This window comes from Bufo bufo, chromosome 11, assembly GCF_905171765.1.
Source record: "Bufo bufo chromosome 11, aBufBuf1.1, whole genome shotgun sequence".
Taxonomy (NCBI): domain Eukaryota; kingdom Metazoa; phylum Chordata; class Amphibia; order Anura; family Bufonidae; genus Bufo; species Bufo bufo.
Window position 1 is genome coordinate 36,668,278 of NC_053399.1, and position 129,153 is coordinate 36,797,430.

The following is a 129,153-nucleotide window of genomic DNA, read 5'->3' on the forward strand; positions in this document are numbered from 1 at the left end:
ATACTGTTTTTTACAAAGAAAAAATGTGGGAGATTCAGTCAGCGCAACCCTGTATGCAGGTGCACATCGCTATGGCGAAATACATATACAAACGCAAAATACAAATGCAATAGCACTCTGCAACCAGCACTCTGCCCTGCCTCTATGCTGGATGTTGAATGAGGCATTGGTGTACATTTTGGCCAAAGCGTAATAAGCCACTCACCACGTCAAGGTCGCCTCTATGAGTGGTCCCTAACACTAGTTCCTACCTGTTCATGGGCCATGATAGCCATACAAAGTCCAGGGAGCGCAGGTACAGCATGCAAGCCAAGCACACTCTGCTTTTAACCCCGTCCGGTGCCGTGACAGCTTTCATCGGATCCAGGGATGCAAGTACCAACATGCATGCTGAGCCCACTATATACTTCTCCTGGAGCCAAATGGCTACTGGTAGGCCCTGTAGAAGTAGACTCAGTTTTATACTGACTTTAAAACCAAATACTGTTTTTTGAAAAAGAAAAGTGTGTTTTTCAAGCCCCAAAAAATGATGGGTGTATTTCTAGATTAAATGGCACACTGACTAATACAGATGTTGTAGATTGCCCAAAAAGTCTTTTTTTGCTAACAGAATATGAATGCTGTATATATTAAACTTGAATTTAACACTTGCAGATCTGGCAAATACTGTTTTTTGAAAAGAAAAAAGTGTGTTTTTCAAACCCCAGAAAATGATGGGTGTATTTCTAGATTAAATTGCACACTGACTAATACAGATGTTGTAGATTGCCCAAAAAGTCTTTTTTTGCTAACAGAATATGAATGCTGTATATATTAAACTTGAATTTAACACTTGCAGATCTGGCAAATACTGTTTTTTGGAGAAAAAAAAATTGTTTTTAAACCCCAGAAAATGATGGGTGTATTTCTACCTTAAATTGCACACTGACTAATCCAGATGTTGTAGTTTGCCCCCAAAAAATGGTGATTTGTGTCACGGAACCATGAACCAGACGTACAACAAGAGATAAGTGAAAATGAGAAGGCTTTATTGAAAATAAAGCTGTAAAGCAAAAGTCCAAACGGATGGTGAAACCGAGCAGAGTCTTTGCGAAGCCAGAGGTCAGGAACCAGAAGGGTAGTCAGACGAAGCCAGGATCAGGAACCAGCAGGGTAGTCAGACGAAGCCAGGATCAGGAACCAGCAGGGTAGTCAGACGAAGCCAGGATCAGGAACCAGCAGGGTAGTCAGACGAAGCCAGGATCAGGAACCAGCAGGGTAGTCAGACGAAGCCAGGATCAGGAACCAGAAGGGTAGTCAGACGAAGCCAGGATCAGGAACCAGAAGCAGCAGCAGTCTTAGAAGCATGTGAACACAAGAGGACCAAGCAAGGAACTGAAGCCACAGACCTCCTATATATATGAGCTAGGCATCCAGCTCCTCCCAGGGGAAGGAGGAGCCGCAGGGTGGAAGGCTACAAGAAACCCAGAATCCAAGATGGCCGCCAGCACATGTCAAACGAAGGAGAGCAGCAAGCAGGTAAGACCATGACAGTACCTCCCCCTCAAGGACCCCTCCTCCGCGGAGCACAAAACGGTTTCTGAGGGAAGCGTGCGTGGAAGGCTCGGAGCAAGGCAGGAGCATGGACATCTGCGGAGGGAACCCAGGAACGCTCCTCTGGACCATAACCACGCCAATGGACCAAAAACTGCAACCGACCGCGGACCAGGCGTGAGTCCAGGATATTGCTCACCTCATATTCCTCACGATTGCCCACTTGGACCGGACGAGGCCGAGGAACCGAGGAAGTGAAACGATTACACACCAGTGGCTTCAACAGGGAGACATGAAACACGTTGGAGATCCGCATGCCAGGAGGAAGCGCAAGGGCATAGGCTACCGGGTTTACCCTGCGAAGCACTCGGAAGGGACCAACAAAGCGAGGCGCCAGCTTGGGAGTGGGCACTCGAAGGTTGAGGTTGCGGGTGGACAACCATACACGGTCTCCGACCTGGTAGGAAGGAGCAGGCGCTCGTCTGCGATCAGCCTGGAGTCTCTGGCGCTGCGCAGAGACCTCAAGGGACTTCTGGATCTGTACCCAAGAAGCACGTAGGACGGAAAGGTGATCCTCCACAGCCGGAATATCCTGGGGAGAGAATACCTCCGGTAACACGGCAGGTTGGAACCCATAATTGGCCATGAAGGGAGATGTCCCAGAGGAAGAGTTCACCGCCGTGTTCCTAGCAAACTCAGCCCAAGGCAGGAGGTCAACCCAATTGTCTTGGTGATCGGAGACATAGCAACGAAGGAATTGCTCCAAGGCCTGATTGGATCGTTCTGCGGCCCCATTGGACTGAGGGTGGTAGGCCGAGGAGAAGGAGAGATTAATCCCCAACTGGGAGCAAAAGGCGCGCCAGAACCTGGACACAAACTGACTCCCCCGATCCGACACAATCTCCTTAGGCAAACCGTGCAACCGGAAGACCTCCCTGGCAAAAATCGTGGCCAACTCTTGTGCAGAGGGTAACTTCTTGAGAGGAACACAGTGGCACATTTTGGAAAACCGATCCACAATCATGAGAATGACCGTATGGCCTCGGGATGCAGGGAGGTCCACAATGAAATCCATCCCCAGGTGTGACCATGGACGCTCCCCGGTGGCTATGGGTTGCAGAAGGCCCAACGGAAGGTGCCGAGGGGACTTACTCTGGGCACAAACGGAGCATGCCGCTACATATGCGGCGATGTCGGAACGTAGGGAAGGCCACCAGAACAGACGTGAAACAGCCCAGGACAGCTGATTCTTTCCAGGATGCCCCGCGGTCTTGGAGTTATGGTAGGTTCGCAACAACCGAGTGCGCAACTCCTCAGGCACAAAACATCTGCCGTTGGGTCTCCCAGAGGGAGCACCAGATTGAGCCGCCAAAATCTGCTCACCCAGGGGAGAGGTCAGGCTGGTGCGAATGGCGGCCAGGATCTGATTCGGAGGTATGACCGAAGTCGGAATCGACTCCTCCCTGGACAGCTCGGAGTACTGCCGTGATAAGGCATCCGCCCTGATGTTCTTGGAACCGGGTAGGTAGGAGACCACGTAATTAAAACGTGACAAAAACAGAGCCCATCTGGCCTGACGTGGTGTCAATCTCTTGGCCTCAGAAAGGTAGGTCAGATTCTTGTGGTCCGTCAGGATGAGAACCGGAACCACCGAACCCTCGAGCAAGTGCCTCCATTCTTTAAGGGCCTGCACGATGGCCAATAACTCCCTGTCACCAATCTGATAGTTGCACTCCGCGGAAGACAGTTTCCGGGAGTAAAACCCACAAGGAAGCAGAGGACCCTCTGGTGTTCTACGCTGAGACAGAAGGGCGCCTACTCCCGTCTCAGACGCGTCCACCTCGAGGACAAAGGGCAACCCAGGGTTGGGATGCGACAGAATCGGAGCCGACACAAAGGCGGACTTTAGGGCCTCAAAAGCTCGGATGGCCTCGAGCGGCCAGACCTGGGAATTACTGCCCTTCCTGGTCAGATCCGTGAGAGGCTTGGCCAGCATGGAAAAGTCCCTGATGAGCTTCCGATAATAATTGGCGAAGCCCAAAAAGCGCTGCAGGGAACGAAGACCACTGGGCTGGGGCCACTGTAAGACAGCCGAAACCTTCTCAGGATCCATGGAGAACCCCTCAGCGGAAATGATGTAACCTAAGAAGGTTACCTGGGATCGGTGAAATTCGCATTTCTCAAGCTTACCGAACAGCTTGTTCTCTCGTAACCGTTGCAACACTCGTCTGACATCCAGAATGTGGGCCTCCATGGATTCAGAATATACCAAGATGTCATCCAAATAGACTACCACACACTGCTGCAACAGGTCACGGAAAACATCGTTGATGAATTCCTGAAAGACTGCGGGCGCATTGCACAACCCAAAGGGCATAACCAAGGATTCGTAATGACCGGTCCTGGTGTTAAACGCGGTCTTCCACTCATCGCCCGCCTTGATCCTTACCAGGTTATATGCCGCCCTCAGGTCGAGTTTGGTAAAGACCGTGGCCCCTTTAAGGCGATCGAACAGCTCGGAAATCAAGGGTATCGGGTAAGCGTTCTTGATCGTGATGCGATTGAGACCCCTGTAATCGATGCAAGGCCTCAACTCACCGCCCTTCTTTTTCACAAAGAAAAATCCAGCCCCTGCCGGGGACGAAGATTTGCGAATGTGTCCGCGTGAAAGCGCCTCCCTCACGTACTCCTCCATGGCCTCATTCTCCGCTACCGACAGTGGATAGACTTTGCCACGAGGAGGAACGGCACCAGATTGTAACTCTATGGCACAATCATATGGGCGGTGCGGAGGTAGGGCAACCGCGCGCACCTTATCGAATACATCCCGGTACTCCTCATATTCAGGAGGCAACAGAGAGTCCGAGGAAGTACACAGCAACTTGACAGACCCATGGATGCAACTAGCCCCACACTGCGGTGACCACGAGAGGATCTCGACCGATCTCCAATCGAAAGTCGGATTATGCTTCTGGAGCCAGGGGTACCCCAAGACCACCGAGTAGTGTGGAGACGAAATAACCTGGAGGCAGACTGACTCTCTGTGAACGGCACCAATGGCTATCCCCACTGGAAGGGTCTCATGAGTCACGTGTGGCGGCAGAAGGGGTCTGCCGTCTATCGCCTCAAGAGCCAGTGGGGAACCTCGAGCCTGCAGAGGAATGGAATTGGCGGCAGCGAACACACTATCAATGAACAAACCACCAGCACCAGAGTCCACCAACGCCTGGGTCGTCACCGAGCCCCCGACCCAGGAGAGGACAACAGTGATCAGTGGTTTGTCAACACGGGAAACCGGGGACGAGGAGACTCCACCCAAGATCTGCCTCTGACAGGATCTCAGGGTACGAGCGTTTCCCGGACGGTTCGGACATGCCAACCGAAAATGCCCACCGAGACCACAGTACATGCATCGGCCCTCACGTCTCCGGAGTGCCCTCTCCCCCTCGGACAGGCGAGCAAACCCCAGCTGCATGGGTTCACCCCCAGACAAGTCATCCCCAGGAGGCGTGGGAGGAGAGGGAGGCACGGGTGGGACAGCAAACGTAGGCACCAATCTGTTAGAAGACCTCCGCAGGTTCTCCTTAAAGGAAGGTCTCTCCCTGAGTCTGGTGTCAATCAAAATCAGGAAAGAAATAAGAGACTCGAGCTCAACTGGTAGGTCCTTAGCTGCAACCTCATCCTTCAAGGCATCCGAGAGACCATGAGAGAAAGCAGCGACCAGAGCCTCATTATTCCAGCCCACCTCTGCTGCCAGGGTACGAAACTCAATGGCGTATTCAGCTACGGATCCTGAACCCTGTCTGATGGACATAAGGAGCTTCGCAGCAGAGGCAGCACGAGCCGGCACATCGAATACCTTCCGAAGAGAAGCAACAAAACCGGAAAACTCGGCAACCACCGGATTGTTGTTCTCCCATAAAGGGCTGGCCCAGGCCAAGGCCTTGTCCGAGAGCAGCGAGATCAAGAAGCCCACCTTTGATCTCTCAGTAGGAAAGGCATGTGGCAGCAACTCGAAATAAATGCCCACCTGGTTAAGGAAACCTCGGCACTGAGTTGGCTCTCCCCCAAAGCGCTGTGGAAGAGGGGCAGAACCGGTCATACCCCGAAACACCGCAGGCGCAACAACAGGTGTCGGGGTAGACTCTGGCGCAACAACAGGAGCGGCAGTAGGAGCGAGCCCAGGAGCGACAACCGACCCATCGGCAACGGGAGCGAAATGAGCTGTGCGTTCAAGCAGGGTTTGCAACGCCACAGCGAACCGACCCAACAGGTGATCCTGCTGATCAAGTCTGGCAACCAGCGTGGGTAGCGAGGATGGCCCTGTACCGTCAGAATTCATGGCTTGGTCCTAATGTCACGGAACCATGAACCAGACGTACAACAAGAGATAAGTGAAAATGAGAAGGCTTTATTGAAAATAAAGCTGTAAAGCAAAAGTCCAAACGGATGGTGAAACCGAGCAGAGTCTTTGCGAAGCCAGAGGTCAGGAACCAGAAGGGTAGTCAGACGAAGCCAGGATCAGGAACCAGCAGGGTAGTCAGACGAAGCCAGGATCAGGAACCAGCAGGGTAGTCAGACGAAGCCAGGATCAGGAACCAGCAGGGTAGTCAGACGAAGCCAGGATCAGGAACCAGCAGGGTAGTCAGACGAAGCCAGGATCAGGAACCAGAAGGGTAGTCAGACGAAGCCAGGATCAGGAACCAGAAGCAGCAGCAGTCTTAGAAGCATGTGAACACAAGAGGACCAAGCAAGGAACTGAAGCCACAGACCTCCTATATATATGAGCTAGGCATCCAGCTCCTCCCAGGGGAAGGAGGAGCCGCAGGGTGGAAGGCTACAAGAAACCCAGAATCCAAGATGGCCGCCAGCACATGTCAAACGAAGGAGAGCAGCAAGCAGGTAAGACCATGACAATTTGCAATGTCCCAAAAGCTCAGATGCAGTGATGGTGCACTGAGCATGCATAAAATGGCCCCCGCCGCCGCCACCCAGCTAACTAACAGAATTCTAAAAGTTTGTATTTTTGGTCAATGGCCTCAGGGCAGGGTAAAACGATTGTGCCCTGCACCCACACAACTATTTGTCTGTAGATCGCTGAGTTAGATTCTCTCCTATGCTCTCCCTGAAATCACAAGTCCAGGAACATCCTCTCCCTACACTTGTAACAGCAGAGTGACTTTACAGTTCGGGTTCGCTCAACCCTAATTATAATGTATTTTGCTGTTTTACTTCTGGCCGTAGCTACCAGCAAAGAATGGTTGGTAAAGGTTGGCAAGGAAGCCAGTACGAACTAAGGGGTCATTTACAGCCTGAGGGAGTACACCGTGACACCACACTTTAGGGCCACACATCAGGGCCACTACCACTCCTATCCTCTACACTGGTGTCACGGTCCCTCCCATGACAGAGGTGAGAAGATCTGAGAGACTGGCGGCACGTGAGGTTATCTGACAGTCTCTCTGTTCTCACCTTGCAGTGTTGTTGTTTAGTTATGACCACACCTCTCATCAGGTGCAGCTCGTGGTAATTTCTGAGGCTCTTTTTAGTCCTTTCTCACACTGCTTACCATGCGGTTGATATTTCCTGCTTGGTGTTGGTTGAGCTGAAATGTTGTTCTTTTGGATCTCCTGCTCCTCCATTCTTCTTTAAAGATAAGTGCATTCTGTTTAGCATTTTGCTGCTGGCTTGTGTTTGTTGTTTTCTAGGCCTCAGGGAGACGCTAGTTCCTTCATCGGGGAAGTAACCAGTAGTCTCATTCCCTGCCACCGTTCCTAGGGCTTCCAGGGCTAGGCTCCGGTGTATGAGTATTTCCACCATCTGGGTCTACTCATACTGGCAGGAGTGAGGGAGAGATCTAGGGATTCCTAGGAGGTCACCATCCCTCTTCCTTAGCTTTGAGGCCTAGACTCTGGTCTATTCTATGTGTATTCTGGTGTTTCCCTCCCCATTACGTGTGACATTATCAACCGCCCAAAACCGTAATTTTGTTTGTGTCAGTACTGCGATGGATACTGTTTCTGCACTGGTCGATTGTATGCAGGGACTGTCTTTGGAGGTGGCTGACCTCCGCACGGCCGTCTCGCAGTTTTAGAGAGCACAGGTGGCGGGTTCCGGTAGCGGGAACCAGGCCTGCTCTGAACCTAAAGTCGCTCTCCCGGGGGAAGTGATAACTTTATTGGGTTCAGGGAGTCGTGCAAACTATATTTTAGACTACGTCCTAACTCTTCTGGAGACGAGAGTCAAAGAGTGGGGATTATTATTTTGTTACTGAACGCTTAGTCTTGGGCTTTTTCTTTGCCGATCGGATCACAATCCCTCCAGTCGGTAGATGAATTCTTCAGAGCTCTGGGGCTTATCTACGATGAACCAGATCGGATCTCCCTGGCTGAGACTAAGTTGTGCGGCTTACGCCAGGGAGAGCGTTCTCCGGAGTCCTATTGCTGTGAATGTAGGAGATGGGCAACTGATACTGAGTGGAATGACCCAACCCTCCGTAGTAAATACTGTCAAGGGTTATCCGAGAACCCGAAGGACGCGTTGGCATTTCACAAGTATCCAAAGTCATTGGAGGAGGCCATGTATCTAGCTGTACGTATTGGTAGATGCCTGAGGGAGAGATCTAAGGTTCCTCTCGCTCAGGATGCACCATCATATGGAGAAGTGGCCTCTTCCGACACTTTGGGTAGGGAGGCACTTGATCTCATATCTGATGATGAGCCAATGCAGTTGGGGGGGTCACTCCTGGACCTGGTGATAAGAACTTTAGGGTTAAGAAAAGACTCTGCTTTTACTGTGGTAAAGGGGGACATTTTGTTAACAAATGTCCTTATGTTAAACGTTAAGGTGAAAAAGAAAGAAAAAAGACAAATGTGTTTAGTCCTCATCTCACTCTTGGTAGTGTGGGTGGGGAATCTGAGAATGTACTTTTTTCATTTACCGGTAGTACCCTATCTCTTCTGCCTGCCAAGGTGGCGCTAGACTCCAAAACTGTGGGAATTGAAGTATTTATTGACAGTGGGGCAGGGGTTAACCTAGTGGATGGCCAGTTCGTCCGTATGCATGGTTTGTCAATGAGCGCATTAGACAAAAATATTTCTGTGTTTGCGATTGATTCCGCTCCACTCTCACAAAAGTGTTTATCATAAATGGTGCAGGACATTCACTTAAATGTGGGAGATTCTCATCAAGAATCTATTTCGTGTTTTGTGCTGGAGGGTCTGCCTGCTCCTCTGGGGCTGGGTTTGCCGTGGTTCACCAAGCAGAACCCTAATATCGATTGGTAAGTGAGACAGATTCTTGGAGTGATTGTTGCATAGACAACTGTCTTAGCACGTCGCTTTCTGTTGTAACCACTAAAATAATACCTTCTTTTATTTCGGATTTTGTTGATGTATTCTCTGAGAGTGGAGTCCAAGAGTTGCCTCCGCATTGGGAGTATGATTGCCCTGTCAACCTTATTCCCGGAGCTAGGTTGCCCAAGTCTTGGTTGCATAATCTTTCTGAACCCGAAAGAGTAGCCATGCGAGAGTATAATCACCGAGAGTTTGGCTAAAGGTCATATTAGACCATCCAAATCCCCAGTAGATGCAGGGTTCTTCTTTGTAAAAAAAAAAAGACGGAACTCATAGGCCATGTTTGGACTTCCGTGAGTTTAACCGCATTACTATCCCCTTCCTTTGATCCCAGATTTATTCGATCAAATTGTCGGTGCCAAGGTGTTCTCTAAGTTGGATTTTAGGGGGGCATATAATCTGGTAAGGATCAAGGAGGGGGACGAATGGAAAAAGGCCTTTAATACCCCTGAAGGTCATTTTGAGAATTTGGTCATGGCTTTTGGCTTGACCAATGCTCCGGCTGTTTTTGAACATTTCATGAATGACATCTTTCCTCATCTGGTGTGCAGGTTTGTGGTGGTGTATCTGGATGATATTATAATTTTTTCCCCTGACATGGAGACGCATCAGGATCACGTGAGACAGGTTTTACAGATCCTAAGGGAGAATAAATTGTATGCTAAGATGGAGATATGTGTATTTGCGGTACCGGAAGTGCAATTCCTGGGTTTTCTACTCTCTTCTCGTATGGATCCGGAAAAAGTCTGTGCTGTGTTGGACTTTGATCGACCCGAAAATCTGAAAGCGATAATGCTATTTTGGGGGTTCACCAACTACTAAATTTATCTTGAATTACTCGACTGTTGTTAAACCATTAACTGATATGACTTAGAAAGTCGCAGATTTCTCAGTCTGGTCTGAAGAAGCATTGCATGCCTTTTCAGCAGTAAAGGAATGTTTTGCTTCGGCTCCTATACTGGTGCAATCTAATGTGTCGCAGCCATTCATTGTGGAAGTTGATGCATCTGAGGTGGGGGTTGGAGCAGTCTTGTCGCAGGGCCCTTCTCTTAGCAAATGTCGCCCATGTGCTTATTACTCTAAAAAACTCTCTACTACCGAAAGAAATTATGATGTAAGTAATAGAAATTTGCTGGCCATCAATTTGGCTTTTGTTGAATGGCGTCATTGGTTGGAAGGAGCGATTCATCCCATTACGGTAATTACTGATCACAAAAATCTGGCTTATGTGGAGTCAGCTAAATGTCCCAAGGCAGGTCATATGGTCGCTGTTTTTTACCTGATTTAATTTAGTTGTCACCTATCGCCCTGGGGTTCAGAACGTCAAAGCGGATGCTTTGTCGCATAGCTTTTCCAGAGGGGGGGGGGGAGTGATTCGGAGGATCCTGGCCCAATATTAGCTGATGGGGTGGTTGTATCCTTATCCTGAACTTGAGGCAGAGGTGTTGAAGGCCCAGGGAGAAGCACCTGATTCTTGTCCCCCAGGGAAGTTTTTAGTTCCTTCGGAACTACGGCACAAGGTTTGAGGAACATCACAGTACTGTTTTTACGGGACACCCTGGGAGCAGATCCACAGTTGATCTCATCTCCCGGAGATTCTGGTGGCCAGGGTTGCGTAAATGTGTTGAGGGCTATGTGTCAGCTTGTGAGACTTGTGCGCGTGCCAAGATGACACATACTCGGCATTCAGGATCTCTACTTCCCTTGTCTATCCCGTCCCGACCATGGACTCTTTTGTCCATGGACTTTATCACAGATTTGCCTAATTCCTCAGGGAAAACTGGGATTCTGGTGGTTGTTGATCGTTTCAGCAAGATGTCGCACTTTATACCATTATCAGGTCTACCTAATGCTAAAACTCTCGCACAAGTGTTTGTCGATAACATCGCGAAACTACACAGTATCCCCTCTGATGTGGTGTCTGATAGGGGGACTCAGTTTGTTTCCAGATTCTGGAAGACGTTCTGTACTCGCCTGGGAGTTCAGTTGTCCTTCTCTTCGGCCTTTCATCCTCAGTCGAACGGACAGACTGAACGCACTAACCAGAATCTGGATGTTTTGCTTTGGAGAATCAGGAGGAGTGGTCTTCATTTTTGTCGTTGGACGAGTGTGCCATAAATAACCGTAGGCAGGAGTCCACTGATAAGTCGCCGTTTTTGGAGCATATGGGTTTCATCCGCAATTTGGCACATTTTCTGGTACTGAGACTTCTGGTATACTAGAAGAGAAAAGATTTTCCTCTTCGTTCTCATCTATTTGGCAAAAAATTCAAAACAATTTAAAAAAGATGGACAAAAAGTATGAACGGATGGCTGACAAGAGATGTATGAGTGGTCTGGGCCTGAGAGTGGGTGATTCTGTGTGGCTGTCCACAAGAAACATTAAGTTGAAGGTACCTTCTTGGAAGTTGGGACCAAGGTTTATTGGGCCATATAAGATCTCTGCCATTATCTGGTTGCCTTTCGTCTTGAACTTCTGCAGGCTTTAAAAATTTATGTTTTTCACAAATCATTGCTGAAAAGATATGTCGAACCTGCTAAACCGTCCTCCTTGCCTCCCGCTCCTGTCTTGTTAGATGGTAACCTTGAATTTCAGATTGCCAGGATAGTGAACTCACGAATTCTCCATAGATCTCACTACCTCGTGCACTGGAAAGGCTACGGTCCTGAGGAAAAAATGTGGGTTCCTGCTACCGACGTTAATGCCAGTCGCCTTGTGAAGGCCTTTCACAGGGCGCATCCTGATAAAGTCCGGAGGTCACCCGTAGAGGAGGGGTACTGTCACGGTCCCTCCCATGACAGAGGTGAGAAGATCTGAGAGACTGGCGGCACGCGAGGTTATCTGACAGTCTCTCTTTTCTCACCTTGCAGTGTTGTTGTTCAGTTATGACCACACCTCTCGTCAGGTGCAGCTCGTGGTCATTACTGAGGCTCAATTTAGTCCTTTCTCACACTGCTTGCCATGCGGTTGATATTTCCTGCTTGGTGTTGGTTGAGCTGGAGTGTTGTTCCTTTGGATCTCCTGCTCCTCCATTCTTCTTTAAAAATAAGTGCATTCTGTTTAGCATTTTGTTGTTGGCTTGTGTTTGTTGTTTTCTAGGCCTCAGGGAGACGCTGGTTCCTTCATCTGGGAAGGAACCAGTAGTCTCATTCCCTGCCACCGTTCCTAGGGCTTCCAGGGCTAGGCTCCGGTGTATGAGTATTTCCACCATCTGGGTCTACTCATACTAGTAGGAGTCAGGGAGAGGTCTAGGGATTCATAGGAGGTCACCATCCCTCTTCCTTAGCTTTGAGGCCTAGACTCTGGTCTATTCCCTTCTGTGTGTATTCTGGTGTTTCCCCTTTCAATTAGGTGTGACAACTGACTCCTCAGGGAGTCGCTGTAGAAGCAGCTGCTGTGACCCTCCCTGTCAGTAATGGCAGCTGAGACCACTACTCCACAGCGCAACACAATCCAACACATAGTAAGGTGGCCGCTGCGTCTGTATCACCTGACAGGTGCATGAGACATCCTGCGGTGCAGAAACCATTGCCAATAAATTGGAATCACACAAGGTTTTGTAGACCAATAGGTTTATAGTACAACAGAGACCACTGACATGCTAGTAACAGTAAACAGTGGCCCAGAGTTACTAATGTGTGTGCACCTAGAATATGTTTAAAAAGTGAGGCAATTGGCACCAATTTTTTCTGAAACTTGTTTGAAAATGGGGTAGGGCTAAACAGGAAGGGGCATGGTTTCACTGGAAGGGGCATGGCCTGAAATGTGACATTTTGCTCCAAATCTGCACCACAATTCTAGCATAAATGTTGTCTCATAGAAAGCCAAGCAATAGTTGGTATAGGGTCAGAGAAAATTGTCTGTCCCTGTCCCAGCCTGAGCCTGTCACGACTGTGACTGATCCAGACAGGTCTGGGAGGAGAAGGTCGCAGCGACTTGCTACTCGCGATAGCTTGTGAGTTTGCTCCGTGGTTCAGGGTATGTCATCCGGGTTTTGCCTTGTGAACCTTTTTGTCCTGACTGGGAGTTTGTAGGCATCCTTCTCAGGTGAGTCCTGTCTGCCACTCCCAGATACTATATTAGTTTCAGTTTCACTTGCAGTCATTGCCAGATATAGTCCTTACTTCCAGTGCTATTCTGACCTTTGAAGGAGATCGTTTGACGGTGTTGCTGTGGAGCTCTTGTCCGGCGTGGACTGTCGTGTTTGGGATCGCCTTCTCTGCTCGGGACTGGATAAGTCTATCTCTGCTGTTGATTGTTTGTTTGTTGCTGTCTTCCCCTGTTGTTCTCCTAGACGTGAGTGATGGTGACTAGTGCTCCCATCGGCCTTTCCCCAGTCTAGTCTTGTTAGGGTGACTGAGGGTTTACGCATCCTGCTCGCCGCACGGGTTCACACCCCGTCTAGGGTATCAGGGCAGACAGGTGCCAGCTTAGGGTTAGTCAGGGGTTGCCATTCTATTTCCCATCCGTAGATAAGGGTCCCCCTTCCCCTCCGTCTGGTGCGACACGAATGCTGCTGGGATAGCGGTCGTGACAGAGCCCCTGTGATAAACCTGGTCCAGGTCTAGACACCTGTCTAAGCTTACGCCATCTACAGGATTAGTAAATCTGCACCAGTGTTTCACAACAGAAAATGGGCACAGTATATGACATATATGCCATGTTAATTGCCCCTATAACAATTAATTTCTCATTCAACAGCAGCAAATACACAATCAGTATATGTTATTATTTATTATCAATTACTTAAATATACACATTAATAAGTACATTGAATATGAATATCTATACTTCATTTTCTTCCTACGTTCAGGATATATATACTACTATACAATTGTTGATTATTGAGGCTGGATATTGACTGTTTTCAGCTTCTAGATGCAGAGATCTTCACTGCTGTAACATATCCTGCAGTAGTCTGGCTGAGGGAGTGATCAGCTATGCCAAGCCCTTTGCCAAAATGCACATTTATCCTGATTATTTAACTATAAAGTAGGGGATATTGGATATTTTATTTTTATTTTACTTTGTGTGATGCAGAGCTTTATTGAAAAAGAAGGACCATAATGCGACTGATACATAAATTGAAATCAGTGAAATCTGAAACTTGTCTTGCTAATCTTGACAATTGATAATTTAGGGGTCATGGACCAGAACCGGCAGTGCCATGAGAACATCCGTCTTACTATACTAGTATAAAATTATGCTCTTTGTCATAGAAATGTTTAATGTGATCAACAGCATCGGCAATTAAACAAATGTGGTAACATCAAATAGATATGAGGACTTGTTTTTGACACTGAAGTGTGTAGTTATAGCTCTTTAGGGCAGGCCATCAATATTAGATGGATGGGGGTCCGCCTCTTGGCAGCCCCACCAATCAGCTGTTTACATAGGTCCGTAAGCTGTCCATATATTCAGAACACCATATTTTTAGTAGTGATGATTGTTCTAGGTATTTAAGCTTTGCCAAATTCAGTTACCAACTTTAGGAGAATTTGCTAGTAGTTTACAGAATTATTTGTCTGACTAGTGAGTCCTGACTACAAACAGTCTCCTCTGTAGTCAGGTTCTACCAGTAGATGATCTCCTTCACATGTTGCAGATTATGTTGCAGAAATTTCAGCCACTGAAAATCAGTTCCATTCATTTTAATGCACATGGATTTCTGCAAGCCCCATTTTGGTGAATGGAACCGAGTTTCAGTCGTGGAAATATCTGCAACAAATTCTGCAGCGTGTGAAGGCACGATTAGGCTCCTGGCAAGCAGACTGTTCTCTCTAGTCATTGATCCTGCAGTTTCATCCTTTCTCAGTTGTTGCACAGTGAACTACGGTGTCAACTGCACTTGTTCTGCTGAGAGTTTAGTGCACGTGCTGTGTGTTTAAATAGAGGAGGCATCACATGGAGGTGATCTGCCTGGTCACATGACCCTCCATCAGCGGCCATCTTATGGACAGGACCTCTGTGTGGACATCACAACAGACTTAGTATTCAAAGTGGTGTACCTTATGAAATATAAAAGTGGTGCAGAATTTCAACAAAGACTATATTAGTAAGTGCCATATAATCATCTCACAAACACATTGGTCAACGGTAAACAGAAAGTGGCCGACCCCTTTAAGGCTTGGCGCAACCCATGAGAAGTCATTTTCAAGCTTGAAAATGGCTAGAAATGGTCTTCAATGAAGAGCTGAGATGTTGCCTTGTAACGCTGGGTGAATGAACTTCCACTTGCATTGGATCCTGGGTAGTGTTGCTTCTTTCTTCTAGAGCCAATTTCCATGGAGGGTTTGGGGTTCTACCCTCTGAAACTTAGCACCCACATGGTTCAGCTTCAATAGTGCTGCTCCACCCTACCTGCTTTATATACCACACAGAAATGTTCACATGAGTTGACTATATTTTGTAAGATTTAAATATGTATTTCCAACAGAGTCCCGTGAAAATGCTGCTACGAGCTTCCAATTGTTGGAATCCAGGTGTTAAGTTTTCTTTTGAACTTGATGAATTTCATGCGAAAGATTCCTCGCTTTTCTGCTCTGTACTGCAATGTGCAGAGCATCTAGGATTAACTCTCTGTTGTTTGAGAGGTTGTACTGGGTTAGTTTCATCAATCTGTCAAAGTCCTGCTCACTGTAAGAAAAGTTTGTTAGAAAATAGGGGGAAAAGGCTCCCGTAACATCCACATTCCCATCTGACATTTCTTCTGGAGATCTTAATACACCTGAAAGAAAAAAGAAACAAATTGTAGCATGGTATAGAACTTGCAGTGAGGTTGCCGCATGTCCCAAAGTAGCGGGGCGGAGAATGGGAGTGGTAGTGACTCTAGCTGCAACAGATATTCACAGTGGCAGTTCTAACACCGATTCTCCCTAGGGCCGAACAGTGACAGGAGGGCATCGCCTTTCTTTCCTCGGGGCAAACCATAAAGTTGGCGCTCCTGCTGGAAGGTAGTTAGGGTGCCCTTGGTGTTTTGAGTTTTGTACATGTGCAAGGGCAGGAGGTGTAGGTGCTGTGGCCAGCAAAGGGTGCTGGAGTCAGGACCCAGGCCAGTTGTAGAAAATAGACAAGTCTCTCTTTACTAAAGTGCATAATGGGAGTTGTAGTACATCCAGTGGTATCAAAAACTGTTTCAGACAATTCTCAGTGCAAATCTTCCCTGAAAGTGTTGTATGGATATAGGCAAGCAGGGGGGTTGTAGTACTCCTTTCCTCTATCTCTCCATAGTCTCTCTCTGCAGAATCTAAGGCTGGTAAGAAGGTTCTTGCAAATCGTATCCTTATTTCCAAGGATGATGGGTACAGGATTAAGATACAACTGGCCAGGATTGTGTCAAAGTATGAAAGTTGTGGTATTCTTAACAGCCTTAAACAGTGAATACCTTACTGATTGACTACAATGCTCAGCCTTGCAGATTCTGACCTTCTTGGTTCTTTCTTTCCTCTGTCGAGTACTGGAAAGTAGAGAGGCTTTCTTGATGCGAAGCTTCAAGAAGTGAGCACATGTAGCTCCTCTTACCTCCTCAGCTATAACAGAACTAGGGGTGGGCCTAAGTCCACCTCCTTGCCTCCTACAATGGAAGAATCAGGATTGTTAACCCTGACTGATCCATACAGAGCCATACTGGGTTATACACTACATCAGAACATTATATAACAAGAAACAATTTGCAAGTACCCTATTCTGGGGCAATGCCAGTAGTGCAATACTGATATTTGATAGGAATTATTTTGCACCCTCCCTCTTGAACGGTTACCATGGCCCATGGTAATGCATGCATGTACATATTAAGAAATCATTAGTGTCTATAAGCTGTTAAAAAAAAAAAATCACAGACAAGAGGTACAATAGGGGCCCATAGAATTGTATAGTTGCACCATATAGATCCGTAAATGATGATTTTATCTAAGAGCTCAAAGAGAGGAGACCCAGCGACAAGGTCGAATCTTCTGTGGATAACCCATGTTTACTCCCCCTCCCTATGACACAAATTGGTCCTGCTTGTAATGTTAGTAATTGGGTAATTTCTTAAGAAATTCATAATAATGCTGCAAAGTAAATTCAGATTAAATACCAGCACTTTGTGATCATACCTGGTTCCTTAAATTTTTTGAAAGTGTCATTCACAAGGGGGAAGTGAAGTATAATAGGACACGCATTATTATCTTTTTCATTGAAAACATAGCACTCCTTGTGTGTCTTCCTCTCCTCCTCACTCAGCGATACCTTAGGGAATACAATCCCTTGTGTCGTGCAGTAATTACACGTCTGTTCCACAGACTGAAAACAGATAAGAGCGTGTGAATAAATAACTTGCAATACAATTACTTACGTATTCATAAGTACTACCCACCAAAAAAAAATACTATATACACACAAACATACTAGGACACACCTCTGCAATCATTGGGTTTAGGTGTTTTATTCAGTCCCATTGCCACAGGTGTATAAAATCCAGCCACTAGCCATGCAGTCTGCCTCTACAACAACATTAGTGAAAGCCCAGCTCATCCAGTCTTTGTGTGATTTCTTTCCTAAAATTAACTGTGAGTGGTATTTTTGCAAAGTGGAAGCGTTGAGGAACCACAGCAACTCCTAGGAAGTGGAGGCCACATAAAGTTACAGAGTGGGGTTGCCAAGTGCTGAAGTTCATAGTGCATAAAAGCCACCAACGCTCTGCTGACTTTAAAACTGCAGAGTCCAAACCTCCTCTGGTATTAACATCAGCAAAAAACTGTGCTGTAGGGAGCTTCGTGGCATAAGACGCAAGCCATGTATGGAAGCCACTGGACTCTGGAGCAGCGGAAATCTGTCCATGCTTCTCTACTTCAGAGTCTGATGGACGAGTCTGAGTTCCGCAAATGCCAGGAGATCGTTACCTGCCCAACTGCATTGTGCCAACTGGAAAGTTTGGTGGAGGAGGAATTTATTTTTATTTTTTTTAACTAATGACCTATCCTCTGGATAGGTCATGAGTATATTCTTGGTAAGGGTCCGACTCTTGCGACCCCGGCCATTCACCTGTTTGAGAAACACTGCAGCTCACGTTAGTGCCAAAGCATTTTCTAGGCCATGTGACATCACGTTCATCGGTAAAATGGCCTAAGTACAGCTCAGCTCCATTAAAGTGAATTGGTCTGAGCTGCAATACCAAGCATAGACACTATACAATTTACAGCGCTGTACTTGGTCAGCAGAGAGAAGCCCGTGGGGGGACTGTGAACGCCGGTGCCTTCTCAAACAGCTGATTGGTGGGGGTCCCCGGTGTCTGACCCCCACCAATCAGATACTGATGACCCATCCAGAGGATAGTTCATCAGTTAAAAAATCCCAGAAAACTAATTTAACGCTTCAGCTTACCAAGAAATTATGGACAATTGTATGCTTTCAATTTTGTGGGAATAGTTTGAAGAAGACCCTTTTCTGTTCCAGCATGACTGCGCCCGACTGCACAAAGCAAGCTCCATCTGGGTATGGTTGGGGGAGTTTGGTATTGAAGAACTTGACTGGGTGCACAGAGCCCTGATCTCAACCCCATCCAACACATTTGGGATGAACTAGAATGGGGATTGTGACCCTGACCCACAGAATATAATGGGTGTGTTTGGGCCGCATCATGGACCAAAGTAGTGCATGTCTCCATGATTTTTTCATCGGCCCACAGTCAGTAAAAAAAATATTGATATGTGAACAGACATATTAAAATGAACGGGTACATGTTCTGTGCACGGAAAATGCGGACAGCACACATCAGTGAAAAACGGAAATGTGAACAAGGCCTCAATTAGGGGCTGATTAAAGTTTTTTTTCTTCCTTTCCCCCTTTCACTTTCTTCTTCTCCATTCCTTTTCTTTACCCCCCCTCCTTTATCTATAACTTTATATTTACTTCTTATATAAGTTGTATAAATAAATGTCACATTCATTGTGTTTACGTAGTCGTAATGAGAAATTGTCTCATTTTGTACATTCATTTTTTAATTAATTTCTTGATTGATGTCAGTAAAAGATTTTGATCATAAAATAGCCATGTCAGGATGTGAGGAAGCCGCCACCCCTTTTAAAGGGGTTATCCGGGCACTCCTATATTGATGACCTATCAGGATAGGTCATCAATATCAGATTGGCGGAGGTCCGACACCCAGCATCCAAGTCGATCAGCTGTATGAGGAGACGGCACGCGCAGTGTGCACATGCCGTCTCCCGTCTCTCTTCCTGCTGCTGCTATGTCTACGGCAAAGCAGCAGCGAACAGGAAGAGAGACGGGGGACGGCACATGTACTCTGTGTGCGTCATCTCTTCATACAGCTGATCAACGGGGGTGCCGGGTGTCTGACCCCGCCGATCTGATATCGATGACTTATCCTGAGGACAGGTCATCAATATAGGAGAGCCCGGACAACCCCTTTAAGCATAGCTAGATAATACCTTCTGCTACAGTTAGAGAAAATGACCTACCTGAAGGGGGGTGTCTAGCGTATAATCAAAAGATATTATGACGTCGACTTTCCTCTCTGTTCGGAGTAAAGGCGGAAAACTGGCATTAATGAAATAACCAGCGTCCACAAGACACAGATTGTCAGCAAGTGGTGTGAGCTTATTAGGAAAGTTGTCTAAATCAGAATCTGTAAGACAATAAAAATAATAATAACAATAACATAATAGTAATAATAATATAATATTAATAAAAATAATAATGAAATAATAATAATAATAGTAGTAATAATAATAGCATTAACTCCTTAATGCACAGTGATGTACAGGTACGTCATTTGCATTAAGGGTATGTATAGAGCAGGCTCACGAGCTGAGTTTGCTCCATATGAGGGGGGTGCAAGCTGTATAATACAGCAGACACCTGGTCACAAGGACCTGCGAGGGGTCGCCCAGCCATTAATATTGATGACACCCCTGCCGATCTTCTGTTTGAAGAGGAGGCAGCGCACCATGCGAGCGCCGCTTCCGATTCATTACACTGCACTTCGTCTTGGAAATATAAAAATATTTTTCTTACGTTGTGAATGCTGTAACGGGAAAAAATAAATAAACATATATACTGGTATACACTCGCCTAAAGAATTATTAGGAACACCATACTAATACGGTGTTGGACCTCCTTTTGCCTTCAGAACTGCTTTAATTCTACGTGGCATTGATTCCACAAGGTGCTGATAGCATTCTTTAGAAATGTTGGCCCATATTGATAGGATAGCATCTTGCAGTTGATGGAGATTTGAGGGATGCACATCCAGGGCACGAAGCTCCCGTTCCACCACATCCCAAAGATGCTATATTGGGTTGAGATCTGGTGACTGTGGGGGCCATTTTAGTACAGTGAACTCATTGTCATGTTCAAGAAACCAATTTGAAATGATTCGAGCTTTGTGACATGGTGCATTATCCTGCTGGAAGTAGCCATCAGAGGATGGGTACATGGTGGTCATGAAGGGATGGACATGGTCAGAAACAATGCTCAGATAGCCTGTGGCATTTAAACGATGCCCAATTGGCACTAAGGGGCCTAAAGTGTGCCCAGAAAACATCCCCCACACCATTAAACCACCACCACCAGCCTGCACAGTGGTAACAAGGCATGATGGATACATGTTCTCATTCTGTTTACGCCAAATTCGGACTCTACTATTTGAATGTCTCAACAGAAATCGAGACTCATCAGACCAGGCAACATTTTTCCAGTTTTCAACAGTCCAATTTTGGTGAGCTCGTGCAAATTGTAGCCTCTTTTTCCTATTTGTAGTGGAGATGAGTGGTACCCGGTAGGGTCTTCTGCTGTTCTATTTTTCAATTTCAACCAACAATGATTTTTTTTTTTCCGTTTTCCAAAACAATATATGTTAATTAAATGGTGACATGAAAAATACAACTTGTTCGGCAAAAAAAAAGCAATCATATGGCTATGTAAGCGGAAAATTCAAACATCACGGCGCACTCTCCATTCACTTCTGTATTGTCAGGGTATTTTTTAAGTACTGATTGGTTCTGTCCCTTTAATTCTGTTTTCTTTTATTATTGCCATTCTGTGTAATGATTTGCCTTGTAATGTAGTACCCATCCCCCATTGTGCTGATAAGACCACATTCCTGAGGGATCTCGGAGACATGCGTGCTACAGACTGGAAGAGGGGCCTAAAGGTTTAAACTCTGTGACTCACATTCATTTGGGGGGACTCCACCTAGAAATTCATCCTAGGTAAGATGTAAATATTGATCTGCCCTATCTCTTGTAAACCCTGGGGTGTCGGTCATGCATTATAACGTGGTAGACAGCCTTATTGAAGGAGTCTCACCTCATAATATTGCATATTTAGGCTGGTGATGTATTTACTTTTTATTCAGTATATGATTTGTCTGTGTTACATTATACTTAATCACACTTAGTAAATACACTGCTCAAAAAAATAAAGGGAACACTTAAACAGCACAATGTAACTCCAAGTCAATCACACTTCTGTGAAATCAAACTGTCCACTTAGGAAGCAACACTGAGTGACAATCAATTTCACATGCTGTTGTGCAAATGGGATAGACAACAGGTGGAAATTATAGGCAATTAGCAAGACACCCCCAATAAAGGAGTGGTTCTGCAGGTAGTGACCACAGACCACTTCTCAGTTCCTATGCTTCCTGGCTGATGTTTTGGTCACTTTTGAATGCTGGCGGTGATTTCACTCTAGTGGTAGCATGAGACGGAGTCTACAACCCACACAAGTGGCTCAGGTAGTGCAGCCTATGCAGGATGGCACATCAATGCGAGCTGTGGCAAGAAGGTTTGCTGTGTCTGTCAGCGTAGTGTCCAGAGCATGGAGGCGCTACCAGGAGACAGGCCAGTACATCAGGAGACATGGAGGAGGCCGTAGGAGGGCAACAACCCAGCAGCAGGACCGATACCTCCGCCTTTGTGCAAGGAGGAACAGGAGGAGCACTGCCAGAGCCCTGCAAAATGACCTCCAGCAGGCCACAAATGTGCATGTGTCTGCTCAAACGGTCAGAAACAGACTCCATGAGGGTGATATGAGGGCCCGACGTCCACAGGTGGGGGTTGTGCTTACAGCCCAACACCGTGCAGGACGTTTGGCATTTGCCAGAGAACACCAAGATTGGCAAACTCGCCACTGGCGCCCTGTGCTCTTCACAGATGAAAGCAGGTTCACACTGAGCACATGTGACAGACGTGACAGAGTCTTGAGACGCCATGGAGAACGTTCTGCTGCCTGCAACATCCTCCAGCATGACCGGTTTGGCATTGGGTCAGTAATGGTGTGGGGTGGCATTTCTTTGGAGGGCCGCACAGCCCTCCATGTGCTCGCCAGAGGTAGCCTGACTGCCATTAGGTACCGAGATGAGATCCTCAGACCCCTTGTGAGACCATATGCTGGTGCGGTTGGCCCTGGGTTCCTCCTAATGCAAGACAATGCTAGACCTCATGTGGCTGGAGTGTGTCAGCAGTTCCTGCAAGATAAAGGCATTGATGCTATGGACTGGCAATGTCACATTGCACCACAGACTGTCCAGGAGTTGGCAGATGCTTTAGTCCAGGTCTGGGAGGAGATCCCACCAGAGACCGTCCACCACCTCATCCGGAACATACACAGGCGTTGTAGGGAGGTCATACAGGCACGTGGAGGCCACACACACTACTGAGCCTCATTTTGACTTGTTTTAAGGACATTACATCAAAGCTGGATCAGCCTGTAGTGTGTTTTTCCACTTTAATTTTTAGTGTGACTCCAAATCCAGACCTCCATGGGTTGAAAAATTTGATTTCCATTTTTTTTTTTTGTGTGATTTTGTTGTCAGCACATTCAACTATGTAAAGAACAAAGTATTTCAGAAGAATATTTAATTATTCAGATCTAGGATGTGTTATTTTTGTGTTCCCTTTATTTTTTTGAGCAGTGTATATTTATTCACTTAGCCTGCATAAGCCTATTCATTCTCAAATCTTTTGAATTCATATTTTGAAACAACTTCTATGGGAGTTCTGAAAAGAGCCAAGCGAGCTAGCTCATTTATTTCTGGAACTCCCATAGAAGCAAACGGAGGGCAGCCACCTCTCCATTAACTATTATGGCAGTTCAGGAAATAGCCAAACCAGCATTCAGCTATTTTCCGCGCTACCATAGAAGTGAATAAATGGTGGCTGCGCTTGCACAGTGCGCTTATTTACTTTGGAGGCCCAGTTTTAGAGATAGGCTATATGCCACCGATGTGTGAAATGGGCCAACCCCTTTAAGGGGTTAAAATAGTAATATTAAAAATAATAATAGTAGTAATAATAATCATACTAACAATGATTCAGATAGTATAAAGCAGAGATCAGCAAGTTGCAGCATTCCAGCGGTTCTTAACCCCTTAAGGACGCAGGGCGTACTGGTACGCCCTATTTCCCGAGTCCTTAAGGACCAAGGGCGTACAGGTACGTCCTGACTTAAATTCGGAATTCCGGCGCCGCAGGGGTTAATCGGAACGGGACGCCGGCTGAAATCATTCAGCCGGCATCCCGTAACAACGCAGGGGGGGGTCATTTGACCCCCCCGTATCGGCGATCGCAGAAAACCGCAGGTCAATTCAGACCTGCGGTTTTCTGCGTTTCCGGTCCATTCGGGTGTCCTGTGACCCGATGAACCGGAAAAAGACTGCGATCGGTGGCGTAATTTTACACCACCTATCGCAGTCCGAGGATTTGGAGAGGCGGTGCTGGCCCTGGTGCTGAACGCCGCTGTCCAGGGTGCTGATTGGTGCAGGGGAGAGAGGCGCGAGATTCAAACTTCCTGCGCTCCTCTCTCCCCTCCTCTTCCTGTCCAGCACCCTGACCGTGCAGCACCGTCCAGAACGAGCTCCTGTGTCCCCCTAATCGCCATCCATCACCCTCCTGCACCCATCGCCACCCAGGTAGGTTAGGGTCAGTGAGGGAGAGGCACCGTTAGGCAGGGAAAGAAGGGAAAAGTTAGTTAGGAAAAAAAAAAAAAAAAAAAACTTTTATTCCAAACTTCCATCTATCCATCTAACCCTAACCCAGACCCCCCCTGCCACTTGTCCCCCCCCCAGACCCCCCCTGCCACTTGTCCCCCCCCTGGGGTTCGTACTGGTTTCCCGGCCCACCAAATAAGTCCACCGGAGCCCCCTGCCGATGAACTTAGCTGGTGTCCCCCAGTGGACTTTGAGCCTGAGATTCCGGATTTTGCTGGCAATCCTGGAATCCAGATTCCCACAGTGGGGTTTACTGAAATAGACTATTTTAGTTTTTTTTTCAGTAACCCACTGGTGAATTTGATGGTGGAGCAGACGAATCTGTACGCCCAACAGTTCGTCGCTCAAAACCCAGGCTCAGTTTTGGCTAGACCCGGTGGCTGGACGCCGGTCAGTGCAGCCGAGATGAGGACATTTTGGGGCCTCGTGCTGCATATGGGTCTAGTCCAAAAACCCAGTGTCAGGCAATACTGGAGTGGGGACGTCCTATACCAGACCCCACTGTACAGTATGGTCATGACACGTACACGGTTTGAGGCCATCCGGAAATGTCTGCATTATTCCGATAATGCAGCATGTCCACCCCGAGGTGATCCTGCCTATGACCGGCTGTATAAGATACGGCCGGTCATCGATCACTTTGGGGCCAAATTCATGGAGGCCTACGTACCTGGAAGGGAGGTCGCGGTTGATGAGTCTCTCGTTGCGTTCAAGGGGAGACTCAGTTTCCGCCAATACATTCCCACAAAGCGGGCGAGGTATGGCGTGAAGCTATACAAAATTTGTGAGAGTGCCTCAGGGTACACTTACAAATTTCGTGTGTACGAGGGGCGAGATTCCCGTATTCAACCCCCAGAATGTCCCCCCACTCTGGGTGTTAGCGGGAAACTCGTGTGGGACCTTATGTACCCACTGCTGGATAATGGTTACCACTTGTACGTGGATAACTTTTATACCAGCATTCCCTTGTTCAGGTCCCTTGCCGCCAGATCCACGTTCGCTTGTGGGACCGTGCGGAAAAATCAACGCGGCCTCCCTGCCTACCCCCTCCAGGTACCTATCCCCAGGGGTGAGACCCGTGCCCTTACCAGTGGAAACCTGTTGCTGGTCAGGTATAAGGACAAGAGGGATGTCCTTATGCTGTCCACAATCCACGGTAACGGCACCACCCCTGTCCCTGTGCGAGGTACCGCGGCAACGGTCCTCAAGCCCGATTGTATCGTCGACTACAATCGGTATATGGGAGGAGTTGATCTCTCTGATCAAGTCCTCACGCCATATAACGCCATGCGCAAAACCCGGGCATGGTACAAAAAAGTTGCGGTCTACTTGGTACAGGTTGCCATGTACAACTCTTTTGTACTATCCCGAAGCGCTGGCAGCACAGGGACATTCCTCCAGTTCTATGAGGCAGTCCTCAAAGACCTGATCTTTTCGGACCGGGAAAGAGCAGGCCGGAGTACCTCGGGAATTGGAGGCGCCCGGATCGTCCCTGGCCAACACTTTCTAGGTGTGGTCCCCCATACTGGAAAGAAGGGACGAACCCAAAAAAAGTGCAGAGTGTGTCGCAGGAGGGGGATACGGAAGGACACCACTACTCAATGTGACACTTGCCCCGATCATCCGGGCCTCTGCATTGACGGTTGCTTCAGGGAGTATCACACTTCCATGGAGTACTAAATTTTTATAATCCTCAACAGTCCACTAGAGAACATAAAACACTATGGCTCTCAGACTTTGGAGACACGGAAACAATTTTTCTTTCCCCAAAAAATATTAGTTTTAGAGCAGGCATCCTCAAACTGCGGCCCTCCAGATGTTGTAAAACTATAACTCCCAGCATGCCCAGACAACCTACAGCCATCAGCAGGGCATGGTGGGAATTGTAGTTTTACAATATCTGGAGGGCCGCAGTTTTAGGATGCCTGCTTAGTGTCTCCAAAGTCTGAGAGCCATACATATTGGGCATCGTCGCGTGCGTAAAAGTCGTCGCTATAAAAATAACTTTTGACCAAACGCCTCGGATGAACGGTGTTAAAAATATAAAATAAAAACTGTGCCAAAACACCAATTTTTGGGCAAAATTTCAATTTGAATCCATTTTGCCGGTAATAAAGCAAGGGTTAACAGCCAAACAAAACTAAATATTTATTGCCCCGATTCTGTAGTTTGCAGAAACACCCCATATGTGGTCGTAAATGGTTATATAGCCGCACGGCAGGGCATAGAACGAAGGGAACTCCATATGGTTTCTGGAAGGCAGATTTTGATGGACAGTTTTTTTTTTGACACCATGTCCCATTAGAAGCCCCCCCTGATGTAGCCTAGACTAGAAACTCCAAAAAAGTGACCCCATCTAAGAAACTACACCCCTCAAGGTATTCAAAAGTTACTTTACAAACTATGTTAACCCTTTAGGTGTTCCACAAAACCAAATAGTGAATGTAGAAACAATTTTAGAATTACATTTTTTTGTTACATTGCCTCAAAAAAGAGTAATATAGAGCAACCAAAAATCAAATTTACCCCCAAAATAGTCCCAAAACAACAACCACCTTATCCCGTAGTTTCCTAGATGGGGTCACTTTTATGGAGTTTCTACTCTAGGGGTGCATCAGGGGGCTTGAAAGGGTACATGGTGTCAATAAACCAGTCCAGCAAAATCTGCCTTCCAAAAATGACGTTCCCCTTCTTCTATGTCCTGCCGTTTAGCCAAATAGTAGTTTACGACCACATATGGGGTGTTTTTGCAAACTACAGAATCAGGGCAACCCATTTTGAGTGTTGTTTGGCAGTTAACCCTTGTTTTACTCCTGGGAAAAATTGATTATATTGGAAAATTTTCCAAAAAATATAAATTTCAAAATTGTTTCTCCATCTGCCATTAACTCTTGTGGAACACCTAAAGGGTTAACAAAGTTTGTAAACCCAGTTTTGAATACCTTGAGGGGTGTACTTTCTTAGATGGAGTCACTTTTTTGAAATTTCTATTCTAGGGGTGCAACAGGGGGCTTCAAATGGGACATGGTATAAACAAAACCAGTCCTGCCAAATCTGCCTTCCAAAACCCATATGGTGTTCCCCTCCTTCTATGTGCTACCGTTCGGCCAAACAGTAGTTTACAACCACATATGGGGTGTTTTTGCAAACTACAGAATCAGGGCAACCCATTTTGAGTGTTGTTTGGCAGTTAACCCTTGTTTTACTCCTGGAAAAAATTGATTATATTGGAAAATTTTCCAAAAAATATAAATTTCAAAATTGTTTCTCCATCTGCCATTAACTCTTGTGGAACACCTAAAGGGTTAACAAAGTTTGTAAACCCAGTTTTGAATACCTTGAGGGGTGTACTTTCTTAGATGGAGTCACTTTTTTGAAATTTCTATTCTAGGGGTGCAACAGGGGGCTTCAAATGGGACATGGTATAAACAAAACCAGTCCTACCAAATCTGCCTTCCAAAACCCATATGGTGTTCCCCTCCTTCTATGTGCTACCGTTCGGCCAAACAGTAGTTTACGACCACATATGGGGTGTTTTTGCAAACTACAGAATCAGGGCAACCCATTTTGAGTGTTGTTTGGCAGTTAACCCTTGTTTTACTCCTGGAAAAAATTGATTATATTGGAAAGTTTTCCAAAAAATATAAATTTCAAAATTGTTTCTCCATCTGCCATTAACTCTTGTGGAACACCTAAAGGGTTAACAAAGTTTGTAAACCCAGTTTTGAATACCTTGAGGGGTGTACTTTCTTAGATGGAGTCACTTTTTTGAAATTTCTATTCTAGGGGTGCAACAGGGGGCTTCAAATGGGACATGGTATAAACAAAACCAGTCCTACCAAATCTGCCTTCCAAAACCCATATGGTGTTCCCCTCCTTCTATGTGCTACCGTTCGGCCAAACAGTAGTTTACGACCACATATGGGGTGTTTTTGCAAACTACAGAATCAGGGCAACCCATTTTGAGTGTTGTTTGGCAGTTAACCCTTGTTTTACTCCTGGAAAAAATTGATTATATTGGAAAGTTTTCCAAAAAATATAAATTTCAAAATTGTTTCTCCATCTGCCATTAACTCTTGTGGAACACCTAAAGGGTTAACAAAGTTTGTAAACCCAGTTTTGAATACCTTGAGGGGTGTACTTTCTTAGATGGAGTCACTTTTTTGAAATTTCTATTCTAGGGGTGCAACAGGGGGCTTCAAATGGGACATGGTATAAACAAAACCAGTCCTACCAAATCTGCCTTCCAAAACCCATATGGTGTTCCCCTCCTTCTATGTGCTACCGTTCGGCCAAACAGTAGTTTACGACCACATATGGGGTGTTTTTGCAAACTACAGAATCAGGGCAACCCATTTTGAGTGTTGTTTGGCAGTTAACCCTTGTTTTACTCCTGGAAAAAATTGATTATATTGGAAAATTTTCCAAAAAATAGAAATTTCAAAATTGTTTCTCCATCTGCTATTAACTCTTGTGGAACACCTAAAGGGTTAACAAAGTTTGTAAACCCAGTTTTGAATACCTTGAGGGGTGTACTTTCTTAGATGGAGTCACTTTTTTGAAATTTCTATTCTAGGGGTGCAACAGGGGGCTTCAAATGGGACATGGTATAAACAAAACCAGTCCTGCCAAATCTGCCTTCCAAAACCCATATGGTGTTCCCCTCCTTCTATGTGCTACCGTTCGGCCAAACAGTAGTTTACGACCACATATGGGGTGTTTTTGCAAACTACAGAATCAGGGCAACCCATTTTGAGTGTTGTTTGGCAGTTAACCCTTGTTTTACTCCTGGAAAAAATTGATTATATTGGAAAATTTTCCAAAAAATATAAATTTCAAAATTGTTTCTCCATCTGCCATTAACTCTTGTGGAACACCTAAAGGGTTAACAAAGTTTGAAAAAACAGTTTTGAATACCTTGAGGGGTGTAGTTTCTAGAATGGGGTCATTTTTGGGAGGTTTCTATTATCTAAGCCTCACAATATGACTTCAAACCTGAACTGGTCCATAAAAAGTGGGATTTTGAAGATTTCTGAAAATTTCAAAATTTGCTTCTAAACTTCTAAGCCTTGTAACATCCCCAAAAAATAAAATATCATTCCCAAAACAATTCAAGCATGAAGTAGACATATGGGGAATGTAAAGTCATCACAATTTTTGGGGGTATTACTATGTATTACAGAGGTAGAGAAACTGAAAATTTGAAATTTGCTAATTTTTCAAAATTTACGGTAAAAATTGTATTTTTTATGCAAAAAAATTAACTTTTTTGACCCAATTTTAGCAGTGTCATGAAGTACAATATGTGACGAAAAAACAATCTCAGAACGGCCTGGGTAAGTCAAAGTGTTTTAAAGTTATGAGCACTTAAAGTGACACTGGTCAGATTTGCAAAAAATGGCCTGGTCCTTAAGGTGAAAATGAGCCCGGTCCTTAAGGGGTTAAACTACATAACCCAGAATGTCCCATTCACTTCTTTGGAGAGGTACAAGAACAGCCAAGCAAGTATGCATGCTGGGACTTGTAGTTTTACAAAAGCCAGAGTGCCTGCTGACCCTTGGATTAATGCAACAGCTGAGCTATATTACCAGAATGCGTGAATTACCTTTCCATGTGTTGAACTGTGGCTGCTGATGATAATCTTTGTGTAAGTAAAGTCCCCGCAAGAAATTGTATTGCTCCCCATCTATGGGCCTGTTGGTCAATAACCCCTTCCAAATGCGACTGAAAGTACCAGCAGGGGTAAACAGATGGGTTTTTGTCTGCGCAGATTCTCTCCTCACCAGGATATCTTCTTTGTCTAAAGGCAAAGCAACATTTAAAAAAAACATACTATTGCAGCTTACATTTTTCATTATGTCTGTAAAGTGCGGCGGAATATAGCAACGCTGTATAAGTGCATAAAATAATTGAAAAAAAATACTATAAATATGCGAAGAAAGTAGATGTGAATACTGAAAGTAATTTACCAATATCCTTAATTCTGTCTTTAACCCACGTCTCCCAGAAGGTATCCAGTTGTGTTGTTAAATACCAAGTGTCCACTAAATTCAAGGAGAAGACGTTTCCCCATAAACCTATATGAGAGGAACAGCAAAACACATTAGTCAGTTATGGATCCCTTCATCACATTTTGCAGAGGATAGTAAAAGAAGAGAAGACAGCGGCTATGGACGGTCAAAGCTTAAAGGCGTTGTGTACTGCTAAGATGCTGAAGACCTACAGCATCCTCCGCATTGGTCATCAATATCAGATTGGCAGGGGTCCGACTCCCGTTATTCCTGGCGTTAAGCTGTGTGAAGAGGTAGCGACAATTGTGCAAATTAAGCTTCCGCTTCAGAATTACCTCTGCACCGTCTCCTTTGCAGCGGCTGCACAGTGTACCGTAATTACACATGAATGGGACAAGCACCACCGCTACAAGAGAGACGGCGTGCAGTTAAGTTTTAAGAAGAAGCAGTGCTTGCACATAGGCCGCTACCTCTTCAAACCGCTGATCGTTGGCCGTGGTGGCAGTCGGACCCCCGATAATCGGATATTGATAACCTATATTTCAGATAGATGATCAATATATGGGCACAATCCCTTTAAACTTTAGTGGAATGTAGAATGTCATTATGGACAAATTTTTATTCAGCGTTTATAATCTACATGGGGAAATACTTCTGAAGACCAATCCTCCAGCTATAGAGAACATGTGCAGGTCAATGTCAAAAATAAGCTATCTCTGCCTATGCAGGTGATGTCATGTGTAAGAACTAAAAGGGGTTATCCACAGGTTGTCCTCAGGATAGTTTGTCAATATCTGATCGGTGGGAGTCTGACACTCCACACCCCAGCCAATCAGCTGTTTCTAAGTAGTTGGCACCAGTACTCAGGGACCCTGGACAAGAATTTACTTGGGCCCCCTGGATCCCGCTTTCCCACACTCGCATGCAATCACGCCCTCCACCACAACACACACGCGACCGCAATTTTAGTCAGTTTTGTATGCGATTGCATTTCGTTGTTCAGTTTTTTCCGCGCGAGTGCAAAGTGTTTTGCGCATGCGTGATAAAAAACTGAATGTTGGTACCCAGACCTGAACTCGGACTTCTTCACTGAAGTTGGGGTTTGGGTTTGGTGTTCTGTAGTGTTCTATATATACGAAATTCTATACGATTGATTAACTGCCTGAATAAATAGAACTCTTAATATACCATTTTAAATACTACTTATTAAAAACTTGTGGCCCTCCACTAGATTTACAAAAACAGGCTCAATGTGAGAGGGAGGTGTTTGTCCACAAATTATAAGGACACAGCAACCATTTCACTGTTATCTCTCACACATTAGTATATAGTTGTCCACTGTGGGAGATGTGTGCCAATAAGGTTTATTTACAGTGTCAGTGCAGATCAACACACAATGTATCACTTTCCCTTTAAAGTGTTGTCTATAAGATAGAAGGGGATGTTGTCCCAGGATCACTAATTCATATGCAGGCGCTATTGTTTTATGTGCCAAATCTGGCCACCAGCACCATACATTAGATCCCTGGTCACATCCTGGAGGCACCCGTATGTCTTCCCTATCCGTTCCGTTTTCTGCGGAACCATCTATTGAAAATGTTATGCCCAGCCCAATTTGTTCTATGTAATTACTGTATACTGTATATGCCATACGGAAAAACGGAGCGGAAAAACGGAACCGAAACGGAAACACAATGGAAACAAAAAAACGGAACAACGGATCTGTGAAAAACGGACTTCAAAACACTGAAATAGCCATACGGTAGTGTAAAAGAGGCCTGAGGCTGTTTTTGTAAATCTAGTGGAGAGCCACACGTTTTTAATAAGTAGTATTTAATAAAATGGTATTTTAAGTGTTCTATTTATTCAGGCAGTTAATAAATGGTATTAAAAAATAATAAAATAATTACTCACCTCATCCGCTTAATCGCGCAGCCGTTAACGTCTTCTTTCTTCTTATTGCAGGACCTGCAAAAGGACCTTCAAAGACGTCATCGCGCTCACCACGTGGTGAGTGCGGTGATGTCAGCGCAGGTCCTGCTGAATGAAGATACAAGATCCTTCTATCTTCATTCAGCAGGACCTGCGCTGACATCACCGCACTCACCACGTGGTGAGCGCGATGAAGTCATCGAAGGTCCTTTTGCCGGTCCTGCAAGAAGAAGAAAGAAGACGATAACGGCTGCGCGATTAAGTGGATGAGGTGAGTAATTATTTTATTTTATTATTTTTTATTCAATGGACATTTTCCTTAGCATTTTGTATTAAAGAATGCTATTAAACGATGTCATTGAATTTGTGGGCAGTGGCCAGCGGGGTTCAAGAGGTAGCTGCCTTGGGCCCGCTAGGAGCAACTGGGCCCAGGGCAGCTGCCCCTTTTGCCCCGCGTTAAAGACGGCCCTGCCAGAATGGCACAGTTTTCTCAGTGCATTCACTTTAGGGCTCATGCACACGGCCGTTGCTCGGCCATGCCCGTATTGTGGCCTGCAAACAGCGGGTCTGCAATATACAGGCATCGGCTGTGTGCACCCCACATCACGGATTTGGACCTTAAAAATAGAACATGTTATATTTTTTTACAGTGCGCACTGATCACGGACCCATTCAAGTTGAATGGGTCTGGACCGTCTGCGGAATCCGCACAGATGTTGCCAGTGAAATGGGGAACACAAATTACGGTCCTTAACGCACGGAACGGCTGTGTGCATGAGCCCTTAATGGGAGCAGTGCTGCAGTATCTAGCTACACCCACTGCACAAAGGATGGAGGAGTGTAGTTCAAGCCCTGGAGCTACTGCAGAACAGCTAATCAGCAGAGCTGCAGGGTGTTGGACCCCAGGAGAACTGATATTGATGGCCTATCCTGAAGATAAATAAAAGAGTAGAAAATCTCTTTAAAGGTTTGGAAACATCCCTAAAAAGTTTCTTATTTTTCAGATTTATCTCCCTACTTATATTATGTGGTCTAATTCTAAGCATTAGGCTCCAAGCACATGGTAGAACCCCTGAAAATCCCTGAGGCTACCTCTACGGGCACCCCTTTTATCACTGTGCAGCATTTTATTACAAGATTAACCCTCTAGGTGAGAGGACCTTCATAATTCAATAGAGCATAACAGCATGTGATACAAACATCTGAATGACTCCTTATTTAATTAGCGGTATACGGAGGTAGTGACTATGCCATAGGGCCCGGCTTTAAAAGGGGTTGTCCTACGAAAAATGTTCAGTTTTCAAACCAGCACCTGAATTCTTTTGTAATTGCATGTAATAAAAAATTTAACATAACCACTGAGTCATTCAATAAAATGTATCTGTATAGCGCCACCTGCTGTTTGTTTCTTTTCTTATTTCTTTGTCTGTCTCACTGAGATGGCCGCACATGCTCAGTTTCATTCTTCAAATGCCTCCTGAGCTGTGATAGGGTGAGAGCTGTAGCGGAATGGACATGCCCCCTGAGCTGCAGCAGAAAAGACACTCCCCCTGAGCTGTAATAGGGAGAGCTGAGACACGCCCCCTGAGCTGTGATTGGGAGAGCATGGACACGCCCCCTGAGCTGCAGCAGAAAAGACACTCCCTGTCACAGCCAGACAGCTGAGAAGCGCTCACAGGAGCTTCTCAGATCCTCCTCCTTGAATTTCTTTGTTTTGGTTTAGTTTCTCATCTCGTTAGTCTATCTCAGCTGTCATGCAGTTGGACTGATCGCTACCCTTTAAGTTCCTCCCCATAATGCAGTAGTGTGCGGCTGATACAACTTCCTGGAGTGTGTGTGCATGCTGTTCCCAGTTCCCAGTTCCCTGTTCCCAGTCGTCAGTCGTCATTCGTCTGCAAGATAAGTGCTGTTTATGTATTTATGATTTTGTCTTTTCTGGATCCAGGTGACCCTGACTCCCTCCGTGTCAGTGTAGGGAGCCGGTGGTCGTGTCCCTTCACTATTGTAGGGTCTTCAGGTAATAGATAGCCGAGGAACGTGGATATGCGGCCATCCACCTTTGGGGTTTTCGCATAGGCTGAGCAGTGAGGGAGAGCGGCAGGTCTATTGCAGGGGTCTCCCTTTGTTCCTTAGTTGTGGATCCAGAGAGACATTGTTTATATGGTATTGTCTTGTTTCCTGTACACCATCCGTGACATTATCAGCCGCCAAAACCGTCTCAAGCATGGATCCGGTTTCACTTTTGGCTGAACACTTTCAGGGTCTTTCTTTGGAGGTAGCTGATCTCCGTAAGACTTTTTCTCAGTTTCAAGTGACCGGTTCAGCTTGCGTTCATGGAGTTTGTGCTGAGCCTAAGATCTCGCTCCCGGATACGTTCTCCGGGGGTAGTGAGAATTTTGTGCGTTTTAGAGAGGCTTGCAAACTCCATTTTCGCCTTCTTCCCCATTCTTCTGGTGATGAAGAACGGAGGGTGTGGATCATTATATCGCTGCTCAGGGGTAACGCTCAGTCCTGGGCCTTTTCGCTGCCGGAGGGGGCACGGCCCCTTCGTTCAGTGGATGAATTCTTTTTAGCCCTGGGTCAGATATATGATGATCCGGATCGTATTGCTCTGGCTGAGTCTAGACTACGTCTGTTATGCCAGGGTAAACAATCCGCAGAGATATACTGTTCAGAATTTCGGAGATGGGCAGCAGATACGGGTTGGAATGATGCTGCACTCCGAAGTCAATTTTGCTATGGTCTTTCAGAGGGATTGAAAGATGCATTTGCCTTTCATGAAAGACCTACCTCCTTGGATTCTGCTATGTCTCAGGCTGTTCGTATTGACAGGCGTCTTAGAGAGAGAGGAGAGATCTCTCCTTCCTGTCATACTCAGTCCCGGGACAGTGCAGCGGTCTCATTCTGTGCACAGGGGTCTCAGTCGCTGTCAGCCCCTTCTGAGCAGGAGTCCATGCAGCTGGGGTTGATTGCCTCTGACAATAGAAGATTCAGCCCGCAGGGGAGGGTTTGTTTTTGTTGTGGAGGTATAAATCATCTGGCAAATGTTTGTCCCTCTAGGAGATTCAGGCAGTTTTCTGGGAGTAATAAAGAGACAAAAAGGAAAAAATCGTTTAAAAATGTTCCGTCTGTTACTATTGGCAGGGTTGAGGCGGAAATTGAAGGTTTTCCGTTTGCTTGTAGTTCCCGTTTTGTCCTGCCTGCTAGGGTGGCGCTAGAGAGCAAGAGCATTTTTTGTGAGATTTTTGTGGATAGTGGAGCAGCTGTCAACCTCATTGATAGTCAATTTGCGGTAACTCATGGTTTCCAGGTATGCACTTTGGGAAAGGATATTCCTGTTTTTGCTATTGATTCAGCTCCACTTTCTCAGAAATCATTAAAGGGCATAGTTCACAATATCCGTTTAATTGTGAGTGATGCTCATGTTGAGGATGTGTCATGTTTCGTCCTTAGCGGTTTGCCTACTCCTCTAGTGTTGGGGCTACCCTGGCTCACTAAACATAACCCCACCATTGATTGGCAAGCGAGGCAAATAAATGGTTGGAGTAACTTTTGCAGAGAGAATTGCCTCATAACATCTGTTTCTGAGGTTTCTACTAAGACTGTACCACCTTTCCTCTCTGAATTTTTGGATGTCTTCTCTGAGAGTGGAGTTCAGGGTTTACCTCCGCACAGGGAGTATGATTGCCCTATTAATCTCATCCCAGGCGCCAAGCTGCCTAAATCTCGTTTATACAATCTCTCCCAACCCGAGAGGGTCGCTATGCGGGCTTATATCTCTGAGAGTCTGAGAAAAGGACACATACGACCCTCGAAGTCACCTGTTGCCGCTGGTTTTTTCTTTGTTAAGAAAAAAGATGGTTCTTTAAGACCTTGTCTGGATTTCAGGGAGCTGAACAGTATCACTATTCGTGATCCTTATCCGCTTCCTCTAATCCCGGACCTGTTTAACCAGGTTGTTGGGGCTAAAGTCTTTTCCAAATTAGACCTAAGAGGGGCATACAACCTGGTTAGGGTCAGAGAAGGAGACGAATGGAAGACGGCTTTCAATACCCCTGAGGGCCATTTTGAGAATTTGGTTATGCCTTTTGGTTTGATGAATGCCCCAGCCGTTTTTCAGCATTTCGTCAACAGCATTTTTTATCATTTAATGGGAAAATTTGTATTAGTGTATTTGGATGCCATTTTGATTTTTTCTCCTGATTTCAAGACTCATAAGGAACACTTACGTCAGGTCTTGCTCATCCTGCGGGAGAATAAATTATACGCGAAACTGGAAAAATGTGTGTTTGCGGTTCCAGAAATCCAATTTCTGGGGTTTCTTGTATCCGCTTCTGGTTTTCGCATGGACCCCGAGAAGGTCCGCGCTGTGCTTGAGTGGGAGCTTCCTGAGAATCAGAAGGCGCTGATGCGTTTTTTGGGCTTTGCCAATTATTACAGGAAATTTATTTTGAATTATTCCTCCGTTGTTAAACCACTCACTGATATGACCAGAAAGGGGGTAGATTTTTCTTCCTGGTCGGTAGAGGCGCGTAAGGCCTTTTCTAATATCAAGGAGAGTTTTGCTTCCGCTCCCATCCTAGTACAACCTGATATTTCGTTACCCTTCATAGTTGAGGTTGATGCTTCTGAGGTAGGGGTGGGTGCGGTCTTGTCTCAGGGTTCCTCTCCTGCCAAATGGCAACCGTGTGCCTTTTTCTCAAAGAAACTCTCCTCCGCAGAGAGAAATTATGATGTGGGAGATAGGGAATTGTTGGCCATCAAGTTGGCTTTTGAGGAATGGCGCCATTGGCTAGAGGGAGCCAGACACCCTATTACCGTGTTTACTGACCATAAAAATCTGGCCTACTTGGAGTCAGCCAAGCGTCTGAACCCGAGACAGGCCAGATGGTCTTTGTTCTTTTCAAGGTTTAATTTTGTTGTTACGTTCCGCCCTGGGGTTAAGAATGTGAAGGCAGATGCCCTGTCACGTTGTTTTCCGGGAGGTGGGAATTTTGAAGACCCGGGTCCCATTTTGGCTGAAGGTGTGGTGGTCTCTGCTCTTTTTCCTGAATTGGAGGCAGAGGTGCAGGCAGCCCAGTCAGAAGCTCCTGATCTTTGTCCTCCTGGGAGGTTGTTTGTGCCTCTCGCTTTGAGACACAAGATTTTTAAAGAACACCACGACACGGTCCTTGCTGGGCACCCGGGGGCAAGAGCCACACTGGATCTCATCGCTCGGAGATTCTGGTGGCCTGCGCTTCGTAAGTCGGTTGAGGGTTTTGTGGCAGCTTGCGAGACTTGCGCTCGTGCCAAGGTCCCTCATTCACGGCCATCAGGTCCTCTCCTTCCTTTGCCCATTCCTTCCCGTCCTTGGACACATCTGTCCATGGACTTCATAACGGACTTGCCTCGTTCCTCGGGGAAGTCTGTGATTCTGGTGGTGGTGGTGGACCGTTTTAGCAAAATGGTGCATTTTATCCCTTTTCCTGGTTTGCCCAATGCTAAGACGCTGGCGCAGGCATTTATTGACCACATTGTCAAATTGCATGGGATTCCTTCAGACATAGTCTCTGATAGGGGCACGCAGTTTGTTTCCAGATTCTGGAAGGCTTTCTGTTCTCGCTTGGGGGTTCGGTTGTCATTCTCTTCTGCTTTCCATCCGCAGTCGAATGGCCAGACAGAGCGCGTCAATCAGAATCTGGAGACATATCTGCGCTGTTTTGTGGCGGAGAATCAGGAGGATTGGTGTTCTTTTTAGTCCCTTGCTGAGTTTGCTTTAAATAACCGTCGTCAGGAGTCCTCTGATAAGTCACCATTTTTTGGTGCATATGGGTTCCATCCGCAGTTTGGGACTTTCTCGGGAGAGGGCTCTTCTGGTTTGCCTGATGAGGACAGATTCTCCTCGTCTTTGTCATCTATTTGGCAAAAGATTCAGGATAATCTAAAGAGCATGAGTGAGAGATATAAGCGTGTGGCGGATAAGAGACGTGTGCCTGGTCCGGACCTGAATGTTGGTGATCTGGTGTGGTTGTCTACCAAGAATATCAAATTGAAGGTTCCCTCCTGGAAGTTGGGTCCTAGGTTTATTGGGCCTTACAAGATCCTGTCTGTCATCAATCCTGTTGCCTACCGTCTTGATCTTCCTCAGACTTGGAAGATCCATAATGTTTTTCATAAGTCCTTATTGAAACCTTATGTTCAACCTATTGTACCCTCGCCTTTGCCTCCTCCTCCGATTATGGTTGATGGAAATCTTGAATTTCAGGTCTCTAGGATTGTGGATTCTCGTCTTGTCCGCGGTTCCCTCCAGTACCTCGTTCATTGGGAGGGTTATGGTCCTGAGGAGAGGATGTGGGTCCCAGTGACGGACATTAAGGCCTCTCGTCTCATCAGGGCTTTCCATAGGTCCCATCCTGAGAAGGTGGGCCCTGAGTGTCCGGAGTCCACTCCTAGAGGGAGGGGTACTGTCACAGCCAGACAGCTGAGAAGCGCTCACAGGAGCTTCTCAGATCCTCCTCCTTGAATTTCTTTGTTTTGGTTTAGTTTCTCATCTCGTTAGTCTATCTCAGCTGTCATGCAGTTGGACTGATCGCTACCCTTTAAGTTCCTCCCCATAATGCAGTAGTGTGCGGCTGATACAACTTCCTGGAGTGTGTGTGCATGCTGTTCCCAGTTCCCAGTTCCCTGTTCCCAGTCGTCAGTCGTCATTCGTCTGCAAGATAAGTGCTGTTTATGTATTTATGATTTTGTCTTTTCTGGATCCAGGTGACCCTGACTCCCTCCGTGTCAGTGTAGGGAGCCGGTGGTCGTGTCCCTTCACTATTGTAGGGTCTTCAGGTAATAGATAGCCGAGGAACGTGGATATGCGGCCATCCACCTTTGGGGTGTTCGCACAGGCTGAGCAGTGAGGGAGAGCGGCAGGTCTATTGCAGGGGTCTCCCTTTGTTCCTTAGTTGTGGATCCAGAGAGACATTGTTTATATGGTATTGTCTTGTTTCCTGTACACCATCCGTGACACTCCCCTTGAGCTGTCAGCTTGATATAAATCTAGCAGAGCAATGAATGGGGAGATCTCTGGATCCATGTGAGGTACAGGGCTGGTTCTAGCTTTGTTATAAAGAGATTGTCATGTATTGTATGATGTCTGATTTGCAATTTTTACATTAATCATGGGATAACCCCTTTAAAGTATCATAAAAAGTCAAAGGTTGTACAGAGCCATAATACGGTCACATGCATGAGACCTTACCTTGTAGAAAGCAAATACGTTGTTCTGGGTGTTTCTTCATCAAGTGCCCCATGTAGAATTCACTACCAAAATCCTCTGTTCGGATAAAGGCGCCATATTTGAGGAGTCCTACTTCATAAGGGGTAAATTCACAAAACTCTGAAATGACACACAATATTTAATAAACGGATCTATGAGTGAATTCATATTAATGTCATCAGAGTAACAAAACCTTCTGTGCTTCAGTGCGGTGCAGATGGTTGGCACTGCGAGGAGATGTTGAATGGAGGGTACTGTTGTATGGGCACGAGGACTGAATGGCCGGGGATGCACACAGCTGGCTGGCTCTTTGAAGGGGACATTGTGGTTAGCATTGTGACTGGATGGCCCCATTGTGGGGTCCTGTGACAAGTTATAGGAGCACTATAGCTGGCACTGCTAGAACTGTTGCTGGTTGCGATATGGGACTTTTCTGACTGGTGCTTTATGGCACTGTGTTGTCACTCGTTACACTGTGGAGCCACTAAAATCCAGGACACACTTCAGAATTTCTACCTCTTAGATTGCGGTCATACATATCACATTATTAGAGGGTGGAGAACGTTTACTAATGGTATTTGTAGCACCAAAATAAATTACTGTCACTGACAAAACATATTAAAGTGCCACTAAAGCATACATTTTAAAGGGGTCGGCCACTTTCTGGTTACTGTTGACCAATGTGTTTGTGAGATGCTTATATGGCAATTACTAATATAGTTTTTATTGAAATTCTGCACCATTTTCTATATTTCATAAGGTGTTCTCTCTTGTTTACAAAATCTTCTTGCTGTCCACACAGAGGTCATGTCCACAAGATGGCTGCTGATGGAGGGTCATGTGACCAGGCAAATCACCTCCATGTGATGTCTCCTCCATTCAAACGCACTGCGCCTGCACTAAACCTCCAACAGAACAGGTAGAGATGGCAGGGGCAGTATATTTGAATGGAGGAGACATCACATGGAGGTGATTTGCCTGGTCACATGACCCTCCATCAGCAGCCATCTTGTGGATATGAACTCTGTATGGACAGCACAAATAACTTTGTAAACGAGGGAGAATACCTTATGAAATATAAAAAATGGTGCAGAATTTTAACGAAGACTCACATTGATCAACAGTAACCACTTTAATGACCATTATTAAAAAACATTAAAAGATTGTAAAAATGAGGCGTGGTATAGTAGAGGTGTAGAAATTGGAAGAGCACTCCTAATACATGCAGTGGTGAGGTGCCACTGGAAGAGGAGCTCTTCAACCACATCCGATAATGTAAAGAGTTCAGGGCACACTCAAAAAAGTACATCAAATCAAGTCTTTGTCATATATTTGTCTTCTTATAAACCAAAAATTTATTTGTCTCCTGTATAAATATTGCAGTTATTTTTACATACATGAGTCCAGATTTGGTAAGTGACGACGTTTCAGTCAGAGTGACACATTTATGTAAAAATAGCTGGAATATTTATACAGGAGACAAAATCATTTTTCGTTTATAAGAAGACAAATATATAAAAAAGACTTGATTTCTTGTAGATTTTTGAATGTGCCCCCGGAATTCTTTACGGTATTAGCATAGGTGGTAGACCATATTTCTTCTGGTTGCTGTGTACAAAGGAGTACAGATTGCAGACACCAGCCGATTGCCATGGGTCCTGTACCAATATCTTGTCTCAGCAGCATGGCTTCCATCTATAATGGAATGGAGACACTTCCACAAGGTGGCGCTAATGAGATGTTTTTTCTTTCCTTGGGAGATACCTCTTTGCATATTGTTTTCCCATGGAGCATTGCCAATATGTCTTCATACCAAGGAGTACTTCCAGTAAGTTTCCACACAGGACTGGTCTCTTTAAAGGGGTTTTGCCATCACATACAAGGGTGGAATATCGTTAGGATATGCCCCCATTGTCTGTTGGTGCGGGTCCCATCTCTGGGACCCGCACCTACAAGGAGAACGGAGCAGGGAGAGCTTTGGCTGGAGGACGCCGGGTTTCCCGAGGTCCGGCCACCACCAAGCGCTGGTCCCCACTGCTCCCATACAAGAAATGGGAGCGCACTGCGCACGCGCGGCCCTGGCTCCCATTCATTTTTATGGGGCAGACGGAAATAGCTGAGCCATATCTTGCCACTACTTTCAAGTGAAATACATTGTAGTTCGAAATATTTCACGTATGACAGATGTGGTACATTGTAGATACCTTTAAAATCCACTGTGCTGATGGTGTTTTGTTTTACATTCATAGCAAGGTAAATGGGTAATGGGTTTTGACCATTGTCCAAGGCTGGTTGTTGTTCGGAAAGCTTGGTCTCATTTCTCTGTAGGGACAAAATAAGGAAACGGGAAAATGGAGTTGAGAAATAATTACAAAAATACACTTATTGCACAATAGGTTAACGTTATTGTTTTTCTGTCCCCCCCATACATCTAACCCCCATGCATCACCCGCTCTGAGTTAGCTTATGTTTCCACAAGGCAGATGCATTGCAGACATTTTTGCAAATTCCCTATTTATCTGAATGGGGCTTGCAGAAATCCATGCACATGCTGCAGAAACAAACCCTTTCAGAGGAATGGAACAGATTTGCAGTCACACATTTCAGCAACATGTGGATATTGCCCTTAACAAAGTTTTTAAAGGGGTTGTCACACTTCAGCAAATGGTATCACATTTACACTGCCTGTTTCCAGAGGTTACAGGCACCCCCCAGCAGCCCCGATATACGAGATAGCATATGTGCGCCTATGCCTGCTCCAATGGTCCCGGCCACTAGAGAGGCTGGTGCTTTTCCTATAGTGTGTAAGCACAACCACTGATGGATTACAGGGTGGTCGTAATTCCTGGATAGAAGCCATATATATATAATGTGATGGATAAATAAATCAAGACAGCAAAGAAGGCAATATGGACAATCACAATACATTAGTAAGTGCCTTATAGTAACTTTCTCCGAATGATAAATGCCATTTGCTGTAGTAAGTCAACCCCTTTAAAGGGAGTTTGTCACCGCTCCTGACTTGCCTATTTTAATAACTTCATACATTCCCCATGTAATAACAGTTCTGGATCATCTATTCTTATGACGCCATGCTGTGTCATTTGTTTACTATTTCTATTAGAAGTTATGAATTAATTACTGGAAGTCTGCAGTAAAGGTACAGAGGGGAGGTAACCAGTTGGGGGTGTGTCCCTGCACAGACTCACTCTGTCCAATCAGGGCAGCCATTGTCAGACTGTGCAGGTACACCCCCCCAACTGGTTACCTCCCCTCTGTACCCTTACTGCAGACTGCTAGCAATTCATTCATAACTTCTAGTAGAAATAATAAAGGAACAGCACAACATAGAGACATAAGAATAGATGCTACAGAATTGTTATTACATGGGGCATGCATGAAGCTACTAAAACAGACATGTCAGGACTGGTGACAGGTCCTCTTTAAGGAGTAGATTTATCATAGATTTTATGCCACTTTTATGGCATAAAAAAGCTGAATATTCATTTGCGACCGTTCCATTTCTCTACTGATGCCTGTCAATCAAGTGAATAGGGCAAGTGTATACTTTTAATCACCAGGGATGAAAAGTTATGTCAGATCATATTTTCTTTATTTTGTATAGAATAAATAATCCAAGAAAAGTCCATCTGGTTCATAAAATTCCTATTTCTTACCCCATTGTTGAACATTGATTCAATCATTAGTCCCCAAAGGTCAGTGAATGAGGGTTTCAGGCCATCTTTGCTCGCCTGCTGGAGCTCATTGCGATAGTATTTAAGACGGCTCAGTGAGAAGGTGTTCATCTTATTTTTGGTCACGTGCTTCTTTACATTTTTTATGGCCTCCGACAGATCCTTTTGCGACCAGTTAGGATCCTCATACAGTTTGCTTGTGGTCCTAATTGAAGAATAAATCAATGTTAATAAATTGGCCACGTAGCAAAATTAGTAGCAGTTAGTTGGCGATAAAATTGAAGGGAAAGTATATATGGGAATGTTCAATAACATACATTAAAGAGAATCTGTCACCCCGATGTGTAGTACTGCACATACAGTATAAGTCCAGATCACTATTATTTATTTTCCTACTGCCCCTGTTCCCCCGCTGTCAGTGCTCAGAGCTGCACTGAAATACATTGTCAGGACTGCTGTGCTGTTCTAACATAATGGAGAGGACTTGTTTGCAGGCACAGAAGTCCTGACAATGTACAGGGTGGGACATTTATATGGATACACCTTAATAAAATGGGAATAGTTGGTGATATTAACTTCCTGTTTGTGGCACATTAGTATATGTGAGGGGGGAAACTTTTCAAGATGGGTGGAGACCATGGCGGCCATTTTGAAGTCGGCCATTTTGAATCCAACTTTAGTTTTTTCAATAGGAAGAGGGTCATGTGACACATCAAACCTATTGGGAATTTCACACGAAAAACAATGTTGTGCTTGGTTTTAACGTAACTTTATTCTTTCAAGAGTTATTTACAAGTTTCTGACCACTTACAAAATGTGTTCAATGTGCTGCCCATTGTGTTGGATTGTCAATGCAACCCTCTTCTCCCACTCTTCACACACTGATAGCAACACGGCAGGAGAAATGCTAGCACAGACTTCCAGTATCCGTAGTTTCAGGTGCTGCACATCTTGTATCATCTGAAGGCAATCGTCTATGCTGTGAAGATACGAGATGTGCAGCACCTGAAACTACGGATACTGGAAGCCTGTGCTAGCATTTCTCCTGCGGTGTTGCTATCAGTGTGTGAAGAGTGTGAGAAGAGGGTTGCATTGACAATCCAACACAACGGGCTGCACATTGAACACATTTTATAAGTGGTCAGAAACTTGTAAATAACTCATGAAATAATAAAGTTACGTTAAAACCAAGCACACCATTGTTTTTCTTGTGAAATTCCCAATAAGTTTGATGTGTCAAATGACCCTCTTCCTATTGAAAAAACAAAAGTTGGATTCAAAATGGCCGACTTCAAAATGGCCGCCATGGTCACCACCCACCTTGAAAAGTTTCCCCCCTCACATATACTAATGTGCCTGCCACAAACAGGAAGTTAATATTACCAACCATTCCCATTTTATTAAGGCGTATCCATATAAATGGCCCACCCTGTATTTCAACACAGCTTTGAGGGCTGACAGCGGGGGAACAGTAGGAAAATAATGGACTCCTTATCTGCAGTACTACTCGTGTATTACTGAAGATAATGGTCCAAAATCGTTTTTTTTTTTTTACTAAACCAGCCATTTAAGAATAAAAGGGCAGGTTTACTAAAAGAGTCCAATACTAGACCGAGTAAACTGAGACTAGACAGTGTAAACATGCACCCGATTTATCTATCCTTACACCAGAAACTTGCTGACTCTTTGGCAAAATCGTGTGGCTCTGCATTTTAGTCAACACTTCCTTTCCAACGAGACCATACGTCTTTCTCACAAATCTAAGCTGTTTTGTCGTTGGCAGGTCACCGCATGTGCCCCAGCATTTTGGCTCAATATGAAACAGAATTCTGGCACATTTATATTAGTAAAGCTTCCCCAATGTGTTTCTTCACTGTACATCTAATTTGAGCCAAAATGCTCCTTAATAAAATGTACCAGATTTGTTCCAATAAATAAAAATAGTCCTGATAAGGCAACCATAGCCGAAAACCCAGCTGTGTGTACTCCATGCACTGTTATATAGGCTTGGTGCCCATAACTCTGCCAGGTGCAGGCGCCCCAAGACTGGATCCACAGATTTGTGGTCCTGACATACTATACATCTGTATCACTCACATGTGTCATGGCCTGACTCGGGGTTTAACTGACCCAAACTTACAGCACCATGGATCCCTAAATCCATGAGTTGATGGGGTTTTCCCAGAATTTTCATATTGATGGCCTGTCCTCAGGATAGGTCATCAATATGAGATTTGCAGGGGTCCGACTCCTGGCACCCCACCAATCATCTCACTGGAGCACAGTGGCCTCCTCACAGCTTACCAAGCACAGCGCTACCCATTGCTTACTATCGCAGCAGCCTAAAAAACCTCTGTAATTGCACATAGGTTTATGTTGTGTGCTGCTGACCATCCTGTGTATCCTCATTACTCCATATCTTTTTTCTTTAATTTGGCATTTTTTTAAATACACCCTCAAAGTTTGGTCCAAGGTACAGCATTTCTATTTATTTATTTTTCTAATTTTTTCTGATAGTTGAAAAAGAGAACCTTACAAGCTCTCTACTTCCAGTGTTCTGGAGGTCCTATATACCCCTGATACCAGCTGATGCACCAAGTTGGGGCCCATGACTGTAAATCCTAGCAAACATATACAAATGAAAACTGTCCAAATCATGCAACTTTTACATTAAAACAATCTATTTAAGAACATTTTACCATGTGGAACCAGATGCACTTGCTATGTATGTAACACAGTCCAGCAGACCCATCTTCTGAAGTCCATGCAAATGACTGTACAAAGAGGTCATAGCGCGGGCTCCTCCACCTGTTGCCATGATTGCCACAACTGGAATCTGCAAAACAAAGCCAACATCAGTCAGCAGATTACCCAGCCAGTGAAAGTATATAATGCAATTTCTTAACCTGCTAGCCTCGTCAGACATACCAACTGTGCATCTTCACATGGGCTAAAAAAAGCAAGGAAGTCACTTTCTGTACTGACAGTATATTACAAACCGGATTCCAAAAAAGTTGGAACACTATACAAATCGTGAATAAAAACTGAATGCAATGATGTGGAGGTGCCAACTTCTAATATTTTATTCAGAATAGAACATAAATCATGGAACAAAAGTTTAAACTGAGAAAATGTACCATTTTAAGGGAAAAATATGTTGAATCAGAATTTCATGGTGTCAACAAATCCCCAAAAAGTTGGGACAAGGCCATTTTCAGCACTGTGTGGCATCTCCCTTTCTTCTTACAACACTCAACAGACGTCTGGGGACCGAGGAGACCAGTTTCTCAAGTTTAGAAATAGGAATGCTCTCCCATTCTTGTCTAATACAGGCCTCTAACTGTTCAATCGTCTTGGGCCTTCTTTGTTGCACCTTCCTCTTTATGATGCGCCAAATGTTCTCTATAGGTGAAAGATCTGGACTGCAGACTGGCCATTTCAGTACCCGGATCCTTCTCCTACGCAGCCATGATGTTGTGATTGATGCAGAATGTGGTCTGGCATTATCTTGTTGAAAAATGCAGGGTCTTCCCTGAAAGAGATGACGTCTGGATGGGAGCAGATGTTGTTCTAGAACCTGAATATATTTTTCTGCATTGATGGTGCCTTTCCAGACATGCAAGCTGCCCATGCCACACACACTCATGCAACCCCATACCATCAGAGATGCAGGCTTCTGAACTGAGCGTTGATAACAACTTGGGTTGTCCTTGTCCTCTTTGGTCCGGATGACATGGCGTCTCAGATTTCCAAAAAGAACTTTGAATCGTGACTCGTCTGACCACAGAACAGTCTTCCATTTTGCCACACTCCATTTTAAATGATCCCTGGCCCAGTGAAAACGCCTGAGCTTGTGGATCTTGCTTAGAAATGGCTTCTTCTTTGCACTGTAGAGTTTCAGCTGGCAACGGCGGATGGCACGGTGGATTGTGTTCACTGACAATGGTTTCTGGAAGTATTCCTGAGCATTCCTGTTTGTGGTGCAATGTCGTTTAAGGGCCCGGAGATCACGGGCATCCGGTATGGTTTTACGGCCTTGACCCTTACGCACAGAGATTGTTCCAGATTCTCTGAATCTTCGGATGATGTTATGCACAGTTGATGATGATAGATGCAAAGTCTTTGCAATTTTTTCGCTGGGTAACACCTTTCTGATATTGCTCCACTATCTTTCTGCGCAACATTGTGGGAATTGGTGATCCTCTACCCATCTTGGCTTCTGAGAGATACTGCCACTCTGAGAAGCTCTTTTTATACCCAATCATGTTGCCAATTGACCTAATTAGTGTTAATTGGTCTTCCAGCTCTTCGTTATGCTCAAATTTACTTTTTCCAGCCTCTTATTGCTACTTGTCCCAACTTTTTTCTTGCAAAGTCATTCAAAGAGTGACACATAGCTTGCAGTGAGTTTTCTCTATACGAAACACACTGGTCTAGCTTGCTAAGCTGCAGGAAATGTAAAGGCTATGGACACCTTGGGGGGCATTTTTTTTTGTATTATTACATTGTGCTCATTTTGAGCTAAAAATATTTTTTACAGTTCTTTATTAAAAACTTTGAGCCCCTTTCTCTGTACAGCCTTGAGATTCTCTAGTAGCATGCTCTGCTTATCTTTGATGTCTGCCCTTATAAACACTCATTACAGCTCAATTCTTTTCTTACTAATAAGAATGTGGCTTAAGGCGCATTTACACTAGCCAAGAAGCAATAGATTGTCGGGAAGGAAGTATTCTTTCCTGACAGTTGGCTGCTCATTCAGTGAAGGAGACAGCTGCTATTACATGTATCAATCACAAGCGTTATTGCATTATGAAAAAAATTGTGTTATTCTTATTACTAGCAGCTGGATTGCAAGGTGCCGCCCTAGGCACTAGTCCTCCAGCGCCTAGTGGAAAATACAGTCCTGCCAGGTGCAAAATAATTATATGAACAAAAAATGAAGGAGTGTCTCACTTTCAATTGATAATGGTGAGGTGCTACTAGCTAAAATTGAGGACACCCTGCCTCAATCAACAATAATACAGTACTAGAGTAAGGCAAGCGAGCACTCACACTATGGCATCAAATATATAAAATTTATTGGTATAATTATATGTATATAGATGGATTAAATATTTAAAATGTACAAAATAGATTAAAATAATAGCAGCATATATATTAGAAGCAGCAGCATAAATTGATAGCAGCAATGTGATGTCACAGAAGTCTGGATATAGGTCAGTGGCAATAGATATGCAGGTGGTGACAACGATGAAAAAATATAGTGAAAAACTGTAGCAGAGAAGTGGTGATGCAAAAATAATCAAAAAATAAATAAACAGTGTGTGAAAGTCACCAATAATTTCAAAAATGTAAAAAAAATTCCAAAAACCAGTGTAAAAAATCTCCAACACAATCCCAATAGGCAGTGTATATTTCTCTCAATAGTTAATGTCCAAAGTAATTGGTCACATGTGATTGGTGAAAAAAAACTCCAAAGATAGAACAGCAAATACGTATTGACCTTCCAATTCACTATATGGCTCTTAATTATTAGCTTTGAATCATAAGCCGATATATGTGATTAATCTTGCCTCCTTCTGTATATACCACATTCGGCTGCTTACAAGTTGTCCCAATAAGTAATAGGTGCGATGCACTTGTATGTATTAGTGTGTATAATAAACACAGCGATTGCGACCTGGTGTTCCAGTTGACTTGAATATATCTTGGATAGTAAGCCAGAAAATAGGGTAACTCTTACCTCCTATTATATGTTTCAGAGGGGGCTGCTATTAAAATGTCCCGGGAGGCGAGCTGTGCAAGTAGAGCAGGAGATGCCGCCGCGTCTGGCTCCTCGTGTCTTCCACTGGCCGCATCCAAGTGTCGCGGTGTTTCAGGTGAGACCTCCGCTTTCTCTTGGTTAGCGTGATCCAGGGACATAGCTAACGGCTCAGGGGCCCTGGTGCAAGAGTTCAGCTTGGGCCCCCCTTCCCTCAGTGCGTTGTGTGTCTTCTTATGTGGCACAAGGGTCTTTGGGCCCCCTCAGGCTCCTGGGCCCGGTAGCGACTGCTACCTCTGCACCCCCTATAGCTACGCCCATGGCGTGATCCCATTGATAGTAAGTAATGAAGATCGAAACTGACTTTCACACACTATTTATTTTTTGATTATTTTTGCATCACCACTTCTCTGCTACAGTCTGTCACTATAATTTTTCATCGTTGTCACCACCTGCATATCTATTGCCACTGACCTATATCCAGACTTCTGTGACATCACATTGCTGCTTTCAATTTATGCTGCTGCTTCTAATATATATGCTGCTATTATTTTAATCTATTTTCTACATTTTAAATATTTAATCCATCTATATACATATAATTATACCAATAAATGTTATATATTTGATGCCATAGTGTGAGTGCTCGCTTACCCTACTCTAGTACTGCAAAATAATTATAGTTTACAGACAAATACACCAAATGTAAAAAAAAATAGGATTATCCAGAGACTACAAGACATATCCTAGGCAAAAGTAATCCTCAGCATGGATGCTTTGGTCTTACAAGTTTCTTACCTCTTCACCGACCAAATCCTCTTCCAGCTGCAGTACTTTTTTCAACGTGTCCGCTACCAGTCTTTGGCGTTTTTCAAGAAATATTTTCTCTTTATCACATAAATCAAACCCCAGCCTCATATCAAGCTTTTCTGGGCTGAAAATACATACATTTTTGTGAGCAAATATCAACTGTAAGTGAACTGTAAATGTCTACCGTCTTTAAATTAGTATAATGTATAATCCTAGCTATGCATTATGCTGTTTGGGATCCTCTCCACTGAGGACCTGTGGGATGTGGTAAGAGTGTCATATAAGATTTGCTTGGGTGCCACATATAACCAGCAATGCACAATATTACTGGAACACCCTCCCAAGAGCATTTACAAGTTTAACCTCGTATTAGTATATATATATATATATATATATATATATATATACCGTATACCGTATATCGTAATATGTTTGCACTTCCCTAATGATCTTAGAAGAGGGACCTATCCTGTAAGGTTTATATTTTGTAGTCTAGTGTAGTGTATATTTTGTATAAAGTCTTTAAAAGATGCCAGCAGATGGTGCTCTAATATCTACTAGGTATGATTACCTATGTTTACCATGGTGAAATGCTATAATTAATAGGCGTACTAAAATTGGACAACATAAAAAGTTGTTCTGAAGTATAAAACCTAAAAATGTTGATTTGGTATAGTTGTTTTTCCTAACATTACTCATCAGCCCTCCATGGAAAAAATACTATCTAGAACTGCAAAATTCAACATTCCTTAGGTAGTAGGGCCCATGGCGAAACACAGATTCCAAAACAGGCAACTAGTCACTTAGAAAAATTAAACTAATCCCACGAAGTTCAGATCTAAGACCTCTTTCACGCATCCGTGTCCATGATGACACCTGTGACGAGATGGTCCATGAAGATGTCTGAAGGATCCGTGTTTGGTCCGTGTGTGCATTTTTTGCTCCATGTGCGTCATCCATATTCCACAAACACTGCTCAGCTGAATATTCAATTTCAGAGCGTATTCTTGTAACAATCCTCAAAAAGAACAGACAAAACGCTGGTGGCATCTGTGTTGTGTCCATGGTTTTCACGCCCCCAGACTATAACGTGGTGAGGGATCCGTCATCGTGGACAACAATAGGGCATGCCTCCGTGGTGTCACTGTGGAACACTACTGATGTGTGATGGATATGTGTGGTGTCTGTCATTCACTTATGTGTGAAAAAGGCCTAACACTTTCTAACAAGTACACAAGCCCAGCAAGTGTCCAAACTTAGAGCATTTTTACATGGTATTTAAAGGGTTTTTGTGAGACTTTTATACCAGCCTGCGTAAAGCTGCGAGAAGGCAGCAGCGCTACTGCGAGTGCCAGTGCCTTCTCAAACAGCTGATCGGTGGGGTCCCAGGTATCGGACCCACATCGATCAGATACTGATGATAGGTCATCATTTAAAAAAAAATCTCGGAAAACCAATCTAAGGTTGTGCCAGGTTTAAGGACTTATTCACACGGCCGTTACTAGGCCACTCCGTGCATTGGGGGCCGCAATTTGCGGTCCCCAGTGCACGGGCAACATCCGTGCAGATTCTGCAGATGGATACAGACCCATTCAACTTGAATAAGTCCGTGACCTTTCCACACTGTAAAAAAAATGTTCTATTTTTTTTATATTATATATATTTTTTTATATTCAATTTTTTTTGCGGTGCAGAGGCATGGAGAGAGACCCCACGGAAGCACTCCATAGTGCTTCCGTGAGGTTTGTGTGACCGTTCCGCACCGGATCTTCCAGATTGCAGACCCATTCAAGTGAATGGGTCTTCATCTGTGATGCAGTGCAAAAATGGCCGGAGACCTTATATTGCGGACCCGTTGTTTGCGGGCCGCAATACAGGCCTGATCGGCAAACGGTCGTGTGCATGAACCCTAAAAGTGATCCCCTATTCACAGGATGGGGAATACCTATGGGCATCTGACCATGGCTGGAGGTCTATCGTTTTGCAGCTTAGCATATTTAATTTTTTACAAAGAAAATACTTTACCATTCATTTAATCTGATTTGCATGTCCAAAGGCTTTCCCTGAAAGAGGAGCAAAGATACATTGGTAAGTTGGGCACTGATATTATTAAAAACAAATAAAAGAATAAGGGGGGAAATTTATCACAGACCATTGTTTCACGCCCAGTTTAGGATTTCCCTTGAACTGCTGGAGAATGCACCTAATTCATGACGAGGCACAGGCTTCATCATATATTAGGCGCATCCAGCAGCAGTCTGTGGGCCTAGAGTGAAATCTAGATTTCTGTCTATATTTACACCAGAAAACTGACCGGCTGGCCCTGCCCCCTCCCAATCCTTGCCAAACCTATTTTTAAAAAAAGGGTGAGAAAATTGAAGTTTTACTAAATACAAATGAGTCTCTAGGAGCAACGGGGGCATTACCATTACATCTATAGGCTCTGCTCTCTCTGCAACTGCCACTCTGCACAAGTACGGGCGTGATGACGCTTGCACTGCCTGGTCCTGTCAATCAAAGTGGAGAGGACGCGGCAGTTGCAGAGAGAGCAGAGCCTCTGAGGGCTCATACACACGGCCGTATGAACGGATCTGCACCCGTTCTGCAATTTTGCGGAAGGTCTGCTGATCCATTCATTTTTATGGGCCCTCAAAAGATGCGGACAGCACACCGTGTGCTGTCTGCATCCGTTATTCCGTACCGCGGCTCCGCAGAAAAAATAGAACATGTCCTATTCTTGTCCGCAATCGCAGACAAGAATAGGCATTTTCTATTATGGTTGCGGCCACGTGCGGTCCGCAAATTGCGGAACGCACATGGCCGGTATCCGTGTATTGCCGATCCGCAAATTGCAAAGCACTATGGCTGTCTGAATGGACCCTTAGAGTAATGGCAATGCCCTCGTTGCTCCCAGAACCTCATTTGCATACAATAAAACATCATTTTTCTCAGCAGTGCGGGCACACATGACCATGGGACCAGCACAGATGTCTTCAGCTGCCGAGCGCACATGTAACAGGTCAGCCAGTGTCATAGGGACAAAACTGCTGACAGATGCCCTTTAATTATTTGGCCAGAGAGTCTGGTTATCATGCAAAATAAAAATCGACAGTTTCCACCCACAGTGTTACTTACTTCCAATGCAGGTACTTGGACATCAATGTAATTCTCCATAGGAGATATTAAACTGAGTGGTACGGTGGTTTGGTTTGAACCATCATTTTCTGTTTCATTGGTCTGACGGGAAAGTAAAATACACACAAGGGTTAGTTCTGGGACCAATTCTTAGAACTGCTTCTTTAAACAATTGGTCTCCTCATATAAAACAGAGATTTTTTTGGACCCCCTCCAGCTCCATCCAGGCATGGGTGTGACACCAACCTTCCCACCTCCCATAGTTACACCCCTGTTGTGGTATTACAGGAATCAAAGTGGAGATGACTTGATAATTGAGGCTCGGTTCTGACCTTTTGATATAGGCTTGTCTATACTTAAAACAGCAGTTACCCAAAATAACCTATCACTACTGGTTTAACTGGTAATATGTGATGGGATGTTTTTGCTTAAAAAGTGATTGTTAAACATTTTCATCCATTGGCTTCTGCAGCTTCTATATATCACAGTACATAGCAAGCTGCAGAATGCTGTTCACAGTCAAATCCATCACATTCTACACTGCTCATCTGCAAATCTGTCACCCTCGCCAGGACGTCTTCTTTGATTTGATCATGACTGAGTTTAGATGATTGTTCCGGAGAAGGCTGAAGGCTGAGCTGTCAGACATGTATGTAGAGAAAAAAGGCTCCAGCACTCGTAGCAAAAGTTTTCCGGTCCCGGTCTTTATTCCACCAAAAATATCATGTACAAACACAGTGCCACCTTCTCCCGCTCTCCCCCGATTTACGCGTTTCGAACACTTCTGTTCTTACTCATAATGAGTAAGAACAGAAGTGTTCGAAAATCGGGGGAGAGCGGGAGAAGGTGCCACTGTGTTTGTACATTATATTTTTGGTGGAATAAAGACCGGGACCAGAAAACTTTTACTACGAGTGCTGGAGCCTTTTTTCTCTACATACACGTGATTTCTGGACTTGCTTGGGTCTGTTCCGTGCACCTATCCACAGGATCGACACGGGTGAGCTGGATAATATCCAATTTCTATGTCAGACATGTACTCTGACCGATTTGACTGCGAATTGATTATTGTCAAACTCCAAAAGAGACATCCCATAATGCACATGCATCAGTCACCTAAACTTATTGTCTATGACATCCTGTCAAAGTTGACAGATTAGCTGATGAACATAAGGAAAGTGATATTTCTGACTGGGTTGTACACATCATAGGGCCCCCAAAAAACTCCAGCACCACTCCTCCGTGAGAATCTCCACCATATGCATCAGGCCTCAAACCAATTAAGAAACAACCTATTTTGATACTTAAGGGATGTGCTAGGATATGGCATCTAAGTCAAATAGATGCGGTTCCACCTCTGGGACCCGCACCTATCTTCAGAATGGGCCCCACAAAGTAAAAGGGGGTGCTCTCCGTTAACTGCTATGGGAATTCTGACATGGCGCAGGCGCTGTCTATTCACTGCTATGAGAATTCTGCTATGGCGCAGGTGCTGTCCATTCACTGCTATGGGAATTCGGAAAATACCCGAGTGGGGCACTTGGCTGTTTTAGGATGAGACAACCCTTTAATATGTCTCAATGGGGGGGGGGCTCCATTTCTCTGACTACATAAATTGATTGTGCTGTGATTGATTTTGGCTGTATTATGCAACCACTAGGGGGAGCTATCTCTATATGGCTTCATACAGCTAGAATTGAAATACTATCATACTAAGTAGGGGAAACAGTTCAGTACTAGACCTGGTGACAGGTAGGTACTAGCCCACTGCCCTGCACCTGCGTTTTAAAAGGTGAACCTACTTTAAATAAAAAAAAGTGATTAAGACAAACCATAAATCATATAAACCACACTATTTCCTGGCCTGGTATATAATAGTGCCCTATTGGAAATTTGCAGGGAAACTTACAAAGGTTACGTCGAAAGAGGAGTAAACTCTGCTCAGGTTGGCTGTCATTTCTGTTCCCAGGTCTCGTGGAAAATGGAAATATGCAGTCTCACATGAATTGAGCTCATGACCGGAGTTTGACTTCAGTAATATCCTGTGTGAATCTTCGAAGGAGCCTTGTACAGAGAGAGCAAGCTCCGTTTTCTCTGTGGACGTACAGTATAAGCATAAAATATAAGTCACTGTATCAGGGAATTTATAGCATGACACTGTATTGTAAAATCTAACCGCCTGTCCGTCTCCTCCAGTGCACTTTTTTGGCTACTGGCTGACTCTGTGAAATGACTACGCCTTTGTCTTGTTACCCATTTAGACTTCATCAGCAGCATATTGGCCTCGAAGGTATTTTGGGCAAGGGTTTTACTGACAGAATTTGCAACAGAGCCTCCAACGCAAATGTGAACGTGAAGGCAACCTTATCAAAAGTAAACTGTTTTCAGAGCTGACCACTGATGTGAGATGCATGCTGGCAGATCCTAACAACATAAGTTGGCCAATTTTAGTAGTATGGCCAACTGTGATAGATGATAGTTGTTGGAAATGGTAGATTTTGGGTAATATTTGTTCGAAAATTTTACTTGATTTCTTTCGGCAGATTGTTGGCTGAAAATATATATGGTGCGATTGACCGATAGGACCATTACTTGTTCCTTTATGGACACAAAGTAGTGGGTCCAGCACTTGGGTCTTGAATAAAACCATGAATCTTTTATTTCAAATATTTAAAAAAGTCCAAAAGAATATATATTCACCTACGTATATTTAAGTCAATTGGAGTGCCATAGATTCTTCATAATTGACATTTCTAAAACATGACATTATTCTGAAAAAAAAGTCCTGCAACACCTACTTACTTTTAAAGGGTTCTCTCCTTTGTTTGTGCACTTCTACTTCCAGAGCCACCATCTCAGGACACTGAAAGAAACGTGCACCATCATGATCATTCATTTTATGAATTTCAAGAGAAACAAGAGATGCTGTCTGCTCCATTTTGTATCATAGATTGTTATATTACATCATTATAAAAACCATACACTGTCCTTCTATTGTCCCTAAGGCAGTGTTCGCACTTAGGAAATAAACATTAATAAGGAAGGTGCACTACTGTGGATGCCCACAAACAAGTCTGACTAAACCCTCAAACTCGTGTTAAAATTGAGAATTTAGCCGATGAGACTGCATATTTCCATTTTCCACTAAATGCATATAGTGGAGGATGCCCGCAGCGGACCACAAGTGCAGGATCTGCTCCCCCCGGGTATAGATGCACAACTGTGTAACGGATCACCTGGTACACCGACCGGGTACCTCCGTTGAATGAATGCTCCTAGTGCTTTCCGAGGACTCCAAGCACTCCACTTGACGCCGTACGCACTGCAGACCCCACGAACCGCCGAAGCTTGGTTGAGGTCTCACCGTCTCCTACCCACCCTGGACCTACGACAAGGCTCCAGGCTCCAGTGGGTGGACCTCTCCTAAAACCAGAGATCAGGAACAGCCCTTAAAAGAGCTAGTAGTTATAGCCAGGGGAGTATACACGTATAGCAATCCCCACACACATGAGACGAGGCTCTATGTTGAAGGTGAAACAGGAACTGACTGTACTTCACGTACAGCCTCTTTTATTCACAAACCAAAAACATAGTACTGCCCACAGGGGTTTGAAATACAACCAATCAGTAATTAACAACACATACAATGCAACTACAGCAACCAATCGTTCACGCCCCCAGAGGACCAGAATGAAGACTGGGACATAGGACAACATATCCCCACAATGCATCATGGTCTCCTCCCCTCTGTCTGGAGACAACCTGAGGAGCAATCCAATTATCTCTCAGAACAAAGGGAGATCGCCAATACACATGTAGATACAACAGGACAGACATCACCATTTAAACACACAATGGGACAATGGCACAATAGAAACACACCCAGCATTTTCCTCCCAAGCTGACAAGTTACAATTATTATAGATTGTTACAACTTTGTGAGTTTACATTGGCCATACATATAACTTACATTAATTCAAACAGTATAACGTGGGGACAAACCTATCCAAAATTCACTTGAATCGGTTCAGGGGTTTAAAAGTTAGTATATGGCCCATAATCCTGGGGCAAGAGGCCAGCAGCCAGTCCTCTCCAAAACCCAGTGGCGAGGTCGGTTTCGCCACACAGCATTCATGCAATTGTATTGTATGTTATGTGAGGGGACCCAGATAGCTAATTGTATTGTATTTGTGTATTCTGAGCGGCATCCACCTAATGATATGCACTCAGACTTGAGCTGTCTGGGAATGTGTTAAATGTCTATGTGTATTGTAAAGGGTGGGGCATTGTATGTTTGAGTCATCAACCCAGTGTGAGGTAATTCTATCACGGACAGAGGGGAGGATTTTGTGTGGGAGTGTCTGAGTGTATTGTATGTGGTTATTGGCTGTTTTTACAAAACCCTGGGGCGGTAACTTTGTTGGAAGATGTGTATAAAATGCTTGTGTGTTAAAATAAAGAGAGTTCCTGTTTTACATTCAACATAGAGCCTCGTCTCATGTGTGGGGGATTGCTATACGCTGTATACTCCCCTGGCTATAACTCCTAGCTCTTGTAAGAGCTGTTCCTGGTTCCTGTCTCTGGATTTGGGAGAGGTTCACCCACTGGAGCCTTGTCATAGGTCCAGGGTGGGTAGGAGACGGCGAGACCTCCACCAAGCTTCGGCGGTTCGTGGGGTCTGCAGTGCTGACGGGGTCAAGTGGAGTGCTTGGAGTCCTCTGGAAGCACTTGGAGCAACTATCGACGGAGGTACCCGGTCGGGGTGCTAGGCGTTCCGTTACAGTTCTTGGGAGGGAAGGATTGTATGCTGTACCGGCCTATTTGGATCATTGCCTGCTTTTCCTGTCTACCAGCGGAGACCTTGTGGATCGTGCTACCCCTCCGCTACAATTGGTGGCAAGCAACGGGATTTCGACTACCCAGCAAAGCAACTTTCGGCAGAATTCTAGCGAATAGAAGAAAGGAAGCAGCAATTCGTGAGTTTACTCATTCGGTTGAAAACGGAACCCGGGAACACGTGGAAACTCACGAACGGCCGGTGAATGGGCACGAATTATGCACTTTTGAAACGAAGTACTTTGAAAGAGTTACTGGAGGCAAGGGGAACAGTAGCCAGCAACAAGACAAAGGTTATATTAATCACAGAGCTAATGGAAGGAGACAGAGCCGCGGCTGCTGCAGCACCTCCAAGGGAGGAGGAGCCAACAGAATTTGAGAAGGAATACAGGAGCAGGATGGCTCTACTTCCACCAGCGCTATATGACCAGATGGCTGACCGAGTTTTTGGAGATGTGCAGGAATACATCATGCTTCGGAGGTCGCAGATGAACCAGCAGACTGGAGAAAGAGCCACGACGCCTGTTAACATCCTGCCAGGGAAAGCTAAAATTCCCTACCAAGCTTTTAAGAGCTATTCGGAAGCGGAAGGTGAGGTAGATGACTACCTGCAGGATTTTGAACGGTTATGCCAGTTGCACAATATAAGTGCGGAGGATCGGGTACCCCTACTGGCAGGGAGACTATCTGGTCGCGCCGCAGAGGCATATCGTGCCGTACCTGACGAGGACAGTACAAACTATGCCAAAGTAAAACAGGCCATTTTAGCTAGGTATGCGATTACCTCCGAGGCCTACCGACTAAAGTTCAGAGACATTAAAAAGCTCACCAGAGACACTCACACAGAATGGGCACACCGCCTACAACGAGCGGCAAAGGGGTGGTTGGAGGCCACCCAAGTTAACACCCTGGAAGACCTGTTCCAACTCATGGTAATGGAGCAGTTCTTTGACGGGATACCCGCGCACCTGCAGAATTGGGTGCGGGATCGGAAGCCACGCACCCTACAAGACGCAGCCAAGCTAGCAGATGAGTTCCAGGATACCAGGAGGGAACAGCGCACTCAATCGAAACCAATCTATGGATCTACCACACCAGTACCAACCGTAAACACAGCCGTTCCAGCACGCCCGGGGGTAAGCAATAACACCTACACCCCCAGGTATCAAGCTCGCCCCCCGATACGATGCCACACCTGTAACCAACAGGGACATATGCAGCGGGACTGTCCCCGCAACCGACCACGGCCCAGCTGGAACCCCCCGGTACCCAACAACCGGGCAGCGGTTCATTGTGCCCAAGCGGAACCCTACAGAGTACCCGAGGTCCTAGCTTCCACCGAGGAACCCCTGGGCACACTACATGAGGTGAACCCTATCCAAGCCGCCTCTGACAACCGCCAAGGGCACCGACAAGAGGTACAGGTGGAGGGGAGAAAGGTACAGGGGTTACGAGACTCTGGGGCTACTATAACGCTGGTCCGCAACCACCTAGTACCCAAAGGCAACCTCACGGGGGAGGGCGTGGCAGTGCGTGTAGCAGGGGGAGCGATCTACAAGATCCCCACGGCCAAAGTCCACCTGAATTGGGGAGCGGGGAATGGGAATGTGGAGGTGGGCCTGATGCAGGACTTACCCGCAGACGTTATTTTGGGCAACGACCTGGGGGAGCTGACTTCAGCTTTTGTTCCCCAGTCCATCAGCCATGAAGCTTATCCGGTTGAGACACGGCAACAGGCTCGCACCACAGCACCACCTAACCACTCTGAGTACTCCTCCGGACATCCCCAAGCCGATCCGTTAGGATCAAACTGGGTATGCCGGCTTGGTTCTGGGGGAGCATTGTGGCAAACCCAGCCACTGTATATTGTCATTCCTGTATGTACAATGTTATTGCATATGTGTATGCCACTTTAAAGAACCAAGCGTATATATGTTTTGTGTAATATGGTTCAGGTGGGCTGTAACGTTCCTATACTGGCTGCATGAAAACCGCCAGCATTCATGCAATTGTATTGTATGTTATGTGAGGGGACCCAGATAGCTAATTGTATTGTATTTGTGTATTCTGAGCGGCATCCACCTAATGATATGCACTCAGACTTGAGCTGTCTGGGAATGTGTTAAATGTCTATGTGTATTGTAAAGGGTGGGGCATTGTATGTTTGAGTCATCAACCCAGTGTGAGGTAATTCTATCACGGACAGAGGGGAGGATTTTGTGTGGGAGTGTCTGAGTGTATTGTATGTGGTTATTGGCTGTTTTTACAAAACCCTGGGGCGGTAACTTTGTTGGAAGATGTGTATAAAATGCTTGTGTGTTAAAATAAAGAGAGTTCCTGTTTTACATTCAACATAGAGCCTCGTCTCATGTGTGGGGGATTGCTATACGCTGTATACTCCCCTGGCTATAACTCCTAGCTCTTGTAAGAGCTGTTCCTGGTTCCTGTCTCTGGATTTGGGAGAGGTTCACCCACTGGAGCCTTGTCATAGGTCCAGGGTGGGTAGGAGACGGCGAGACCTCCACCAAGCTTCGGCGGTTCGTGGGGTCTGCAGTGCTGACGGGGTCAAGTGGAGTGCTTGGAGTCCTCTGGAAGCACTTGGAGCAACTATCGACGGAGGTACCCGGTCGGGGTGCTAGGCGTTCCGTTACAGTTCTTGGGAGGGAAGGATTGTATGCTGTACCGGCCTATTTGGATCATTGCCTGCTTTTCCTGTCTACCAGCGGAGACCTTGTGGATCGTGCTACCCCTCCGCTACAAACTGCATATGGGGTTGAGCACTTCCAGCCTTTTAACACCACGCCATTTTTTGTAGTTTGTATATAGATATGTTTGGAGGTGTATAAACTCCAAATTTAAATGTGCCTGATTCTCACCCACAGGCAACATTTAGGTGCAGCTACTTGAATTACCTTGGCGCAGTGCTCGGGCTCAGACATCTCCTTCATATAAGGATATATTGGCTAAATTCTCAATTTTAACACCAGTTTGAGGGTTTAGTCAGGCTTGTTTGTTTGCATCCACAGTAGTGCACCTTCCTTATTGATGCTTATTTCATATAGCTATTTACATCCACACATTTTTCTATCTTGTGTAGAATGTATTTTTGTGGTACTTGTGGTCTGCTGCGGGCATTCTCCACTGTATGCATTTTTGCTGGGGATCGCCATTAGCAACGGGCCACAAGTGCAGGATCTGCTCCCCTGGGTATAGATGCACAACTGCATATGGGATTGAGAACTTTCTGCCTTTTAACACCACGCCATTTTTTGTAGTTTGTGTTCACACTTAATTCTTCCATTTATCATTTTACCATTTTGGCATAAAAAAGCAAAGTATATACACAGTCCAACAGCTGTAAGGTGGTTGCATGCACTTTAATTGTGTATTTTACATCAGTTTATAAAATTTCTGCTTGCAACAGTAGCAACCGTTCTGAATACCAAAACTGGGGTCAGACAGAGAGCCAGAAAATATAGAGGTTGGTGCAGAGACCCAGGAGACTGGAACAGAGGATGAGAGTGGTAGTTTTGACCCTGAGGGTGGTGGCAGTAGGCACATTGACTGACTCCAATGCCTGCCTTGTAGATTCTAGACCAGGGCTGGCCAACCTGCGGCCCTCCAGCTGTTGTAAAACTACAATTCCCACCATGCCCTGCTGTAGGCTGATAGCTGTAGGCTGTCTGGGCATGCTGGGAGTTGTAGTTTTGCAACAGCTGGAGAGCCGCAGGTTGGCCATCCCTGTTCTAAACCTTCTGATTGCCTTCTCCTTGGCTGTAGAAGTCTCAGTGATGAAGGTTCTCTGAGCTCCTATTTCCAAGGAGCTTGCACATGTAGCACAGCAAAGACTCAACTCCACTGACTAACCATGGGGTGGACTCAGGTCCATCTACTGGCAATCTAAGATGATGAGTTTATTGTAAGGGTATTTTTTTAAGTACTGATTGGTTCTGTCCCTTTAATTTGGTTCCTTTTTATTATTACCATTATGTATAATGATATGCCTTGTAATGTAGTACCCATCCCCCATTGTACTGATAAGACCACATTCCTGAATGATCTCAGAGACATGCATGCTGCACACTGCCGGAGGGGCTAACAGGTTTAAACTCTGTGACATACATACATTCTCTTTTATATCTTATATTTAATCAAACATATTAAATATATTTATTCATTTAGCCAGCGTAAGCTTATTCATTCTCAAATCCTTTGAATTCATGTTACGTTACAATGAGCGAAGATGTTAACCCTTAATCGTCCATACAATGCTATTAGGTACACCAACATAGCAAATCACAACATTTAACTTTGCAAAATAACATGACATCAATCACTCTGCACTAGCTGTATGTGTGCTTGCACACATTATCTTGACATTTTTACTACTTACCACCAGGACTCCATTAGTGGTGACCTTTTTATGTGATTCTGGGCTGTAAAATCAAAATATATATTAGCCATCTTCTTAAACTGTTCCTCAAAGCTTAACCAACATATTAGCTAATAAAATAGGACATTATCCAGATGCTGAATGTATTCGCTAGGCACTAAAGAACTGGACTCCTCACTGCATGCCATCTCATACACCCCTCCTCCTCTTGTCTTCTTAACATATTACTGTAAATAATAGATGGCCTACCTGTCACGGACGTTCCCTTGACAGGTGGCAGGAGATCGGTGAGAATGGCAACACGTGGTTTGATCTGACATATTTTCCGTTTGGATTAAATGACATCTGTGTTGTTTCTGGTGCTTGCCACACCTTCTTTCCCCAGGTGTGACCATTAGGGTTATATTAACCTTCTCTATTTATAGCTGATTCTCCTACAATGCTGTGCGGTTTATAGCTTCTGTTTGGACCTTTGAAAAGATTGTGGTTGGATCTCGGCTGAGTTCCTGGTTCTTGCCTTGCTCCTTTGAAGTTATGTCTTTCCTTTCCCTTTTGTATTTTGTTTGGGTTCTGTGTGTTGCATTTCCCTATTGTTTGTATTAGGCCTGAAGGAGACTCCTGTTCGTCCTTCATTTTGAAGGAACAGGTAGTCTTGTCCCTGCCATTAGTACCAGGGTCCTATAGGGCTTGATAGGACTCTAGATATTGCTGCGTATGAACTCACCTACCTTTGGGGTCTGTTCATACTGGTAGTCAGTCAGAATTTTGGTTAGGGTTTTCACTAGGAGGTGTCCATCTTCCTTCCCTAGTTCTCAGACCTGATTCCCTGTTCCCCCCTTCCCTCCTATGCTCGGTGTGGTGTCATACTTTTACTTTTTAAGTTTCTCTGCACTTTATCGCTGGATTTACTATAACTTTCACCAGAAAGTGGCGTAAGTTTTAGCTGAAGTGTATGCCAGCCTGTGAGAGTTCACATCACCTTTTAGCTTTCCGTTCTTCTGATCCGTCAGAAGGAGAGAGAGAGAGAAAAAAAATAAAACAGGATCCTGTTGTATCAGTTGTCATCCGTTTGAGCCATTTCCGTCTGAGTTCCGTTTTTTCTTACGGAAAAAGTTCTGCATGCAGTACTTTTTTCCCCATCTAAAAGAACAGATCTCAGACGGAAATGGCTTAAATGGATGACAACTGTGTGCATTCCGTATTTTGTGGAACAGCTGGTCCCTAACAGAACAGTCCTATCCTTGTCCGTAATGCGGACAATAATAGGACATGTTCAATTTTTTTGCGGAACGGACATACAGACATACGGAAACGGAATGCACAGAGAGTAACTTCTGATTTTTTTTTTTTGCAGACCCATTGAAATGAATGGTTCCCCATACGGTCCGCAAAAAAAAAACGGAACAGACACAGAAAGAAAATACGTTTGTGTGCATTAGCCCTAACTGATGCAACAGGATCAATTTTTTTTACAGGATCCTGGAGTTGTTTTTTTCTCTTCTTCTGACGGATCAGAAGAACGGAAAGTTAAACAGTCGTGTAAACTCAGCCTAATTTATTTAGAGGCATCTGCTTCTTATTAAATTAGGCACATCTCACACCAGGGCAGGGAGATGAAGACCGGAGTGTGGGTACGCCAGTGTTGATAAATGTCTCTCAGAGTGTCTATCTGTATCCTCGGCTTAGGCTCATCTAATAAACCTGTTCTAACATTCTCACGCACTTACATTTATGGTATATAAACATCATTTTAGGTTCATTTTCATACTCACATTACAACGAGATTAAATTCCACTTGAAGCTCGACCTGAAACAAATAAGCATTGATTTACAAACTTGTACATGGTTCTTCCCCACAGGACAACCCTCCTTTAAGATATACCGCTTGCCTGGAAAGCTGCAGGCAACCCCAAATGTTGTATTGCACACCACCCATACAAACTTATGGGCACCAATGTAACACGTGGCTGTGTCGAGTCCTTCACTGCTCTGCTACGACTCTCCATACTGGATAATAAAGGCGGTACACAAAGCAGGCCCTTATTGTTTTGACAAGGGGTTGTCCTGATGAACCCCATTAACCTTAAAGTATCACATTCGATTATAATGTACAGTTCCCAAAAATACAGTATTTTGGATGTTGCACAAATAATTGACATTATACACTCACCTAAAGAATTATTAGGAACACCATACTAATACAGTGTTGGACCCCCTTTTGCCTTCAGAACTGCCTTAATTCTATGTGGCATTGATTCAACAAGGTGCTGATAGCATTCTTTAGAAATGTTGGCCCATATTGATAGGCTAGCATCTTGTAGTTGATGGAGATTTGAGGGATGCACATCCAGGGCACGAAGCTCCCGTTCCACCACATCCCAAAGATGCTCTATTGGGTTGAGATCTGGTGACTGTGGGGGTCATTTTAGTACGGTGAACTCATTGTCATGTTCAAGAAACCAATTTAAAATGATTCGAGCTTTGTGACATGGTGCATTATCCTGCTGGAAGTAGCCATTAGAGGATGGGTACATGGTGGTCATGAAGGGATGGACATGGTCAGAAACAATGCTCAGATAGCCTGTGGCATTTAAACGATGCCTAATTGGCACTAAAGGGCCTAAAGTGTGCCAAGAAAACATCCCCCACACCATTACACCACCACCACCAGCCTGCACAGTGGTAACAAAGCATGATGGATACATGTTCTCATTTTGTTTTCGCCAAATTCGGACTCTACCATTTAAATTTCTCAACAGAAATCGATACTCATCAGACTAGGCAACATTTTTCCAGTCTTCAACAGTCCAATTTTGGTGAGCTTGTGCAAATTATAGCCTCCTTTTCCTATTTGTAGTGGAGATGAGTGGTACCCGGTGGGGTCTTCTGCTGTTGTAGACCATCCGCCTCAAGGTTGTGTGTGTTGTGGCTTCACAAATGCTTTGCTGCATACCTCGGTTGCAACGAGTGGTTATTTCAGTCAACGTTGCTCTTCTATCAGCTTGAATCAGTCGGCCCATTCTCCTCTGACCTCTAGCATCCACACGGCATTTTTGCCCACAGGACTGCCGCATACTGGATGTTTTTCCCTTTTCACACCATTCTTTGTAAACCCTAGAAATGGTTGTGCGTGAAAATCCCAGTCACTGAGCAGATTGTGAAATACTCAGACCGGCCCGTCTGGCACCAACAACCATGCCACCCTCAAAATTGCTTAAATCACCTTTCTTTCCCATTCGGACATTTAGTTTGGAGTTCAGGAGATTGTCTTGACCAGGACCACCCCCCTAAATGCATTGAAGCAACTGCCATGTGATTGGTTGACTAGATAATTGCATTAATGAGAAATAGAACAGGTGTTCCTAATAATTCTTTAGGTGAGTGTATATACACTCTAGTGCACAATATAGTTTTATTATATATGGCTGACTGATATAATAAAGCAATGTGCTACGTGTGCAATACTTGCCATATGTCAAGCACGTTTAACCACTTGCTGACTGGGTCAATGCTGGCCTTGCAGACATTCATAATTTTTTTCAAAGGGTTAAAAGGCGGAGATTAGATGCTTCCCATATTTCCACATTTAGGGCTGTTATAGTCACACATATGCCCCACTGTCGATTGCATGGCCATTTCGGCAGCGTCCAAGGATACAACTACCTGCCGCTAAATTACACCTGTGGGTTAAAAGGAGTTGTCCAGCCTAGGAGCCGGATAGCTAGCAGAGATGTGCCATTTTAGCACATGAGAGTGCTGAGGCCAGAGATTGGATGCAGGGGTTATGGGACCGAGTCACTTCTGGACCAGCAGGGACTAGAAGGGGTCCAGAAAGGAGTTTGGTGGGTTGGAACAGCAGTACTGTGGACAGGTGAGTGTATATTTATATATATACATTATATATATATATATATATATATATTTGGAACGTTACGAGCAGAGGTTAAGTGGGCTCCTAGGCCAGACAACCCATTTAAGGTCCAACTTGACTTTCTTGGGCCCCAGCAGGGATCACAGCTTTTGTAAATGAGTACTGTTATAGTATCATTTTTTGTTGATTTGCTGATGTATTTAGCATGCAAAGGTAAAAGACTGCCATCACTGCAATTACCTCTTTATTGAGAGTAAAGTTTTCCACCACGTTTTCATTGAGTGGAAGACTTGCAAGGTCATAGCTCACGGTGAACAGATGGTCATCTACTGTCCCTACGTCTGCATCATGCACAGACAATTCCAGGATGTTCTGTGGATACAAGGAAATATTCATAACTTTTATTCTGGACATAAATGTAGACATATCAAACTCCTATTACAGGGAAGACTTCATAATTATCTGAATTAACTGAATATGAATATAGTTTCCACTTATTGACTTTTATAATACTTTATTAACGTGAAATGAAGTGAGGGATCAGCAACTCGGACCTTAACCCATCTTGAGAATGAGTGGTTCATGGTCTCTACCTCATCTCTTGTTTCACTGCAGTGGTGATCACAGAAACAGAAGCAGCAGGTCTCTTAGACACCCAAAGTCTTTTCTATCATAACCCTATTAGAAATCCTAAGAAATATTTTATTCAATTATCCCAACACAGCCTGTTTTATTTTAACTAAACATATTTTAACAGTATTATTGTGAATAGTAACATTTTCTTAAACGTGTATATTCCCATCTGGGGCATTGATGGCATATTTCTAGTATATGCCATCAATGTCAACTAGGAGCTGGTCCCAGAGCTCCCGCACCTATCTCCAGAACGGGCCCCCCAAAGTGAAGGAGAGCATGCATGGTGTGCTCTTCATTCACTGCTACGGATGTTCAAAAAATAGCTGAGCGAGCGTACTCGGCTATATTCGGAAGTCCCATAAGGATGAATGGAGAGCGCACCGCACATGTACGGCCGCTTTTCCAGAGAGAAGGTGAGCCTTTTTTTCTTCCTGGCTGTGACGCTCTTTGCTGTGATTGGAACGCGGCACAGCCAGGGAGAAGGAGACGTCCATTGAGAAACCCTGGAGTCTCCTCCTTCCTGTACCGATGCTCAGGATTAACATACTAAGCGCAAAAACTGCAGGGGGGCACAGCGGGTCGTACGAGCGGTATATTAAAAAAGTGTTTATGACCTCTCAGTAGTTTAGAGATAAGGTTTATTAGATGAGCAGCACAAAGTGAAAGTGTCACACAGCTAGAAAAACTGTTAACCCTTTGTGACAGAACAGCTCAATATTTTTAATAAAGGCCAATTGAAATTATTTTTTTTAAGCCAAAAATGAGTAACATGCAATCATTAAAAAAAAAATGCCTCCTAAGGTATACATAGCCTTTAAATACTGTTAGTTAGCATCTTAAAATGTTGGGAATTTTCATCATATGGATTTTACCTCAGTCATGTTTCTTACCTTAACCTGGCTGTGGATTCTGAAGTGAAATGTTTCATCCCAGACTGGGTTTACATTATTCCAAATGGTCTTGGTTCTCTTCTTATCCGCCAAGGATGTTGGAAGCCACAAGCATATGTAGCAGTCCGGTTTGCTCACTGCATGCAAGTAGAGATCATTTTAAGCAAGATGAACGTGGTGATCACAGTACAAAAACAACATAAAGCCTACATTAAGGCTTAGGGTCCAAGCTAAACTTAGGCTATTTTCACACTTGTGGTAGCCTTTTCCAGCAGGCTGTTCTGCCGAGAGGCGGTCGGAGAAAAATTACAGCACGCTGCGTTTTTTGTCCGTCCACCTCTTGGAAAAACAAAAATTTTGCATTAGCATAAATATTAAGGCCCTTTACTCAGGACTTAGTTGAAGCCCCTTTTTGAAGCAATTACAGCCTCAAATCTTCTAGGGTACGGTGCCGCAAGGTTTGCATATCGGTATTTGGTTATTTTTGCCCATTCTTCTCTGCAGATCCTCTCAAGCTCTGTCAGGTTGGATTGGGTACGTCAGGGGACAGCCATTTTCAGGTCTCTCCAGAGATATGCAATTGGGTTCAAGTCCGGACTCTGGCTGGGCCACTCAGGGACATTTACAGACCTGTCCCTAAGCCATCCCTGTGTTGTCTTGGCAGTGTGTCTTGTTGGAAGGTGAACCTTCAGCCCAGTCTGAGGTCCAGAGCATTCTGGATCAGGATTTCATTATAAATATATCTGTACTTTGCTCCATTCAGTTTTCCTTCAACCCTGACCAGTCTTCCTGTCCCAGCCGCAGAAAAACACCCCTACAGCATGATGCTGCCACCACCATGCTTCACTGTAGGGATGGTATTGGGCAGATGATGAGTAGTGCCTGGTTTCCTCCAGACATGACGTTTAGAACTGAGGCCAAAAAGTTCAATCTTGGTTTCATCACACCAGAGAATCTTGTTTCTCACAATCTGAGTCCTTTGGTCCTTTCTTGCAAACTCCAGGTGGGCTTTCATGTTTCTTTTACTGAGGAGAGGCTTCTTTCTGGACACTCTGCCATAAAGCCTAGACTGGTGAAATGCTGCAGTGATGGTCAACCCTCTGGAGATTTCTCCTATCTGCACACAGGATCTTTGGAGCTCAACCAGAGTCACCATTAGTCTCTTGGTCACCTTTCTTACAAAGGCCCTTCTTCCCTGATTACTTAGTATGGTGGGGAGGCCAGCTCTAGGAAGAGCCCTGGTTGTTTCAAACTTCTTCAATTTAAGAATTATGGAGGCCACTGTGCTCTTGGGAAAATTTTAGTGAAGCAGAAATTTTGTCCCCTTTTCCAAATCTGTGCCTCCACACAATCCTGTCTTCTTTCCTCCTCATGACTTGTTTTTTGCTTGATATGCATTTTCAGCTGTTATACCTTATAGAAACAGGATTGTATCTTTTCAAATCATGTCCAATCAACTGAATTTACCACAGGTGGACTCCAATCAAGGTGTAGAAACATCTCAAAGATGATCAAGAGATATGGGAGGCCCCAGAACACACTTATGTCCACATAAACTTTTAGCTTTTCTTTTTTAATAAATTTACAAAATTTTCTAAAATTCTGCTTTCACTTATTATTATGGGGTATTGAGTGCCGAGTTACGGAGAAAACTTGATTTATTTTTTTTTTTCATTTTAGCACAAGGCCGTAACATAAAAAAATTTGAAAAAAATGAAAGGGTCTAAAGACTTTCCGAATGCATATTACATATGCATCAGCTATAACAGGGAGAATTCCACAGAGGGAACTTACACAAGCACGATTAGGTGTCTCAACATTTTACAACATACACCTAACGAGTCTGTTTAACGTAATAATTCATGTCAAAAAGTTCCAAAATTATTTTTAGTAAATAATTAATAGACGATTTGTAATTAGGTCATGTATTATGAAAGATTTCTAACTAATATGATGACTTACTGCAGCATTCATCTCTCAACTCCAGCTAAATTAACGATGATCTCTTAACTCATTCATACACTTATTATATAAGACATTATAATGGGGAAAACTTTTTACTTTGTGCTATATAGGATGCTACAGGGTTAGCTAGCAAGTCAGTTCAACTCCAAAATACAAAACCATCTCCACTAAAAGATCCTTGCAAAATTCATGGCTGTAACTCTTTATTTTAATTTGACATTTTTGTGTATGATTTTTAAAAGGTTTGATCATTGAAAAAGTTTGCATCCAGAAGAGTGTGGAACAACACCTATCTGGCATCAACGGTTTCTACACTCGCCTGCATCCTGTCTGTGTACCCCAAAATGACAGTAGCAAATTAGGCCACAGACAGGCTTCTTCATACTACTTGTAAGTTGCAGAGCATGAGTAAGTATGTATAAAAGCTGGGGTGTAGCTATAGGGGGTGCAGAAGCAGCATTCGCTGTAGGGCACAGGAGCCTGAGGGGGCCCAAAGACCCTTGTGCCACATAAGAAGACACTGGTATTATAGAAGGTGCATGCTGGTCAAGTTACACCTCTGGCTAGAGGGAAGGGGTTAGGTCAAGAATTTGGCATGGGGGTGCCATTTAAATTTTTGCCTCAGGCAACAGGAAGGCTCTGTGTTCCTCTGCCCCTGGCCACAAAGCACTGAGGGAAGGGAGGCCCAAGCTGAACTCTTGCACCAGGGCCCATGATCCTTTAGCTACGCCCCTGCATGAAAGTAATATTGTAGGCATTGTGTGAATATATTTTTTGTGTCACTGTGAGCCCCCCCCCCCTCTTTGACACAATACGTATGCTGCAAAAAAAAATACCATTACATTTGGTGATAGGGAATATCTTACCAATATCTGCTCCATGGATGTTCTGAGCTTTTATGATCTTCACAGTTAATTCATAGTTTGATGCCTTCTCCTGCAAATGGTAAGGTCAGATTAATTTATTGACTATATAAAAGGTTTAAGAAAATCTATAGTACATTTATACAACTCTCAAAAAGCATTTTATGATCTCAAACTTGATACAAAGTACAACAGGGTATCACGGCTAAGTGATGGGAGCCAAGATGCCAGTAGTATGGCACATGACCACTAAGGCCAGTTTTGGGCTGCAGCGTACATGTTCTGGCCTCTTGTGAATAAAGACCACAGGGACCGCTGTGAAATCAGTGCTGGTTGGGGGAATAAAAAAGTAAGTTTTTTTTTTTCTGCAGTTTATAATTTTTTTTTTAAACTGGACAACCCCATTAAAAAGCATTTTCCCTTAAAAAAAAACAAATACCATCTTACTATAAATCAGTGAGGTGGATGTTGATTGTATCATTTAGCCCTAATTTTCATATGGTATCTCCAGGAAAGCTGGGTGAAAACCAATACTTCTGTTCAGGGGCGTAGCTAATGGCTCATGGGCTCTTGTGCAAGAGTTCAGCTTGGGGCCCCCCTTCCCTCAGTGCTTTGTGGCCAAGGCCAGGAAGCGCATAGCCTTCGTGGTGCCAGAGGCTAAAATTGAAACGTCACCCCTGCCCCCTTCCCTTGAGCCAGAGATCTAACTTGACCAGCATGGACTTTCTATAATAATGGTGTCTTCTTATGCACCACAAGGGTCTTTGGGCCCCCTCAGGCTCCTGGGCCCGGTAGCGACTGCTACCTCTGCACCCCCTATAGCTACGCCCCTGCTTCTGTTGTCACATCTCCCCTAAAGTTCAGCTCAATCCAACCCAGGTCATTTGGCAGAATCGGTGGACAATCGAACATGTACAGAGGCAGCCCGATGTCACAGAAAGAAGAGTCAGACATGTTGGTTTCAATATGCCTGATTCTTTGTTCCTACAGGAGATAGGGCCCATGGCTAAAATTCTTGAGAATGGTCAATGTCCTGATACGAGATACTACTTCTGGCCCCTCTGAACAGGTATTCCAGTCCAGGACGATTAAACTACTTTCCACAGTTTAGCATTTTTGGGTTTTGCCTCATAAACCGTATTTTTTATGTCACCTTACAAGTTCTCTATGGGATTGAGGACAGATGATTGGGCTGGCCACTCCATTACCTCGATCCTGTTTGTAACCAAGATTTTGTTCGCTTATTGGTGTTTTTTGGGTCATTGTCATGTTAAAGCACCCATTTCAAAGGCATTTCTTTTTCAGCATATGGCAACATGATCCCCTCAAGTATTTTACTATATTCAAACTGATCCATGATCCCTCGTATGTGATAAACAGGCCCAACACCATGGTATGACAAACATCCCCATATCATGACTTTTGCACTTGCGGATATATATGATACGGAATGCACACTGAGTCATTTCAGGTTTTTTTGCAAAAAAAAAAGTAACGGACATGGACAAAAAATGCATTTGTGTCTGAGCCCTAACAGTGATTTATCAGGTTAATGATGTTACACTGCTATTTTTTAACTAATACAGTTAGTAACATCTGTACTCAATGTTAAATAATTTTGTGACAATCACAGTATTATAACATTTTTAAGCCTGGGGTGCTATTGTTCTCAAACAGGCATCTAAAATAATGGAAGAGACATTACTCAGAATTGTGTGAGCTAAAAGGAAAGTAGTTTTCTATCTACTAACACAATGAATGTATCTCAATCAGATGAGTGCAATGTATCATCTGTGCATGGGCTTTCCTGTGTTCTGAAAGTAGTTGAGAATTCAGGCTACTTTCACACTGGCGTTTTGGCTTTCCATTTGTGAGATCCGTCATGGGCTCTCACAGGCGGTCCAGAACGGATCAGTTTTGCCCTAATGCATTCTGAATGGAAAAGGATCCGCTCGGAATTCATCAGATTGCCTCCGTTTGCCTCTATTCCGCACTGGAGGCTGCTTGCAGCGTTTTGGTGTCTGCCTGACGATACGGAGCCAAACGTATCCGCCCTGACACACAATGTAAGTCAATGGGGACGGATCCGTTTTCACTGACACAATCTGGCACAATAGAAAACTGATCCGTCCTCCATTGACTTTCAATAGCGTTCAAGACGGATCCGTCTTGGCTATGTTACAGATAATACAAACGGATCTGTTCTGAACGGATGCAGACGGTTGTATTATCTGAACAGATCCATCTGTACAGATCCAAGATGGATCCGCACCAAACGCGAGTGTGAAAGTAGCCTCACACAGTCGGCGGACAACGTCCAGGGACATCAAGAGGTTTCTACTGCAAATGTGTTTCTCTTAGTTAAATATTTCATAGAGAAAAATTACACCAATCAGTCATAACATTAAAAGCCTAATAACATGTATTTTTCCCATCGTGCTGCTAAAATCGCTCAGACCTTTTGAGGCATGAGCTATATAGGACCTCTGAAGGAGTCCTGTGATATGTGGCACCACGACTCTACAGATCCTAAAGTTGTGATGTGGGGCCTCCATTCATCAGTCTTGTTACCAGCACATCGTACAGATGCTCAATGAGATTGGAATTTGGAGAATTTGGAGGCCAAGTCAACTCCTTGAACTCTTTGTCACGTTCTTTAAATCATTCCCGAACATTTTTTTTTACAGTGTGACAGGTGCATTATCCTTCGGCCATTACGGAATACCGGTGCCAGGAAGGGCTGTGCTTGTGTACTGTCAAAGTAATATCCACATGAATGCCAAGACCCAAGATTTTCCAGCAGAACTTTGCACAAGGCACCATCTTTTTCCTATGGTGCATCTTGGTGCCATCTCTTCCCCATGTAAGTAATGCACACGGCCATGCACATGATATACAGAAAAACATAATTTATTAGACTAGACCAGTGTTTCCCAACCAGCGTGCCTCCAGCTGTTGCAAAACTACAACTCCCAGCATGCCCGGACTGCATTTGGCTCTGCGGGCATGCTGGGAGGTGTAGTTTTGCAACAGCTGGAGGCACACTGGTTGGGAAACACTGGACTAGACCACCTTCTTCTACCACTCCATGGTCCAGTTTAGAATAGCACATGTCCACTGTAGGCACTTTCAGCAGTTGACAATCAGAAAGCATTAGCCTTGGCTACCAGTTGTCCTTCTTTAGACCACTTTTGATAGGTGATATGCCACCAATGTTTCACACAAGACAACCCCTTTAATGAATATGAATAACAGAATACATATTTAAAGAGAACCGATAATATTTTAGAAAGCTCGGGTGTTGAAATGCACCCCTCCTCCACATTTAAATAAAATTTACAAAACTTTGTTATGTTTCTGGGCTACTTGTGTGTTTTTGAGCCCCTTCTGCTATGGCCATCATATTTTTTCTTCAGTCCTTCCTCATTTCAATGGGGAGAACAACAAAAACAAAACCACTGCACATAGGATTTTTTATCTGCAACACCCCTCTTTTTATTCATAAATCTACCATTAGGCGGTATGACAGTGACCAGAGATACAGGTTTGTGACTCATACATGGAGTCTGGTCTTGTAAAACAATTATTCTTAATGTATACTATGATTATAAGCAGAAAATAATATTACAACAGTCCCTTATATTCTTTTATGGGCAGGTGACAAGAGAAGTGAGGAATACATTATGGCACATGTCTACGCTGCAGATGACACTAAATACACAGATATACAGTACAGACCAAATGTTTGGACACACCTTCTCATGACTATGAAGGCATCAAAACTATGAATTAACACATGTGGAATTATATACATAACAAACAAGTGTGAAAAACTGAAAATATGTCATATTCTAGGTTCTTCAAAGTAGCCACCTTTTGCTTTGATTACTGCTTTGCACACTCTTGGCATTCTCTTGATGAGCTTCAAGAGGTAGTCCCCTGAAATGGTCTTCCAACAGTCTTGAAGGAGTTCCCAGAGATGCTTAGCACTTGTTGGCCCTTTTGCCTTCACTCTGCGGTCCAGCTCACCCCAAACCATCTCGATTGGGTTCAGGTCCGGTGACTGTGGAGGCCAGGTCATCTGGCGCAGCACCCCATCACTCTCCTTCATGGTCAAATAGCCCTTACTTTCAAAGTTTTCCCAATTTTTCGGCTGACTGACTGACCTTCATTTCTTAAAGTAATGATGGCCACTCGTTTTTCTTTACTTAGCTGCTTTTTTCTTGCCATAATACAAATTCTAACAGTCTATTCAGTAGGACTATCAGCTGTGTATCCACCTGACTTCTCCTCAACGCAACTGATGGTCCCAACCCCATTTATAAGGCAAGAAATCCCACTTATTAAACCTGACAGGGCACACCTGTGAAGTGAAAACCATTTCAGCGGTCTACCTCTTGAAGCTCATCAAGAGAATGCCAAGAGTGTGCAAAGCAGTAATCAAAGCAAAAGGTGGCTACTTTGAAGAACCTAGAATATGACATATTTTCAGTTGTTTCATACTTGTTTGTTATGTATTTAATTCCACATGTGTTAATTCATAGTTTTGATGCCTTCAGTGTGAATCTACAATTTTCATAGTCATGAAAATAAAGAAAACTCTTTGAATGAGAAGGTGTGTCCAAACTTTTGGTCTGTACTGTAAGTGATCAGTACACATGTAATCTATGTCTGAAATGGGAACAATGGTTGTAACAAATTATTCATCGTTACAGTTTACAACAGGAAAAGAATACAAGTTTACATCACCGAGTCATTGTTGCAGTTATCACACAGCTCTGTTCACACTGCCATCAGAAGCTCTGTTTGGAGCCTCCATTGGAAGTTTCAGGAAATTTGAAGAGAAAGTATAATGTCACTATCTTACAAATGCTGTGTCTTCTCACAGACAAGACCTTCGGTGCAGGAGTCCGTGAAACCATAGACAGCCATTTTCCCTGGCTGCTTGTTAGCGGCTCTCCTCTCTGACTCAAAGAAGGGGCTTCTGAGCAAGGAGACATCACATCTATATCTTTTCTCCTATCTGTTAAAATAAGAGTTCTACCCACCCCCCAATTCAAACAAGACCTTTGGTGAAATCTGTCTTGAGGTTGGGTTATAGAAGGCCTGACTCTCAATCATGGTTCTGATTAAAGCAGTCATGGTGAGAGTTCTGTGAAGGTGAGTCAGGTTTTTCTACACCAACATGCACCATCCTTTGCACGCTACACATTTGGCTCAAAATATTTCCCCTAGCACCTGCCAAATCCAGACACATCCATCATACTGTCAGATTGCACAACCTGATTCAGCACTGGAACAGGACAGGTTTCCGCTGATCCAGAGTTGGCATCGTGCACATCCCATAGACTTGAGTGCATGAACTTGACTATGGAGACCCAATCCATAAAGTTCTTGATGAAGAATTCTAGTGCTGATGAACATATGACTGTGAAGTGCTATTGGTCTTAGCTGTCTATTCCAGGGATCAGCAACCTTCGGGCATTCCAGCTGCTGTGAAACTACAACTCCCAGCATGCAAACATGCTCGGCTGTTCTAACTCCCACAGAACTGAATAAAGAATTCTGGGAGTTGTAGTTTCTGAACAGCTGGAGTGCTGGAGGTTGCTGATCCCCGGTCTATTCTATATGCATATGTCTGGACTATTGCTTCACAAGGTAGGAGGTTCGTACTCCATGCAGTTACTAGTTCTAAATAGCATCATTAACAGATGAGAAATTGACATTGACAAATTGACACGCGGAATATAAGTCACAAACTATGACAGAACCACATTGCAAGCAGCCAAGCTTTCAGGGCCATCTATCTGCTAAAGTTTGTGATATAATAGCACGCTACAGTTTACACACCTTCTATTAGCAATCAGAGTGACTAAAATGAGCAAACCTACTAATTACAAGGGCTGTAAAATACTTTTGGTCACGTAAATACTTCCACTAACACACTCATATATACAGTAGACACCATTAGTAATGGAAACAGGATCATATGATATAAAGCATAACTAAATGGAAAATCATGTAAAACATTTTAAAATAAAACTGTACGCATGTTAGGCCTCATGCACACGTCCGTATTTTTTTATTGCATCCGATCCACATTTTTTGCGGATTAGATGTGGACCCATTCATCTCAATCCATATGCCTGCCCTGCAAAAAAAAAAGGAGAACATGTCCTGTTCTTGTCCGTTTTGTGGACAAGGATAGACAGTTTGGCAATGGGGCCTGTGGAAAATGTAGGAAGAACACGGACGGTATCCGTCTTTTGCAGACTCGCAGTTTGCAGGCCGCAAAACAAATACAGTTGTGTGTACGAAGCCTTAAAGAGGTTCTTCCAACTAGACAACCACTACTTAGAAAGAAGCCATCATGGCAATCGCATAGTCGCCAAGATAAGCGGCTATGATTGGTGAAGTTTATGGTCACTTCAGGTTCAAGAGCGGGGTCCGCTCTTTCTACCCGTTCTCCACTGCAGCTCATAGAGTGGGTCCTTAGTATGACGATCCCCTCGATGATATCCTTATGCCATGATATAGTATATTCATGGAGGTTGTCCAGATTTGACAACCACATAAGGCTATGGAGACATCTAGGTGACACATCTACCAGTATACACACTGCCTATGCACCATGTCGTCTCGCGACATCCTATATGCCACACACTATTAGCAAGCATAGCCCAATATCAGGCGTCTCAAATACTATAACTGCAGCATTAACAATGACCTGCTTCATCCTACTGTACTACGGTATTTACACTAATTTTACTTTTTTCTCCATTGTGTACCCCCACTATTCACATAGTCCTTCATTTCCGTCTTATACAGTCACCTGTATTATTTAAAGTCAATGTTCATATATTTATTAAGAATTTACATAGTGAAATACTAGATATGAAGGGCAATGGTGACATTTTATATCCCGTTCAAATATTAAATCACTGAGCTGAGAGTCCAAAAAAACCTGAAAATACATGCAAACTTTACACCGAGGGGATATGATTTCTAAGATGTAAAGGGAAGGAATTCTCTAACACTGTATTTTTTTAAAATTTGGAAATCTGGACACATGGACCCCCTACTAATGGGGTAACACAATGGGTATGGACCTTCTGTGTCAATAAACAGAGTTGGCTCAGGGCTAATCATAAGGGTGTTATCCAAGTGGCCGCCCTGGTCTTCACACTTTCACCCCTATACATGATCTGGTTTCTGCTGCAGGGGAACCACCAGGCTGATATCTCCTGGAGTAGTCTCTGTTCCAGTGACAGGTAAGCCAGGCAGATCAGGAGACACCAATGCATAGTACCAAGAGGACAGATTAAGCCATGTGTGTGTGCCTGCCCTTTAAGAGCAGGATAAAGTACACACACTTACCCCTAGGAACAGCAGACAGAGGATGAAGAGGTTGGAAGGAGTGGAGATACACCATCAGGCATGGACCACCGGTATAAGAGTTGACATCTCCCAAGTTGTATCTGAGACAGACTATAACATATAGTAAGCTGAATATTTAGAATTTAACCCATATAGTTCATCATGTCACAGAGGCTAAGAACGAGGTATACATTTTGCTCACCTTGTAGAATGTAGAAGGAGATACTGTATTCATCCTAACGAGGGTTCACGTCCCATACACGTCAGGAACCTCAGTAAGCTCCTCTGTCTTGATGTCTCCTAACTGAATGTCATTTTACACAAGAAATCCCTCCCATCGTAATTGTTTTACTTTGTCCCATCTTCCTCGTGTCAGTGATGACACCCAAGCCATTCCAAACCTGTGACACCACACAGGGAAGGAACACTCAAGCCTGTATTGGGTACATGTAACTAACATATGTAAGGGTGGAGGCATTGTGTGGGCGTATAAGTGGCCTCCAGCCCAACCTTCATGAGAGATAGCAAAGACATTTGAACAAGTAAATCTGTAAAATATTATGTATCAAACTGACTTGCCTTAAATTGATCAAAGTGGCACATTACTTGATAAATTTGGCGTTTCTTCATCCCGTACTAGAGTAGGATTTCACCTTTTTTGTGACTTAAAAAAAAAAATCACAGTTGACAAATGCAGCATAATTAATTAGCGCAGCTAAAACCATGCCCACTTTTGGCAAGAGTGCCATAAAATCACAAAAGTGGTGAGTGGCGTAAAAAAGTTTTGCGCCAAAAAAGGCTATGCTAATATTTTCCGACAGAATTCTAGCACAAATTAAATAATACAATTCCTCCATAATATGATAATTAGATTTTAGCAGCATTTTCATATTGAAAATTGAAAATATTGAATTCCGATTAATTTTCCAAATCGCAGACATAGTGATAAATGATAAAATTCAGGAAGCACTAGGAGCTCAATGTATAAGCACCATGCAGGAAGCTCCAATAAGTTGTGGCTGCACTCTGCAGGCAGGTTGAATTTAAAGGAGCTCTCCGGGATTTTGATATTGATGACCTATCATCAGGTTAGGTCATCAATATCATATTGGCATGTGCCCAACCCCGCCGATCGGCTGTATGAGGAGGCCGTGGTGCACCGTGAGAGCTTAGGCCTCTTCCTAGGCCATGTCAAGTTCTAAGGCTAAGTGGCTAAGGTGCAGCTCAGTCCCATTTAAGTGAACAGGGCTAAGCTGCAATACCAGGCACAGCCACTATCCATTGAATGGTGCTGGGCTTGGTAAGCTGTAAGGAGGCCGCATGGCGCTTACTGAGGCTTTGGAGAGCTTCCTCAAACAGCAGATCAGCAGAACACACCAGGTCACCATGCAGCCAATCACTGGTCTCAGCAGTATACCAGACATGACTGCTGAGGCCAGTGATTGGCAGCAGAGGTGATGTGGTATGTAAGGAACATCATTGCTGCAGCCAGGAAAACAAACACCGGCGGGAAGGACTAGAGCACAAAGCTGGAAGCAACGGGTGTTAAAAGGGGGAGTATGGGTTTTTATTTTGTTCTTTTATCACATTTACTTCTGCTGCCTAGGTTTTTATTTAACTCTGTCAACACTTTTAACTCTATACAGAAGATTTAGAGAGCTCTGCGTCAGAAAAATGTAGCTCCTACCACCACTTCTAATTCTTTTTTACTAGTAAGCCGAGCAGTTTTGGATCTAGGCACTTCTCACTCTAGGACATTGACCGGGTTAATATCAGTATTCCTAGTTGGTTTTGGGTAGTGAAGGGTTGATGTAACTACCCCTGGTGGTCTAGAAAGGTGAAGGGGCTAATGTCTGTATGCATGATGGTCTATAACAGTGAGAGAGATAATTACCATATTCCTGGTGGTCTAGGGCAGTGAAGGGACAGGTGCAGGTCCCAGAGGTGAGATCTGCATCATTTAGAGATATATGGCATATCCTGGGGATATGCCAGCTAAATGGGAACTCCCATTTGTTGAGGCCAGTGACTGTCCTCACAGTCATTGGTTATCGACATGACAGCATTGCTTCAACCGAGTTAACAAAGAACCAGGGCAGTGGTGCTGTAATGGCAGGGGTATTCACCAGGTGAGTACTGTGTCTTTTATTATGCTATCCCATTTTCCTCCTTGGGCAAATCTTGCCTAATCCTAGAAAACCCCATAAGGGTACTGTCACGGCCATGGCTATGACCGTGACTCCTGAACCGCATGCGGTTGTCAGCGGTTGTCATTGGTCTTCAATCACAGGTGAGGGCTGTGGTATTGGCCTCACCTGTGGTTGCCGCTGGCAACAGTATGTATGTGGCAGCGTAGCAGGCTGAGCTGTGCCATGCAGCTCGCTACGCTGCGCATGCGGTTTTGTGTGTGATGTGTGGATGTGTGCACTGTATTTTATGTTATTGTGTGCACGTCTCCTTTAAGTGGTGTTTTCCCTTCCCTGGTGTTGGAAGGGTTAATCCCCTTCCTAGTGTGTGTGATCACTGGGTGTGTCCGACTGTGGGGTGTGGCTTCTTGGCCTATAAAGCCTCATTGCGTTTGCAGGCCTTGAGGTTGCTTCAGCCATGCTTAGCTGAGAGCAGCCTCATGTATTTGTTACCTGCCAGTAAGAGCCACCCCTGTGGTCATAAACCTTTATGTCTAAACTTTAATGTCATAACCATAATGTCGCTTTAAGTTATTTCTAGTTATGTGTGATGTCCGTGTGATGTTTTATATGTGATTTTGTGCAGCTATGGATCTGGGTCCCTGTGTGGGGATGCGTTTGTGATCTGCACCCTGCTAACACAGGGATCCAGTCAGCAAGGCTGTGGCAGGTAGGTGGAACTCTTTGTTCACCTGCCATATCCATAGAGCTGTTTATGTCTCCCCTTTTCCTGCAGCTTGGCCGTTGAGACTCCTGCTCCTCCGTGTTTAGGAGGAGTGGGCTTGTCTTACTCAGCTCCTAGGTGAGGGTCATCTTGAGGGCTAGCAGGGACTTTTAGGTTCCGGAGCATGGGCCCTCCTACCATCAAGGTTGGCTCATGTAGCTAGGAGCCAGGGTCAGGTTAGGGATGCGTTTAGGAGGTGACCTGCTCCCTAATCCTGTCTTCATGGCCAAGCAGCCGTAACATCACCGGGCTTCACACGGCTGAGGATTTCCCCCATCCTCAGCCGTGACAGTATGACCACAGGGGTGGCTCTTACTGGCAGGTAATAAATACATGAGGCTGCTCTCAGCTAAGCATGGCTGAAGCAACCTCAAGGCCTGCAAACGCAATGAGGCTTTATAGGCCAAGAAGCCACACCCCACAGTTGGACACACCCAGTGATCACACACACTAGGAAGGGGATTAACCCTTCCAACACCAGGGAAGGGAAAACACCACTTAAAGGGAACGTGCACACAATAACATAAAATACAGTGCACACATCCACACATCACACACAAAACCGCATGCGCAGCGTAGCGAGCTGCATGGCACAGCTCAGCCTGCTACGCTGCCACATACATACTGTTGCCAGCGGCAACCACAGGTGAGGCCAATACCACAGCCCTCACCTGTGATTGAAGACCAATGACAACCGCTGACAACCGCATGCGGTTCAGGAGTCACGGTCATAGCCATGGCCGTGACAGGTACACAGCAGAGGGAACCTGTCACCTGCAAAACGCATATTAAACCGACCCCAGTACCTTACAGTATCCCCCAGTGTGTTGCTAATCATGTTTTTCTTTCCTCTTTGTGTTTCTTCATACTCGTTAAAAACGCAGTTTTAATGTCGGTTGGCGCTGTCTCCGAGTCAGGCTTGAAGTCAAGGGGGCAGCGGCCTCCTTGCTTCAAGTAAAGCTAAGCCCGCCCCTTACCCCTCCTCTACAATTAGATGGACATGCTGCCGTGATCACGCTCTTCTAGCGCATGCGCGGTGCGCTGCCTGTGACGGCCGGGCGCGCGCGCGATCGAACTGTCCGGCGCATCCGCAGTCAGCAAAATGCCGGCGGGTGAGTGAGGATTGCACTGTAACAGGCAGCGTACCGTGCATGCGCTACAAGAGCGCGATCCCGGCTTCACGGCAGCATGTCCATCTAATTGTAGAAAGGAGGGGTAAGGGTCGGGCTTAGCTTTACTTGAAGCAAGGAGGCCGCTGCCCCCTTGACTTCAAGCCTGACTCGGAGACGGCGCCAACCGACATTAAAACAGCGTTTTCAACAAGTATGAAGAAACACAAAGAGGAAAGAAAAACATGATTAGCAACACACTGAGGGATACTGTAAGGTACTGGGGTCGGTTTAATATGCGTTTTTCAGGTGACAGGTTCCCTTTAAGTGTGGATTTGTTGCTAAATTCACTCCATGCATTGCAAAGGGTCAAATCCATGGTAGAAATCCACAGCATGAATTGAGACGGTGCCTCTACATAACTTTGGCTACTTTCACACTTGCGTTGTTATTTCAGTATTCAGATCCGGCAGAGGATCTCAATACTGCAATTAAACGGATCAGTTTTGATTTTGCACATCAGGATGCCTCCGTTCCGTTAGGATGCGGTTGTGTGAAATCAAAATGGAAAAAAAATAGATATGTCACTACTCACATCGAAAGTCAACGGGTGAAGGATCTGTTTTTTTAGGCTCCTAAAATTGACTTAAACCATTGACTTACATTGTTTTCACTACCAGATCCGTTTTTATGACTGGACACAAGACCGCAGCTTGCAACGGTTTTATGTCCGGTCACAAAATGCAGTGCTGCCGGAACGGAAGACACAAATTCAGAATGGGGACAAAACGGAACAGTTTTTTTCCGGTATTGAGATCCTCTGCCGGTTCTCAATACCGGAAAAGAACAACGCAAGTGTGAAAGTAGCCAATCTGCAGCGGACATGGACTAAGACCGGCGTCTAAATCGCTAGTCTTAGTAAATGTCCCCCCTTGTATTTTTGTATTATGTATAGTTCTCCTCTTCCTTGCCTTCCTCGTCATCATCGGATCATTGTTATTATAACTATTCATACACATAAACCATCCCATGCTAAACAACTTCACTGCCAAATGATTGCTAAAAAGCTGTTTCACAACGAAGCCAACTTTCAGGTTTCACGTCTGCTTAGAACGAGGTGGTAATAAGTACAAAAATAATTGTAGCAATTCTGCATTATTGGCCAAAAGTTATTGCACCGAAAACTGCTTGCGTTCAATTCCGTTTTCATTGTTCTAATGCTGCAAGGTAGAAAAAAATGACTTTGTTCACTTCTTTCTTCGCTGCAGTTATCAAAAATGAAAAAGATCTACATAATCCGTCTCCGAGGGTTTATGGAATAAACTCTTTATCAGAGGCGCTGGCTTCCAGCCAAGCCCGGACTGGTCCACAGGAGTACAGGTAAAGCCCCCGGTGGGCCCCTGAGCAAGGTGGGCCCTAGGCACCCCATTTCAACACTGCTTCCAGCCAAGCTCAGGTGTGGTGCAGCAGTGATTTTCAGTCCCGGAATTGAAGGGGGATAAAAAGGCATAAAGAGCTGCATGAAAGCTGGAATAAATCTACATTTAGGCTGTTTATCCCCAAAATGGGGGTTTTGTATTCAGCATTGGCCAAAGATGCAAAAATGAAATGATTTACATGACATGTACAAAGCAGACACGGCCACACAGGCTGGAACAGCCAGAGAAGAGCTCGCTTCACGAGGGACACCCACTGAGCTCTAAACTTGCAGCTCCACAAGCAGCTATGTCCCAGCAAGCAGATCTTCCAGTATAAAGAAACAATCCAGAAATTTCCCAAAACTTAGTGAATCCTTAACCTTTTCGGTGGTACCTTGGAACCGAACCCGAATTCAGGAAATGTTTTTTTTTTTTCTGTATAAATCAATTTCTGAAGTTATTATGCGAAGTCTCGCGAGACTTCGAGAAGTAATAACTTCGGCTCATCGGAGCCAATAGATTCTAATACTGTACGGAGCTCCTGCTCTGTACAGTATTAGAACGCAGTTTTATGCAAATTGGCTTCGGATGTTTCATCCGAAGCGGATTCGCTCAACCCTACTTTTCAGGTACACAGATAGATATCTAAAATACATTTTCCAATGACAAACCTGAACTTACCTTTAGGGCTCGTGGGCACAACCGTATTTTTGGTCCATGTCTGATCTGCATTTTTGCAGATCACACGTGCACCAAATTGTTTCTACGGGGCCAGAAATAATGCAGACAGCACACGGATATCATCCGTGCCCTGTGTGCATCCGTGCGGCCATTATTAGGTAAATGCAGCATGCACATCCGTATTCTGCAGATCTGAGTGTGCGGACCGCAAAATATATACGGTGGTGTGCATGAGGCCTTAAAAGGGCTTTTGTGGGACTACTCTGTGCCAGGCTGTCACCTCCTGGAACTGAGCTGTGATACAAGGCACAACCACTACAACAGAGCGCTATTAAAAACCTATTAAAAAAAAGGTTGATATAAATAGTAAATGGTGCGAGGCACTAATTATTACATACCTGCCACCTTAAAGGCGTTTTCCAGTTTTATGTCCTGTCCTGATCATGTGCGGCTCGTTGAATGTAAAGTTTTGCCTTTGCACATGTAACAGCTGGATGTCAGCAGGATGTATTTAAAAAAAAAAAAAATTTCAGCCTCTGGATGTAAACAAGAATGGTTCTATTCACTGACAGCAATGTAGCTTGCTATTATTCAGTGATTATTTACATAAAACTGGAAACCATTTTAACATTATATTTACACACTGGCTTTCACACTGGCGTTTTGGCTTTCCATTTGTGAGATCCGTCATGGGCTCTCACAGGCGGTCCAGAACGGATCAGTTTTGCCCTAATGCATTCTGAATGGAAAAGGATCCGCTCGGAATTCATCAGATTGCCTCCGTTTGCCTCTATTCCGCACTGGAGGCTGCTTGCAGCGTTTTGGTGTCTGCCTGACGATACGGAGCCAAACGTATCCGCCCTGACACACAATGTAAGTCAATGGGGACGGATCCGTTTTCACTGACACAATCTGGCACAATAGAAAACTGATCCGTCCTCCATTGACTTTCAATAGCGTTCAAGACGGATCCGTCTTGGCTATGTTACAGATAATACAAACGGATCTGTTCTGAACGGATGCAGACGGTTGTATTATCTGAACAGATCCATCTGTACAGATCCAAGATGGATCCGCACCAAACGCGAGTGTGAAAGTAGCCTCACACAGTCGGCGGACAACGTCCAGGGACATCAAGAGGTTTCTACTGCAAATGTGTTTCTCTTAGTTAAATATTTCATAGAGAAAAATTACACCAATCAGTCATAACATTAAAAGCCTAATAACATGTATTTTTCCCATCGTGCTGCTAAAATCGCTCAGACCTTTTGAGGCATGAGCTATATAGGACCTCTGAAGGAGTCCTGTGATATGTGGCACCACGACTCTACAGATCCTAAAGTTGTGATGTGGGGCCTCCATTCATCAGTCTTGTTACCAGCACATCGTACAGATGCTCAATGAGATTGGAATTTGGAGAATTTGGAGGCCAAGTCAACTCCTTGAACTCTTTGTCACGTTCTTTAAATCATTCCCGAACATTTTTTTTTACAGTGTGACAGGTGCATTATCCTTCGGCCATTACGGAATACCGGTGCCAGGAAGGGCTGTGCTTGTGTACTGTCAAAGTAATATCCACATGAATGCCAAGACCCAAGATTTTCCAGCAGAACTTTGCACAAGGCACCATCTTTTTCCTATGGTGCATCTTGGTGCCATCTCTTCCCCATGTAAGTAATGCACACGGCCATGCACATGATATACAGAAAAACATAATTTATTAGACTAGACCAGTGTTTCCCAACCAGCGTGCCTCCAGCTGTTGCAAAACTACAACTCCCAGCATGCCCGGACTGCATTTGGCTCTGCGGGCATGCTGGGAGGTGTAGTTTTGCAACAGCTGGAGGCACACTGGTTGGGAAACACTGGACTAGACCACCTTCTTCTACCACTCCATGGTCCAGTTTAGAATAGCACATGTCCACTGTAGGCACTTTCAGCAGTTGACAATCAGAAAGCATTAGCCTTGGCTACCAGTTGTCCTTCTTTAGACCACTTTTGATAGGTGATATGCCACCAATGTTTCACACAAGACAACCCCTTTAATGAATATGAATAACAGAATACATATTTAAAGAGAACCGATAATATTTTAGAAAGCTCGGGTGTTGAAATGCACCCCTCCTCCACATTTAAATAAAATTTACAAAACTTTGTTATGTTTCTGGGCTACTTGTGTGTTTTTGAGCCCCTTCTGCTATGGCCATCATATTTTTTCTTCAGTCCTTCCTCATTTCAATGGGGAGAACAACAAAAACAAAACCACTGCACATAGGATTTTTTATCTGCAACACCCCTCTTTTTATTCATAAATCTACCATTAGGCGGTATGACAGTGACCAGAGATACAGGTTTGTGACTCATACATGGAGTCTGGTCTTGTAAAACAATTATTCTTAATGTATACTATGATTATAAGCAGAAAATAATATTACAACAGTCCCTTATATTCTTTTATGGGCAGGTGACAAGAGAAGTGAGGAATACATTATGGCACATGTCTACGCTGCAGATGACACTAAATACACAGATATACAGTACAGACCAAATGTTTGGACACACCTTCTCATGACTATGAAGGCATCAAAACTATGAATTAACACATGTGGAATTATATACATAACAAACAAGTGTGAAAAACTGAAAATATGTCATATTCTAGGTTCTTCAAAGTAGCCACCTTTTGCTTTGATTACTGCTTTGCACACTCTTGGCATTCTCTTGATGAGCTTCAAGAGGTAGTCCCCTGAAATGGTCTTCCAACAGTCTTGAAGGAGTTCCCAGAGATGCTTAGCACTTGTTGGCCCTTTTGCCTTCACTCTGCGGTCCAGCTCACCCCAAACCATCTCGATTGGGTTCAGGTCCGGTGACTGTGGAGGCCAGGTCATCTGGCGCAGCACCCCATCACTCTCCTTCATGGTCAAATAGCCCTTACTTTCAAAGTTTTCCCAATTTTTCGGCTGACTGACTGACCTTCATTTCTTAAAGTAATGATGGCCACTCGTTTTTCTTTACTTAGCTGCTTTTTTCTTGCCATAATACAAATTCTAACAGTCTATTCAGTAGGACTATCAGCTGTGTATCCACCTGACTTCTCCTCAACGCAACTGATGGTCCCAACCCCATTTATAAGGCAAGAAATCCCACTTATTAAACCTGACAGGGCACACCTGTGAAGTGAAAACCATTTCAGCGGTCTACCTCTTGAAGCTCATCAAGAGAATGCCAAGAGTGTGCAAAGCAGTAATCAAAGCAAAAGGTGGCTACTTTGAAGAACCTAGAATATGACATATTTTCAGTTGTTTCATACTTGTTTGTTATGTATTTAATTCCACATGTGTTAATTCATAGTTTTGATGCCTTCAGTGTGAATCTACAATTTTCATAGTGATGAAAATAAAGAAAACTCTTTGAATGAGAAGGTGTGTCCAAACTTTTGGTCTGTACTGTAAGTGATCAGTACACATGTAATCTATGTCTGAAATGGGAACAATGGTTGTAACAAATTATTCATCGTTACAGTTTACAACAGGAAAAGAATACAAGTTTACATCACCGAGTCATTGTTGCAGTTATCACACAGCTCTGTTCACACTGCCATCAGAAGCTCTGTTTGGAGCCTCCATTGGAAGTTTCAGGAAATTTGAAGAGAAAGTATAATGTCACTATCTTACAAATGCTGTGTCTTCTCACAGACAAGACCTTCGGTGCAGGAGTCCGTGAAACCATAGACAGCCATTTTCCCTGGCTGCTTGTTAGCGGCTCTCCTCTCTGACTCAAAGAAGGGGCTTCTGAGCAAGGAGACATCACATCTATATCTTTTCTCCTATCTGTTAAAATAAGAGTTCTACCCACCCCCCAATTCAAACAAGACCTTTGGTGAAATCTGTCTTGAGGTTGGGTTATAGAAGGCCTGACTCTCAATCATGGTTCTGATTAAAGCAGTCATGGTGAGAGTTCTGTGAAGGTGAGTCAGGTTTTTCTACACCAACATGCACCATCCTTTGCACGCTACACATTTGGCTCAAAATATTTCCCCTAGCACCTGCCAAATCCAGACACATCCATCATACTGTCAGATTGCACAACCTGATTCAGCACTGGAACAGGACAGGTTTCCGCTGATCCAGAGTTGGCATCGTGCACATCCCATAGACTTGAGTGCATGAACTTGACTATGGAGACCCAATCCATAAAGTTCTTGATGAAGAATTCTAGTGCTGATGAACATATGACTGTGAAGTGCTATTGGTCTTAGCTGTCTATTCCAGGGATCAGCAACCTTCGGGCATTCCAGCTGCTGTGAAACTACAACTCCCAGCATGCAAACATGCTCGGCTGTTCTAACTCCCACAGAACTGAATAAAGAATTCTGGGAGTTGTAGTTTCTGAACAGCTGGAGTGCTGGAGGTTGCTGATCCCCGGTCTATTCTATATGCATATGTCTGGACTATTGCTTCACAAGGTAGGAGGTTCGTACTCCATGCAGTTACTAGTTCTAAATAGCATCATTAACAGATGAGAAATTGACATTGACAAATTGACACGCGGAATATAAGTCACAAACTATGACAGAACCACATTGCAAGCAGCCAAGCTTTCAGGGCCATCTATCTGCTAAAGTTTGTGATATAATAGCACGCTACAGTTTACACACCTTCTATTAGCAATCAGAGTGACTAAAATGAGCAAACCTACTAATTACAAGGGCTGTAAAATACTTTTGGTCACGTAAATACTTCCACTAACACACTCATATATACAGTAGACACCATTAGTAATGGAAACAGGATCATATGATATAAAGCATAACTAAATGGAAAATCATGTAAAACATTTTAAAATAAAACTGTACGCATGTTAGGCCTCATGCACACGTCCGTATTTTTTTATTGCATCCGATCCACATTTTTTGCGGATTAGATGTGGACCCATTCATCTCAATCCATATGCCTGCCCTGCAAAAAAAAAAGGAGAACATGTCCTGTTCTTGTCCGTTTTGTGGACAAGGATAGACAGTTTGGCAATGGGGCCTGTGGAAAATGTAGGAAGAACACGGACGGTATCCGTCTTTTGCAGACTCGCAGTTTGCAGGCCGCAAAACAAATACAGTTGTGTGTACGAAGCCTTAAAGAGGTTCTTCCAACTAGACAACCACTACTTAGAAAGAAGCCATCATGGCAATCGCATAGTCGCCAAGATAAGCGGCTATGATTGGTGAAGTTTATGGTCACTTCAGGTTCAAGAGCGGGGTCCGCTCTTTCTACCCGTTCTCCACTGCAGCTCATAGAGTGGGTCCTTAGTATGACGATCCCCTCGATGATATCCTTATGCCATGATATAGTATATTCATGGAGGTTGTCCAGATTTGACAACCACATAAGGCTATGGAGACATCTAGGTGACACATCTACCAGTATACACACTGCCTATGCACCATGTCGTCTCGCGACATCCTATATGCCACACACTATTAGCAAGCATAGCCCAATATCAGGCGTCTCAAATACTATAACTGCAGCATTAACAATGACCTGCTTCATCCTACTGTACTACGGTATTTACACTAATTTTACTTTTTTCTCCATTGTGTACCCCCACTATTCACATAGTCCTTCATTTCCGTCTTATACAGTCACCTGTATTATTTAAAGTCAATGTTCATATATTTATTAAGAATTTACATAGTGAAATACTAGATATGAAGGGCAATGGTGACATTTTATATCCCGTTCAAATATTAAATCACTGAGCTGAGAGTCCAAAAAAACCTGAAAATACATGCAAACTTTACACCGAGGGGATATGATTTCTAAGATGTAAAGGGAAGGAATTCTCTAACACTGTATTTTTTTAAAATTTGGAAATCTGGACACATGGACCCCCTACTAATGGGGTAACACAATGGGTATGGACCTTCTGTGTCAATAAACAGAGTTGGCTCAGGGCTAATCATAAGGGTGTTATCCAAGTGGCCGCCCTGGTCTTCACACTTTCACCCCTATACATGATCTGGTTTCTGCTGCAGGGGAACCACCAGGCTGATATCTCCTGGAGTAGTCTCTGTTCCAGTGACAGGTAAGCCAGGCAGATCAGGAGACACCAATGCATAGTACCAAGAGGACAGATTAAGCCATGTGTGTGTGCCTGCCCTTTAAGAGCAGGATAAAGTACACACACTTACCCCTAGGAACAGCAGACAGAGGATGAAGAGGTTGGAAGGAGTGGAGATACACCATCAGGCATGGACCACCGGTATAAGAGTTGACATCTCCCAAGTTGTATCTGAGACAGACTATAACATATAGTAAGCTGAATATTTAGAATTTAACCCATATAGTTCATCATGTCACAGAGGCTAAGAACGAGGTATACATTTTGCTCACCTTGTAGAATGTAGAAGGAGATACTGTATTCATCCTAACGAGGGTTCACGTCCCATACACGTCAGGAACCTCAGTAAGCTCCTCTGTCTTGATGTCTCCTAACTGAATGTCATTTTACACAAGAAATCCCTCCCATCGTAATTGTTTTACTTTGTCCCATCTTCCTCGTGTCAGTGATGACACCCAAGCCATTCCAAACCTGTGACACCACACAGGGAAGGAACACTCAAGCCTGTATTGGGTACATGTAACTAACATATGTAAGGGTGGAGGCATTGTGTGGGCGTATAAGTGGCCTCCAGCCCAACCTTCATGAGAGATAGCAAAGACATTTGAACAAGTAAATCTGTAAAATATTATGTATCAAACTGACTTGCCTTAAATTGATCAAAGTGGCACATTACTTGATAAATTTGGCGTTTCTTCATCCCGTACTAGAGTAGGATTTCACCTTTTTTGTGACTTAAAAAAAAAAATCACAGTTGACAAATGCAGCATAATTAATTAGCGCAGCTAAAACCATGCCCACTTTTGGCAAGAGTGCCATAAAATCACAAAAGTGGTGAGTGGCGTAAAAAAGTTTTGCGCCAAAAAAGGCTATGCTAATATTTTCCGACAGAATTCTAGCACAAATTAAATAATACAATTCCTCCATAATATGATAATTAGATTTTAGCAGCATTTTCATATTGAAAATTGAAAATATTGAATTCCGATTAATTTTCCAAATCGCAGACATAGTGATAAATGATAAAATTCAGGAAGCACTAGGAGCTCAATGTATAAGCACCATGCAGGAAGCTCCAATAAGTTGTGGCTGCACTCTGCAGGCAGGTTGAATTTAAAGGAGCTCTCCGGGATTTTGATATTGATGACCTATCATCAGGTTAGGTCATCAATATCATATTGGCATGTGCCCAACCCCGCCGATCGGCTGTATGAGGAGGCCGTGGTGCACCGTGAGAGCTTAGGCCTCTTCCTAGGCCATGTCAAGTTCTAAGGCTAAGTGGCTAAGGTGCAGCTCAGTCCCATTTAAGTGAACAGGGCTAAGCTGCAATACCAGGCACAGCCACTATCCATTGAATGGTGCTGGGCTTGGTAAGCTGTAAGGAGGCCGCATGGCGCTTACTGAGGCTTTGGAGAGCTTCCTCAAACAGCAGATCAGCAGAACACACCAGGTCACCATGCAGCCAATCACTGGTCTCAGCAGTATACCAGACATGACTGCTGAGGCCAGTGATTGGCAGCAGAGGTGATGTGGTATGTAAGGAACATCATTGCTGCAGCCAGGAAAACAAACACCGGCGGGAAGGACTAGAGCACAAAGCTGGAAGCAACGGGTGTTAAAAGGGGGAGTATGGGTTTTTATTTTGTTCTTTTATCACATTTACTTCTGCTGCCTAGGTTTTTATTTAACTCTGTCAACACTTTTAACTCTATACAGAAGATTTAGAGAGCTCTGCGTCAGAAAAATGTAGCTCCTACCACCACTTCTAATTCTTTTTTACTAGTAAGCCGAGCAGTTTTGGATCTAGGCACTTCTCACTCTAGGACATTGACCGGGTTAATATCAGTATTCCTAGTTGGTTTTGGGTAGTGAAGGGTTGATGTAACTACCCCTGGTGGTCTAGAAAGGTGAAGGGGCTAATGTCTGTATGCATGATGGTCTATAACAGTGAGAGAGATAATTACCATATTCCTGGTGGTCTAGGGCAGTGAAGGGACAGGTGCAGGTCCCAGAGGTGAGATCTGCATCATTTAGAGATATATGGCATATCCTGGGGATATGCCAGCTAAATGGGAACTCCCATTTGTTGAGGCCAGTGACTGTCCTCACAGTCATTGGTTATCGACATGACAGCATTGCTTCAACCGAGTTAACAAAGAACCAGGGCAGTGGTGCTGTAATGGCAGGGGTATTCACCAGGTGAGTACTGTGTCTTTTATTATGCTATCCCATTTTCCTCCTTGGGCAAATCTTGCCTAATCCTAGAAAACCCCATAAGGGTACTGTCACGGCCATGGCTATGACCGTGACTCCTGAACCGCATGCGGTTGTCAGCGGTTGTCATTGGTCTTCAATCACAGGTGAGGGCTGTGGTATTGGCCTCACCTGTGGTTGCCGCTGGCAACAGTATGTATGTGGCAGCGTAGCAGGCTGAGCTGTGCCATGCAGCTCGCTACGCTGCGCATGCGGTTTTGTGTGTGATGTGTGGATGTGTGCACTGTATTTTATGTTATTGTGTGCACGTCTCCTTTAAGTGGTGTTTTCCCTTCCCTGGTGTTGGAAGGGTTAATCCCCTTCCTAGTGTGTGTGATCACTGGGTGTGTCCGACTGTGGGGTGTGGCTTCTTGGCCTATAAAGCCTCATTGCGTTTGCAGGCCTTGAGGTTGCTTCAGCCATGCTTAGCTGAGAGCAGCCTCATGTATTTGTTACCTGCCAGTAAGAGCCACCCCTGTGGTCATAAACCTTTATGTCTAAACTTTAATGTCATAACCATAATGTCGCTTTAAGTTATTTCTAGTTATGTGTGATGTCCGTGTGATGTTTTATATGTGATTTTGTGCAGCTATGGATCTGGGTCCCTGTGTGGGGATGCGTTTGTGATCTGCACCCTGCTAACACAGGGATCCAGTCAGCAAGGCTGTGGCAGGTAGGTGGAACTCTTTGTTCACCTGCCATATCCATAGAGCTGTTTATGTCTCCCCTTTTCCTGCAGCTTGGCCGTTGAGACTCCTGCTCCTCCGTGTTTAGGAGGAGTGGGCTTGTCTTACTCAGCTCCTAGGTGAGGGTCATCTTGAGGGCTAGCAGGGACTTTTAGGTTCCGGAGCATGGGCCCTCCTACCATCAAGGTTGGCTCATGTAGCTAGGAGCCAGGGTCAGGTTAGGGATGCGTTTAGGAGGTGACCTGCTCCCTAATCCTGTCTTCATGGCCAAGCAGCCGTAACATCACCGGGCTTCACACGGCTGAGGATTTCCCCCATCCTCAGCCGTGACAGTATGACCACAGGGGTGGCTCTTACTGGCAGGTAATAAATACATGAGGCTGCTCTCAGCTAAGCATGGCTGAAGCAACCTCAAGGCCTGCAAACGCAATGAGGCTTTATAGGCCAAGAAGCCACACCCCACAGTTGGACACACCCAGTGATCACACACACTAGGAAGGGGATTAACCCTTCCAACACCAGGGAAGGGAAAACACCACTTAAAGGGAACGTGCACACAATAACATAAAATACAGTGCACACATCCACACATCACACACAAAACCGCATGCGCAGCGTAGCGAGCTGCATGGCACAGCTCAGCCTGCTACGCTGCCACATACATACTGTTGCCAGCGGCAACCACAGGTGAGGCCAATACCACAGCCCTCACCTGTGATTGAAGACCAATGACAACCGCTGACAACCGCATGCGGTTCAGGAGTCACGGTCATAGCCATGGCCGTGACAGGTACACAGCAGAGGGAACCTGTCACCTGCAAAACGCATATTAAACCGACCCCAGTACCTTACAGTATCCCCCAGTGTGTTGCTAATCATGTTTTTCTTTCCTCTTTGTGTTTCTTCATACTCGTTAAAAACGCAGTTTTAATGTCGGTTGGCGCTGTCTCCGAGTCAGGCTTGAAGTCAAGGGGGCAGCGGCCTCCTTGCTTCAAGTAAAGCTAAGCCCGCCCCTTACCCCTCCTCTACAATTAGATGGACATGCTGCCGTGATCACGCTCTTCTAGCGCATGCGCGGTGCGCTGCCTGTGACGGCCGGGCGCGCGCGCGATCGAACTGTCCGGCGCATCCGCAGTCAGCAAAATGCCGGCGGGTGAGTGAGGATTGCACTGTAACAGGCAGCGTACCGTGCATGCGCTACAAGAGCGCGATCCCGGCTTCACGGCAGCATGTCCATCTAATTGTAGAAAGGAGGGGTAAGGGTCGGGCTTAGCTTTACTTGAAGCAAGGAGGCCGCTGCCCCCTTGACTTCAAGCCTGACTCGGAGACGGCGCCAACCGACATTAAAACAGCGTTTTCAACAAGTATGAAGAAACACAAAGAGGAAAGAAAAACATGATTAGCAACACACTGAGGGATACTGTAAGGTACTGGGGTCGGTTTAATATGCGTTTTTCAGGTGACAGGTTCCCTTTAAGTGTGGATTTGTTGCTAAATTCACTCCATGCATTGCAAAGGGTCAAATCCATGGTAGAAATCCACAGCATGAATTGAGACGGTGCCTCTACATAACTTTGGCTACTTTCACACTTGCGTTGTTATTTCAGTATTCAGATCCGGCAGAGGATCTCAATACTGCAATTAAACGGATCAGTTTTGATTTTGCACATCAGGATGCCTCCGTTCCGTTAGGATGCGGTTGTGTGAAATCAAAATGGAAAAAAAATAGATATGTCACTACTCACATCGAAAGTCAACGGGTGAAGGATCTGTTTTTTTAGGCTCCTAAAATTGACTTAAACCATTGACTTACATTGTTTTCACTACCAGATCCGTTTTTATGACTGGACACAAGACCGCAGCTTGCAACGGTTTTATGTCCGGTCACAAAATGCAGTGCTGCCGGAACGGAAGACACAAATTCAGAATGGGGACAAAACGGAACAGTTTTTTTCCGGTATTGAGATCCTCTGCCGGTTCTCAATACCGGAAAAGAACAACGCAAGTGTGAAAGTAGCCAATCTGCAGCGGACATGGACTAAGACCGGCGTCTAAATCGCTAGTCTTAGTAAATGTCCCCCCTTGTATTTTTGTATTATGTATAGTTCTCCTCTTCCTTGCCTTCCTCGTCATCATCGGATCATTGTTATTATAACTATTCATACACATAAACCATCCCATGCTAAACAACTTCACTGCCAAATGATTGCTAAAAAGCTGTTTCACAACGAAGCCAACTTTCAGGTTTCACGTCTGCTTAGAACGAGGTGGTAATAAGTACAAAAATAATTGTAGCAATTCTGCATTATTGGCCAAAAGTTATTGCACCGAAAACTGCTTGCGTTCAATTCCGTTTTCATTGTTCTAATGCTGCAAGGTAGAAAAAAATGACTTTGTTCACTTCTTTCTTCGCTGCAGTTATCAAAAATGAAAAAGATCTACATAATCCGTCTCCGAGGGTTTATGGAATAAACTCTTTATCAGAGGCGCTGGCTTCCAGCCAAGCCCGGACTGGTCCACAGGAGTACAGGTAAAGCCCCCGGTGGGCCCCTGAGCAAGGTGGGCCCTAGGCACCCCATTTCAACACTGCTTCCAGCCAAGCTCAGGTGTGGTGCAGCAGTGATTTTCAGTCCCGGAATTGAAGGGGGATAAAAAGGCATAAAGAGCTGCATGAAAGCTGGAATAAATCTACATTTAGGCTGTTTATCCCCAAAATGGGGGTTTTGTATTCAGCATTGGCCAAAGATGCAAAAATGAAATGATTTACATGACATGTACAAAGCAGACACGGCCACACAGGCTGGAACAGCCAGAGAAGAGCTCGCTTCACGAGGGACACCCACTGAGCTCTAAACTTGCAGCTCCACAAGCAGCTATGTCCCAGCAAGCAGATCTTCCAGTATAAAGAAACAATCCAGAAATTTCCCAAAACTTAGTGAATCCTTAACCTTTTCGGTGGTACCTTGGAACCGAACCCGAATTCAGGAAATGTTTTTTTTTTTTCTGTATAAATCAATTTCTGAAGTTATTATGCGAAGTCTCGCGAGACTTCGAGAAGTAATAACTTCGGCTCATCGGAGCCAATAGATTCTAATACTGTACGGAGCTCCTGCTCTGTACAGTATTAGAACGCAGTTTTATGCAAATTGGCTTCGGATGTTTCATCCGAAGCGGATTCGCTCAACCCTACTTTTCAGGTACACAGATAGATATCTAAAATACATTTTCCAATGACAAACCTGAACTTACCTTTAGGGCTCGTGGGCACAACCGTATTTTTGGTCCATGTCTGATCTGCATTTTTGCAGATCACACGTGCACCAAATTGTTTCTACGGGGCCAGAAATAATGCAGACAGCGCACGGATATCATCCGTGCCCTGTGTGCATCCGTGCGGCCATTATTAGGTAAATGCAGCATGCACATCCGTATTCTGCAGATCTGAGTGTGCGGACCGCAAAATATATACGGTGGTGTGCATGAGGCCTTAAAAGGGCTTTTGTGGGACTACTCTGTGCCAGGCTGTCACCTCCTGGAACTGAGCTGTGATACAAGGCACAACCACTACAACAGAGCGCTATTAAAAACCTATTAAAAAAAAGGTTGATATAAATAGTAAATGGTGCGAGGCACTAATTATTACATACCTGCCACCTTAAAGGCGTTTTCCAGTTTTATGTCCTGTCCTGATCATGTGCGGCTCGTTGAATGTAAAGTTTTGCCTTTGCACATGTAACAGCTGGATGTCAGCAGGATGTATTTAAAAAAAAAAAAAATTTCAGCCTCTGGATGTAAACAAGAATGGTTCTATTCACTGACAGCAATGTAGCTTGCTATTATTCAGTGATTATTTACATAAAACTGGAAACCATTTTAACATTATATTTACATATGGACCCACAGGTACTCCATGCGCTATGGGTATTGAAAACTTGTCTTACGTTGTGCATCATCACTGGAGCTAAGCAAACAACCACTGTGCTAGGAAATGACTTCACACCTTTATTAACATCTAATATATAAAGTGTATGTATGTCTGCTGAAGAAATCATTTACAATCACGAAATTTGGCACACAGGTACATCAGGTGTCCGGGAAGGTTTTAGAACAGGTCACAGCTCTCTAGGACATACCGTTCCTGAGATATTCCCAAAAAATGCATTAGCCAATAGAAGCCTGGTCACATGATCCTTATCAGCCAATAGAAGCTCGCAGGCTTTTAGTCTCCACATACACACAGTTTTACACCAGGTTTCCATAACAACCCAGCCATTTTTCTTCACTGCTGTAGGTCAGCTTTAAAGGAAATCTGTCACCAGGATAATCGCTATTGAAGTAATACCATGGCCTAATAGCACTTAGTACCTTATTTCCAGATGTGCCTTTGTTCCAGCAATAGATGTTTTTTATTTTATGAGCCAGTACGGTGCCCAGAGGGGCGTCATTCTTGCAGGAAGGAGCCCAGGCAAGCCTCCTGCCACAATGTGTCCACACACCCCTCCTACATCCACATTCAAGCCATAACTCTTCCCCCCTTTTCCCTGCTCCCAGCACGAGGGCGGGCATGGGCACTAGCAGGAGGTATGCCTGTGCTCCTTCCTGCAAGAGTGACGCCCCTCTGGGCACCTTACTGGCTCATTTGCATACCAAATAGACTGGATTTTTAGAAGATAGAAAACATCTATTGAGGAAACAAAGGCACATCTAGAAATAAGGTACTAAGTGCTATTAGGCTATGGCTTTACTTCGATAGCGATTATCCTGGTGACAGATTTCCTTTAACTCCTAAAGGACCGGGCTCATTTTCACCTTAAGGACCAGGCCATTTTTTGCAAATCTGACTAGTGTCACTTTATGTGGTGATAACTTTAAAACGCTTTGACTTATCCAGGCCATTCTGAGATTTTTTTTTCGTCACATATTGTACTTCATGACACTGGTAAAATGGAGTCCAAAAAATTCATTTTTATTTATAAAAAAATACCAAATTTGCAAAAAAAATAAAAAATAATTCCAAGTTTCAATTTGTCTACTTCTATAATACATAGTAGTACCTACAAAAATAGTTATTACTTTACATTCCCCATATGTCTACTTCATGTTTGGATCATTTTGGGAATGACATTTTATTTTTGGGGGACATTACAAGGCTTAGAAGTTTAGAAGCAAATCTTGAAGTTTTTCTGAAATTTTCAAAAACCTACTTTTTAAGGACCAGTTCAGGTCTGAAGTCACTTTGTGAGGCTTACATAATAGAAACCACCCAAAAATGACCCCATTCTAGAAACTACACCCCTCAAGGTATTCAAAACTGATTTTACAAACTTTGTTAACCCTTTAGGTGTTCCACAAGAATTAATGGAAAATAGAGATACAATTTTAAAATTTCACTTTTTTGGCAGATTTTCCATTTTTATATTTTTTTTCCAGTTACAAAGCAAGGGTTAACAGCTAAACAGAACTCTAAATTTATGGCTCTGATTCTGTAGTTTACAGAAACACCCCATATGTGGTCGTAAACCGCTGTACGGGCACACGGCAGGGCGCAGAAGCAAAGGAATGCCATACGGTTTTTGGAAGGCAGATTTTGCTGGACTGTTTTTTTGACACCATGTCCCATTTGAAGCCTCCCTGATGCACCCCTAGAGTAGAAACTCCAAAAAAGTGACCCGATTTTAGAAACTACGGGATAGGGTGGCAGTTTTGTTGGTACTAGTTTAGGGTACATATGATTTTTGGTTGCTCTATATTACACTTTTTGTGAGGCAAGGTAACAAGAAATAGCTGTTTTGGCACCATTTTTATTTTTTGTTATTTACAACATTCATTTGACAGGTTAGATCATGTGGTATTTGTATAGACCAGGTTGTCACGGACGCGGCGATACTTAATATGTATACTTTTGTTTATTTATGTAAGTTTTACACAATGATTTCATTTTTTAAACAAAACAAATCATGTTTTAGTGTTTCCATAGTCTGAGAGCCATAGTTTTTCAGTTTTTGGGCGATTATCTTGGGTAGGGTATGATTTTTGCGAGATGAGATGACGGTTTGATTGGCACTATTTTGGGGTGAGTATAACTTTTTGATCGCTTGCTATTACACTTTTTGTGATGTAAGGTGACAAAAAAATTGTTTATTTAGCACAGTTTTTATTTTTTACGGTGTTTATCTGAGGGGTTAGGTCATGTGATATTTTTATAAAGCAAATTATTACGGACGCGGCGATACCTAATATGTATACTTTTTTTATTTATGTAAGTTTTACACAATGATTTCATTGTTTAAACAAAAAAAAATCATGTTTTAGTGTTTCCATAGTCTGAGAGCCATAGTTTTTTCAGTTTTTGGGAGATTATCTTGGGTAGGGTATGATTTTTGCGGGATGACATGAAGGTTTGATTGCCACTATTTTGGGGTGCGTATGACTTTTTGATCGCTTGCTATTACACTTTGTGTGATGTAAGGTGACAAAAAAATTGTTTATTTAGCAGTTTTTAATTTTTTACGGTGTTTATCTGAGGGCTTAGGTCATGTAATATTTTTATAGAGCCGGTCGATATGGACGCGGCGATACCCAACATGTATACTTTTTTTTATTTATGTAAGTTTTATACAATAACAGCTTTTTTAAAACAAAAAAAATGATGTTTTAGTGTCTCCATATTCTGAGCCATATTTATTTTTATTTTTTGGGCGATTGTCTCAGGTAGGGCCTCATTTTTTGCGGGATGAGATGACGGTTAGATTGGTACTATTTTGGTGGGCATACGCCTTTTTGATCGCTTGCTGTTGTATTTTTTGTGATGTAAGGTGACAAAAAAATGGTTTATTTAGCACAGTTTTTATTTTTTATTTTTTACGGTGGTCATCTGAGGAGTTAGGTCATGTGATATGTTTATAGAGCCGGTCGATACGGACGCAGCGATACCTTAATATGTCTACTCCCCCCCCCCCCCTTATTTTTTACCCATTTTTGTTTAACTATTTGGGGAAAATGATGTTTTTGTTTATTTTTACTTGAAACTTTTAATCTTTTGGGAGGGAAAACTTTTTTTTTACTTTTTTTTTTGTCCCACTTTGGGACTTCAACTTTTGGGGGTCTAATCCCTTTTACAATGCATTCCAATACTTCTGTATTGGAATGCATTGGCTGTATGAGTAATACAGTGTGTATTACTCATACAGCTTCCTGCCTGTGAGATCCAGGGGGCTGGATCTCACAGGCTCGTCACCGGAAGGCATCGCGCTGCCTTCCATGCCATCGGGTCCCCCCTACAGCCGCATGGGGCAGATTTCTGTAGAGGTCACTGTTAAGGGGGCGGGTGTTGTGGAAATCACTGTGAAGGAGATGGGGTACTGTGGAGGTCACTAATAAAGGGGCGGCCGCTGTGGAGGTCACTGTTAAGGGGGCAGGATTCTGTGGAGATCACTGGTAAAGGGACGGGTGCTGTGGAGGTCTCTGTTAAGGGGGCAGGGAATGGTGGAAGTCACAGTTAAGGGGACGGTCTGCTATGGAGTTCAGTGTTAAGGGGCGGGGTACTGTAGAGGTCACTGTTAAGGGGGGGGAGTGTTGTGGAGGTCACATTTTAAGGGACTGGAGCTGTGTGGAGATCACTGTTAGGGGGAGGGTTATTGTGTAAATCACTGTTAAGGAGACGGGGTACTGTGGAGGTCACTAATAAATGGGCGACCGCTGTGGAGGTCACTGTTAAAGGGGAGGGCGCTGTGGGTGTTACTGTTAAGGAGCAGGCCACCGTGAAGGTCAATGTTAAAGGGGCAGTCACTGTGGAGATCACTGTTAAGGGAGGAGGGGACTGTGGAGGCCACTATTAAAGGGGCAGCGGGGTACTGTGAGGTCACTGTTAAGGCAGCGGGGTACTGTGGCAGTCACTGTTAAAGGGGCAGTCACTGTGGAGGTCTCTGTTAAAGGTGCCGTTAATGGTGGAGGTCACAGTTAAAGGGACCTGTAACCTGGATTTAGTGTATAGAGCTGAGGACATGGGTTGCTAGATGGCCGCTAGCACATCCGCAATACCCAGTCCCCATAGCTCTGTGTGCTTTTATTGTGTAAAAAAAACGATTTGATACATATGCAAATTAACCTGAGATGAGTCCTGTCCGTGAGATGAGTCAGAGCTTGAAAATATGACTCTTCTCGGGTCACACAAGTAAGATATGACTCTTTTATGTTAATTTGCATAAAAGGCAGGAAGTACAAAAATGCATAATACTTATTGAATTCGTCTTCAAATGAAATTAAAAGTGTAATTTATATGTTTAGGGTAACACAATGAACATTTAGAAACGCTCAGTGAGGGGAGCATAGTAGAGGTGACAGATTCCCTTTAAGGGGGCTGTCACCTATGGTCAGTGTTAAGGGGCGGGTGCTGTAGAGGTCACAGTGAAGGTCACTGTCAAGGGGTGGGGTGCTGTGGAACTCACTGTTAAAGGGGCAGGCTGCTGTGAAGGTAAAATTTAAGGGGGTGGGCTGCTGTGGAGGTCCCATTTTAAGGAGACGTGGCACTGTGGGTGGGGGGGCAGTGTTAAGAGGTGGGGGGCTGTGGAGGTCACTGTTAAGGGGGCGGTGTACTGTAGATGTCACTGCTAGAGTGGATACTGTCGATTTCTTTTAAGGACACACTCAAACATTAAATTAAATAGATAAAATATACCTGAGTGAAGCCGGCGCCTTCAGCTAGTTGTCTATATAGTGAGCAGATGTAACATCTAGTATATTCATATACAGTCAATTAAAAATCACTACATGGAAACAGTCAACAAGTAGATCAGCTGTTTCTGCTAAATCTTATGGCTTTATTTATCTGCTTAATAAAGAGGTTTCATGGGATTAGAAAAACCTGGAGCTTTCTTCCAGAAATGGCCCCATTCAGGCATATTCGCTTGAAATGAATCGCGTTCAACTCGTTAAAGGGGTTTGCCAGGCTCCTGATATTGATGATCTATCTTCAGGATATCTGATCGTGGGGGTCTGGGTGTGTGGGGTTTCAGACCGCCACCAATAGGATATTAATGACCTATCCTCAGGATAGGTCATCAATATCAGGAGCCTGGAAAACCCCTTTGAATGATAAAATAAGGATAGGAACACACGGTCAGGTTTCTGCATGCAGTTTTGGGAGCCAAAACCAAGAGTACATTTTAAAAAGTGGAGACGTTGTATCTGACCTTTATGATTTCACTCCTTTTATGATCCATGCAGAAACCTGCACGTGTGGCCGTATCCGAACAACAGCCAGCCTTCTTGTTGACAGTTTCCAATTATCTATAGGATCATTTGTTCACATATTGTACAAAGTTAAACATACTGAAATAAAAGTGAAAATTAAAAATGATAATTAAGATGTGGCACAGATGCTAGAGTTTGCATTTAATGACAATTGAGTCAATGTTATTCAAAAGGGGAACTCAATTTTAAGAAATTCCCTATTATATTCTTCAACTGATCACCTCAAAATAGATGCCTCCCTCCTAGAAGCATTCTAGACCATATCTGTGTGCAGGTGACAACCACAATCATACATTTTGTAGGATGATTATTTCATGTTAGTACTTGTCTTAGCAGAACACTAATCCCATATCAGTGAATTCTGTCACTTTTGGCCGTCTGGGTGGAGACTGGAGAAAAATAAATATCTTAAAATATTGGTCTTTTGTATTGTGCTTGACGCTCCACACCCTGCAGTGTACACGTCCATGCCATCATCGTCTTACTTTAGGCCACTTTCATACTAGCGTTTTTGGTGGATCCGGCAGGGTTCAGCAAAAACGTTTTCCGTTACTGATAATACAACCATCTTCATCCGTTATAAACGGATCCGGTTGTACTATCTTTAACATAGCCAAGATGGATCCGTCATGAACTCCATTGAAAGTCAATGGGGGACGGATCTGTTTTCTATTGTGTCAGAGAAAACTGGATGCGGAGCAAAACAGATCAGTCATGACCCACAATGCAAGTCAATGGGGACGGATCCGTTTTGCTCCGCATCCCAGGACGGAAAGCAAACCGCAGCGCGCTCTCCATTCACAGCTATGGGAGTTTCCAAAAATAGCTATGGGAGTTTCCAAAAATAGCCGAAAGAGGGCGCTCGGTTATTTTCGGAAGTCCCATAGTGATGAATGGAGAGCACAGCACGTACCACCTCTTCATTCACCTCTTTGGGACTGCCGGAAATAGCCAAAGCCTGCGCTTGACTATTTTCGGAACTCCCATGGTGGTGAAAGGAGGGTGGACGTGCTTGTGCATTGTTCTGTCCTTCATTTCGGGGGAAGGGGGCCCGTCCTGGGAGCAGGTCCCAAAGATGGAACCCACACCTATCTGACATTGATAGTATATCCTAGAGATATGCCATCAATGTCTGAGATGGGTATACCCAATTAATAATTCCTCACAGCTGAGTCCACATGCAAAGTCCCACACCTCTACACAATGTAGTGACCCATAAAACGTCATGATTGAATGGCTTCATCATGGACACCATGAACCCACTCATATATATTGTCCTTGTAACCAGCCCGTCCATACTGAAAAGAGGCTAACTGTGGAAGTAGGGTTCTGACAACCTTCAGACAGGGATGGATTCAGGTTGGTGGACGCTCTTGGCCATAAAACTTGGCGCACCCCACCCCCACCAGGATCTGGATCGCACATTACCTCTTATCAGAACCACGTATAGGAGAGGTGGGCATGCAAGAGGGTGGCCCTCTCCATTGAAGTCTATAGGGGTTATGGAAAAAGCTGACCCAGACCATAAACAAGAGAAAATGATCGGGAAAATTCAAGATGGACTGGTTGACCAAAAGGCCATTAGGAAGGGTTCGAGGAGGTCCCAGGGCATGTTCCCTCCCTATAATACAGCCCTGCCCCCAGAAAAATGCACATATTTAAATGTATGGATGACATTAGCAGCTACACATTTATACACATTTATAAACTGCAGACTTTAGGTTTCTGTAGCCCTTTAATGCAATTAATATAAAGAAACTAAGCCTTACAAGTAGATTCCAGGAAACCAGTCTGACAGTATTACTAGGGAGTGTTATACATAGGGAGTGTCAAGGAGGGAGAAGGAAATAATCTCCAGGTCTAAACTTTTCTTTTGAATTTTTTAATTTTTTAAAAGGGCATCTGTCAGCAGATCTGTCCTTATGACACTGGCTGACCTGTTTCATGTGCACTTGGCAGCTGAAGGCATCTGTGTTGGTCCCATGTTCATATATGTCTGCATTACTGAGAAATATGATGTTTTATTATATGAAAATGAGCCTCTAAAAGCAACGGGGGCGTTACCATTACACCTAGAGGCTCTGCTCTCTCTGCATCTGCGGCGCCTGCTGCACTTTGATTGACAGGACCAGACAGTGTAAACATAATCATGCCTGGCCCTGTCCCTGGCCACAGGGACAGAGGCTGGAGTATTAGGCAGAAGCATGGTGAGTAGCGCGGCGTCCATGCCCACAGCGGAGAGCAGGGCACCGGCGGCCATGGCCAGCTGTCCTAGCAGCAGGTATGTGCACCCCTCTAACACTTGCAGTTGACAAATCCTGATGGGGCAGCAGGATCAAAATTGGTAAAAAATTTAAAAGCACTGTTACTCACCTTACCGATCCCCCGCCACCCGGGTCCTCACTGGTCTCTGCCTCCTGATCCTATCATAACTCACAGGACGTTTGCTCAGCCAATCATCAGCTTATACTGGTCATCACTGAGTGGGCCTTTCCAGGCATTTCCTCTGGGACAGGACAGGACCAAGAAGATGAGCAGAAGGCTGCTGTGGAACGGGGGTGTCGGGGGATTGGTGAGTATTGGTTCTTTTTTTTTTTTTATCCAGTATTAGCCTGCAGCCACCATTATTTTCCCACAGAAACCCCCCATTAATATTCAGCGAAACCCTAGATAAATTTGTAGTGAAAAGTGCCACCATGTTTCGGCCACAACTTGAGATTTTTCATAGTAATATCAGCAGCGTCCCGATAGTGCTACACACCAACTTTTTGTTGGAAATCGGGAGATTGGCCATGATCTTGTTTCCCAGCCAATGTTGCTTCACAGCCAAGCCATTACTTTGTCTTTATTTTACTGTGCAGGGGACCAAAAGGTGCTGGGGAGCTTTGAAAGGGTTTCCCTACAGTTCCCCAGACAAGGTGATAAATATGTGACCATAGGGGACCCCGTAAATCATTAGAACAGGGATACTGAGGTGAGACTAATACGATTAAATGGTGAGGAGGAGTTTAAATAGTCAAGCATGCATGCTGCCTTTCCCTTCATAGTCCCTGGGACTGATAGAAATAGCCAAGCATTCAGTCACTCAGTCCCATCAACTTTGAATACAGAGCCAGCATGCATGCAACCAGCGCCATAATCGCCGTGAGGAGACTTATAGCCCATACATGTTCCTCTTCTTAAAATTCCAGAGGAGCATGTGTGACCTATAAGTCTCCTCACGCCGATTAAGGCATGCTCTCCCCAAAAAGAGATAGTACCACCCAAATCCTGACTTAGGCCTTTCACCCAGTTAAGCCAGTACTCTCTGCTCTGCACTGATGAGGGGCAATCACCCCGAAACAGCTGTCTGCAGATGAGAGGCTGGCTTACTTAACCTCTTCAGGACACATGACGTACCGGTACGGCATGTTGTCCTGGTACTTAAGGACACATGACGTACCGGTACGTCATGTATAGTTCCGATCACCGCCGCCCGGCGGGCAGTGATCGGAACCCGGTGCCTGCTCAAATTATTGAGCAGGCACCTTGGCTAAATGCGCCGGGGGGTCCTGTGAACCCCCCATGTCGGCGATCGCAGGAAACCGCAGGTCAATTCAGACTTGCGGTTTCGGAAGTTTCCGATCCCCGCGGTCTGTGACCACGGTGATCAGAAACTTCAAATAACCTTTATTTTAATGTTGTTTAACCCCCCCCCCCCTGCTGCCCTCTTTGCTATCTGTCGGCGGGCGCAGCAGGAAGGGGGGGTGCGGGGAGTACGGCAGGGAGGGCGCCCCCTCTCTCAGGATAGCCGAGCGGTTTGCAGAGTGTCAGCACATTGCTGACACTCTGCTTGAAACGCCAGACATCTGTGCTGGCACAGATGCCATGAGTTTAACCCCTTCCATGCCGCGGTCCGTAGGGACCGCTGTATGGAAAAGGTTAAGAGGGAGGGAGCTCCCTCCCTCTCCCATCGGGGGCTGCTGTGCCTTTTCAGCCCCCGATGGGAGAGGGAGGGGGCCCCTCTCCCTCCCCTTCACCCACTGCTCTGCTGTGGCAGCGAGTGATGGGTACCATGGCAACCGGACGCCTTCACAGACGTCCGGCTGTCCATGGTACTGATCAGAGAATGTCCATGGTGCTGATTAGACTTCTGCTAAAGGCAGAAGTCTAATCAGACTTTGTAAAGTGAAAATACAGTACAGTACACTATATAGTGTACTGTACTGTATTATACAGACATCAGACCCACTGGATCTTCAAGAACCAAGTGGGTCTGGGTCAAAGAAATGTGAAAAAAATTTGAAAAAAAAAGTAAAAATCAAAAAACACATTTATCATTGATTAAAAATGAAAAAAATAAAATTCCCTACACATGTTTGATATCACCGCGTCCGTAATGACCTGATCTATAAAACGGTCATGTTACTTTACCCGCACGGTGAACACCATAAAAAAAACAAAAAAATTAATATGATGAAATTGAAATTTTGCCCACCTTACTTCCCAAAAAAGGTAATCAAAGTGATCAAAAAAGTCGTATGTATGCCAAAATAGTACCAATCAAACCATCACCTTATCCCGCAAAAAATGAGACCCTACCTAAGATAATCGCCCAAAAACTGAAAAAACTATGGCTCTCAGAATATGGAGACACTAAAACATGATTTTTTTTTGTTTCAAAAATGAAATAATTGTGTAAAACTTACATAAATAAATAAAAAAGTATACATATTAGCTATCGCCGTGTCCGTAATAAACTGCTCAATAAAAATATTACATGATCTAACCCCTCAGGTGAATACCGTAATTTTTTTTTTTTAAAAACGGTGTAAAAAAAGCAATTTTTTGTCACCTTACATCACAAAAAGTGTAATAGCAAGCGATCAAAAAGTCATACGCACCCCAAAATAGTGCCAATCAAACCGTCATCTCATCCCGCAAAAATCATACCCTACCCAAGATTTTTGTCCAAAAACTGAAAAAACTTTGGCTCTCAGACTATGGAGACACTAAAACATGATTTATTTTGTTTCAAAAATGAAATCATTGTGTAAAACTTACATAAATAAAAAAAATAGTATACATATTAGGTATCGCCGCGTCCGTGACAACCTGTTCTATAAAAATATTACATAATCTACCCTGTCAGATGAATGTTGAAAATAAAAACAAAAAAAAAACGGTGTCAAAACAGCTATTTCTTGTTACCTTGCCTCACAAAAAGTGTAATATAGAGCAACCAAAAATCATATGTACCCTAAACTAGTACCAACAATACTGTCACCCTATCCCGTAGTTTCTAAAATGGGGTCACTTTTTTGGAGTTTCTACTCTAGGGGTGCATCAGGGGGGCTTCAAATGGGACATGGTGTCACAAAACCGGTCCAGCAAAATCTGCCTTCCAAAACCGTATGGCATTCCTTTCCTTCTGCACCCTGCCGTGTGGCCGTACAGCGGTTTACGACCACATATGCAGTGTTTCTGTAAACTACAGAATCAGAGCCATAAATATTGAGTTTTGTTTGGCTGTTAACCCTTGCTTTGTAACTGGAAAAAATTGAAAATCTGCCAAAAAAGTGAAATTTTGAAATTGTATCTCTATTTTCCATTAAATCTTGTGCAACACCTAAAGGGTTAACAAAGTTTGTAAAATCAGTTTTGAATACCTTGAGGGGTGTAGTTTCTTAGATGGGGTCACTTTTATGGAGTTTCTACTCTAGGGGTGCATCAGGGGGGCTTCAAGTGGGACATGGTGTAAAAAAAAACAGTCCAGCAAAATCTGCCTTCCAAAAACCATACGGCGCACCTTTCCCTCTACGCCCTACTGTGTGCCCGTACAGTAGTTTATGGCCACATATGGGGTGTTTCTGCAAACTAAAGAATCGGGGCAATAAATATAGCATTTTGTTTGGCTGTTAACCCTTGCTTTGTTCCTGGAAAAAATGGATTAAAATGGAAAATTTGCCCAAAAATTAAAATTCAGAAATTTTATCTCCATTTGCCATTAACTCTTGTGGAACACCTAAAGGGTTAACAAAGTTTGAAAAATCAGTTTTGAATACATTGAGGGGTGTAGTTTCTTAGATGGGGTCACTTTTATGCAGTTTCTACTCTAGGGGTGCATCAGCGGGGCTTCAAATGGGACAAACGACGTTTGTAAAAATCTGTTTTGAATACCTTGAGGGGTGTAGTTTCTAGAATGGGGTCATTTTTGGGTGGTTTCTATTATGTAAGCCTCACAAAGTGACTTCAGACCTGAACTGGTCCCTAAAAAGTGGGTTTTTGAAAATTTCTAAAAAATTTCAAGATTTGCTTCTAAACTTCTAAGCCTTGTAACATCCCCTCAAAATAAAATATCATTCCCAAATTGATCCAAACATGAAGTAGACATATGGTGAATGTAAAGTAATAACTATTTTTGTAGGTATTACTATGTATTATAGAAGTAGAGAAATTGAAACTTGGAAATTTGCAATTTTTTTCAAATTTTTGGTAAATTTGGTATTTAAAAAAAAAAATAATAATTTTTTTTTTTTACTTTATTTTACCAGTGTCATGAAGTACAATATGTGACGAAAAAAACTATCTCAGAATGGCCTGAATAAGTCAAAGTGTTTTAAAGTTATCACCACTTAAAGTGACACTGGTCAGATTTGAAAAAATGGCCTGGTCCTTAAGGTGAAATAAGGCTGTGTCCTTAAGGGGTTAATATTAGAGTCATGTCTCAAGGCCTTTTTTAATGGGTCGAACATTAACTTATAGAATGAACATAGGTAGATCAAAAGATAGGATGGCACTACACCGGCTCTCTTCCACAGACATTAAAGGAACATTCCCTATGGTGGTGACACCGGGGCTCGCAAACAGACTTCAGTGGTGCTCAGTCTCAGTCAGGTCCAACGAGTGTACATATATCAAGATGAAAGACGGCACCGAAAAAAAATCCAATCCTTAGTTTATTATTCCACATTGGCATGAAAACACACAAGCAGACGGTAGGTATGCAGGACACCACACAGGCTCCATGAGGAGACGGCCGTTTCGCGTAGATCACGCTTCCTCGGGCCTCCTAACGTGGTGAAGTTAATACGTCACTTTTATGCATCAGCGCCGCCGAAGCAGACATGCGCATCAGCAGCACTACCGGTAACATATCAAATACATAAAAACATAACCCTATCAATAAGGTGCAATACTACAACAATGCCTATAAAAAGACACTTAAGTCATTACGGTCATTCAGACTTAAAGGGCTTTAATGATCCAACTAGCTTCTTTACGTAATAATTGAGTATGTCTATCACCCCCTGTTGGTAAGAAGGGTACTATTTCCAGGCCTGAGAAGGTTAGAACCCTGGGGTCGCCTCCATGTGTCTCTCTAACATGTTTAATTAACTGTGGACATCCTTTACCAGATGTCACCGAATTGAAATGCTCTCTTATTCTTTCAAATAATGGTCTAATGGTTTTGCCAATGTAGAAGCGACCACAGGGACACATTATCAAGTACACCAAAAACCTGCTTTGGCATGTGATGAGATGGTTAACCCTATGCTGCAAGCTTACAAAACATACTACCCTATGCTGGGGATTATACTACAAAATGAACAATTCCCGCATTTACGGTTGTCCCTAGGTACAGCCATGTGTCTGGCCTTTTTTCTGAATATCTGCTCCTAACCAACCTATCTTCCAAGGTATGGCTACGCCTAAACCCAACTATAGGTTTGTTCTGTACCAAGCCCTTCAAGGATTCGTCCTTACTCAATATATCCCAATTATGATGTATATCCGCCCCAGGACTATATTTAAATGAGAACATAAACCTGTGAGGTGTCTTATTTCCTTTATCTCTTTCAGGAATCTTTTTACCAAACAACAAATCATCCTGAGTAAATTGCGAAGCTTTTAACATTGCTTTATGGAGATCCCTGAGGGGGTAACCTCTACTCAACAGGCGTTTTGTTAGGTCAATGGCCTGGGACTTGAAATCCTCCTCCCAGCCATTGATTCTCCTAAGCCTTATATATTGACCATACGGTACAGCTGTTTTTACATTTTGGGGGTAAAACTATCATAATGTAACAAAGAATTGTTTGCCGCAGGTTTTCTATACCCCCTGGTTACCAATTGATTACCTTCCACCGTCACCAGAACATCAAGAAACTCCAACTTGAGGGCCCCAAACTTATAGGTGAATCTCATATTCATCTCGTTATATACATTAACCACTTCCCATCTGGGCCCTTTGCCCCCTTCCTGACCAGGCCAAATTTTGCAAAACTGACATATCTCACTTTATGTGGTAATAACTTTGGAACACCTTTATTTATCCAAGTCATTCAGAGATTGTTTTCTCGTGACACATTGTACTTCATGATAGTCATAAATTTGAGTCAAAATATTTCACCTTTATTTATGAAAAAATCCCAAATTTACCCAAAAATTTGAAAAATTCGCAATTTTCTAAATTTCAATTTCTCTGCTTTCAAAACAGAAAGTGATACCTCATAAAATAGTTATTATTTAACATTTCCCATATGTCTACTTTATGTTGGCATCATTTTGGAAATGTCATTTTATTTTTTTAGGACGTTAGAAGGCTTAGAAGTTTAGAAGCAATTCTTCAAATTTGTAAGAAAATTGCCAAAACCCACTTTATAAGGACCAGTTCAGGTCTGAAGTCACTTTGTGGGGCCTACATAGTGGATACCCCCATAAATGACCCCATTGTAGAAACTACACCCCTCAAGGTATTCAAAACCGATTTTACAAACTTTGTTAACCCTTTAGGCGTTCCACAAGAATTAAAGGAAAATGGAGATCAAATTTTTAAATTTCACTTTTTTGGCAGATTTTCCATTTTAATCAATTTTTTTCTTTAACACATCGATGGTTAACAGCCAAACAAAACTCAATATTTATTACCCAGATTCTGCGGTTTACAGAAACACCCCACATGTGGTCGTAAACTGCTGTATGGGCACACGGCAGGGCGCAGAAGGAAAGGAACTCCACATGGTTTTTAGATGCCATGTCCCATTTGAAGCCCCCTGATGCACCCTTACAGTAGAAACTCCCAAGAAGTGACCCCATTTTGGAAACTAGGGGATAAGGTGCCAGTTTTATTAGTACTATTTTTGGGTACATATGATTTTTTGATCATTCATTATAACACTTTATGGGGCAAGGTGACCAAAAAATTGGTTGTTTTAGCACAGTTTCTATTTATTTATTTTTACAGCGTTCACCTGAGGGGTTCAGTCAAGTGACATTTTTATAGAGCAGATTGTTACGGACGTGGCGATACCTAATATGTATACTTTTTCTCATTTATTAAAGTTTTACACAATAATAGCATTTTTGAAACCAAAAAATTATGTTTTAATGTGTCCATGTTCTGAGAGCTATAGTTTTTTTATTTTTTGAGAGATTTTCTTATGTAGGGGCTCATTTTTTGCGGGATGAGGTGACGGTTTTATTGGTACTATTTTGTGGGACATACGCGTTTTTGATCACTTGGTGTTGCACCTTTTGTGATGCAAGGTGACAAAAATTGCTTGTTTTGACACAGTTTTTTTTATTTATTTTTTACGGTGTTCACCCGAGGGGTTAGGTCATGTGATATTTTTATAGAGCTGGTTTTTACGGACGCGGCAATACTAAATATGTCTATTTTATTTTATTTTTTCTATTTTTTTTTTATTTTTTTATTCCTTACTTGGGATTTTTTTTTTTTTTACATGTGAACCTTTTTTTTATTTTATTTTTTCAACACTTTATTTTATTTTTATTTTATTTTACACTTTTCGTCCCCCATAAGGTCATACAAGACCTCTGGGGGACATTTACTTCACTTTTTTTTTTTTTTTTCACTGTTGATTTCTCCTGTAACTGGGGCTGACATAGTAGCCCCAGTTACAGGACAAATGCACCCCTAGAGAGGCTGTACAGCAGCAATCCAGCGCTGTACAGCCTCACAGCAGGGCTGATCGAGGTCTCTGAGAGACCTCACACAGCCCCTGCACTCTCCGGTCCCGGCGGTCACATGACCGCCGGGCCGGAACAGGAAGCGCACAGCGCTTCCTGCTCTGCAGACACAGCGCTCGGTGAGCGCTGTGTCTGCAGCGATCGTGAAGGCAGGGACACCTGGGCACTGTCCCTGCCTTATCTCTGGGTTGCCCTGCTGTCACTGACAGCAGGCAACCCGATCAGCAGCTGCACGATTAGCGTGCAGCTGCTATTTCTGACAGGACGTTTTAAAACGTGCTGTCAGAAATAGACGTCCACCCATAGGACGTTTATATCCTATGGGCGGACGTGAGGCGGTTAAGATTATACCACTGCTTCCCAAATCTGAATACGTTGCTTCCTAAAACAATTGGAGAGCCTCTCCAGTGAACTGAATGAATATGGGACTCTTATCTGTCCCTTCAAGGATCTCTTTGACTGCCGACACTCCCATTTCCTGTGGGATACGGGTGTAAAGACTCTCCACATCTAGAGAGACCAAATGATGTCCCTCCTGCCAATGAAAAGATTTCAGAGACAGGAGAAAGTAATTTGTGTCCTTCAGATAGGAGGGAATATCTTTAAGGAGTGGGCGGAGAAGCCAATCTAGGTATTCAGATAGGGGAGCTGTGGCAGAACCATGACCAGCTACAATGAGCCGCCCAGATGCGCGGTCCAAACTCTTGTGGATTTTGGGTGAAAAATACCAGGATGGTTTAGATGAGGACACCGGGATGGCTTAGATCTCGACAAGATATTATTGTAAAACCAGCAGACAAGGGGGGCAATGTGGTCCTCATGACTAGGGATTCTTATGTCTGGGAAGCCAAAAGGCAATTGGAGGACAAGAATGTCTATAAGAAATTGAACAAAGATCCTACCCATAAAATATGTGATCTATTACAGGGTATGTTGCGCAGGTATGTGGAATTATACGTCCTCTCTAGGAGGACGGGTGAGAGATTACTCCCGGTGTCCCCATCTTGCGTTTGGGAGTAGCCATACCTTAAAAGATAGGTTGGTTAGGAGCAGATATTCAGAAAAAAAGGCCTGACACATGGCTGAAGGAATATGTACCTAGGGGCAACCGTAAATGCGGGAATTGTTCATTTTGTAGATATAATCCCCAGCATAGGGTAGTATGTTTTGGAAGCTTGCAGCATAGGGTTAACCATCTTGATAATGTGACCCGATGGTCGCTACTACATTGGCAAAACCATTAGACCATTATTTTAAAGAATAAGAGAGCATTTCAATTCGGTGACATCTGGTAAAGTATGTCCACGATTAATTAAACATGTTAGAGAGACACATGGAGGCGACCCCAGGGTTCTAACATTCTCAGGCCTGGAAATAGTACCCTTCTTACCAACAGGGGGTGATAGACATACTCAATTATTACGTAAAGAAGCTAGTTGGATCATTAAAGCCAATGCTATCGGCCCTTTAGGTCTGAATGACTGTAATTACTTTAGTGTCTTTTTATAGGCATTGTTGTAGTATTGCACCTTATTGTTAGGTTTATGTTTTTATGTATTTGATATGTTACCGGTAGTGCTGCTGATGCGCATGTCTGCTTCGACGGCGCTGATGCATAAAATTGACGTCACCACGCGTTAGGAGGCCCGAGGAAGCGTGATCTACATGAAATGGCCGTCACCTCATGGTGCCTGTGTGGTGTCCTGCACCCCTACCGTCTTGCTTGTGTGTTTTTATGCCAATGTGGAATATTAAACTAAGAATTGGACTTTTTTTGGGGAGTGTCGTCTTTCATCTTGATATATGTATTAGGGATCGACCGATTATCAGTTTTACCGATATTATCGGCTGATATTCAGGATTTTGAACGTTATCGTTATCGATATCTATTTTGCCGATATTGTATGGGGAACAAGGATCACGCTGCTCTCAGCGCTCTCCGTGTTCCCTCAGCAGCACAGGGGAGAAGGAAGCAGTGTCTCCTCCCCCTGTGCTGCTGCTGCCGCCACTGCCACCAATGAGAGGAGGGAGGACAAGAGGGGGGGGGGGAGGGGCTGTGGCCACTGCTCCACCAATGAAGATACCTCTCTCATTAATTCATATACAGGAGGCGGGAGCTGGCTGCAGAATCACATAGCCGGCTCCCGACCTCTATGACAAGTAGCTGCGATCTGCGGTAGTTAACCCCTCAGGTGCCGCGGATCGCAGCTAACGCTCATGGAGGTCGGGAGCCGGCTATGTGATTTTGCAGCCAGCTCCCGCCTCCTGTATATGAATGAATGAGAGAGTTATCTTCATTGGTGGCACAGTGCGCCCCCCCCCCCCCCAAACCCCTGTATTAAAACATTGGTGGCGCAGTGCTCCCTCCCACCCAAGCCCCCCAGTATTAATCATTGGTGGCAGTGGCCACAGGGTCCCCTCCTCCTCAGTGGAAGTTCTGATCGGAGCCCCAGCAGTGTAAGCCTGGGGCTCCGATCGGTTACCATGGCAGCCAGGACGCTACTGAAGCCCTGGCTGCCATAGTCAGCTCCCTGCTGCTGTGTGCACAAAGCACAGAGCAGCAGGGAGAGTGTGAAGTCCTATTCACCCTGATAGAGGGTGAATAGGACAAGGGTTCTAGTCCCTAAGGGGGATAATAGAAAAAAACAAAAAACACACACACACCAAAATATTAATTATAAATGAAAAAGAAAGATTTACAAGAAAAAAACCTACACATTAACAATAAACATATTCATTTTCAGCAGATTTGTGTAGGAATTATTTTTTTTTTTCAAGAATGAAAATTCACAAAATATAGATATGAATTATCGGCTATCGGCCTGAAAGTTCATAGATTATCGGTATCGGCCCTAAAAAATCTATATCGGTCGATCCCTAATATGTATTAACTTATAGGATAGCGGCCTTACATTTGGTGGCATCAGAGACAGAACTTGTTAAGGCTACTTTCACACGAGCGTTCAGGTGTCCGCTCGTGCGCTCCGTTTGAAGGGGCTCACGAGCGGCCCCGAACGCATCCGTCTGGCCCTAATGCATTCTCAGTGGAGGCGGATCCGCTGAGAATGCATCCGCCTGCCAGCGCTCAGCCTCTGCTCCGCTCAGTGAGCGGACACCTGAACGCTGCTTGCAGCGTTCGGCTGTCCGCCTGGCCGTGCGGAGGCGAGCGGATCCGTCCAGACTTATAATGGAAGTCAATGGGGACGGATCCGCTTGAAGATGACACTATATGGCTCAATCTTCAAGCGGATCCGTTCCCCATTGACTTTCAATGTAAAGTCTGGACGGATCCGTTCAGGCTACTTTCACACTTAGAAATTTTTCTAAGTTATAATGCAGACGGATCCGTTCTGAACGGATGCAAACGTCTGCATTATCGGAGCGGATCCGTCTGATGAAACATCAGACGGATCCGCTCCGAACGCTAGTGTGAAAGTAGCCTAAGAGTTCATTTGCGAACCCTTCTTCCCTTGCATGATACACACAAAAAAGTTTGTCAGTATGAACCAGTCATAGGATGTTGATTGATGTCTTGTAACAATTTGTTGCACAATGCTGACTAAAATTCAGATCCACCCAGACAGGTGATTTCCAGTTTTACATAACTAAGACCCATTTACTGGATACTGAAGAGTAATTCTTAATTAGTTTGTAATTAGTTTCCTTTTAATTTTTTAAGACACCATGTTTTAAAGGGAACCTGTCACCACCATAATGCTTCTCCAACTATCCGCAGTACCTCACAGCTCTACTCATCAGGTCTCCAATTATGTCTTTAGCCTATGTCATCTGAAAAAGTTTGACGAAAAACAACTTTATTCACTCTGCGTGGTGTACGCAAATGGACTGCTTGAAGTCACGGGGGGCTGCAGTCTTGAAGCTCCAAATCAAGCTCGCCATGCCCCTGTCCTGCCTCTTTCCATCTGAATGATGCCTCAGTGCCTATTTTCATCAGAAGAGATGCACCTGGACTTCCGGTTCTGGTGCTGGAATGTAAGGCGGTGGTGTGAGGAGCTCCGCTTCACCCTCTCCCTAAAACCTGCATATACCTGCATGAAAACCCCCCAGCTACCTCTGAAAGTTGTGTATTTCCATCCCCCTTTTATATCGGTGGCCCGTCCATGGAAAGATACCTGCTGAGAAGCAGCAGAAGACCGGCTAACGAGCAGGCAAGGTCTGAGTTTAGTGAAGGTAAAATGGGCGACGAGCGCGTAGATGCAGGCAAACCCGAGACGCACTCCCAAGACATGTTTGCAGAAGAACCAGGGTTGACAACTCCGGAAAGCCTGGGCACTATGCTGGATTATGAAGTAGCGAAACATCTTGCCCCAGACATTAAGGACACTCTCATTACAGTGGTGACAGCCTCGCTGCAGGAGATAAGAGATGAGATAGAGACACACTCCTCTAGAATAGGAGAAATGGAGCAAAGAATTGTTAGCCTGGAGGAAGAAGCAACAGGGGCATACAATGTGATAAGGAAATGAACACAAGATAACAAGACATTGCGCGACCGCATGGAGGACTATAGGTCCCGCAGAAACAATTTAAGGAACTTGGGGATTCCAGAGACCATTAAACCTGCCCAGCTTCAGGCACTATGCGAGACAGAAATCACAACTGCCCTCAACCTGACAGGTCTCAAAAGGGTGGAAAGAGCACATCGTGTGGGCCCTACTCGACCTGCACCATCATACCAGGCAAATGAGACGCATTCAACAGGGAACAAACCCAGACAGGTCATTGTCAAATTCCTGGACTATAACCATAAAGAGGAGATCTTGAGAGCATTTCGCCCCAGAAAAATCCCCCTAGAATTGTATGGGGAAAAGCTGCTGATTTTTGCAGATTACTCCGCTGAAGTGGCAAAGAAAAGAAGGGAGTACAGTGTAATACAGATGTAGCAGGGGTAACACACACACACTCTTAACTCAAATTTCTTAACTCATCGCGCTATCTTGAAACAAAAGCCATTGAAAAGCGATTGCTTAACGCATTTAGTTGGATTTAGTTTAGATAACATGTCTCATAAAGCATGTGTGCTAACCCTGCTACATCCATATGCGCCACGTTATATGCCAAAAAAATTAAGTTTCAGTTACAATATCCAGCGATATTGAGAATCCAGTTACCGGGAGAAGCCCCGCATGTCTTCACTACTTCAGGAGCTGCACGATCTTTTGCAGTATATCAAGGATGGATAATAGGGTCAGAGACAGACAAACCACACAAAACAAGTGGGAAATTAGCACCATACCCACGCCAAGTCAGACCCAAAGACAGTTCTGAATATACCTCCCGGTCACCGACCTCATCGAGTCATAAGGGGGCGGAATGGAGGAAAATGTCCGGAAAAGAGAAACAAGGTTTAGACACCAGCTATCCCCCAAAAGAGCAGAGAATTCAGAGGTCAGATCGATACGACACCTTAGCAGTGGACTGATAAGTATAAGAAGATAAATGCAGGAGTATTAGTACTGATGTAGTACATGCATACTGTGTTTAAAAAAAAATCTACAGGTCTTCCTCTACCATCTTCATAGAAGTTATATGGGTAGTTGATATTTTAGGTTAAAGTAAAGGGTGCAGATGGTTTGGAGGTCGTTTAAGCTCACCATTTGTTTTGGGACACTGCGAAAGCAGTTCTCAGGGGGGCATATAATCTCATATGTTCCAGGGAGAAAGAAAGAATTGGGGCACAAATATATACAGACTAGTCAATTACTCGGAAGAGCGTACGCTGACTATGTGAGATCCCCCTCATCAGCTCACCTCCAAACCTGGAAAGAGGCTCAGCAGGACTTCAATAAATGGGCAACAGAAAAAAGAGAATTTATATAGACAAGATTGGGAGGCCACACTGTACAGATATGGTAATAAATCTGGGAGACTATTAGCGGTCTGGCTAGAGATGGGCCCCCAGTCTCTCATATTGGGGCTTTGGTGGATGAAAAGAGCATTACAACAACAGAGACAAAAAAAAATCACAGAAAAAACTAAGGTAAAAACATCCTGCACGGTATGATATATAAATCTGCGGATGTCCCTGGCCATATTATTGAAGAAAATCACATAAATAAGATAATAATGCACTTAGTAAAGTAGATGCAAGCATTATATATTGACAAAGTCCTCACTCTGATATGAAAAAATCTGAGACACTTAGCCAATATATTTTGATTAAAACACATCTGTGCCCGCCTACCAAGCGTCAAGGTGGTCTCAGGTCAGGCGGGTCCTACGCTAAACAGCGCACATATGGTGTGCTGCTCCTAGTCACATTTTTTTGTCTATGTAGTATTTGCTTGAGGGAGCGGCACCTTCAAGTGTGAATACACACCTATTTTATCTTGGGAGTAGCATTCCTTTGCACTTTTGCCTTTCCTATCCAATAGAGTGCCTTGATTAGGTGGTACATACGGGTGTGCTTGCTCCTCCTCCCATCGGTTGCTTGATGCACATGGAGGTGACTAGGAGCAGCACACCATATGTGCGGCGTCTGCGCTCCTGAACATAGAAGCCCAAAGGCTTAGGTAGGTTTAGCGTTGGACCCGCCTGACCTGAGACCACCTTGGCGCTTGGTAGGGGGGCTCAGATGTGTTTTGATCAAAATATATTGGCTAAGTGTCTCAGATATTATCATATCAGAGTGAGGACTTTGTCCATATATAATGCTTGCATCTACTTTACTAAGTGCATTATTATCTTATTTCTGTGATTTTCTTCATTACAACAACAGACCCTCAGTCTATAAATCAGATTTTAGGCGACTTTTATAAGTTGTACACGGATGTTCCCAACCCTATTCCACAGCACACAATATTAGACCAAATATCTATACCTAGGGTGTCAAATGAACAACTGGCTGCATTGAATGCCCCAGTTTCGGAGGAAGACGTTTTGGAGGCCATTGGTTCCTTAAAACCATGCAAAGCACCAAGTCCAGATGGACAACGGGGGAATTTTATAGAATCTTAAAAGACCAGCTACGGACTACCCCAACGACAATATTAACTCTGTGTTAGGGGAGGGAGGCCTTCCAAAGTCCTCTTCATTAGCCTACATAAAACTCTTGTTAAAACCTGGCAAAAACGAATTACACAGTCTTATAGACCTATATCATTAATTAATGTTGATGCTAAGCTATTGTCAAAGATCATGGCTGTTAGATTAGGATCTATTATTCTTTCCTTGATAGACCCTGTACAAGTGGGCTTTACCCAAGGCAGAGCTGCCATTACCAACAAACGAACAGTCTTGGCGTTTCTAGGTAGAGTCTAGCACTGGCCTCGACAGGGAGAAGCACCAGCCCTGTTGACGTTGGGATGTAGTAAAGGCATTTGATAATGTCAGGTGGAGTTGGTTGGGGTCAGTGCTGGACAGGATGGGGTTTGAATGCCCTTTCCGAAAATTGTTGGGACATATTTATAGGCAGCCACAAGCGAGGATTCATACTGGAGGTCATCTGTCAGCCCCTTTTGACTTACAAAAAGGCACCAGACAAGGTTGCCCTCTATCACCCTTGTTGTTCAACATAGCCATTGAACCTTTGTCCCGTTACCCCAAGCACATCCCTAAAATATTTGCTCAACTGACAGAACTTGGTAGGTACTCGGGATACAAAGTAAACTTATCTAAGTGGGTTATTCGATTAAGGGGGTAATACTGGCAGCGGCACCTTAATGCACAAGATTCATGGGATTGCACTAAGGGATCATATTAAGTACCTAGGAATAAAGATAGGTCGCTTCCCTGCTTCCCTATATAACCTAAATTATAAACCCCTATTGGAAAAGATATTCTCGGATTTAAAAGATGGAATCAACTTCCGCTTAATTTGGTAGGGAGATGTCATCTAGTAAAGATGTCATGTTTTGCTAGGCTTTTATACCCATTACAAACAATCCCAGTATTGATGAAACACAAGGACATAATACTAAACTCACACTTCGTTTCTTTCATATGGGCGGGAAAGAGACCTAGGATTGCCTTAGACAAACATGAGACCCAAGTTTGAGGGGGGAGTGAACTTCCATAATGTGAGGGGATATAATTTGGCTTGTTTATTACGTCATATTTTAGACTTGAAAAAGAGCACCAGCTACTACTCCAACTTGCCATTGGAGAGAAGTATGGGATATCCATGGGAACTAATGACTTTGGTACACTCCAGAATTCCTGATCTTGCACCAGAAGTGAGAAGCTCTATCTTTCTTAGAGATACACTTATTACCTGGAAAATTCTACGAAAAGTATTTAATCTCTCCTTTCAGTGCTCTAAGCACTTACCCTTATGGGGATCACTGGATTTTAGGGAAGGCATGACAAGTAGTCTGTACCAAAGCTAGAGGGAAAAGGGAATTAATAGAGTAGGGCACTTGTTACATGATAAGGAACCCAAGTGGTTAACATTGGAAGAACTATGTAGTAAGTATGGTCTCCAAGGCCCTCAATACTTTCCCTACCATCAAATTCGGCACTATTGCAGGGCAAAATTTAGGGATATCCCCAAGGAGGCCCCTCAAATGCCTTTGACACTCTTTCCTCAGACTCCAAATATTCGGTTTCGAATCTATACTCCTTCCTTAGAGGCAGGTTGCTTCCAGGAAATATCCACACAATATTTAAAAGGTTGGGCACAACAGTTGGGGGAACAAGAGGTGGGAAAAGAGATTATAAGCGGATGGTGAGTTTTTAGAAAACACATCATATCTGAAAATTGGAGAGAAATACAGTTGAAAATCATGCATAGGGCAATTTACGCTTTTAATTTACCTCCTTCGTTCTCCATGCCAAACAAAATGCCAAAAATGTTCCGAACAAAATTCCAATCTATACTATGGCCTATGTGGGTGCCAATCCTTGACAGCCTTATGGGAGGAAGTCTACTCTATAATCAAAAACGCATGTACCCTGGTGAAACCCATAGATTGTAAAATGGTACTGTTTCACACATGTGGAGGGGAACCCGATGCCACAGTTGGTCAATCTACTAATCTGCCTTTGGTGACACACACTACTATTATGGCAGCCAAAAAATGCATCTTAAACTGGCTAACTCCACAACCCCCAAACAATAAATCAGATAATTTTGGCTATAAAAAAAAACCTTTATGGTTGGAACAACAGTTAGTAGCAAGAGAGAAAGAAAAACAGACAAAAAGTTTTTTCAAGAAATGGAGACACTTTATTATTAAATACTGTGATGATAGAGAGAGAATTAGTGGTTAATCCTTTCAGACACACCAACTAGTATCTTACAGAGGAATTTAAGGGCACTCTAGGGAAATTACGGGAGGTAACCCCTAGAATTTAAACAGTAAATACCATCCCAATTGTATTACCCTGGATAAGGAAAGAAGCGGCTCAGTTTCACACTACTTTATGCGTGCTGAAGTAACAGACTCATAGGGACAGTTATATTGTTATGTGGTTACAAAACAGTTTTACGATTCCTCAATGCGAAATCTGATTGATTGTGTTGTATGTATCATTTTTGCAATACTGTATATTGTTTCTTGTACTGGTACATTAAACTTGTAAAATCAAATCAAATATTGATGGAAAACAAAGAAGCGATGCACCTGAGATTCTGATATTTAAAATTGGCCTTTAAAATATTGAGCCATTCTGTCACAAACGGTTAACTGTTTGACTGGTACTTTCACTTTGTGCTGTCATCTAATGAACCTCATCTCTAAACTACTAAGAGGTCATAAACACTTATTTAGGCCACATTCGTAAGATAAGAACTGAGCTATAATGAGCGTTTATAAGGTCAGAGATAAGCAGCCCGTCAGCTCCCTGAATGACAGAGCATAGAGAAAATTCTGAACAAGCTACTAGATAAACTCAAAGCTGTGCAGGAAAAACAGCTCAATATTTTTAATAAAGACCAATTGAAATGATTTTTTAGCTCAAAATTAGTACAATGCAACAATAAAAAAATTGACATCAAAAGGTGCACATAGCCTTTAATTGCCTTTACATTTTGTTTAATTACATCCCCTTTCAATTACTGACTTTTTTTTTTTTTAAGACTAGTGGTGGCGTTTTGTACTCCACATAAAGGTCATACAAAACCTGTGGAAGCATATAATATTATATTTTTTTTTACTGCAGCCATAGTTAGAGAAAAGAAACTACCTGCCATGCACTGCAGAGCTAATCAGGGTATGCTCAAACCCAGAAGCTTGTGCAGTTATCTGATCTGTATACACAGCGCTTAAAGCGAACCTTTCACCTCATTTTCACTTTATAAACTAGCAACAGTACCTTATAGATTATCTTGAGTGTGTTGTTATCCATGTTAGTGCCGCTTTCCTGCGCTTTTTATTCATAAAAAAATCGTCTTATAAAGTTCTCATTTCTGCTCCAACAGTCACGCAACAAGTCAAGGGGGTATCCCTTCCCTCTCCTCTGGCCGTACCGCCCCTGCCCTAACCCCGCCTCTATGCTCTGTAATTGACAGCCGGCTCAGTCGCCGGGACGGCGCTTCTGGATCCTGCGCATGCGCCGTCCTCCTCATTCGCCGCGCGATCCCGTCTTTCTGGCGGACACAAGCGAGACCATGTGACAGAATCGCGCATGCGCCGTACGCGATGCCTGCCTGTCTGCTCTCCCTCCCGTGCGCGCGCTCCACTATCTTCAGGCTCCAAGTGCCCCACGTGATCACTGTAGACTTGCCGCAGATTGCAAGCCAGTGATCATCATGAGCGGAGCATTGTTCTAATAATCCGAAGGTATTTTATGAAGATAGTGGAGCGCGCGCACGGGAGGGAGAGCAGACAGGCAGGCATCGCGTACGGCGCATGCGCGATTCTGTTACATGGTCGCGCTTGTGTCCGCCAGAAAGACGGGATCGCGCGGCGAATGAGGAGGACGGCGCATGCGCAGGATTCAGAAGCGCCGTCCCGGCGACTGAGCCGGCTGTCAATTACAAAGCATAAAGGCGGGGTTAGGGCAGTGGCGGTACGGCCAGAGGAGAGGGAAGGGCTACCCCCTTGACTTGTTGCGTGACTGTTGGAGCAGAAATGAGAACTTTATAAGACGATTTTTTTATGAATAAAAAGCGCAGGAAAGCGGCACTAACATGGATAACAACACACTCAAGATAATCTATAAGGTACTGTTGCTAGTTTATAAAGTGAAAATGAGGTGAAAGGTTCGCTTTAAGCACCACGTATACAGCAATAGGAAAGGGACAGGGATAGTTAAAAAAAAATAAGTCTGCCTTCTCAATGGGGAGCCTCGCTTTTCTTGAAAAATGGGGTCCCTACCCCTGCAGCCGCATGACCTCCACAAAGCTACTCATTCTGGAAGGACAATCAGAAACCTCCAGAATTAAGTGCAGATCGCCCAGAATATAGGCAGCTAACACGTCGTCAAAATGATTCTTATTTACTTAGTGTAAAAACCCAATAAATCACAATAATTACCCTGCCGCTTAGCACTTATGCTCAAATGCTCTACCACTGTTTGTTCCAGGAGCAGTCATGTACTTTACTTACTGGCATCACTGCTGCAGGCTGTGATTGGCTTCTTTTTTTAAAAAGATCGCTCCTGGAATGTAAATTAAGACTTGTGAGGAACCACCAAACCATTAACAATGATGTGACAGGGTATATTATTAGGATATAATATTATATTTTATCTTCAGTTGAATCTCTGTAGGAATGGAGTCCATGACGAGACATGAAGTACAGAGAGGAGGTGGGGATGTGGATAATGAGCAGCAGCTCTTGTATGGAGTCTCCATTACCACAGTCTGTCCTGTCCGTCCTCTCTGTACTTCATGTCTCCTCATGAACTCCATTCCTACAGAGATTCATTATCCCTGACAAGCAGAGCAGAGAGGAGGATGAGGCAGCTCTTTAGCTCAGTGTTGTAAAGTAACTAGTGCTGTGTGATTAGGACACATTTTGTGTGTACTTATAGGGTGGCGGCCATTTTGTTTACCTGATGATTGCTACCTAGACAAAACGAGCATTTATAACTAATGAAAGATATTTTGGAAAATATGTATTATAAAGTAATATTTAAGTATTTCCTTAATTCCTGGAGAACCCCTTTAATAAGAGAAATAGACCCGTCAACTCAACTTGCTGATTATTTCGAAGAAGCAGGATATTTTTTTTTTCTACTTGCATACTGTAAAAAAAAGTTGAACAAATTAAAGCGCTATGAAACATGAATATATTTTATAACAATTGTAAAGCTACATACCGTAGATAGTATTATGCAAAAGTGGGGATTTAATTTAATCTGTTCTGTGGTTATTTCAAGATTGTTATCTCAGAAGCCTGTGTGACTTGTGTCTCTCTCATACACACGTATGTTACACAATGAAATATATTTATGGTTTCACTGCGTCAAATATTTAAAGTAAGACAGAAAATGATCTGCCAGTATTTCATTACAACTAAAGAGGTACCGTAATTAAAACTAAATCTCTGAATTTACAGTAGAATAAAACACGTTTTACAAGCTTCTGTCTTCACTGAAGGGAACCTGCCACCTCGCCTGACACATTGTATTCAGCATGAAATAACAATTCTGGAGTTTTATTTTTATTTTTTTTACCTAAAAGGCTTTTTTTGTTTATTTTGTGAAGACCATCATTTTTACATCTTTGAACTTTTAGTTGCACACAGGGAAGGGGTTTAAGCTCACCAACAAGGGAAGGGGTACATAAAAAAAATGTGTTAAAACAATTTGACATATTTTAGTCATTTTTTTTTTTTACACAAAAAACAGGAAATATTTAGTGGCAAAAAGGTTAGTCTAAACTGCTAGAGGTAGGGCTTTTTTTTTTGCTTCTGCTGATTCACACAGTTGAGCCATGTTGAGAATAGAGGTTTTCTACACTTAGAAAGCTAAAACATATTAGAGCAACTTCAAATCACGGTTTATTTTGTTGTTCTTCTGACTGATCATAAAGAAAAAAAATGGATCCTGTATTTTAAGCATCCGCTATGCACATTTGACATCCATTTTAGCCATTTCTGTCTGAGATCCGTTATTTTAGACGGAAAAAAGGCCAGCAAAAGTCTTCCTCACCCCAATGAAAGAAACATACAGTCTGCACAGCCGAGTAAAGCACGCAAAAAACATACCAAGCAGACAAATCACGAGGAGTTATAGAAGGAAATGTAACACAGACATCAGCGACAGTCAGACATACACTTTATTTTGTCTTCAGCTTAATTTAGAATTTAAAGTTTTCAGTGAGAAATAATACAATAGGCCGATATTTGATATGTTGCATTTAATATTCTCAAATTTGATAAAAATAAATATATACAGATTGAGTTATCATGATTTCTAGGATCCTTTTCCAATATCTACTTCATGTATTCGTACATTTGAAACACACCTTCTGTTAAAATTAAAAATAAAACATGCATATAATGTTAGGGTACAGCATAATACTGGCACAATTTACATTTTCAAATATGATAAAATCATGCAAAGGTGTACAAATGGTAAGACTCAGACTATTTTCTATGGTTTTTCTACTGCTCAAAGAGGTCAGGCACTCCTTATAGATTTTAATGAGCCTCTGTCAGCAGATTTGTACCTATGAAACTGGCTGACAAATCTGCTGACAGATGCCCTTTTAATGAAAGTTCTGCCTCTTGTGGGAGTGCTTTACTGTGTTTCAAAAAGTAGTATAGTGAAGGATTCAGATGTTGCAGGAAAGTAATGGTAATGACCTGACATCCACAAAGCAGAGAATGAATATTGCAAAAGTAAAAACATCAAGCACAATAGCAAACCCATCATCTTAATCATCAATGGTGCAACACTATACATGGTACGATACAATATAGCAATGTTCTTACAAGGCGGTATTTCTTCTTTCCCTGTAAAATATCTTTAAAAGCTATGGACACTTCGGGGGCATTTTTTTAACTATTCCAATCCCATCCTATTGGGATAAAAATCTTTTTTTCCAATTGGTATTAAAAAAAAAATTCAACTGTTTTTCCTCTATAGCTTTCACTTTCAGAGCATCTTCTCAGTGAATCCTTCAGAGAGCAGCACTGACAGCTCAAACTGCAGCCCTCATCTCCAAACTTCTGACAGCTCATAAACACTCAAACTGTTAGGAAAGTACAGATAAGGGTTACAGATGGAGCCATAGGAGCAGTTCTCTGGAGGAGGGGAAGCAGTTTGCAGATGCTCTGAAAGTGAAAGCTGTAGAAGAAAAACAGTTAAAGATTTTAACAAAGACAAATCGAAATATGATTTTTAGCCCAAAATGAGTAAAATTTTTCCCCGAGGATGTCCGTAGCCTTAAAAGTCTCTCCTATCTATTACGTTATATGGGCCCACCTGCAGGGCAGTAGCGCTCAATCCTACATCTGAAGCACCAGCCGAGCCCTCCCCGTTAAAGGGTTCGTTGTCCTATCATAGACAATTAGCTTTAATGGGGAAATCACCATGGGTCCAGCTCCCGTGAATCTCGGCAAACACTTGATTTTGCTGAGGAAAGATGGCACCTTCATCTCTGCAGCAATTCAAATGTAATACATGGATGGCTGTAGTCGGCAAAAGCAAGAGCTGCTTATTAGAATGGGGGTGACCTGAGCAGAGGGCCACTCTATGGCATCCAAATGTGCTAACAGGGCATACGGGCAAGGGTTCTTCTGATGACCAAAAGGATATGGATGTCCACACATCACATCCATATTTCATATAGGCTATATTAAAGGGGTTGTGCAGGGGTTTTAGAATGATGATCTATGCTCAGGATAGGTCATCAATATCTGATCAGCGGGGGTGCCGGGTGTCTGTTTGAAGAGGAGGTGGTGCTTCATGAAAGCGCTGGTTTAACTTTATTACACTGCCCGTCGTCTTCCCTGTAGCAGCGGCGCAGTGTAATTACAAGGACTCATATCCTTCAAATGCACGGAGAGCTGCCTACTATTCAAACGGCTGATCGGCAGAGGTCCAGGGTGTCGGACCCCCACCGATCAGATATTGAGGACCTATCCTGAGGACAGGTCATCAATAAAAAAAAAAACCTGCACAACCCCTTTAAGGTCTATATGGATATTTATATGCCCTAATACGCCATATGGACAAAGCACTGCCACGGCTTCAGCAAGTGGACTGAAGGGCATTTTACCATGATGCCTAGGCACACGCCCTGGTGACTCCGGACTGAAATAACCCTATTCTTTTTACATGTGCCCTTATCCACCTCACAAGCAATAGAGCAGGAAAATAACATTATACGAGATCCCCATCCACAAAACACACAAAGTAGTGTTCCTCCACATAATTATAGGAAAAAGCCTCCTTATCATTTATAACTTACTTTAATGGACACCTATCATCCCATTATAAATAACCTGTAAACAATGGAACCAAACAGCACCTTCACAAGAACGGAAAAATGCTGGTTGAAAGCTTAAAAAAAACCACAACAATATAAACACTAAAAACTAAAATATCGAGCAACGTGTGCAGAAACGTATAGAAAACGTTGTTCCATGGCATGACAGTACTGTATAATTCTGATACAGATATACACTGTGCATCGCAGTCTATTCTGTACACGAAATAGAACGTGTACCTCCGATGACCGTGTAAGCCATGTCTCCGGCCACAAGGGTAATACTGAGAGTGGAAGATGCAGCCTTGGCACATACAACGCCAGAGGTCTTTGCAAAGAAATTTTTAAAGAGGAGCTGTCCCCTCTCCTGACATGTCTGTTTTAGTAACTACTTGCATTCCCCATGTCATACCAATACTGGAGCCTCTATTCTTATGACTATGTTGTGAAATACCTCTATCATTCCTACTAGAAGCTATGAATGAATTGCCAGCCGCTCGCAGTAAAGGTACAGGTGGGTGTTACCATTTGGGGTGTGTCCCTGTACAGCCTGACATCAGCAGCACTGATTGGACAGAGTCACACACCAGCTACTGGTACCTTTACTGCAAACTGCTGGCAATTTATTTAAATAACTTCCAGCAGGAATAATACAGGAATGGCACATCATAGAGTCATAAGAATAGATGCTACAAAATTGTTATTACATGCGTAATTAGAGTATTTACTAAAACCAGAAGAGATGGCAGCGCCTCTTTAAATAAGAGGCTTCTGGTGCCATATAATTGTCTGGGTAACCCAATCACCTATTTGTCAGCAGTCTCCCAAAATCACTTTTATATTTCTGGCAGGAGACACAGGTCACGCACGCTGCTGTGTTGTTGAATAGGTCAGTGTTAAAGAGGAGTAGGAGAGAGCAGAAGTAGCGTGAATATTAACTTTTATTCTGCCAGATTCTGCTCCTGCAAGTGCACTGAAGGTAGAGTGACAGCTGTAGCATCCAACCAGGAGACCACTACAGCTGTCACTCCGAGCAGAGGGGAGGGGCTGTGAAGGAGCTCAGTGCAGATGGCACTTCACAGTAAAGTTCCACATCCTGGGCACTTGCAGAAGCAGAACCTGTCAGAATAAAACCTCATATTCTTACTATTCCTGATAATAGCAGCTCCACAAAAGTTATGTTTTGCCAGTTCTCCCCAGCCCCCACCCAGTGCTGTCAGCAATTTAGCATAATAAAATTCTATGTTCCTATACTTGTTTATCATAAATGCTTTGGTACAACTTGATCAGTTTGTGGGGGCACAATAGGGTACTGCACTAGGGCTGCAGTAAACTATTATTTCAGTAATCGAGTATTCTACTGATTATTTTTAAGATTAATCGAGCACTCTAAGAAAAAATGAATTAATAGATTGTTTTCCCTTTAAAAAAACACATCAGACCCCCTGCCATCAAAACCCTTTGTTCCCCCCCTGTGCGATCAGCGCAAGTGCCTTCAGCTCTCCACCCACCCCAGTGCCTTCAGCTCTCCCCCCACCCCAGTGCCTTCAGCTCTCACCCCACCCCAGTGCCTTCAGCTCTCACCCCACCCCAGTGCCTTCAGCTCTCCCCCCACCCCAGTGCCTTCAGCTCTCACCCCACCCCAGTGCCTTCAGCTCTCCCCCCACCCCAGTGCCTTCAGCTCTCCCCCCACCCCAGTGCCTTCAGCTCTCCCCCCACCCCAGTGCCTTCAGCTCTCCCCCCACCCCAGTGCCTTCAGCTCTCCCCCCACCCCAGTGCCTTCAGCTCTCACCCCACCCCAGTGCCTTCAGCTCTCCCCCCACCCCAGTGCCTTCAGCTCTCCCCCCACCCCAGTGCCTTCAGCTCTCCCCCCACCCCAGTGCCTTCAGCTCTCCCCACTCGGTGCCATCAAGATGACATTATACTGCATGGGGCCACAAGGTGACATTATACCTCATGGGGCCACAAGGTGACATTATACTGTATGAGGCGGCTGGGGACAAGGTGACGTTATACTATATGGGGAGGATTATACTGCATGGGGTGGCTGAGGCCAAGGAGACATACTGCATGGGGCGGGGCAAATGGTGACATACTGCAGGGGGCAATAATTC

The 129,153-nt window shown here is 44.0% G+C and overlaps 1 protein-coding gene across 1 annotated transcript; it reads right to left on the minus strand.

Annotated features, from left to right (window-relative positions):
- Positions 1 to 13,615: 13,615 nt before the first annotated feature.
- On the minus strand, positions 13,616 to 77,669 carry LOC120982536 (cytosolic phospholipase A2 epsilon-like). The gene is made up of 20 exons (XM_040412761.1): positions 77,504 to 77,669; positions 69,928 to 69,997; positions 67,097 to 67,233; positions 65,811 to 65,942; positions 63,472 to 63,512; positions 61,700 to 61,742; positions 55,273 to 55,333; positions 54,380 to 54,564; positions 52,471 to 52,572; positions 51,361 to 51,398; positions 49,324 to 49,459; positions 45,464 to 45,600; positions 42,747 to 42,969; positions 41,274 to 41,391; positions 39,052 to 39,189; positions 29,850 to 29,957; positions 29,486 to 29,680; positions 19,349 to 19,515; positions 16,985 to 17,171; positions 13,616 to 15,615 (listed from the first exon to the last, which is right to left on the minus strand). Exons 1-20 carry the CDS (start codon positions 77,534 to 77,536, stop codon positions 15,374 to 15,376), a joined length of 2,493 nt encoding a protein of 830 aa, XP_040268695.1. The 5' UTR covers positions 77,537 to 77,669; the 3' UTR covers positions 13,616 to 15,373.
- Between the last annotated feature and the right edge of the window lie 51,484 nt (positions 77,670 to 129,153).

Coding starts and splice junctions, on each gene's coding strand:
- LOC120982536 (XM_040412761.1), bottom strand. CDS start 77,536: ATGAATACAGTATCTCCTTCTACATTCTACAAG. Junction 55,334..61,699: donor CCACTAATGGAGTCCTGGTG/GTAAGTAGTAAA, acceptor CGTTTCTTTCAG/TGTCCTGAGATGGTGGCTCT. Junction 54,565..55,272: donor AAGGAGAGAACCCTTTAAAA/GTAAGTAGGTGT, acceptor GTACGTCCACAG/AGAAAACGGAGCTTGCTCTC.